We start from the raw sequence: 143,292 nt of genomic DNA, 5'->3' as shown, positions 1-143,292 counted from the left end.
GAAGCCATCGTTTTTTGCAAATAGACTTCTTTAATCCGGCGTTGTTACGGAAATTAACTTGGTTCATGCATCTTCATTAACATTCGCATTAATACCTATTCTCCACTTCTCACACGATTTCATATTCAATAAATCCCTTCATTCATTCCTTTGCTTTAATCCTCCATTATAAATATGAAAGTTTTCTTCCGATGAAAAGAAATCTATTAAGCCCATGGTTGTGTTAACGAATTAGGACAGAAAAGAAGATAAAAAACAGAAGAAATGAGAAGAGAAACAAAATAAGCATAGACGAAGAGAAAAGAGGAAGACGATTGAAGAGGGGAGATAACTCTTTTTTTTTGTCAACATTTTCCATTTATGAAAAATCCCGAAGGCTATTACATGGTCAAGCAATATTAAAGTCCATCGAACCCGAATACAATTTAAAATTTAGCCCAATAACCAATCCATTTTACAGATCGATTAGTCATTCTACGTATCCCCCACCGCTATCAGGCATGATGACACGCGTCCACTTCATTGCACACGAGTTTGGAAGTTGCGACACCACATGAATTTTAATAATGCTTATGCATCTTTGTTTAATTTCACGTATTAGGTTATTTCTGTTTTGGATATTCTCAATTCTATGGGCATTTTAAGTTTATTTCAGACTGTCTTTATTCAAGTTTATATCATAAAGTTTATTCGCATTCCGGTATAAGTTATTTTGTTTTATACAGGTGTTTAAATCGTATTAGTTTAATTTAGGCGAAAATGAATTTATGTTATAATATGATCGACCAAATTTAGAGACTACTATTTTCTATTTAAACAGCCAAATCATTTTTTGTTTGGGACATTAACGGTGAGATTATATGGCCCATGTTTTAGCTGACTTGACATGCGCGTGAAGCACTATGCTGGGCATTCTCATTTTCACTAAAGGCGTTTAAAATGTAAAAAAATATTCTATATCACATGATCTCTATAAAAACACAGATACTATAGAATATTATTACAATATTCGTTATGTATAATGGAACGTTTACTGCAGTTATTTATTATTCGTTATCATAGTAACACATTCACTAAACAAGAAGACAATAAGATTTTTTATAAAAAGTATCATTTAGAAAAAAATATACACATTGAACGATTTAGTGAAAAGTCTGGATATTATAGCTGCTTCAGGGCATAAATTAATTAGTAGATAATAATATTTTTTTGCCAAAACAAAATTACGGCCAGATATTTGAATAGTTAATTTCAGATAGGGATCGAACGCACCCAAAAATTATTGATACTTATGTAACGTATAAACCAGTTAACCAAAACTCGAATGATATAAACCATAGGGCCACAAAATATACCCTAAAAGAAAAAAATAGGGTACTCTCCTTTAAAAAAAAGCAGGTACTAAAAAAAATGTGCATGTTTGCTTGCTTGGATCAAAATTTGGCATCCTTTATAATAAAGATTTTAGGCATTTGACACACGAAAAATCTGTTTGCCTGCTATTTGACATACGAAAACTCTTTTTGTGTGCTATCTCTGATTCTTTTTTAAGAAAATATTAACTGCATCACTTTCATTGCAGGAACAACAGCCAATGTGTTATCCAATACTTTTAAGCTTCGATGAAAACATCATTTTCAAAGCTACAAGTGCTTATATTTTGAGATTCTTAACTCTGTTTTATTTTAAATTTCATCAACAGACGACTCTGTCTTATCTTAGTTTTACATTTCCTCTTCTCATGAAAGCCATCATATTAAAACTTACACATAAGTCAAATTAGTGATTTCAAATACAGTCCCTAATATGTATCTATTGTGTTCCAACGGTTTAATATATCTATGAAATATATCGTACTACCTTATTCACATAACAAATAAAATAAATACATTTCGAATTAATCAACACAACTGGTGCGTGATATAACCGCATAAAATAAAATCCATACACCATAAATTATTCTATCATAATTACTAACGCAAAAACATAATAGTAATAGTTTATAAAAAATAACTAAATTGTACATCTGTAATATTGTTAAGTAAAAATAATTGTTTGCATATTATGTTGGAAAACACTATATATTAATAAAAATTGAAATAGTATATTCTTTTTAGTAATCCATAATTGTTATTAAAATAAAAATTTTAATAATTTGTTAGTTTTATATGGTATATGTTTTACTGTAATATATATATATATATATATATATATATATATATATATATATATATATGTGTGTGTGTGTATATATAGTCTTCAAAATCCAGTGCAAATATATCTTCCGTATGTTTTGTAACCATTTGTATTTTGTTGTAAATATTTAAACTTCAATTACAAAATTTCAATTGGAATTTAGCAGCTTATAATTTATAAACATTTTTAAAGTTAAAAACATAACAAAAACGGAAAAAACTAAAACAAGAATACTTAGCAAGAAATGTTAATAACAACTTACACAATGTTAATAACTTCTCACTTATATATATAATCAATTCTAATAAATATAAAATGCACCACATAAATACTTAGCAAGAAATGATGTAATGCCACCCTAAGAAAAAAAAACATAACTAATTATCAACTTAGCATGGTTTATGTAGTCTTCCACAAATAAAAAACATGTACAAAATGTAACTAATATTTTTATTCTTAATTAATAAATTTTACATTTAATATTTAGTCTAATAATTTAAATTATTTTCAAAAATTCATCCCGCTCGGCCCCAGTATTGCCATATAATGCAATACAAGATACATAATCGATGATCATACGCTAACCCTCTACATGCAAGCTTTTGATTCTTGTTATCTTAATTTGAACTTTCTCAAGGAATGGGGATGAAACTTGGAACATATATACAGTGACTATAACCATCACCCACATCATCTATTTTAACCTTTCTTGACAAACCTCCCTTGGCGATATAAATGCAACCATGTCTAGTTTCGTCCGTAAAACACAGGACAAAGCTTCTTTCATACCTATCATCAATGAAGTAACTTGGACAACGTCCTAAACTCTGGTTAGATAAGGTTAACCTAGGGATGTCAGGTATTGAGACACTCATGAACTTAATCCATACCACATCCTCCTTATCCCCATTTTTGATTTTCTTTTCCGTGACCCAAATCTCTATCTCACTTGTTCTATTGCATTGTTCTAACATTGAAAACCGGTTTCCTCTAAAAACCGAGAGGTAATGAGTATCTCCCTCATGGTTCTTCATACACGGTAGAATACAAAAGTTCTTTAGTATCTCCTTTGAAAAATCAAATTTTCAGATGAGATACTCGCTAGTCTCGATGTTATAAGCAGTCCAATACGAATTTCCACCAAGTGATATATGATTATCTAACGGTTCTTTTATTGGCCATTCTTCGTAAGGGGCATTGATATACTTCCACGTATTAGATGCACACTCATATATTTCAAGTTTATAATCGTGTTCGTAATAATAATGATACCCAAATAACTTGTAACTTATTTCGGATCTATTACTATCGTATCCTATCCCACATAACTTAAATCGAATATTTTTGGTCATAATTTGTCGACCGCGTCTCAACAGCGGGTTCCAAACGGCGGTCCCGTTACAATGAAGATCACAAATCAACAACCCATCGCAATAATTGGTGCTGAAAGGAGTCATAGCTAACACACATGGAATATCTACAGAAATCTGATGCATCTGTATTGCTAGATCATCAAGATTGGCATCTATTAAAAATATCTTGTTTTGGTCAAATAAGACGAATTGTGGACATGCATGATCCAATTGGGTCTTGATGAATCTTTTCTCATGGAAAAGATTAGTCCACTGTTTGCAAACAACTCTAAATCTAACAAGACATTCTGGCGGAATCCGAGAGATGATCTCTTCAACCAACTCCCATGGAAGATTCACCAATGCCATCAGGTTCTTGGACGAGGTTTACAATACATTGTACCGTATATATATACCGTGTATATATATATATTAAAGTGGATGTGAACTCCCTAGTCCCTAGATTTATCACCAAAAAATTGATAAAAAGGTGTCAATACTTTAAAATAAAAATAGAAACTTAAATACCTATATCTTAAAAAATTAATTTAAGTGATATATTTATAAAAAAAAATCTAATAAAATAAAATAAAAACAAATTTGGTTAGAATTAATTGTAAGTATTTTTTTCATTACAGAATCAAAAGTTAGGATTGGTTAACTTAATCAATATAATTTGGACACCTCAGGTAACAAAAAAAATTAAGAGAAAGTACTTTTAATTACTCTAATTAATGAACAAATTACTAGACTAACTTATATAATTTAATTATTACTAGACTAGATTAAAACATAAAACAAAAAATATATCAAAAACCCAACCTTTACTTCATTATTCACAAGTTTGCCCTTTAAAAAAAATATGAAAAACATTAATAAGAGACTGGTTTTGTCGACATGATATTTAAAAAAAAAAACAGAAGAATTGATCCCCCCCCATTACTTGATTTCGATTTCTACCCTTCTTCTACCCCAGATCATATACCTCTTGCACGTTCAACTCCATCTTCACATCTGAATCAAAAATCGAAAACATTTGCGGTGGAGAAATCGTTTTTAACCAAGAGTAATTTCTAAGGTATACTCCCGTGTCTCTCTTTAACCCTCAATCGAGTTTCACAAACTTAATTCTCAATCGAGTTGCATTTAGGGATTGTGTTCTGTTAAAAAAAGTATTGTGCTTTGAATGAGTACGCCACTACAAGAAAACAAGCCGAATTCCGACGGAGGTTCTGACGGACATCAATGTCGTCGGACATTTGTGACGGATTACTGACAAATTTCCGACCAAATCCAAAAAAATGAAGTCGTCGGAATTCCGTCGGCCATTTCCGACGGAATTCCGACGAAACAAGGTTCGTCGGAATTTTCCGACGACTTTTCGACGACATTCCGATAAAAAATGTAACCGTTGTAGTCGTCGGAAGTTTGTCGGTATATTCCGACGAATTTCCGACGACATTCCGATTAACAGTAAAGTCGTCGGAATTCCGTCGGTATTTTCCGACGAACCATGTGACCGTTGCCGACAAATATATATGACTGTTGTATAGCCGTTTGAGATTGGACAATACCGACGGAATTCCGACAGACTGCTTTACATCCGTCGGAATTTCTTCGGAAAGTCGTCGGAGGTCCGTAAGCAATTTCCTATAAATACAACCCCTCCTCATTCAACTCATTCACACTTCATTCTTTCTTCATTCTCTTTAGTCATAACAATTCCGTGAAAATCATGTCTTCAGAAGTTTATTATCGTTCATGGATGGATAAACCTCATTTGGATCCGAACACCAATTTGCTTACGGAAGAATACGTTCAAGGGATTGGAGAATTCATGAGGCTTGTTCAACAGCAACCGGATGCAAAAAGTGGTATGTTAAGATGTCCCTGCTCGTCTTGCAATAATAATAAGGTTATAAAAGAATTTGATGTTTGGACTCATTTGTATATGAAAGGGTTTTCACGTAATTATAAAGTTTGGTACCTTCATGGGGAAACTGGTTATGAATATGGTAGTACTAGCGAACCTCAGCCTGTTAGTGAACTTCAGCCTGATATTAGGTTAGAAGAATCTAGAACGGATATAGATTATGGTGTAGGTACTGAGCAGATGGTACATGATCATTATAGAGGGGAAGAACCAAATCTCGAATCTAGGAGATTTTTTGACATGTTGGATGCAGGAAAACAACCTTTGTATCAAAATTGTAGAGATGGTCATTCAGTCTTATCATCTGCAACTAGATTAATGGGTATTAAGACAGACTATAATTTGGCTGAAGAATGTATGGATGCGATTACTGATTTTGTCAAAGGTATTCTACCTGAGGATAACCTTGCACCGGGTTCATACTACGAGGTTCAGAAACTTGTTGCAGGTCTTCAACTACCGTATGAAGTGATAGATGTATGTATTGACAACTGCATGATCTACTGGAGAGCGGATGAGACACGGAATGTATGCAAATTTTGTGGGAAACCTCGTTATCAGGAGACGAGGGGAAGAGTTCTGATCCCATTCAAAAGAATGTGGTATTTGCCTTTGACGGAAAGATTGAAGAGATTGTATCAGTGTGAGCGCACATCAAAAGCAATGAGATGGCATGCAGAGCATTCCACAAATGGTGAGATTTAACATCCTTCAGATGCAAAGGCTTGGGAACATTTCCAGTCAACATATCCAGAATTTGCGGAAGAGAGAAGAAATGTTTATCTTGGATTATCTACTGATGGTTTCAGCCCATTTGGAAAGCATGGAAGACAGTATTCTCTATGACCAGTTATTGTGAAACCGTACAACTTACGGCCGAGCTTGTGCATTCGACGAGAGTTTTTGTTTCTCTCAATTCTCGTCCCCGGGCCAGATCATCCTAAAAGATCACTAGATGTGTTTCTTCAACCACTAATATATGAGTTGCAACAACTATGGGCGCATGGTTTTGAGACATACGATGTTTCGTGCAAAGAAAACTTTCAGATGCGGGCAGTACTTATGTGGACAATAAGTGACTTTCCAGCATATGGTATGTTATCTGGATGGACAACACATGGGAAGCTATCATGTCCATATTGTCAAGATGACACAGATGCTTTCCAACTAAATAACGGAAGGAAAACGTGTTGGTTTGACTGTCACATACGATTTCTACCACCTGATCATCCATACCGCAGGAGTAAGACTTCGTTTACGAAGAACAAGCAGGTGTTTGATGGTCCACCTGAGGAAGTTAGTGGGAAAGATTTGTTGAAGCAGTTTAGGTATTTTGATGCAGAAAGGACGCCAGATGTAGGTGGACATGAAAACATTCGAGTCAATGCGGTTGGAGAGCTACATAACTGGCACAAAAAGAGTATTTTTTTGGGATCTGCCATATTGGGAGAGTCATCTATTGCGGCATAATTTAGATGTCATGCATATTGAGAAGAACTTCTTCAATAATCTGATGAACACAGTTCTTAACATCCAAGGTAAAACGAAGGATAATTTGAAGTCAAGGTTGGATTTAGTCGATATTTGTGATCGTTCTGAACTTCACGTTGATGAGAACGGTACGGCCCCTTTTCCCATTTATCGGCTGGATGGTGCTAGAAAAGAAGAGTTCTTTGATTGGATTACAGATAAAGTGAAATTTCCTGACGGATATGCATCAAATTTGGGGAACTGCATTGATAGAAGCGAAGGAAAGTTTACTGGCTTGAAGAGTCATGATTGTCATGTAATTATGCAGCGCCTCCTTCCGTTTGCTTTTTCAGCATTATTGCCACGTAATGTTCATGAAGCAATTGCAGGTATATTATATTTTTACAATTTAATTTATTTTTATATTTAACAATTATGCTTATAAAAACTTAATACTTACGAAAATTATGTCTTTTATCTATGTAGGGATTAGTGTTTTCTTCCGCGACTTATGCAGCAGAGTAGTGACTGAAGAGGGTATTAATAATTTGAAGACAAACGCACCAGTCAGCATGTGCAACCTTGAGAAGATATTTCCTCCATCATTCTTTGATGTAATGGAACATCTTGCTATTCATCTCGCAAGAGAATTGGAACTTGGTGGTCCTGTGCAGTACAGATGGATGTATATTTTTGAGCGTTATATGCATCATCTTAAGAAGATGGTCAAAAATCAAAGCAGGGTGGAAGGATCTATAGTGGCACAGGTGATCAAAGAAGAAACTGCAATCTTTGCTGAAAATTATTTTCCACCAGAAGTGCATACAAAACACCGAAGACCTGCTCGGCATGATGATAGAGGGGAGAGAGCAACATATCATGTTACTGTCCCAAGCATGTTCAAGGAAATAGGACGACTTAGTGGAAAATTCACGAAGCGGAGACTTACGGACACTGAGCACGCTCATTTGCAAACATATTTTCTCACCAACTGTGAAGGTGTTCTACAATATGAGAGGTAAAAATATTTATTCATTTATTGTTAGATTAATATTCAATAAATTTATTTCATATTGATAATATTTTTGTATATAGTGTATATATGGCAGAGTTGCGTATGACTCACAGGCATGCAACAGAAGATGAGCTTCGACAACTTAGAGATAACGGATTTGCTGCGTGGCTTCGTAGTTATGTGAGTCATATATCATATTACCCTATGCAAATGATTAGTTTAAATTTAATATATATAAACTAATTAACTTTTCAATCATATATGTTTTTAATTTATAGGTGAATGATGGTTTGGCCAGAGGTCCTGTGTTCGATGATTGGATACGCGAATTTGTGCAGGGACCAAACTATGTGGTCAAATCATATACTAGATTTTGTACGCGAGGATATGCATTCACAAGGAAAGGTCATTCTAAGACAACATATGATGCTGGTGTTTCATCTTCTTCTGGTGACGATGTCTACTACGGCAACATAAAAGAAATATTGGAAATCCAATTTCCTGGAATGGTTGGATTGCGTTGTGTAGTATTCTATTGTGATTGGTATGACACCACCCCAGATAGAGGAGTGAAGATTGATGCGTTTGGTGTTACATCAGTTCATTCGCGGCGGAAACTTCAATATTATGATCCCTTCATTCTTGGTTCGCAAGCTGATCAGGTATGTCAATCTATTCATAATTTTTTTACCAATATAATTAATTAATGTTATATATTTTACTAATACTTGTATAATTGATATGTATAGGTGTGCTACATCAGTTACCCTCGGGTGACGTACAGAGACGATCCATGGGTTACTGTAACGCAAATCAACCCAAGAGGCGAGTGGATGGAACTTCTGATGATGATGAACCATTGCAACCAGAGTCTACCAGCAACGCCCAGGCAGTTGAAGATTTGGAAAATGTTCAACTCGTTGAGAATTTGACTGTGTTTGGACATGATGCTGTCATACATTCAGAGCCAGAAGCCGAGGTTGGGGAGTTTGATGAAGATTCAGAAGATTCTGATTAGTTTTTTTTTTTTTATTAGTCCGTCGGAAATCCCTTGCAATATACCGACGACATAGCGACGACATTGAGTTTCATTGAAATTTGGAAAGGTCGTCGGTAATTCGTCGGAATATACCGACGACATTCCGACAAACTATACAAGTTCGTCGGAATGTCGTCGGTATATTCCGACGAATTACCGACGACATGTGTTTCTATAAAATTTCAATCATAAAAACCTATAAATTTAGATGCCAAAACTATGAAAATAACACATAATAAGTGTTTAGTATAGTATTAGATCGCAACCGTTCAAATATAACAACTCATTAAAATATTTATGTATGCATATCATTGTTTTCATAACATCTCATCTTAACATTATATACTTATACAATCATATTCATATAAGCTTACACTACAAAAAATGTTGTTGTGTAAAATGGTGTTATAAAACATTTTTATTGTTAAATCTTTATGCAAATACTATATATATTATCAAAGATTTGGATTTTGCATTTAGAAACTTGAAATCAACACCCTAAACACTAAGTCATCGGAATTCCGTCGGAATATACCGACGGAATGTGTCTGTCGGAATATACTGACGGACACGTTCCGTCGGAAATTCAATTTGCCCTGGAGAACCAAACCACTTGAAAATTTTCGCGAATCGGCATTTGGTATATTTTAATTATACCAACGGAATACCGACGAACCTGTGTCCGTCGGAATCCTCGGATATAATAACCCTCCTTCTTCCTTCTTCTTTATCTCTGCGGACTCTCTCTCTCAGAACAAACACTCTCCGGCGATTTCTCCAACTCTCCGGCGATTCCGGCCCTTCTCCACCTCTCTTCACCGGCGAATCCTCTTCTCACCCTCATATCTCTTCCCCTAGCCCCAAATCATGTAAGAATCATCCCAAACCTTCTTTTATATCAATTGTTTAGGGTTTTGGAAGTTAGATCTCGGATTTTAGGTTGTTTGATTGAAAATTTTAGGATTGAATGGATAGTTTAGGATATATAAGTTAGGATTGTTGTTTGGATTGTTGTTTTAGTTTTTTTTGGAACATTTTTTGATTTTTTGTACCGTTATATTTTTTTCCTTTAATTAACTTGCTAACTTGTATTTTTTTTAAAGGTTCACCAAGTCGAAAAATGGCATTAGCCGGAGCATCAACCAGATGATGTACTCCATGCTCCGTTTTGGATATCCAAAGTGGAGTGTGATCCCTTCCGACGAACGAGAGTTGTGGTTTCGTCAGTTTGCGGTATAGTAACTCTTCATTTTTTAAAGTTTTTACATTTTTTTAATATATTTACTTATTAAATTGTGTTTGTTTTGTAGCAAGAGTTCAACTGGCAGTCCGATCTTACGGAAACAGTCCGTAAGAAATTCAACGAAAAGGCCATGGACTCTTATACAAAGCAGATAAACGCGTGGAAGACAGTTTGGCAGAAGAACAAGAAGCCACGGTTCATCAACGGGACGGTGTGGGAGCAGTTGATAGCTCATTGGGAGAAGGAAGAAACTGCAGAGATGTCTTCTAGGAACTCCAGGAACCGGAAGAGCGATCGTGGCGGGAAAGGTATGTATGTGCACAACCTCGGCGCTTGCTCTATGTCTACTAAGGAGGATGAACTTGTAAGTTTTTTATTATTATTTATCTTTATATTTTTTAAATAAATATTTTATATATTCCTTGGCTAATAATGGCATTTTTTTTAGATCGAAGCAAATGACGGTAATCCCGTTGATCGTCTCCAACTCATTAAGGTGGCTCACACTAACAAGACGACGGGTCAAATTCAGGACCCCGTGATCAAAGGTGTAGTTGATTTGGTGGAAGCTGAAATAGTATCTCAATCTCAGCCTCTCTCTGATGACGGCGACTCTACGGGAGCTTCAACCAACCTGTCTCTATTGCAAATAAATGAGATGGTTGAAAAGGTAATTTTTTTTATTAATATATTTTTTTTTATAATGTCGATTACTTACTTGTCTCTATTTACTTACTTTAAATATTTTTGTAGGCGGTTCCTAAAAGGAAAGGAGACCGTTTAGTTGGGTTGGCCCGCCGTGCTTCTTCGTATCCGGCATCTTCTTCGCAAGCTCCGTATGCCGATCCCATGATTCTCGAGGAGCTACATGACAAAGATGAACGGATTGGGGCATTGGAGGAGCAGAACACCACTATCCTTTCGGAGAATGCCACTATCCGTTCGGAGAATGCCACTATCCTTGTTGAGTTGGCATCCCAGAAGAAGTTCAACACCGAGATTATGCAGAAGCTAGATCGTTTGATGTCTTCGAGTTCATCTTAGTTTATTTCGGCTTTTTAAAACTTTCGGAATGTTTTTTTTTTCTATTTCGGTTTGTATGAATTTTAAACTTTCTGAATATTTTTTTCTATTTCGGTTTGTATGAATTAAAATTATATAATATTATTAGTTTTAAATTTCTGATTTTTTTAATTTATTAATATCAAAAAATATATAAAAATGCAAAATTAATTCGTTTTTAAAATTGGTATATACCGACGGACAATGATCGTCGGAATATACCGACGGACATATATCCGTCGGAATGTACCGACGAACAACATTTCGTCGTTCGTCGGTATCGGTATATTCCGACGACCATTGTCCGTCGGTATACACCGAGGAACACGCTACGTCGGAATTGTCCGAGGAACGCTCTCCGTCGGTACGTAGTTTTTCCGATGAACTCTGGTCTCGTGTGTCCGCATCGTAATATCGTCGGAAGTTCGTCAGAATGACGTTTCTCGGTATTCGTCAGAAAGTCGTCGGAAGTTCTGACGAAATTCCGACGAATTTTTTTTTCCGACGAAACGATACCAACGGACAGGTTCGTCGGAAATTCGTCGGAATCGGTCTATTCCGACGAATTTCCGACGATTTCGGCCATCAGAATCCCCCTGTTTTCTTGTAGTGACGACTACAGATTTGAGATTGGTCGGTAACAAGTGTGGTGTAGTTTAATAAGTGTCTTCAATTTGAAGGTCTTGCTTGTTTCGAAGTAAAAATAAAATTAGTTTACTTTGACATCAAGTTAAGTTCAACTCCATCTTCACATCTGAATCAAAACTCGAAAACATTTGCGGTGGAGAAATCGTTTTCAACCAAGAGTAATTTCCAAGGTATATTCCCGTGTCTCTCTTTAACCCTCAATCGAGTTTCACAAACTTAATTCTCAATCGAGTTGCATTTAGGGATTGTGTTCTGTTAAAAAAAGTATCGTGCTTTGAATGAGTACGACTACAGATTTGAGATTGGTCAGTAACAAGTGTGGTGTAGTTTAATAAGTGTCTTCAATTTGAAGGTCTTACTTGTTTCGAAGTAGAAATAAAATTAGTTTACTTTGACATCAAGTTAAGTTCGGTTTACTCAAACCCACATTTTTTTTACATAAGTATGCTACTTCGTAAATAAAAAAAGTCGGCTACAAATTTAAATCGGCTACGAAAATTGTTGGGAAAATTACCCAATATCGATGAGATGAAGATGGGATTAGACAACTAAAAGATTTAAGAAGAAGACTCTTTATAATTTTGGAAAGGGTTTACAAAGATTTTGTTTTGAGAACTCTCTCTTACAAATATTTTCTCTCTTTGTTTTCTTGATTCTTGGATGATTACAAATGGTGCTAAGCACCCCTATTTATACTAGTAAGTGGAGACTACAAGTTAGTTCTATACACTTCATCTTCTACACACTTCATCTTCTACACACTTCCTTTTCTACACACTTCTTCATCCTTCTCCATTTTTCTCTAGATATTTCTTCTTCTTCTTGGGCTTCTTGGGTCTTGGGCTAATGAGGGAAAAACCCAACAAATCTCCCCCTTCCCGATTTAGCCCGAAACCGTTGCCATCCCAGTGCCTTTGCAGCAATCTTCAAACTTCTTCAGCGGTAATACCTTGGTCATAAAGTCTGACCAGTTTTTGTCGGTGTGTACCTTTGTGAGATGTATGAGCTTCTCTTCAAGAACTTCTCGTATCCAATGATGCCGAATGTTGATGTGCTTCGAGCGAGAGTGAAATGTTGGATTCTTTGCTAGGTGAATAGCACTTTGGTTGTCACATAGCATGTTGTACTTGTCTTGCTTTACTCCCAACTCAAGCAAGAAGTTCTTCATCCATAGCATCTCCTTGCACGCTTCCGTTGCTGCGATGTACTCCGCTTCCGTGGTGGATAAGGCAACACACTTTTGTAGCTTCGACTGCCATGAAACAGCTCCCCCTGCAAAGGTAGTAACAAAGCCTGATGTCGATTTCCTTGAATCTTTATCACCAGCCCAATCTGCATCGGTGTAACCGTTCAGCTCCAATTTTTCATTGCGAAAACATAGACACTTCTTCGTTGTGCCTCGTAGATAGCGTAGGATCCACTTAACTGCTTTCCAATGCTCCTTTCCTGGATTCGCTAGAAAGCGACTCACAACTCCTACAGCATAGGCAATGTCGGGTCTGGTGCATATGGGGTAGTCTTCATTTCCTCTTTCTCCTTCTCACTTGTTGGACTTTGCTTCGAACTTAGCTTGAAATGTCCACCAAGTGGAGTGTTCACTGGCTTTGCCTTATTCATGTTGAATCTCTCCAACACCCTTTCAACATATCGTTCTTGGGATAACCACAAAAGCTTCTTTGGTCTATCCCGAGTGATCTTCATTCCAAGAATCTGTCTCGCTTGCCCCATATCTTTCATCGCAAAGGACTCTCCTAAGTCTTTCTTCAATGCGGCTATTTTGTTGCGATCTTGGCCCACAATCAACATATCGTCAACATATAGTAATAATATGCGAAAGTCGCCGCTTTCGTACCTCTTTATAAAAACGCAATGATCGTTCTTGGTTTTCTTGAAGTTGTGATCCACCAAGAAGGAGTCAAACTTCTTGTACCATTGTCTTGGGGCTTGCTTGAGGCCATAAAGACTTTTCTTTAGTCGGCACACCAAGTCTTCTTTTCCTGGAACCTTGAATCCTTCAGGTTGCTCCATATAGATCTCCTCCTCGAGTTCACCATGTAGAAAGGCCGTCTTGACATCGAGTTGTTCAATCTCTAAGTCTAGAACCGCTGCTAGACCAAGAACCACTCGGATAGAGGACATCTTCACCACTGGAGAGAATATTTCTTCAAAATCTATGCCTTTCTTTTGGTTGAATCCTTTCACAACCAATCGAGCTTTGTATCTTGGATTTGAGCTTCTATCTTCATACTTCAACCTGTACACCCACTTGTTCTTCAAGGCTCTCTTTCCTTTTGGTAGCTTCATCAGCTCATAAGTGTGATTATCATGCAAGGATTGCATTTCATCTTGCATAGCTTCAACCCACTCATCTTTATGGGTGTCTCCTATGGCCTCCTCATAGCTTTGAGGCTCCCCCTCATCTGTAAGATTAACGTACTCATCTCGATAATATCTTACAGATGGTCTTGTCTCTCTTCCAGACCTTCTTGGCTCATGTTCTTCCTCTGGCTCCACTTGAACTTCTTCTTCACCTTCATCACCATTCGGATCCATGATTGGATCCCCTTCGCCATCATCTCCAATCACTTGTTCATGATCTTGAGGCTTATGAGAATCTTCATTCCTTACAACCCTTAGCTTTGGTTTCTTTGATTTGTTGATGTCTTCGATTGTTTGATCTTCGAAGAAAACAACATCTCTGCTTCGGATAACTTTTCTGTTAACCGGATCCCAAAGCCGATAGCCGAATTCGTCTTTTGGTGATCCAAGATAAATGCACTCTTTAGTCTTAGAGTCTAGCTTGGCTCGTTCATCCCTAGGTATATGGACAAACGCTCTGCAACCGAACACCTTCAAATGGTTGTAAGAGACCTTCTTACCCGACCAAACTTCCTCCGGGACATCGCCTTCCAAAGGAACTGATGGTGTAAGATTTATAATGTCCACTGCAGTCTTTATGGCTTCTCCCCAAAATGGCTTGGGTAGTTTAGCGTGAGAGAGCATGCACCGAACTCTTTCTGTGATCGTTCGATTCATTCTTTCAGCTAGCCCGTTCAGTTGTGGCGTCTTTGGTGGTGTCTTCTCCATTCTGATTCCATGAGCTTTGCAAAACGCTTCAAAGGGACCTCGGTACTCTCCACCATTGTCAGATCGAACACACTTGAGTTTTTGACCCGTACTTCGTTCTGCTTGGGCAACAAACTCCTTGAAAGCATCAAGAACTTGATCTTTTGTTTTCAAAAGATGTATCCACACCTTTCTTGAATGGTCATCAATAAAGGTGACGAAATATGATGCACCTCCATTGGATTTCTCGGACATGGAGCATACATCAGTATGCACAAGATCAAGAATATGCTTTCTTCTCATAGGCGTAGACGATCTTCGGAAAGAAACTCTATGTTGTTTTCCGGCTAAGCAATCATGACATGGTGAGAGAGAAATAACTTTCATATCAGGAAGAAGTTTCTTGCGAGAAAGTATATTTAAACCTTTCTCACTCATATGCCCGAGTCTTCGGTGCCATATATCGATGTCATCACTTGCGACATTTACTTCTTCCTTGCAAAGCTTGGCTTGAGTAACGTATAATGAGCCTTCTTTTCTTCCTCGAGCCATGATCAAACTTCCTTTGGTTAACTTCCATTTTCCACCACCAAAATGACTGTCCAAGCCGACATCATCGAGCTTTCCGGTTGATATGAGATTGAGTCGCATGTCGGGAACATGTCTCACATCCTTGAGAACTATCTTACATCCAGTGTTTGATGTAAGAATAACATCCCCCTTTCCAATGATCTTGCTTCTTCCTTGATTTCCCATTTGAACATTACCAAAGTCACCACTTTGATAGGTTGTGAAGAAGCTTCCATGAGGGATGACGTGAAAAGAAGCACCAGAATCAACGATCCATGAGCTATCATCAGAGCTAAGATTACATTCTCCAACGAGATATAATTCTTCGCTCTGGTCTTCCACAATGGTGGTAGTCTTGTCTTCATGCTTCTTTGTAGGATTGAACCGGTCTGGTTTGATATTACCGGCTTGTTTGTCTTTCTTGAGAAACCGACATTCCGACTTCATGTGACCCGGTTTGCCACAGTAATAGCAAGTAACTCTCGGACGTGACTTGGATCTTCCTCGAGATTGGTCTCGTCCTCTGCTTCGGTTTTGACCACGAGTCTCTTCTCTGCCTCGTCTATCAACAATGTTAGCTTCTGAATATGAACTCGAACCTCGTTCCTTCCTGCGAACTTCTTCGTTTAGAAGGCTATCAGTGACGGTGTCCATGGTAAGCTTTCCCTCCGGTGCTGAATTGCTTAGAGTGACAACTAGTGTGTCCCAACTCTCCGGCAGTGAACTGAGGAGTAAAAGGGCTTGCATTTCGTCTTCAACCTTCATATCAACTTTGTTAAGCTGATTTACAATCCCCTTGAAATTGTTCAAGTGCTCCATCATGCTCTGGCCATCCTTGTACTCCAACTTTACCAACCGTCGAACAAGAAGAGCTTTGTTTCGAGGTGTTTTCTTTTGAATCATGGATTCAAGTTTTGTCCATAATTCAAAAGCATTTGTGTAGGTAGAAACATGTTCAAAGAGAGATCGGTCAATGTACTTACGGATTACAGCAACCGCCTTTCGGTTTAGTATTTCCCATGTTTTGTCATCCTTTCCTTCCGGCTTCTCCTTCATGATGATGGGTTCATGCAAATCCTTACAATAAAGGTGATCTTCCATCATCGGTTTCCAATAAGAGTAGTTGTCCGTCGTGAGTTTGAACATGTCACCTTCAACGGTAACGGTAGCCTCCATCTTGAATCTCACGGGTCTTGATGTTATGTTTGAGCCTAGCTCTGATACCACTTGTTGGGAAAATTACCCAATATCGATGAGATGAAGATGGGATTAGACAACTAAAAGATTTAAGAAGAAGACTCTTTATAATTTTGGAAAGGGTTTACAAAGATTTTGTTTTGAGAACTCTCTCTTACAAATGTTTTCTCTCTTTGTTTTCTTGATTCTTGGATGATTACAAATGGTGCTAAGCACCCCTATTTATACTAGTAAGTGGAGACTACAAGTTAGTTCTACACACTTCATCTTCTACACACTTCATCTTCTACACACTTCCTTTTCTACACACTTCTTCATCCTTCTCCATTTTTCTCTAGATATTTCTTCTTCTTCTTGGGCTTCTTGGGTCTTGGGCTAATGAGGGAAAAACCCAACAAAAATTTGCCATAAAAAGTCTAATATAAAAATCTACTATCTACGACAAATCGACTATCTCATTCGCCGTACATATTTCATATACTAAAGTATAAGTCAATTGACAAATTAAATTTTAACAAATGGAAAATGCTTTCAAAAAATAAATAATAATAATTGATTTAAAAGAAAATCTCTCTCATCCCTTATTTTTAGCAATTTTCTTCATACACGTTCAAAGTCACTTGACCATGATTTCAAACTGTTTTCAGTTTTCCTCTTTTATATAATTTACTCTCTGATTCTTTTTTTTCCTCTTTTTCTATCTTCTCCCGAGAACAAAAGAATAAAAGATCCTTTCATCTCTCTTAAATTTTCCTTGGGTTTCGTCATATATTCTTTTTTTTTCTACACCAATTTATTTTTAAAATTATTCATCTAGTAAGGGTATGACTCGTTTCCCCGCTTCCACCTGCAAATCCAGCTTTTGCGGTTGATAGCGATTGTTGGCGTTTTGCAACAATCACTCAAACCGTTATAAACCGCTTCTAACCGCTCTAAACCTCATATAATCAAAAGATGGTTTCAGCTAATTTTTGCAGTTGCTTGCGGTTGCAAAAGGATAATTTTTTTTAAGAAAAACAATATAAATACAAAAATAAAAATAAAAATAATTTTTTTTAAATTTGAATTTTAAAAATACTAAAATATATCTATTATATTTTAACTATTATTATGAAAAAATTAAATAAAAATATTATCTATAACTTTTAAAATTTTAAATCTATAACTTTCTAAATATAATTTTTGATTTTTGATATTTTTATATTATATAAAATATAAAGGGAAATACCTTAGGATAGCACTAAAAAATTTATGTCAAAAATATAGATTCTAAGGATCAAAATGACCAAAATATTTTATTAAATAGGTAAATATACACTTATACCCATAGAGTGAACTAATCCAAATTTTCGGGTTTAGAGTTAAGGGGTGGAGATTTGGGATTGAGATTTAAAATTTTATAAAATAAAAAATAAATTTTTAAATTTTTAAAATAAAAATTTAAAACATTGTTTCAAAAAGTATTTTCGAATTACAAAAAGAAAATTTGAAAAAAAATTAAAATTAAAATTAAAATAAAAACTAATTATAAAAAAGTTTGAATTTGAAAACATATAATCTAAAACTATAAAAAAATTCATTTTTTTTTAATTTTTTTAATTTTCTTATATATCTAGAATATTAAAGTCCTTTTTACCTATTAAATGAAATATTTTGGTAATTTTCCTCCTTGTGATCTATTTTTGTGATCAAAACTTGAAAATTGTCTATTTATGAAAATTACCCAAATATAAATATTGTTATTTATTATTTAACCGGTGCCGCATTTGATAGTTAACCAGTCATAAGTATCCCGTAAACGCACCAATTTCTAACCGAAGAATCAGTCGTACAAATCTCTTAAAACTGTTACAAACCGCAACCATCCATATCCGTAAAATCCCGCAACCGCTGTGTTTGAACCAATCAGGCCCTAAAGCTATTGTTGAACGTATCAGGGAGATTATAATTTGTTAATCCAAAGGTGAATTCACTTTACTTAATTATGCTATAGAATTTTTAATTTATAAAATGCAAACTTAAGCTGTAAATTTCAACCTTAAAAAATTAAAAATAGGAAAATAAGTAATACAGATTAATTTTGTTTACATGTGTGCTTTAAAAAACGGCAATTTTTTTAAATAGCCATTTTTAAGCTTTTGTCACAAAAATAACCTTCAAAAATGAAAATGACCAAAATAACCACTTTTTATTTTGAACTTTCTCGAGGAATGGGGATGAAACTTGGAACATATATACAGTGACTATAACCATCACCCACATCATCTATTTTAACCTTTCTTGACAAACCTCCCTTGGCGATATAAATGCAACCATGTCTAGTTTCGTCCGTAAAACACAGGACAAAGCTTTTTTCATACCTATCATCAATGAAGTAACTTGGACAACGTCCTAAACTCTGGTTAGATAAGGTTAACCTAGGGATGTCAGGTATTGAGACACTCATGAACTTCATCCATACCACATCCTCCTTATCCCCATTTTTGATTTTCTTTTCCGTCACCCAAATCTCTATCTCACTTGTTCTATTGCATTGTTCTAACATTGAAAACCGGTTTCCTCTAAAAACCGAGAGGTAATGAGTATCTCCCTCATGGTTCTTCTTACACGGTAGAATACAAAAGTCCTTTAGTATCTCCTTTGAAAAATCAAATTTTCGGATGAGATACTCGCTAGTCTCGATGTTATAAGCAGTCCAATACGAATTTCCACCAAGTGATATATGATTATCTAACGGTTCTTTTATTGGCCATTCTTCGTAAGGGGCATTGATATACTTCCACGTATTAGATGCACACTCATATATTTCAAGTTTATAATCGTGTTCGTAATAATAATGATACCCAAATAACTTGTAACTTATTTCGGATCTATTACTATCGTATCCTATCCCACATAACTTAAATCGAATATTTTTGGTCATAATTTGTCGACCGCGTCTCAACAGCGGGTTCCAAACGGCGGTCCCGTTACAATGAAGATCACAAATCAACAACCCATCGCAATAAATGGTGCTGAAAGGAGTCATAGATAACACACATGGAATATCTACAGAAATTTGATGCATCTGTATTGCTAGATCATCAAGATTGACATCTATTAAAAATATCTTGTTTTGGTCAAATAAGACGAATTGTGGACATGCATGATCCAATTGGGTCTTGATGAATCTTTTCTCATGGAAAAGATTATTCCACTGTTTGCAAACAACTCTAAATCTAACAAGACATTCTGGTGGAATCCGAGAGATGATCTCTTCAACCAACTCCCATGGAAGATTCACCAATGCCATCAGGTTCTTGGACGAGGTTTACAATACATTGTACCGTATATATATATACCGTGTATATATATATATTAAAGTGGATGTGAACTCCCTAGTCCCTAGATTTATCACCAAAAAATTGATAAAAAGGTGTCAATACTTTAAAATAAAAATAGAAACTTAAATACCTATATCTTAAAAAATTAATTTAAGTGATATATTTATAAACAAAATCTAATAAAATAAAATAAAAACAAATTTGGTTAGAATTAATTGTAAGTATTTTTTCATTACAGAATCAAAAGTTAAGATTGGTTAACTTAATCAATATAATTTGGACACCTCAGGTAACAAAAAAAATTAAGAGAAAGTACTTTTAATTACTCTAATTAATGAACAAATTACTAGACTAACTTATATAATTTAATTATTACTAGACTAGATTAAAACATAAAACAAAAAATATATCAAAAACCCAACCTTTACTTCATTATTCACAAGTTTGCCCTTTAAAAAAAAATGAAAAACATTAATAAGAGACTGCTTTTGTCGACATGATATTTTAAAAAAAAAACAGAAGAATCGATCCCCCTCCATTACTTGATTTCGATTTCTACCCTTCTTCTACCCCAGATCATATTCCTCTTGCACGTTCAACTCCATCTTCACATCTGAATCAAAAATCGAAAACATTTGCGGTGGAGAAATCGTTTTTAACCAAGAGTAATTTCTAAGGTATAGTCCCGTGTCTCTCTTTAACCCTCAATCGAGTTTCACAAACTTAATTCTCAATCGAGTTGCATTTAGGGATTGTGTTTTGTAAAAAAAAGTATTGTGCTTTGAATGAGTACGCCACTAGAAGAAAACAAGCCGAATTCCGACGGAGGTTCTGACGGACATCAATGTCGTCGGACATTTGTGACGGATTACTGACAAATTTCCGACCAAATCCAAAAAAATGAAGTCGTCGGAATTCCGTCGGCCATTTCCGACGGAATTCCGACGAAACAAGGTTCGTCGGAATTTTCCGACGACTTTTCGACGACATTCCGATAAAAAATGTAACCGTTGTAGTCGTCGGAAGTTTGTCGGTATATTCCGACGAATTTCCGACGACATTCCGATTAACAGTAAAGTCGTCGGAATTCCGTCGGTATTTTCCGACGAACCATGTGACCGTTGCCGACAAATATATATGACCGTTGTATAGCCGTTTGAGATTGGACAATACCGACGGAATTCCGACGGACTGCTTTACATCCGTCGGAATTTCGTCGGAAAGTCGTCGGAGGTCCGTAAGCAATTTCCTATAAATACAACCCCTCCTCATTCAACTCATTCACACTTCATTCTCTCTTCATTCTCTTTAGTCATAACAATTCCCTGAAAATCATGTCTTCAGAAGTTTATTATCGTTCATGGATGGATAAACCTCATTTGGATCCGAACACCAATTTGCTTACGGAAGAATACGTTCAAGGGATTGGAGAATTCATGAGGCTTGTTCAACAGCAACCGGATGCAAAAAGTGGTATGTTAAGATGTCCCTGCTCTTCTTGCAATAATAATAAGGTTATAAAAGAATTTGATGTTTGGACTCATTTGTATATGAAAGGGTTTTCACGTAATTATAAAGTTTGGTACCTTCATGGGGAAACTGGTTATGAATATGGTAGTACTAGCGAACCTCAGCCTGTTAGTGAACTTCAGCATGATATTAGGTTAGAAGAATCTAGAACGGATATAGATTATGGTGTAGGTACTGAGCAGATGGTACATGATCATTATAGAGGGGAAGAACCAAATCCCGAATCTAGAATCTAGGAGATTTTTTGACATGTTGGATGCAGGAAAACAACCTTTGTATCAAAATTGTAGAGATGTTCATTCAGTCTTATCATCTGCAACTAGATTAATGGGTATTAAGACAGACTATAATTTGGCTGAAGAATGTATGGATGCGATTACTGATTTTGTCAAAGGTATTCTACCTGAGGATAACCTTGCACTGGGTTCATACTACGAGGTTCAGAAACTTGTTGCAGGTCTTCAACTACCGTATGAAGTGATAGATGTATGTATTGACAACTGCATGATCTACTGGAGAGCGGATGAGACACGGAATGTATGCAAATTTTGTGGGAAACCTCGTTATCAGGAGACGAGGGGAAGAGTTCTGATCCCATTCAAAAGAATGTGGTATTTGCCGTTGACAGAAAGATTGAAGAGATTGTATCAGTGTGAGCGCACAGCAAAAGCAATGAGATGGCATGCAGAGCATTCCACATATGGTGAGATTTAACATCCTTCAGATGCAAAGGCTTGGAAACATTTCCAGTCAACATATCCAGAATTTGCGGAAGAGAGAAGAAATGTTTATCTTGGATTATCTACTGATGGTTTCAGCCCATTTGGAAAGCATGGAAGACAGAATTCTCTATGACCAGTTATTGTGACACCGTACAACTTACGGCCGAGCTTGTGCATGCGACGAGAGTTTTTGTTTCTCTCAATTCTCGTCCCCGGGCCAGATCATCCTAAAAGATCACTAGATGTGTTTCTTCAACCACTAATATATGAGTTGCAACAACTATGGGCGCATGGTTTTGAGACATACGATGTTTCGTGCAAAGAAAACTTTCAGATGCGGGCAGTACTTATGTGGACAATAAGTGACTTTCCAGCATATGGTATGTTATCTGGATGGACAGCACATGGGAAGCTATCATGTCCATATTGTCAAGATGACACAGATGCTTTCCAACTAAAGAACGGAAGGAAACGTGTTGGTTTGACTGTCACAGACGATTTCTACCACCTGATCATCCATACCGCAGGAGTAAGACTTCGTTTACGAAGAACAAGCAGGTGTTTGATGGTCCACCTGAGGAAGTTAGTGGGAAAGATTTGTTGAAGCAGTTTAGGTATTTTGATGCAGAAAGGACGCCAGATGTAGGTGGACATGAAAACATTCGAGTCAATGCGGTTGGAGAGCTACATAACTGGCACAAAAAGAGTATTTTTTGGGATCTGCCATATTGGGAGAGTCATCTATTGCGGCATAATTTAGATGTCATGCATATTGAGAAGAACTTCTTCGATAATCTGATGAACACAGTCCTTAACATCCAAGGTAAAACGAAGGATAATTTGAAGTCAAGGTTGAATTTAGTCGATATTTGTGATCGTTCTGAACTTCACGTTGATGAGAACGGTACGGCCCATTTTCCCATTTATCGGCTGGATGGTGCTAGAAAAGAAGAGTTCTTTGATTGGATTACAGATAAAGTGAAATTTCCTGACGGATATGCATCAAATTTGGGGAACTGCATTGATAGAAGCGAAGGAAAGTTTACTGGCTTGAAGAGTCATGATTGTCATGTAATTATGCAGCGCCTCCTTCCGTTTGCTTTTTCAGCATTATTGCCACGTAATGTTCATGAAGCAATTGCTGGTATATTATATTTTTACAATTTAATTTATTTTTATATTTAACAATTATGCTTATAAAAACTTAATACTTACGAAAATTATGTCTTTTATCTATGTAGGGATTAGTGTTTTCTTCCGCGACTTATGCAGCAGAGTAGTGACTGAAGAGAGTATTAATAATTTGAAGACAAACGCACCAGTCAGCATGTGCAACCTTGAGAAGATATTTCCTCCATCATTCTTTGATGTAATGGAACATCTTGCTATTCATCTCGCAAGAGAATTGAAACTTGGTGGTCCTGTGCAGTACAGATGGATGTATATTTTTGAGCGTTATATGCATCATCTTAAGAAGATGGTCAAAAATCAAAGCAGGGTGGAAGGATCTATAGTGGCACAGGTGATCAATGAAGAAACTGCAATCTTTGCTGAAAATTATTTTCCACCAGAAGTGCATACAAAACACCGAAAACCTGCTCGGCATGATGATAGAGGGGAGAGAGCAACATATCATGTTACTGTCCCAAGCATGTTCAAGGAAATAGGACGACTTAGTGGAAAATTCACGAAGCGGAGACTTACGGACACTGAGCACGCTCATTTGCAAACATATTTGCTCACCAACTGTGAAGATGTTCTACAATATGAGAGGTAAAAATATTTATTCATTTATTGTTAGATTAATATTCAATAAATTTATTTCATATTGATAATATTTTTGTATATAGTGTATATATGGCGGAGTTGCGTATGACTCACAGGCATGCAACAGAAGATGAGCTTCGACAACTTAGAGATAACGGATTTGCTGCGTGGCTTCGTAGTTATGTGAGTCATATATCGTATTACCCTATGAAAATGATTAGTTTAAATTTAATATATATAAACTAATTAACTTTTCAATCATATACTAATTAATGTTATATATTTTACTAATACTTGTATAATTGATATGTATAGGTGTGCTATATCAGTTACCCTCGGGTGACGTACAGAGACGATCCATGGGTTACTGTAACGCAAATCAACCCAAGAGGACGAGTGGATGGAACTTCTGATGATGATGAACCATTGCAACCAGAGTCTACCGGCAACGCCCAGGCAGTTGAAGATTTGGAAAATGTTCAACTCGTTGAGAATTTGACTGTGTTTGGACATGATGCTGTCATACATTCAGAGCCAGAAGCCGAGGTTGGGGAGTTTGATGAAGATTCAGAAGATTCTAATTAGTTTTTTTTTTATTAGTCCGTCGGAAATCCCTCGCAATATACCGACGACATAGCGACGACATTGGGTTTCATTGAAATTTGGAAAGGTCGTCGGTAATTCGTCGGAATATACCGACGACATGTGTTTAATCATAAAAATCTATAAATTTAGATGCCAAAACTATGAAAATAACACATAATAAGTGTTTAGTATAGTATTAGATCGCAACCGTTCAAATATAACAACTCATTAAAATATTTATGTATGCATATCATTGTTTTCATAACATCTCATCTTAACATTATATACTTATACAATCATATTCATATAAGCTTACACTACAAAAAATGTTGTTGTGTAAAATGGTGTTATAAAACATTTTTATTGTTAAATATTTATGCAAATACTATATATATTATCAAAGATTTGGATTTTGCATTTAGAAACTTGAAATCAACACCCTAAACACTAAGTCGTCGGAATTCCGTCGGAATATACCGACGGAATGTGTCCGTCGGAATATACTGACGGACACGTTCCGTCGGAAATTCAATTTGCCCGGGAGAACCAAACCACTTGAAAATTTTCGCGAATCGGCATTTGGTATATTTTAATTATACCAACGGAATACCGACGAACCTGTGTCCGTCGGAATCCTCGGATATAATAACCCTCCTTCTTCCTTCTTCGTTATCTCTGCGGACTCTCTCTCTCAAAACAAACACTCTCCGGCGATTTCTCCAACTCTCCGGCGATTCCGGCCCTTCTCCACCTCTCTTCACCGACGAATCCTCTTCTCACCCTCATATCTCTTCCCCTAGCCCCAAATCATGTAAGAATCATCCCAAACCTTCTTTTATATCAATTGTTTAGGGTTTTGGAAGTTAGATCTCGGATTTTAGGTTGTTTGATTGAAAATTTTAGGATTGAATGGATAGTTTAGGATATATAAGTTAGGATTGTTGTTTGGATTGTTGTTTTAGTTTTTTTTGGAACATTTTTTGATTTTTTGTACCGTTATATTTTTTTCCTTTAATTAACTTGCTAACTTGTATTTTTTTTAAAGGTTCACCAAGTCGAAAAATGGCATTAGCCGGAGCATCAACCAGATGATGTACTCCATGCTCCGTTTTGGATATCCAAAGTGGAGTGTGATCCCTTCCGACGAACGAGAGTTGTGGTTTCGTCAGTTTGCGGTATAGTAACTCTTCATTTTTTTAAAGTTTTTACATTTTTTTAATATATTTACTTATTAAATTGTGTTTGTTTTGTAGCAAGATTCAACTGGCACTCCGATCTTACGGAAACAGTCCGTAAGAAATTCAACGAAAAGGCCATGGACTCTTATACAAAGCAGATAAACGCGTGGAAGACAGTTTGGCAGAAGAACAAGAAGCAACGGTTCATCAACGGGACGGTGTGGGAGCAGTTGATAGCTCATTGGGAGAAGGAAGAAACTGCAGAGATGTCTTCTAGGAACTCCAGGAACCGGAAGAGCGATCGTGGCGGGAAAGGTATATATGTGCACAACCTCGGCGCTTGCTCTATGTCTACTAAGGAGGATGAACTTGTAATTTTTTTATTATTATTTATCTTTATATTTTTTAAATAAATATTTTATATATTCCTTGGCTAATAATGGCGGGTTTTTTAGATCGAAGCAAATGACAGTAATCCCGTTGATCGTCTCCAACTCATTAAGGTGGCTCACACTAACAAGACGACGGGTCAAATTCAGGACCCCGTGATCAAAGGTGTATTTGATTTGGTGGAAGCTGAAATAGTATCTCAATCTCAGCCTCTCTCTGATGACGGCGACTCTACGGGAGCTTCAACCAACCTGTCTCTATTGCAAATAAATGAGATGGTTGAAAAGGTAAATTTTTTTATTAATATATTTTTTTTATAATGTCGATTACTTACTTGTCTCTATTTACTTACTTTAAATATTTTTGTAGGCGGTTCCTAAAAGGAAAGGAGGCCGTTTAGTTGGGTTGGGCCGCCATGCTTCTTCGTATCCGGCATCTTCTTCGCAAGCTCCGTATGCCGATCCCATGATTCTCGAGGAGCTACATGACAAAGATGAACGGATTGGGGCATTGGAGGAGCAGAACACCACTATCCTTTCGGAGAATGCCACTATCCTTGTTGAGTTGGCATCCCAGAAGAAGTTCAACACCGAGATTATGCAGAAGCTAGATCGTTTGATGTCCTCGAGTTCATCTTAGTTTATTTCGGCTTTTTAAAACTTTCGGAATGTTTCTTTTTTCTATTTCGGTTTGTATGAATTTTAAACTTTCTGAATATTTTTTTTCTATTTCGGTTTGTATGAATTTAAATTATATAATATTATTAGTTTTAAATTTCTGATTTTTTTAATTTATTAATATCAAAAAATATATATAAAAATGCAAAATAAATTCGTTTTTAAAATTGGTATATTCCGACGGACAATGGTCGTCGGAATATACCGACGGACATATATCCGTCGGAATGTACCGACGAACAACATTTCGTCGGAATATACCGACGAACATCGTTCGTCGGTATATTCCGACAAACATCGTTCGTCGGTATATTCCGACGACCATTGTCCGTCGGTATATTCCGACGACCATTGTCCGTCGGTATACACCGAGGAACACGCTACGTTGGAATTGTCCGAGGAACGCTCTCCGTCGGTACGTAGTTTTTTCGATGAACTCTGGTCTCGTGTGTCCGCATCGTAATATCGTCGGAAGTTCGTCAGAATGACGTTTCTCGGTATTCATCAGAAAGTCGTCGGAAGTTCTGACGAAATTCCGACGAATTTTTTTTTTCCGACGAAACGATACCGACGGACAGGTTCGTCGGAAATTCGTCAGAATCGGTCTATTCCGACGAATTTCCGACGATTTCGGCCATCAGAATCCCCCTGTTTTCTTGTAGTGACGGCTACAGATTTGAGATTGGTCGGTAACAAGTGTGGTGTAGTTTAATAAGTGTCTTCAATTTGAAGGTCTTGCTTGTTTCGAAGTAAAAATAAAATTAGTTTACTTTGACATCAAGTTAAGTTCAACTCCATCTTCACATCTGAATCAAAACTCGAAAACATTTGCGGTGGAGAAATCGTTTTCAACCAAGAGTAATTTCCAAGGTATATTCCCGTGTCTCTCTTTAACCCTAAATCGAGTTTCACAAACTTAATTCTCAATCGAGTTGCATTTAGGGATTGTGTTCTGTTAAAAAAAGTATCGTGCTTTGAATGAGTACGACTACAGATTTGAGATTGGTCAGTAACACGTGTGGTGTAGTTTAATAAGTGTCTTCAATTTGAAGGTCTTACTTGTTTCGAAGTAGAAATAAAATTAGTTTACTTTGACATCAGGTTAAGTTCGGTTTACTCAAACCCACATTTTTTTTACATAAGTATGCTACTTCGTAAATAAAAAAAGTCGGCTACAAATTTAAATTGGCTACGAAAATTTGCCATGAAAAGTCTAATATAAAAATCTACTATCTACAACAAATCGACTATCTCATTCGCCGTACATATTTCATATACTAAAGCATAAGTCAATTGACAAATTAAATTTTAACAAATGGAAAATACTTTCAAAAAATAAATAATAATAATTGATTTAAAGAAAATCTCTCCCATCCCTTATTTTTAGCAATTTTCTTCATACACGTTCAAAGTCACTTACCATGATTTCAAACTGTTTTCAGTTTTCCTCTTTTATATAATTTACTCTCTGATTCTTTTTTTTCCTCTTTTTCTATCTTCTCCCGAGAACAAAAGAATGAAAGATCCTTTCATCTCTCTTAAATTTTCCTTGGGTTTCGTCATATATTCTTTTTTTTTTCTACACCAATTTATTTTTAAAATTATTCATCTAGTAAGGGTATGACTCGTTTCCCCGCTTCCACCTGAAAATCCAGCTTTTGCGGTTGATAGCGATTGTTGGCGTTTTGCAACAATCACTCAAACCGTTATAAACCGCTTCTTACCGCTCTAAACCTTATATAATCAAAAGATGGTTTCAGCTAATTTTTGCAGTTGCTTGCGGTTGCAAAAGGATAATTTTTTAAAAAAAAACAATATAAATATAAAAATAAAAATAAAAATATTTTTTTTAAATTTGAATTTTAAAAATACTAAAATATATCTATTATATTTTAACTATTATTATGAAAAAATTAAATAAAAATATTATCTATAACTTTTAAAATTTTAAATCTATAACTTTCTAAATATAATTTTTGATTTTTGATATTTTTATATTATATAAAATATAAAGGGAAATACCTTAGGATAGCACTAAAAAATTTATGTCAAAAATATAGATTCTAAGGATCAAAATGACCAAAATATTTTATTAAATAGGTACATATACACTTATACCCATAGAGTAAACTAATCCAAACCTTCGGGTTTAGAGTTAAGGGGTGGAGATTTGGGATTGAGATTTAAAATTTTATAAAATAAAAAATAAATATTTAAATTTTTAAAATAAAAATTTAAAACATTGTTTCAAAAAGTATTTTCGAATTACAAAAAGAAAATTTGAAAAAAAAATTAAAATTAAAATTAAAATAAAAACTAATTATAAAAAAGTTTGAATTTGAAAACATATAATCTAAAACTATAAAAAAATTCATTTTTTTTTAATTTTTTTAATTTTCTTATATATCTAGAATATTAAAGTCCTTTTACCTATTAAATGAAATATTTTGGTAATTTTCCTCCTTGTGATCTATTTTTGTGATCAAAACTTGAAAATTGTCTATTTATGAAAATTGTCCAAATATAAATATTGTTATTTATTATTTAACCGGTGCCGCATTTGGTAGTTAACCAGTCATAAGTATCCCGTAAACGCACCAATTTCTAACCGAAGAATCAGTCGTACAAATCTCTTAAAACTGTTACAAACCGCAACCATCCATATCCGTAAAATCCCGCAACCACTGTGTTTGAACCAATCAGGCCCTAAAGCTATTGTTGAACGTATCAGGGAGATTATAATTTGTTAATCCAAAGGTGAATTCACTTTACTTAATTATGCTATAGAATTTTTAATTTATAAAATGCAAACTTAAGCTGTAAATTTCAACCTTAAAAAATTAAAAATAGGAAAATAAGTAATACAGATTAATTTTGTTTACATGTGTGCTTTAAAAAACGGCAATTCTTTCAAATAGCCATTTTTAAGCTTTTGTCACAAAAATAACCTTCAAAAATGAAAATGATCAAAATAACCACTTTTTATTTTGAACTTTCTCGAGGAATGGGGATGAAACTTGGAACATATATACAGTGACTATAACCATCACCCACATCATCTATTTTAACCTTTCTTGACAAACCTCCCTTGGCGATATAAATGCAACCATGTCTAGTTTCGTCCGTAAAACACAGGACAAAGCTCTTTTCATACCTATCATCAATGAAGTAACTTGGACAACGTCCTAAACTCTGGTTAGATAAGGTTAACCTAGGGATGTCAGGTATTGAGACACTCATGAACTTCATCCATACCACATCCTCCTTATCCCCATTTTTGATTTTCTTTTCCGTCACCCAAATCTCTATCTCACTTGTTCTATTGCATTGTTCTAACATTGAAAACCGGTTTCCTCTAAAAACCGAGAGGTAATGAGTATCTCCCTCATGGTTCTTCTTACACGGTAGAATACAAAAGTCCTTTAGTATCTCCTTTGAAAAATCAAATTTCGGATGAGATACTCGCTAGTCTCGATGTTATAAGCAGTCCAATACGAATTTCCACCAAGTGATATATGATTATCTAACGGTTCTTTTATTGGCCATTCTTCGTAAGGGGCATTGATATACTTCCACGTATTAGATGCACACTCATATATTTCAAGTTTACAATCGTGTTCGTAATAATAATGATACCCAAATAACTTGTAACTTATTTCGGATCTATTACTATCGTATCCTATCCCACATAACTTGAATCGAATATTTTTGGTCATAATTTGTCGACCGCGTCTCAACAGCGGGTTCCAAACGGCGGTCCCGTTACAATGAAGATCACAAATCAACAACCCATCGCAATAAGTGGTGCTGAAAGGAGTCATAGCTAACACACATGGAATATCTACAGAAATCTGATGCATCTGTATTGCTAGATCATCAAGATTGGCATCTATTAAAAATATCTTGTTTTGGTCAAATAAGACGAATTGTGGACATGCATGATCCAATTGGGTCTTGATGAATCTTTTCTCATGGAAAAGATTAGTCCACTGTTTGCAAACAACTCTAAATCTAACAAGACATTCTGGCGGAATCCGAGAGATGATCTCTTCAACCAACTCCCATGGAAGATTCACCAATGCCATCAGGTTCTTGGACGAGGTTTACAATACATTGTACCGTATATATATATATATATATATATATATATATATATATATATACCGTGTATATATATATATATATTAAAGTGGATGTGAACTCCCTAGTCCCTAGATTTATCACCAAAAAAATTGATAAAAAGGTGTCAATACTTTAAAATAAAAATAGAAACATAAATACCTATATCTTAAAAAATTAATTTAAGTGATATATTTATAAACAAAATCTAATAAAATAAAATAAAAACAAATTTGGTTAGAATTAATTGTAAGTATTTTTGTCATTACAGAATCAAAAGTTAAGATTGGTTAACTTAATCAATATAATTTGGACACCTCAGGTAACAAAAAAAAAATTAAGAGAAAGTACTTTTAATTACTCTAATTAATGAACAAATTACTAGACTAACTTATATAATTTAATTATTACTAGACTAGATTAAAACAAAAAACAAAAAATATACCAAAAACCCAACCTTTACTTCATTATTCACAAGTTTGCCCTTTAAAAAAAAATGAAAAACATTAATAAGAGACTGGTTTTGTCGACATGATATTTAAAAAAAAAAAACAGAAGAATTGATCCCCCCCCCATTACTTGATTTCGATTTCTACCCTTAATTCTTCTACCCCAGATCATATTCCTCTTGCACGTTCAACTCCATCTTCACATCTGAATCAAAAATCGAAAACATTTGCGGTGGAGAAATCGTTTTTAACCAAGAGTAATTTCTAAGGTATAGTCCCGTGTCTCTCTTTAACCCTCAATCGAGTTTCACAAACTTAATTCTCAATCGAGTTGCATTTAGGGATTGTGTTCTGTTAAAAAAAGTATCGTGCTTTGAATGAGTACGACTACAGATTTGAGATTGGTCGGTAACAAGTGTGGTGTAGTTTAATAAGTGTCTTCAATTTGAAGGTCTTGCTTGTTTCGAAGTAAAAATAAAATTAGTTTACTTTGACATCAAGTTAAGTTCAACTCCATCTTCACATCTGAATCAAAAATCGAAAACATTTGCGGTGGATAAATCGTTTTCAACCAAGAGTAATTTCCAAGGTATATTCCCGTGTCTCTCTTTAACCCTCAATCGAGTTTCACAAACTTAATTCTCAATCGAGTTGCATTTAGGGATTGTGTTCTGTTAAAAAAAGTATCGTGCTTTGAATGAGTACGACTACAGATTTGAGATTGGTCGGTAACAAGTGTGGTGTAGTTTAATAAGTGTCTTCAATTTGAAGGTCTTATTTGTTTCAAAGTAAAAATAAAATTAGTTTACTTTGACATCAAGTTAAGTTCGGTTTACTCAAACCCACATTTTTTTTACATAAGTATGCTACTTCGTAAATAAAAAAAGTCGGCTACAAATTTAAATCGGCTACGAAAATTTGCCATGAAAAGTCTAATATAAAAATCTACTATATACAACAAATCGACTATCTCATTTGCCGTACATATTTCATATACTAAAGCATAAGTCAATTGACAAATTAAATTTTAACAAAGAAAACGTTAAGGAAATGTTACGTTAGTCGGCGAAGACTTTACAAAAGGTAATATGGAATAGGAGTAAAGTCGGTTATCATGTTATATATATAGAGGAGGTGATCAAAGTTCCGAGATTATCCGAGAGAGAGCAAGGGCAAAGAGAGAGAGATATAACAAGAGATTAAGCAAACAAAGAGTTCGTGGGTTTTGTGTTAATCATTGGCTTGTAATCTCTGATTTCATTCTAAGTTTAAGCACTAGGTAAAGGTTTAAAACCTAACAGAAAATACAGTTTATATGTATCAAGCTGATAATCAGGTTGCTTCGGTATATTTTGTGTGGAAGGAGCGGAGTACCGAATTTTGCTCAATTTCATCGCTTTGTTGGGTTTATTTTCTGCTCTGTTACTTATCCCCTTTGCTGGGTTTGATGGAATAAAAGTAAATCTAATCTGTTAAAATAGAAGTATAAATAAGAATAAACCCTTAAGTTTACAATTAATTTATAATCTTATGCCACTAAACCAATTAATAAACTTAGTTTAAGTATTTAATGTATTTTCCTTATTTAATTAAAATAAAATCTACTACTTCTTATAATCTAGCTAACCAACAAATTTAACATATTTTGATACTCTATGCGAAAAATTTAAAATATTCTCAATATTAATATTACATTAATTCTAAAACTGTTTATATATGTTTTTAAGTGCTGTATGTTTCTCATATATTTCCAATATAAAGTAAACTAAGAGACACGTAAATGTGAAAAAGATAAAAAAACATTATTTGCCACAAAATATTTGTTTTAGAAAATTAATGTATTAGTATACACAAACATATTAAGTGGTTAAATTTATAAACAAATACAATATGAAAATGGTCCATGTAGTAAAAATGATCAAATATGTTTAGGCATCATTTTGATTAGTTTAACATCTAGCTACAATATAAACAACTCAGACATTTATAAATATTTATAATCTTTCCATAAATCATAATATTATATATTACATTGAGGGGTTTCCAATCTGGATATCGGTTCTCGGTTCAATTTTTCAGTTTTTCGGTTAATGAAAAATAACTATCATATTAAAATCATATCTACTTTGGTTTGGTTCGGTTTATGTACCATCGGTTTTTTATTTATTCGGTTTTATACCAAAAAACCATAATGTATTTAGTTTTTTATAAATCTTGTGAATTTTACTTTATATAATTAGATATCAGATTTAATATAACACGAAAGTATTTTTTATTTTACTATTTAAATAATTAGTAAAAATATTAAGTTAATATTAGTAATAGTTTTTATAGAATAAAATTAGAAAATTTGTAATCCATAATACTATTAAATAACTAAATTTTAGCACACATATTTGCCAAAAAAAATTATGTTTTGTTTAATTTGATAAAATAAAAAATAACTTTTAATTTAAAATAAAATATTAAATTACTAAAATCAACATTTTAAGTATGAAGATCATATCTATAAAATAAACTATGTATATATTGTTAATTATATTATATAATATACATATAATTATACTATAGTATTTTAATTGATCGGTTTATTTGGTTTGATTAGTTTATATGCCAAACCATATCTATATACATCAGTTTCTTATAAAACAATTCATTCCGTATATTCACTATTACCAAATCCAAACTACTTTTTCTATTTTGGTTTGTTTCGGTTTTAATTAGTTTGGTTTTACCGGACTAAACATCCATAATTACTAGTTAAAAAACACATGTGCGAACGCACGAGTCATGATCTAGTTTTATTTAAAAAAAAGGAACAAAACTTATATATAATTTTATACACAAGATAATTCAATATTCCAGCCAATAAACTTGTAATTATATTGTCATAATGCAATACAAGATATAATCGCTGATCTCATGTTAACCCTCTACTCTACATGCAAGCTTTTGATTCTTGTTATCTTAATCTGAACTTTCTCATGGAATGGGGGTGAAACTTGGAACATAAATAAAGTGATTAAAATCAACACCCCTAGAATCTATTTTAATCTTCCTTGAAAAACCTCCCCTCAAAATATAAATAGAACCCTGTCTATTTTCGTCTGTACAACACAAGACAAAGCTCTTTCCGTACATATAATCAACAAAGTAACTTGGGCAACGTCCGAAACTCTGGTGAAATAACCTAGGTATTTCAGGTATTGAGACATTCATGAACCTAACCCATACCACATTCTCCTCATCCCCATTTTGGATTTTCTTTGTTGTAACCCAAATCTCAATCTCTTTTGTTCCATAGCATTGTTCTAACATTGAAAACCGGTTTCCTCTAAAAACCGAGAGGTAATGAGTATCTCCCTCATGGTTCTTCTTACACGGTAGAATACAAAAGTTCTTTAATATCTCCTTTGAAAAATCAAATTTTCGGATGAGATACTCGCTAGTCTCGATGTTATAAGCAGTCCAATACGAATTTCCACCAAGTGATATATGATTATCTAACGGTTCTTTTATTGGCCATTCTTCGTAAGGGGCATTGATATACTTCCACGTATTAGATGCACACTCATATATTTCAAGTTTACAATCGTGTTCGTAATAATAATGATACCCAAATAACTTGTAACTTATTTCGGATCTATTACTATCGTATCCTATCCCACATAACTTGAATCGAATATTTTTGGTCATAATTTGTCGACCGCGTCTCAACAGCGGGTTCCAAACGGCGGTCCCGTTACAATGAAGATCACAAATCAACAACCCATCGCAATAAGTGGTGCTGAAAGGACTCATAGCTAACACACATGGAATATCTACAGAAATCTGATGCATCTGTATTGCTAGATCATCAAGATTGGCATCTATTAAAAATATCTTGTTTTGGTCAAATAAGACGAATTGTGGACATGCATGATCCAATTGGGTCTTGATAAAACTTTTATCATGGAAAAGATCATTCCACTGTTTGCAAACAACTCTAAATCTAACAAGACTTTTTGGTGGTACCCGAGAGAGGATCTCTTCCACTAACTCCCATGGAAGATTCCCCAACGCCATTATGTCTTGTTTTAGGGACGAGGTTTACAATACAAATGAAAATAAGAAAACTTTACGAGAATAACACACATATACATACATACATATACACACACATATATATATATATATATATATATATATATATATATTTATATTTAAGTGGATTTGGACTCTTTAGATTTATCACCAATAAAAAATTGCCAATACTTGAAAATAATAAATGGAAAAATAAATACCCATATCTTACAAAATTTAATTGAGTAATATATTTATAGAAAAAATCTAATAAAATAATATATATATTTTGTTAGAATTCATTGTAAGCATTTTTGTCACTACAAAATCAAAAGTTAAGATTAGTTAACTGATTCAAATATAGTTTTGACACCTCATGTAACCAAAAAAAAAAAAAAATTATAAAACCAAATTCTCCCGAAATAGGAAAAACTAGAACCAACACTCCGTATATATTTCTATATATACTAAAATTCATGGATATGAATAGGTTATAAGAATAAAAGCATGTATCATATAATATATTTAAAACACATGTTTGATATTGTATTTTTAAATATTATACTTAATTTATTTATCTTTCTAAATATATATATATATATATATATATATACACTGTTAATTTAGACAATAATGTTAAACGTGAAGTAAATCTCCTTTATTGAAAGGTGCATCTTATAAACATGCAGAACTCAGAATATTTATTTTGTGGAGTAGTAAAGTCTCAGCAACAGATCTTCAACATGTAATAAAAAAAACATTTTTAGTTAACTAATCATTTTCCCCAATACACCTTCTCCATCATTTACCATTTTTGGTCCATCTTATCCTTCATTACATATTCTAATATTATAAATAATTTTTTTTCATTTTTAAATTATGAAAATGTAATTATTTGATTGGTTCAAAACTTTTTTGAGAAAAAAAATAAAAATGTTACATGTTCTTCTTATTTTAGAAGTTACATTATACTTCTACATGATGGTAAAATATGTGTTCTGAATTTTGAACTATTTCTTCTCTATGTTAATATAAATTCAATATCCCTATGAACTACTTTATAATTTCAGAGGTGCAATGTAGTAGTTAGTGGTCCAATCCACAGAAACTCAGATCACTCAATAGATTTCAGTTATAGAATTGTGGAAATTTCATGTTTTACCACTTTCAAGGTACCACTTTTCATCTTTACCACCACTAAAGGGACATTTTCAAAAATACATTATTCATTAAGTGGCAAAAGACTCTTATTCCCTTGTTCTATATATATATAATAAATTATTATTTAAATAAATAAAAAAATTATGTTTTTGAATTATACTTTTTCAAATTCGAACTTTTTTTATTAAAAACAAAAAAAATTGAATTTTTTTTTGAAATTTGTTTTATACCTTTTTCAAAATTTCTTTTTGAAAATCGAAAATTATGTTTGAAACTATTTTTTTAATTTTTTTATATTTTTAAGTATTTATTTATATATTTATTAGAATCCTAAATTTCACATTCTAAAAACTCTACCCCACCCTTCAACTTTAAACCCTAAGTCTAGATTAGTTAATTCTATGTGTAATCTTTTACCCTTCATTAAAAGTGAGAGTAACCCTTCATTAAAAGTGAGAGTAAAAATGATTAGTGTATACATGAAAAGTGTAACCATGAATGTGGTATTTGTGGCAATTTCCCTATAAAATTAAGGTAAACAATAATGAATGTAATGCAAGTAAAAGATAGAAAACAAAATGGTTGTAAGTTCAGATAAGAAAAGCACCAAAAAAAAAAATTCAAAGTAAACCAGAATTGCAGTGCAAAAGGTTTATTAAGAACAGTTATTGAACTCAATCACAAAAATCAAATCAATCAAATTTCGTTGCTAGGATAATTTATGTCTAGATCTCTTTGTAAGTTCAAAAGTTCATACAAGGATTAAGAACACGTGACAAGTTCACAAAATATCTAAACGAAATTTCTTTGCATATATGAATTATGTTCTCTAGGATTAAATCAGGCAATCAATTACACTTTTGTGTCTTCCAATTATCTTAACATTTAAATTTTAAGTAATTACTCTAGAACTAGCATTAAGAGCGTCCATATGAAGAATATAAGATTATCCTAACAATTCTATCAACCTAACAATTCATGAACCGTAGAAAAAAAACTAAATCTAACAAGTATATTACTTAAGATGATAGCAACACTACAAGAAAACACTGGCTTTACAACGAAGTTTTACGACGAATATAATTCCTCGTAAATTTACAAGTAGATTACGTCGAAGTTACGACGAAAAGAAGTTTCGTCGTAAAGCAGATGTAATATTACAACGAAACTGTTTCGTCTTAAAGTCGTTGTAAAGTTACATCACTTTTACGTGGAAAATTAAATTCCACGTAAACGCTTTGTAATGTAACAAGGACTTTACGACGAATCATGTTTCCTTATCTTTCCTCGTAAAGACGTTGTAATTTAACAAGTATTTTACAACGAATCGGGTTACCGTTATACTTGGTCGAAACGTGTTGAACGTATTCAAAAGTTTTCCAGAATGAAGAGTCATGATTGTCATGTGTTTATGCAACGACTACTTCCATTCGCTTTTGCTGAGCTCCTTCCAACAAATGTACATGAAGCACTTGCAGGTAAATATTAATTTATAATATATTACATATGTTTATAAAATGTTATTAATTGGGTTATATTCGCAACATACAACAATTGAAGCATTCTTCAGAGAATACTCGTATGTGGGATACCTTTCACACATACGAGTATGGAAGACATCGGGCAACAAGTAACTACGGAATATGTGTGAAAAGCGAAACATAATTTTACGGGATCTTGCAGGAGATTATTGAAGTGGAATTTCCAGGGTTATTAGAGCATTCCATCCTAGCTTCCCAGGCTGAACAAGTTAGATTTCTTCCATACCCTCGCCTTCGAAGTTCTGGGATTAATTGGTTGGCTACTATCAAAATTACACCTCGTGGACGAATTGTTGCTGGAGAAGAACCACCATTGCAAGAAGAAGATGCTATTAATGAAGTTGAGGTTCCTGATCAACAACTTGATGAAAATCTTCTGATCGACCCAAATAACCATCAATATGAAGATCTTCCCGAAGATGCGACAGATGAAGCACGTGAAGACGAGTTCGATTGTAGTGACGATGATGACTGTTCAGATGTTGATGAAAACTCAAACGATTCAGAATGATGTAATATATGTAACAAATGTTGTTTTTATCTTTACAAAATATTGTACCCAATGTTGTTTTTTATTGCTTAAGTGAGATACTTAATGTATGTGTACTATAAGTTTCCTTGTATAATATCTATTTCTTAAGGTAAATAATTTTATTTTGTTGAAGTTAAGGGTTTTAGTTGGATAAAGAGGATGAAAGTATGAATGAGTGATAATGGTAAAGATGATAACTTTGGGGTTTAGGGATTTGATTTTCGGGGTTTCATACTTTCCTCGTAAATTCGTTGTAAATAAAAACACGGGCCTGGTAACTTCGTCGTAACATAAAATATTATTTCCATGTAAATTCGTCGTAACAGAAAATACTATTTCCTAGTAACTTCGTCGTAAATGAAAAAACACGGGCCTGGTAACTTTGTCGTAAATGAATAAACACGGGCCTGGTAACTTCGTCGTAAACCAAAACACGGGCCTGGTAACTTCGTCGTAAACGAAAACACGGGCCTGGTAACTTCCTCGTAACATTACGACGAAGTTACGAGGAAACCGTTGTTAGATATATGGGAGAAGTCTTTCAGACGAGCACTGCTCGTATCTTCCTCCCTAACTCCTCTCCCCCTCTAAGGTAACTTTCTCTCTCTATCTTTTTTTTTTTTTTAATAGTTTAAGTGGTTAGTTTAGGTGATTAGTTTAGGGAATTAGTTTAGGTGATTAGTTAACGGAATTAGTTTAGATGATTAGTTTATAAAATTATTTTAAACAATTCGTTTAGGATATATATTAATTTAATTTTTTTAAATTTTCTAGATGGCTCCTAGACCGAGACCAGCAGCTCCTGCACCTACGTATGCGGATTTGTTTGGCGATGGATCTTCTTCTAGCGGTCCATCGTCTTCTTCCGGGACAGTTCCGGACTCTCACACATCTCGGAGAGTTTCTTCGACCCCTCCTCCTCTTCCATCTCAGATGCCTCCCCCACCAGCTCCACCTGTCGCCCCGGATCAGCCTGCCCCACCGGCTGCAGTTCATCCCGATTTGCGGGTGCCAACTCCTGCTCCGCTTCCCGAAGAACGAGGGATAAAGATGGCCATTTGCCCATGGTTCATAAAACCGGCCAAAAACCACATGCCGGAATTCGTCTCGAAGCTGTAAGTTTTATTTAAATTTATAATTTTCATTATTTTAAACTTGTATTTATTAATTATATTTAATTTATTTATTATTGTTGTTTATTAGTTGGAGAAGACGGGAGTTTTGCCATCTCTCTCGGACTTATTCAAGATGACTCACGCCTCACCAGATGGGGTTTTTGTGGATCCTGCATTTGAGAAACTCTTCAACGCTGTGGCGTCTCGGGTTGAAGAGCGAGAGACGCAACTTACCCAACAGTCTACAGATGGATTACCCGTCAAGTTGTCAACCGAAGAGGTTGACCGGATCTTCGAGGAGGTAAAATTTAATAATTTTAATTTTTTTTATTTTATTATTAACTCTAAATACGTTTATATATATATATATAGGTGGCTCCTAGAAAGAAGGGAAGGACGATCGGAATAGGTTCCGTTAACGAAGTTGCAAGGGCGACTTCGTCATACTATTCGATACGGGACCAGGACAACGACCGGATGCAGGCTCGCATGGATACCCAGCAGCAGCGTTTGGACTCTCTCGAGGGTTTGCTGGATGTGATGGCGGCGGGAAATCCAACTTTGCAGAGAGCTTTGGCGGAGAGACGAGCAGCTCTCGGGATGAGCCAGCCGGATCCCGAAGCAGGAACGTCTACAGACCCGAACCCCTCAGCCCACTACTTCGATGACGATGATGTTGGCCTTTAGTTTCCTTTTTTTATTTCTTTTGTTTTGTATAAAAATTTTAAATTCTATATAATTAATGAATTTATAGTTTTTTTTTAAAAAAAATTTGGTTTCATATTTAATTTTATTTTAAATTTTAAAATTATTGTTTTATAAAATTTATATAATTATTATAATTAATTAATATTTTAAATATGGAGATGTAAATTCGTTATAAAATTCCACGTTAAGTCCTCGTAACGTTTACGAGGAATTTACATGGAGTCGTTGTAAAGTCCTCGTAAAGTTTACATCGACTTTACGTGGAAGCCTTACGTGACTTTTACAACGAACTATTACGAGGTATTTACATCGTCATTTACGAGGGAATTACGACGAATAGTTTCCTTCCGCTTTACGAGGAATTGACTTCCTCGTAAACGTAACTAGGACTTTACGACGAAACCTCCGTTACGACGAGCGTTTAACAACAAAACGCGTATCGATGTTAATTCGTCGTAAAGCCCCTATTACGACGAATTTACAACGAATACCGCCCTCGTAAAAAATATGTTTTCTTGTAGTGCAAAAACACAAATAATTGAATGAATAAATTGCATTAAGAAATTAATTGAGAAAATAAAAGAGTTTGAAATCTTCTCTCCACAAAGAGTTCTAATCTTCCAATTATCTTAACATTTAAATTTCAAGTAATTACTCTAGAACTAGCATTAAGAGCGTCCATATGAAGAATATAAGATTATCCTAACAATTCTATCAACCTAACAATTCACGAACCCAAGAAAAATCTAAATCTAACAAGTATATTACTTAAGATGATAGCAAAAACACAAATAATTGAATGAATAAATTGCATTAAGAAATTAATTGAGAAAATAAAAGAGTTTGAAATCTTCTCTCTACAAAGAGTTCTAATCTTTATTTCTCAAAAACCTTAAGCTCTCTCCAAGTCTGAATAATAGAACTACAAAACTCTTAAAACCTAAATATTACTTAAGAGACGAAAATGACTTAATTGCTAATAATAATAAAAAATTAGGTCAATTTTCAATTCTTTAAACTTGATAAAAACTCGTGGGAAAACTTGATAAAATCTTCAATTCTTAAAACTTTTGATGTCTACTGGGTGCCAACCGACACCAAAGGTGGGTGTTGATCGATACCACGTCAAAATATGGAATCTGGCTTGGTCTTTTCAGCTGCAATTATCTTCATGCTCCAAAGTTCTCCAAAATTGAGATCTCTAAGTATAACCCTAAACCCAGTGTCACTGACAAAATTGACATCCTTCTCTTCAGTTGGTTCAAAGGTTTCAACCTCTGAAGTAAATTGAACTTGCTTCTTGCTCACAAAGAGATTGTGATTTTGTTGACACAGACAAAAGTCAAGGAAAACCTCTGAAATTATTTCAATATTGAACATTGGACATATAAAAGTTTCGAATCAAATATAATTTGATCTCCATCCATTTTTCAACCAATCTCTTCCTATCAAGGTATGCATTCTTTGTACTATTGCTAGATGACAAGTTCTCAGAAAGACTTTTAGCTTCTTCTGAGTTCCTAGTATTGAAATTTTCTTCATTTGCAGCATCCATAGCCATCTAGTACCTCCAATCTATACATCTGAAAGAAATTCCCAGCAGCAGAACATCATTGAAACCATGGTCTAGACAGTTACCCAAGAAGTTGAGAAAAAGTATACATCTTATTCCTTATTTTTTCAGAACCTTGCATCACCGAAGAAGTTGTTTGAGGAAAGCATTATTATTATTCTCACAACATGTTAAAGATCATGGCTGCAACTGCTTAGGCCTCAGCAACGGCGCCAAAATTTTATCGTAGAACTAGCAATAAGAACAATCTATACGAGGAATATAAAATTACCCTTACAATTCTACCAACTTAACAATTCATCAACCCTAGAAAAAAAAATCTAACAAGTAGATTACCTATGATAGTAGAAAGATAAATCATTGAATGAATAAACTGTATTAAGAAATCAATAAAAGAAATAAAAGAGTTCAAAATCTTCTCTCTACAAAGATTATGATCTGTCTCTTCCAAAAAACTTAAGCTATCTCCAAATTAGAATAATAGAATTATAAAATTCTTGAAAATATAAATAAAATCTAGAACACGTAAATAACTTAATTGAAAGTAATATTTTTTTGACCAATCTTTAATTCTTGAAACTTGATAAAAACTTGTGGGAACTGCTGTTTACGATGGTGTTGACTGATACCAAGGGTGGGTGTGATCGACACCATATCAAAATATGATCCCAATTCTGTCTTTCATCTACAATTCTCCTCATGCTCCAAAATGCTCTAGAATCTCCAATCTCATCCAAAACATACTTGACTCCAAAACAACTCAAAATATACCTTAAAACTCTAAAAATTATGATATTTCACCCATCTAATAAGTGATCTAATGAATATACATTTTCCCAATCTTAAAAATTATATCCATAGTATAATACCAATCTTTTTTGTTGTCTCCATATTCTATCTTCGGAAGAATTGTGTTTCTATCTGGGTAGTCTAATTCCCAAAATATAAGAAATATGGTAATTTGTTTGAATTAAACGAGACATGTAGAATTGTAAAAAGATATGGTAATTCCAAGACAAAATCATTTGAGGTGATGTGTCATGGACCAAACCTATCGAAACATTTGACTTAGGCCCCATTTTTCGTAGGCCTCCATTTAGAAAAAATCCAAGATATATATATAATATAATATAAAAGTTTAAAAATGAGATTACATGCTGACAATATCACGTTGGTCTTTTAACAACCGAATTTTTTGTATGGCCCAAACAACACATTAATGCAATAGTCCAATAAAAATCCAGAAAAGTAAAAACCCTTTTTTGTAGTAAGGTGTCTTTTTTTTCCTCGACTCTTGGCTCTTGCACTTCTTTTTGTTTATCAATGGCTTAGCACTTTATATCTGAAAACTGTGCTTAAGAGTTTGTTTTCTTGTTTTTAATTTTGTTTCGAGCTCCCAAAATCTCAGGACCGGCTTTAGATGTGTAATATTATACTTTAGGCTTCTCAAAGTTCGAGGATCATAAATTCTTTTCAACACAGCTTCCTGGTCCAAATAGTGCTATTGTCGAGGGGTGAGTTTCTCAAATCGTTTTGGCCTTTGGTTTCTTAGTATGCTCAGCAATTTAACACACATGTTATGGATCCACACGGTACCAAAGATGGTGTTGTAGACTGAAGGCGAGTTAAATATTAGAAGCTTGAGCTCAGAGTTTGTTACAAAATGTAAATGTGTATATTGCTCAAGTTGTTCTTTACAATTGTACAGATACATGTATATATACTACCGGTTTAGTAAATGGAAGCTAAACCATTGGTTATGCAAAAGGAAACCTAAACCAATCCTAATCATGATTTAATAATCTAATATTAAATATGGTAAATTGTGTTCTTAGAGCATTTTCGACCCACTTCTATTTCTATTTCTATAATAGCAATTAGAGGCGAAATCACTCCAACTCATTTCTATTTTTGCCTCTAAAATAGAAATTACTATTTTTTCCTCTATTTATAGAGAAGGAAATAACATTCCTTTATTTTTTTTTTCTATTTTGTTTTATATAAAAAATATATATATTTCAGAAAAATACATTGGAATAAAACTTATCTCTATTATAGTGTTCCTCTATTTTATAGATAACAATAGAAGAATACATTGGAGATGGTCTTACGTATCTTCTCAGATGTAGATATATATGGACTTTAATGGTCATAACAGCCTGAGTGGTTCGTCCGTTAAATCTTGTTAATGTTTGCCATGTTTTTCTAACTTTAACGTTTAATGACTCTGTTTTGTCTAGTCTCGTTGTAGATCACATTCACCGAACTGCCTATATCAATTGGTGCATGTGTGACACAGGCATGGATGAGTTCGAGCGCTAATAAATCGTTGCAAGGAAAGTCGAGTGCTTCTACTTTGCTTTCAGAGAAATTCATATATAGTGATATCATCCACACCATGGCATCTCTTGTCTTGACTGGCGTGGAGCCAATATGGTGTTTATATCCTTTGATTGAGCTTAAAGGTTCGGGGGTGTCCATCAGGGCCGTCTCCAATTATTTACGGGCCCTGTTAAAATAAATATTATTTATATATTTAACGATGTGATGGAGTAACTTTAAAAAAAAATAGCTTTATTTATATATATATTTGACGTTTTTTTTAAACTATAAACTCTAAATTTAGTGTTATATCTAAAAACGTCAAAAATTCTTCAAACTGGGTATCAAGATCATCATCATCATCATCTTTGTGGTAATGATAATGGGAGGAAGATGCCATTTTAGATAAGGAGAAGAAATATTGTTGTTATGGAAATAAGCGAGAAGAACTTTGATGTGTAATTGTTTAAGAAATAAGGAGAGGAAAGATCTGTGTATTTGTATTCACAAGAGCAAGCTCATATTTATAGATATGAAGTTGTGTAACAAGACCCGAGTGACAGTCCGTGAGTTTGTGATTTCCTAAACAATCACATGTGATGGAGAATCTATTCACGGGTTATTAAACTTAGTGTGTGTTGGAGATACATGTGATTGTTAGGTATAGATACTGTTTCTTTGGTTGGTGATGAAAGAAACGAAACACATGTGTTCAAAATGTGTGTTCGAGATTAACAATTACAAGACTTATACGAAATCACATATCATCAATTAGTAATAACAAAACATAGTACTTTGAAAAGTTTATAAGTCTCCTTGATCACATGATCAATTACAATACACACACCAGTCGTTATTGTTCATACTACAAAACACCAAGCTACTTAGTTCACTCTCCTCTTAGTTCAAACCTACTTTAACATTACGACCATGGATATTACCATCACTAAAAGAACCAGACCACCTAGTACAAGTTCATAATGAGATTTGTTTTTAGATAACTCAGAGATAGTCTTCTCAAGCACAGCCAACTTCAGTTTAGTCTCATAATGGAGATCTTTTACCTGGTTTAGTTCTGACTCGTAGTCACTCACAGACGCAACATAACCAACCTTATCAGAAAGCAAGGTATAATGTGTACCTATGGCTTTGATCTCCTCTGTAGCCGCCACATCCCACCACTTGTGTACATAGCAGTCTCCGTCGTCGATGTTCTCACAGGTGTAGAACCTTCTCCCCGGGTCAGTTGTTGTGTAAGATGTCCTAATAAGCGGTTCCCCACCGCAGTAGCATTCCTTGGGGAAGCTGAAGTCAACCTCCGGCTGCGGAGGGTACTGAACCCGCCACTACAAGAAATATGTACATTGTTAGCGCTGAAAATATGCTATATTAGATGTTTGATAGCGAATTCATAAATGATATATATACGGCAGCCATCATAGGTACCCCTTCTACGATAGCATTTTTTTAGAATGCTATGAAATATACACATATCATAGCAATACTCCTATGATGTTATTACCTTTTACCATAACATTTATAGTTTGCTATTATAGAATGAAGATTATAATAGCATTTATCTATGAATCTTGATAATACATTTTCAGTGCCATTGAATTATATATATATATATATATATATATATATATATATTATCCGGAATGTATATTTAATTTCTTTTTAAAACATAAATTAGAACTAATTTATAATTAAATCGGTTAAGTTGACTAAAAATAATAAATTGGTATTTTTATTATTTGAATTTTGGTTTACAATTACATTGGTTTACAGTTACAAATTGGTTTAGTAATTAACCCTAACTAAACCTTATACACCCACCAAACTACAATCAGACGATCTTCTTCAGTCCCCGCCGCATCTCCACCGCATGACCACCACCCCACCACCGGCTTGCACCACTGCTGCATCACGCTTGACCGAAGTCGCCGCTATGTCACACCACTGATTTTACTTCCCTGCTCCTTAACAAATCTGTAAACAAAATAAAAATTAATCACAAATTTATAAGAAGATGACAAGAGAACATATAAGAGGAAGGTGAAGTGAGTTTACCTGTGGTGGTGGTGAGGAGGTGAAGCCAACGCAGATCTTGACCAGAGACATACCAGTCCTGGGTACCACCGTATTGTCTCCTCTGCTCACGACCACCAGCTCTGCCCACAAAGAAAAACATAATCAAAACAGAGAGAGAGAGAGAGAGAGAGAGACAGAGAGAGAGAAAGAGGTGACCATGGTGGTGGTGGTGAAGACTGCAACGGAATCGAAGGGAGTGCGACGGAATCGAAGGGAGTGCGATGGAATCGAGCCCCTTCCCATGTCTTCTCCGACACAACTCTACCATCTCGAACTCCATCTCTCTCTATCTCTTTCGCTTCTGTAACTCTCTCTCTCTCTTCTCAAACACGAGATCTCAGATCTCAAAAATAATTAAAAAACAAATGTAAAAGTACAATTAATCTTGAGCGTTGATTCAATATTATCCAAGGGTGGAAAAAGTGATCCATGCCAAACCAATAGAAAAAAAGGATGAGGATAGCTGAGAGAATGATTTTGGACATTTGATCTAAATCAATCAATGGCTCAAAAAAACAATACATATTATCTTTTTATTTATTTATAGTTATTATTAAATTAGCTAAACTTTAATTAATTTGATATTATAAATTAAAATTTGAAATCTATATTTTTGTATTTGAGTTTTGATGTTGTGTGATTTACTAAATTGAAAAGATTAAATTTATGACTTTTTACGTAGAGTTTAATTTTGGGGTTTGGAGATTAGATTTAGGGTGTAGATTTATGATTTAGTGTATGAAGTTTAGAATTTAAATTATATATTGTATTTTAAAATAATTAAATTTTGAATTTAAATTTAAGATTATAGTTATATTATGAAAAAAATGAAGTTTTAAAGTTTATGTTTAGGGATTAGGGTTTAAACCCTAAAATCTAAAACTTAAACACAGTCCTCAAAACTTAAATATTTTCTTATTTTAATCTTAGATTTTAAGTTTCATTCAAAATTTATATTTTTATAAATTTAATTTCAAATATTAATTTTAAACCTCAAACCATAAACTATACTTATATATATCATATCCCAAATTTATCATATACCATAAACTATAACTAAAAATTATAAAACTCTTTTTTCATTAGTTAATTTCAAATTTTAAATTTAATCTAAAAGTTTAGTCTTAAATCTTAAATCTAATTAAACCCCGAGACACTATACTCCAAACCCTATAATTATATGAAAATCTTTAATTTATTTAAATAGGAACTTTATAAATATAAAATATAATTTAATTTTTAAACATAAATATCACTCCTTTGTTAATCCTCCTTTTAATTGGTAAAAAATATATTCCATAATTTATACAAATTGATTTATAAAAACATAGCAGTCTTAAAACAATGTTACAGGTAAGGATCAACAACGAATCAAAAACAATAGACAAAACTTTGCATTTTGATCATCTGATTTGCAAGTATTTTCTATTTGTCTTGAAGCTCAGTAGCCATTTTATCTTGTGAAGTTTTTGGAGCCTGCACATAACTCATCAGTTCAGTGCCAGACCTAGACAGATTGGGTGAGTTGGAGCAAGCTCTGCATTCGCAATATGGAGCGTCACGGGAGTGTCTGAAACCCCTTTACCAGATCCTGCAACACATGTCAACTACTTATCACAATCAAAACTTATTTTGGTTAACTCTTGATCATACAACACTAAAGTTCATCACAAAGCAAAACTAATCTATCATCATGAAGCAAAACTAATCCATCATCATGAAAAATATAATATCCCTAAAAGCCGAGAAAAGCTAGTCAAACACAAATTTACATTTACAGACAAGCTTCAAGTCTCCATGAATTAAATGAGTAATAGGATATCAACTGATACACTAAAAAAAGAAGGTTTAACATTTACCTTGAGGTCTTGACGATCTTGCAGTTTAGGAACAATGTCTCTGTGTTTCATGTCATCATAAACTTCATCAAATGCAAAAGCAGAAGGATCCTCCTCCAATGTTTTCTTATGCTTGCAACTATATCCACAAGTTGCTTCAGGTGGATAGTTTCCGTACCTGCAGAAAAATGACCACGATTAGCGCTCTTTATTTGTAACATATTCTTCTAAGTTCGAACCTTATATCTACGTTAGAAAATATCAAACGATAATCTTAGCTACACTGTGACCCAACCCTTCAGCTAATCTATCCTGCTCCTTGCCTGAACATAGGATTATACCTAACACAAAGAACTGAAACATAAAACTTGAATCCTCATTACAGAAACAGAACAAAGAAGGGACGATTGGATGTTCAAAATCTCCATATAAGAATGACAGAGCTTAATCCGCCATTAGCATCGTCAAAAGGGATCTTTTCTCTAGCTATTGAGAACTCTACACCAATCCAAGATTATCCCAAACACCAAAAAATTGCAGAGATTCATCAAAAGGGAATTTTTTTTCTCGACAATATGAAAGGATTTCTGGGTCTTGTGTGGCTAAACACACACAATGAAATGTGACATCGTCCTAATGAATCCTCATACAAATCTTGTTTGATGCACCAAGAAGAGAGATGAGAAGATGAACAGAGACTAGCTAGAGATGAAAAGAGGATGGAACAGATAGAGAAGGATGCTTACCTAGAGTCACGGTCTGGTGAGCTGTCGGAGTCGGATTTCAAATCGCCGGGAATGCCGGAGTCAGGGTTCCGGTCTCTGTGGAGACAAAACGACTTTGAGTTTAATTCAATGAATCAATTCGTCGGTACAAATATTTTTTTATCAGATTTGGGTTACAAACCTGGAAGAGATTGACCGTTTCTCTCTTATTCTTCCTGAGTTCATCTTCTTCTTTCTTCAATTGCTGTTCCAACGCGATCCCATATTCCACTGGAAATTTCAGACCCGACGCAGCTGCTAAACCAAGAAATTGCAAACTAAGAGAAGAAGAAATGCGAATCGCTGTCACTTTTCCAACATCAGCAGTTGAAATCAAAAACGAAGAAGAAGAGGAAAGAATAAATAAAACCTAGAGATAGAGTTTTAAGGTTTGGGTGAGAAAGCCAGAGAAGAGAAAAAGATATCGACTGTTTGGGGAAAGTAATTGAAAAAAAAAAGACCGTGGAAAGTAGTTTGTCAATTTTTTCTAAGTGTTTGCTCCAAACTGATTTTTAGTTCCCTCTCGTTGAAAAATAAGGTTCCAAAACTCAAATTTTGTTTTTTTTAGTGAAATTTTACAATAACGTTTATCTAATGCTATTATATAGTACGAAAATTTTAAATTCATTTATGATAGCAGTTCAGTAAAACGTGCTATAACAATGTGCTATTAATGTGGATTTTTTTTGTAGTGCGCGCGGCTTCTATCTCTGCTTGGTCCAGCAGTATATTCATTTCTGTGGAGCTGTTTCCACTGTATGCTGAGATCCCTAAACCATATTCCTCCGAATCAGACGGCTGCGTGTAGCTATAATCCAATCCCATGACCTGAGAATAATAAAATCAGCACACGTAAGTTTTGTATGTCAAATAACAAGCAGAGTTATTGTTATATCAAACATAACATCAACGTATACACGAACATAGAACACAAAACAGAAACTCTGATATGAGAACTTCATAGAAATTATCATATTAGAACATAGAACACAAGACACAAACTTAGACCAAGACAAAAGCAACATTTTAATAGATATTACACAAGACAAAAACTTAGAATTGAAAAACTAGAAGAGTTCGGCCAACAGCTTGTTCTTGACAGTTTCTTCACTCTCGCTTAGTGGATCCTTCTTAGTAAGGAGAGTGTCTAATATCGCCAGCTTCGACAGTTTCTCCTTCCTCGCCAAATCTTCCATCTTGAGCTCCAAAAGGCTCTTATAGTCCTCAATAGCCTTTCCCTTACTACCATTCCTGCTTGCTTTCGCAGCCTTGATACCTTCAGGACGCATAGAAGATTGGGAACTGACCTCACCGACATGTTCGCATGAAGGTTGGGAACTCACCTCACCACCCTTTCCCTTTGAACCGGCCGTCTTAGGTGTGTTCAGGCTTATCCACTTTTGTTCATAGCGCAGGACACACCACGCGTGCTCGAGGGTAAACTTGTGTCCCTGATCTGAGTAGAAGATTTCATGAGCAACCTTTAGAACGTCATTCTCACTCTGACCGCTGGTTATTTGTCTCTCTGCAGCTGCGAATGCGGCACAGAACTTGTTCGTCTGATCATTGATTCTGTGCCACCTCTGCTTACAATGAACATTCTCTATGTTCTCATGAAGAGTTGTTGCAAAGTATTCATCTACGCGTTTCCAGAAGGTCTTTGACTTCTGGTCATTTCCGACAACAACATCCTTTGATGTGTTTAGCCACGCGCTAATCAGAACCTCGTCATCACCCAGCGTCCATTTCCTTCTCACCATACGCTCCACAGGTGTGTCCTGAGGTTGGGATGGAGCCTCGGACTGTTGAGAACTGAATGGAGGCATTTCTGAGGCTCCAATGTCAACACTGGAAGGAAAACTTTCATAAGGAAAGTTTTCCTTAACATTATTATTTTGTACGTTGTGAAGAAGCCCCACATAACCTGAGTTTTGGCTATATGGATTCCTTGGAGCCATAGGAAGAAGAACAGAAGAGATTATAGAGAATGGGAACGTTTTCTTGTTCGCAAAGAGAAAAGAAAGACGATTTGGAGATAATAATGCTGAAGTGTTTTCTATGGGGTTTAATAGGAGAAACTTTAACAAGTAATAACTCCATAACCACCTAACCATTATCTACCTATGTCTAATCAGATGTTATTACTAAACTACAAGTACAAAGGTATCAGCTCTAGTTTAATGGATCATTAAATTTTAGTAAGAAAGCTATCACCTATACTTATTATTAAACTACAACTACATAAGCTATAAGGTACAAAGGGAACTACAATACAAGCAGAGAACACAATTTCATATACGTAACTTCAAATCCGAACTACAAACATATCAACTTTCGTTCAAGAAAATCAAAAACAACAAGCATTCGAGGCAATAATATATACTAAACTTCAATACAAATCTAAAACCTATCAAGTTTCCTAACAAGAAATTACATAAACCATATCAACTACAAAGCTATCGCCGAAACAATATCAAAGAAACCATCAACGATCATCATCATCAATAAAAGAAACAGAATTTAATCAACCCAACACATCATCACAACAAAGAATCACACGAAACTAACATGCGAAGGAACTAGATCATGAAACTGAACTTAATCAACCCAACATATCATCACAAAAAAGAATCTACGAAACCCGACTCGGAGGAACTAGATCGAGACACTGAATCTAATCTACCCAACAAATCATCACAACAAATAATCTACGAAACCAACATGCGGAGGAACTAGATCGACAACGATATCGTAAGGATTTGAAAACGAAAGAGGAACACATACCTTTTAGATTGAAATCGGCGGAGAATGAGGTTGGAGACAGACTCGGGATAGACTCGTGAGGGATCCGGGAGAGATTCTAGGTGAAATCGTCGGTGAACTTAATCGCCACAAGCGTCGCCGTCGAGAGAGAATCGAAGATGGTGAGATCGATTTGGGAAGAGAAAGTCGTGTTTTCCCTACACGACTTCTCAGCTTCATCTCCACTCGACATGTGGCAAGGAAGGACGAGCTAAGATCGACTTTGGTTAAGGTCCATCCCGGAAAATTATCACCATTTTCTATTTATTTTTGGGCCGAAAATGGGTTAGGACCCTTAGGACGCCGAGGATCATGGTCTTAATCTGGTTCCTCAAGGGACGTCTCTTATGGACAGCTGTTCAAACATGAGTGGCTCGGCTTCTCTCTCTCTCTCATCCTCTCCTCCACGGCAACAACGGTGACAAAGTCCGTCTCCCTTGGTGGCTCTGAGAATCGCATCAAAATCGCCAAGGCCGGAGCAGTTAAGCCGCTCATCTCTCTGATCTCCTTTTCGGATCCGCTGTGCTCTGCTAAATAGAACAAACTCAGAGCCGTGCAGTCGGGTTATTAAGCTGAGATTCTTATGCATAAGAAGAACCAAGTCTTCTTCAACAAAGCTCAGGTTTTTTGTTCTTTGCCTTCTTTCTCTGTTTCTTGTTGGATTTAATTTGCTGCAAAGGCTCTTCTTTTTTATTGAATTACATCAAAGGCAATCGCAGGACTGATAAAGTTATAGCTTTGGGGGTTTATATTTCGTTTGAGATTGCAAGTTTAGTGCTTTTGCTTCTAACTGTTATTAGTTAGAGTTTCATTTTGTGTCTGTCAGAAACTAAAAGGTGTTTTACACTTTGGCTTTTCACAAGTCTTGCTTCAAGTGTTTGATGATAGATATTGCCTTTGATGTAATTACATTTTGTGTTTTACACTTTGGCAGGGAGGTGACGCGAGATGCAATGTTTTGGGTAGTCGTAACAGAAACAGCAAGCGGCTTCCTTGGTTTGGCCATAAGCTTCACTTCGATGTGGTTCTTGCATCAAACCGGACCCACAACGTACATGTATCTCTCTTTTCCGATTACAGAAAGAAACATTCCCTTATAATATTTCATTTGTAAGTGGCTGATAACTGTATGATGTTATTCCTATTATGTGGCCAGTCTGGTGGGTTCATTAAACAAGGTTCCGATATCATTATCTGGTCTTGTACTCTTTGATGTCCCTCTCAGTCTCCCAAATTTGTTCAGCATACTTTTTGGTAAGTAAAACGTTCTGCTCCACTTATATGCTCTCTTTTTCTTTGTGAGTTAAGGTGGGAAAGATTCAATTGGTATATGTTGATTTTGATTTTGCAGGTTTATTTGCTGGTGTTGTCTTTGCCAGAGCCAAATGTCATAATCGTGTTTCCAAGCCAAAGTACAACTCGTTTGCAGAGGCTGAAGACAATTTAAAAAAAAAAAAACAGAGAAGAAAAAGGCTTCTCAATCTGTAACTCTGGATACATTTTTCTTATACAAGGTAGAAACATAGAGGTTCTATCGATTTTCAGTTTTGAGAGATTACTTTAACGTATCAACCATAAATTGTACATGGAGAATAGATAAGTAATCCATACATTCGACTTGAATGGTTGTTGAAGACTCTTTAGTATATTTAAGCTTTCTGATTTGTTTACCTCAAAAGATTTTGGGTTTGTTCTGATGTGACTACTGCAATGCAAATTTGTTAGTTAAAACACTTTATATATCTCCTTAACCCCGAAACCAAGGAATCTCAGGACTGATGGTGTCCCTTTTCACAAGTCTAGCTTCAAGTGTTCTCACCGCAAATCTACCCTTCAAGTCAGTTACTTTGTTAGTTAAAACACTTTATATATCTTCTCATGTTCTTCTTTTACATATGTTCTTGTTAAAAAAAATTTTTAAGCACCCCTAAATAAGAGACTCCAATGTTAATGTCTCTTAACTGAGTCTTTTAAGTAACTTTAATACTTAAAAATGATTAAAAGATCCAAAGTGGGTTTTTGGGTTAATGATGCTCTAATGATGCTTTAAGTCTCAGGTGTGGTTGTTTGGTTGGTTTTTAGATTTTAGTTTTAGATTTTTGATTTTTTGGCTTTAGATTTTTAGTTTTTGAATTTTTATTTTTAGTTTTTCATTTTAGATTTTACCGTAGATTTTAGTTCTTGAAGAAACACTAATGGCAGAATTTAGTTTTTAGTTTTTGATTTTAAAAAAAATTAATAAAGTATTTTAAAAAAAAAAAAATAATTTTGATTTTACTGTTGTTTTAATTTTCAGAATAGTTTGAATGATGATTTCTCAGCTTTAATTTTATTATATTTTATTTATTACTTGTTTGATGTTTAAATACAAATTAATAACAAAAATCCAAATTTAATTAAAACAAAAAGTGGATTCTGAATTTTATTTTATTTTCCTTAGAGTTTTCTTTTTCCAAAATTTTTATGAATGATTTATTTTAGTTTTCTATTATTTTTAAATTTTTAACTTATAACTTTTTTTCTTAAAAAACATAGAATTACTACAAAAATATATCACAATTTTTTAATAAAATAATAACAATAGAGTATTAACAAAACATGCAAATTTTACATAAAGTAAATTTAAATAATTAATTTAATTTTCATGAAAAAATAAAAGATTGTTCTTAATATAAATTATTTGTGTATTAGATATGTTAAAAACATGTTTTTACTAAAAATTATTTGTTTATAGTAGTTAGCAATTTTTTTCCTACGTTAATGCGTAAATGAAACAAATATTCTTTGAACTTCTTTTAACTTTGTTCTTATATATAAATTTCATTTTGTTAAATGTTGATTAAGGAAATAAAAATATTTTTCAAAAAGGTTAAAAGATGAAAAACTAACGTGATGTTGTTGTAGAAACTTGAAAAAAGTGGTTTCTAGCTTTTCTTTAAAAGCTGTTTCTAAAGCTTGCATGCCTTAAATAGATCAGATCATGCATTATCCAATCAATGGTAGAACTTTAAAGTTCCATTTTTAAAAAAAAAATCAAACCTTTTTCTGTTTGTGAAGTATGTGAATCTTCATTAAGTGAATAATGATACATGGAGATACAAAGTGAATAATGATACATGGAGATACAATCAGTTGAGATGAATCAAAACCTATTGCATCTAAGTTGCTAATTAAAGCAGAGGAGCCTTAGTGAGGCACAAAAAAAGGTAAAAAAGACAAAGGTTTAATCACAGACCCAAAGGAGTGACTAAAGCTCTAAATGTTGAAATCGAGGAGCAAACGTTTGGTTTCAGCAGCCCACAGCAAATTCTTGTTGCCGGAACCTGCAACAAAACAGCAAAGGACAGTAGAGAAGGCAGGCAACAGGAGAACAGTCCGAGGCACCGCAGAGGCGACTCCGACAGGAGGACAGGCGAAGTGATAGAGTCTTGATATCCAGAACTCTATGAACTCTTCTTATTGATCACTCAAACACCAATACAAGCTAGAAAAGAGATTACAAGATGAAATAGAAGCTGATAGTGTGATTAGGATCTCATGGCGATCGTGACGAAGGAAGACTCATGGCGTCTCACTCTTACAACATAATCAGCATAAAGTCTCAACTCTTACTCTTATCTCTTCTTATATAGTTGAGTTGCTTCATAACTCTGTAACAGAATACCCTCTGGTACAATCCGAGGCTTTGCTTTACCCCCTTGCCTCAGCCACGTCAGAAGCTCACCCTGCCACGTCTGTCTCAGAAGTCTATCACGAAGCAGGTTTGACCACGACCTGGTCCGGCCATCGCATCCGGTGAAGTCCACTCCAGACGATGCATTCTCCAGAAGACAACGAGCCGGTGAAGTACTGGTAGATGGAAGCGGAGGTTTAACGGCTCAGCTCCCAGAGCACTAAGAGAATTGGCTGCAGGACGCTGAGAATGGCAGGATAGGGCGGTCGGCTTCCTTCTGAGAATCCTCTCTCTCTCTCACCTCTCTAATTTTCAATCATTTAAAATCAAACCTGCATGTCTCTGATACTTGCTGAGCTGGCAGCTAAAGAAGATACTGTAACTGAGATGGAGTCTTTGAGGTTGAGAAGTAATAAGATGATGAAATAAATAGAGAGAGAGTCGTTGAATACATTGAGATTAGCTTTATATTTTTGGATTGAGTTTAGAGAGGGATATGGTGAGGAATCAATATCTAAACTCTCAGTCTCATGGTCGTTCTTTCAGCCTAAGACAAAAAAAAAAAATAGGCAACTTGAGTAAAGGCAGGCAGGTTAACTGAACAAGCACAAGGAGGGAGACATTATCATGTACGTACGTAGTACTCTTTAAAAGCCAAAACACATCCTTGAATGGCGTAACACATGCATCGCAATGATAAAAAGCTTAAAAACCAAGGAGAATAGATAATGTACGAGTTGGAACATATCTCCGAACTCAAATCTATATTATTATCAGACACTTAAAAAACCAAAGACACCAACACTTGAAACGAAAGGTCTAATTAGCGTTACCACGTAGGATACGCTACATCACCATATTATTAATAGAGAGCATAATGCTTTTAGTTGGAGCACCCAACAACTTCGTAATAGAAAAGGCCATTACAGAGCGCACTGGTTTGAAGCTTCCCTCCGAATACCAACATCCCATCGATCCCACCTGCAGAGGAGAAACTAGTTGACGCGCACCAAGCTCGAGGAGTTGGTCCGCTCCATCCATTAAACATATCGATCTCTTCCCACTTCAACGTCTCCGTGTTCAGGCAAAACGTCCCACCCACGACATTATCAGGTTCCGTTGCACTCTGACCTCCAAACATCAGAATTCGATTCCCCGTGACGACGGCACTTGCGAACCCTCTCCTCGGGCAAGGCTTCTCTCCGGAGGTTTCCACTTGTGTCCACATTTGTTGATCAGGATCAAAGGTGTGAACGTCATCTAACATGCCTCCGTTGAACCCATACAACACCCACAGCTTTCCTCCGACAACGTGGAGACCCGCTCCTTCTCTTTCGGGGAAGGAATATCCTGGGCTCGGAAGCTCCGACCACACCTTACTGTCGGTTTCGTAAACGTACAGTGTCTTTTGCAGACCTGTAGTACTCACCCCACCAAAGACAAACACCTTTTTACCTATCGCTGCCATAGAATGGAAGCTCCGAGGACCGATTTCGTTGGTAGGAAGCTGCGTCCACTCGCTTCTTGTGGTGTCAAATGAGTGGAAGTCCCTTCTGTGCATGCCCGAACCATCCTGACCTCCAAAGACGTAGAGCGTTGATCCGATCGCTACCAAACCGGAGCCTAGGAGAGATAGCTCTGGAACGTCTCCTCTAGCCGGAGATCTCGACCACTTGAAGGTACCGTAGTCAAAGACGAGCATGTCATTATCTCCGCTTTGGCCAGATGGGAGCTCGCTGCCAAAGGAATATATCTTCTTTCCCACTACGGCCATGGCGTGCGAACACCTTGGTACAGGAATCTCTCCGATCTGATGCACCTAAACAGACACAGAAAGTCTAAATTAGTATATGAAAATTAAAAAAAAGAAAAAAAATGACGCTCCTATTGGGTTTAGTACTTTACCTCAACCCATTCTCCTTGAAACTCCGGAATTGGCGGATATGACACTCTGACTCCAATGCTATGTAGTGACTTCACGCCGGACCGTCCGAAAAATCCTACGATTTTGTGCCCCGTGAGAGAATGCATTTCTCCCGACGCCACTCCGTACATCTCAGAAACGAGGCCGTTGCGGGTCTTGAATCTTAGTGCGCTGATGCACTCGTCCTCTCTCCCCACTTTGTTGCGGTAAACCTCCACCGTGACTAGATGGTCCGTCTCGTATGGGATTTCAAACTGCAAAATTACCAAGATTTTAGACTGTGAGTTATGGGAGTTTGTCAGCAGATCGATCGATAAGAGAGAGAGAGAGTCAATAAGCATGAGCAAGAATTTCACCTCTTATGGTCATTCTTTAACAAACTCAAACAACAACAAATGTAATAAAAGGTTAATTGGTCAAGTAAGATCTTAAATTTGGTTTATAAAAAAAATAATTTCAGCCTAGATTGTTACATAAATATCAAGAAAACACACACACGCTATAAATATATATCCTTAAACAAGTTTCTTATGACTTTTACAACAAAAATATTAAGCTTAATTGGTAGATGATATCCGGTTTAAAGAATTTATTCAACCTAGGTTATTATTTAAATCATGAGTTTAGAACATACCGTGTCTTTGGACAGAGTTACCATCCCATGACGATCTCCTTGTACAAGGGTTGTGCCGTCTTTATAATCGACTTGTAACATAGTCAAGCCACTTGCTCCTCGTCCTATGTGAATAGTCTTCACATGTTCATGTTTGCCATCGTCCCACTCCTCTCCTCCAAGCCCTCCAATTTCTCTCAGCTTTTTTGGCGGCGGTGGACCGAAATATGCTTTCAGCTCAATAATCCCATGATGATCATATCGCCCCCGGAAGCCGACTACGGCTGGGGCTTCGTCCCTGTTAGACTCTACGAGAACTGGGATCTCAGGAAATACCCCTTGATCATTGCCAAACGCTCGCGACGTTCTTCCATTTGATGTACGAAATATAAGCCTTCTAAGGGTCAAGTGGACCCCGCATGTCCACTCCAAGGAGGTAACATACTCCTCCGGATACGAAAACTCAAACTGTAGATGATTTGAAAATAATATAATCAACGACATGAAAAAATTAAACTTAGATTTAAAACAACTTAATAGAAAAATACCTCTTCGACGTTTCCGATCTCGACTCCATGCAGGGCCGGTCCTGGGCAAAGCCGGATGAAACATTCGCCTAGGACCCCCAAATTTTTTGAAAAAAACTACATAAACATAGGCCCCCCAAATTTTTTAAAAAGACCCCCAAATTTTCTTAAATTTTTTTTTCAATGAAATCTTTATGAATATCGCCTAAGGCCCCCAAAATCTCGGGACCGGCCCTGACTCCATGCATCACCTCTATGGTTTCTCCGCTTGTGTGTTCATACACAAGCTTAAGGAAAGTGACATTTACGCCGTCGTCTCCGACGTAAACACCGCTTAGGCCTCTGAAGACGCCATCATTAAAGCGGTTTCCCCGGGACTTCAGTAAGTGCTCCATAATACTTTGTTTTGTCTTTTTGTTTTTGAACTATTATAGGGAGTAATGCGATTCCTTTTATGATCGTCCGTTGGTGACTATAATATATAGTCATCAGCTATAGGTTTATTAATTCTTGAGTAATGAAAAAATATAGAATTGACTATAGTTTTTTCTATATTTGTTATCTTTTTTATAAGTTAAGGAAATAAGAGAAACAAAGCATTTATTGGCGATAACGTCTGCTAAAAAGTTAATACCAGGAAAAGGTACGTCGACGACCAAACGTTATATCTACGTACACATGCATATCCTACACACAATTTATGATACATTAGGGTGACCAATTAAAACAAGGTGAGGACTCTACCAGAGTGATTAGCCTAAAGGTGATATATGTGCTGATATTTTAGCTATATATTATGTACTGCATGCGAAAGATATAATTAACCAAGCAAAGGCTTTCATTTTTGTTCAGTTTCGGTTTTTTCTTTTAAAAATAAATATTCATTTATAGAGAAAATCAAAATTAGATTTTATATGATCAATAGAGTTCTTATATATGTTAACTTTATGGTTTTAGTTACTTTTTTTTTTTTTGAAAATGGGCATTCAAATTAAAAACATAAAACATACAAGGTATGGTTTTGAAACCATAAAGTTTTAGAGAGCATGATGAGAAACAATCTCATATTGAGCTAAGCAATAACTTAGAAAATAGAAACTTATGGACATAAGCTTAATAAAACAAGATAAGAAAGAAGGAAACACTAGGGAGTGTGGTATCCACGGCCTCGACGACCTCGCTTACCTTTCCCTTGTATCTTGATCCAATCCTTATCTTGATATTTTTGACTTGGTTTTATTGGCCTCCCACCTCTTGACATGTTGAGATTTGCCGTAGCATCACTCATTAACCCATCTCCAACATCATGAACATTGAATTGCTCAATAGCATTGTGAAAAGGGCTGCCATGCGTAGGTGTGTACATAAAGGCCAATGAATTGCCTCCTGATTCCAAACTGGTCTCGGAAACAATAATATGAGATGGAATTTCTTCCATAATAGTTGGTTCAGCCGGAGCAGGAGCAGTACCTGCTAATGGTGATGTAGTGAATTGAGAATTGGAGCCAATGGCTATAGTTTCCTTAGAATGGACGAGAAAGTGTACCGGCGTTGAAAGAGCCTTAAGCTCAACACCCTTTTGTGATTGCAACTCTTCAATCTCTGTCACATTAGTGGGTTCTAAAATTTGATCAGTAGAAGCTAAATCCAAATTTGCTTCAGAATCTTCAACTTGTACCACCTCTTTTTCCGATGCAGCATAGACCTGAGCTTGTTCCTTATCCGACCCAACCCCTCGATCTTCATTCATCACCTCATTCACTGGAAGTGTTTCCTCATTCTTTTGGACAGCTGGGAGTAGACATCTTTTCTCTTTATGTCCTAAGTGTCCACATCTACCACAAGTACTCGGAATCCAAGTATACTCAACATCTACCAAGAATATATTACCTTGTTTGTCATCTAAGACAATTTGCTTAGGAAAGGGTTTGTCAAGCTCTACTTCAACTAAAACCTTTGCTTCCCCCAAGCAAGTCGGATCAAGGCGCGGTTTGTGTGTTTGCATAGGCTCACCAAGTCCTGATGCTACATGACTGAGACCTAATCTTGAATAACAACAATCTGGAACATTCTTTAAGTTTACCCAAACCGGGATAGTTGATACTTCAGGGACTTTGAGCGAATTTACTGATTTCCAAGGCGAAACAAATAACAAACAGTCGTCAACATGCCATACACCTCTCTGAACTACCCATTCTCGAGTTGAATCATGAGGAATGTGAAACATATAAGATGACTCGCTAAGCTTACGACATCCTATTCTGCAACTTCTTCCCCACAGCCTATTTACTACAGCATGAATCAAACCTCCAGGAGGTAGAGAGCAACGATGAAACTGGCCAATCAGATACTCTCTTTTATTTTCTGGTCCTAAACTAAGAACCTGAGAAGGGATGGTAACCTGAGGAGTTCCGTCAAGTCGGAAGGTAGGATTAGCCGCTCGATAAAGATTTCTTGTAGCAGGATTCATTCTAGCAGCCCATGGAAACCTCAAGCTTCCATCATCTTTAAGTTCCGGAACAGGAATTTTTGGAACAGGAGCGAGTGGAAACTCTCGAACAGCAGCTCGTTGGTCTCTTTTCTTCTGATTTTTCCCAATTCCATCATTTAGAGTTGGCCAGAAAGAGTCAAGTAAGTTGTAGAGATATTGCGGGTCAAAACCCGACGGCGTTGCTGGTGTTGGTGGAGTAGGAGGCGGTGCAAATGCAAGAGGTTTAGCCCATGCTCCAATCGATGGTATGAAAGCATTTGGTGGGTTAGAAGATAGTTCAGATTCCTCATCAGTGAGAGGAACTATATCTGAGTCTACCAGTGGCGATGATGCTTCAGTGATAGCAGTTGACTGATCGGTGATTCCAAGAGGAGCGTTGGAGAGCTCATCGTCACAAAGAAGGGGATCTACAATCGAAGCAGTATTTGTTTGAATCGGAGCTTCACCCATCATAATCTCAGCATTGAGAGATGACGATTTCACAGAGAGGCTGTTATTCACTGGAGAGGAGGAGGCTGGCAAGGAGCAGTTAGTGGTTACGGTCGACGTAGCTTCGATCTCACCGTCCGGAGGCTTGAGATCCATGTCAGAGAGCAGAGTACAACTGAGAGATTGTTTAGTTCGCTGAATTCGTAGAGAGGAGACGAGACCAGATCTGGTGCTCGTGGTGGGAGACGCGCCATAGCAACGTCGAGAGATAACGGCGAAACTTTTAAAGATTTGAACTTACAGTGGAATCTTTTCCTCCATTGAAACTAAAGGCCACCTCTTGTTTTAGTTACTTTTTGGCATCGTTTAATTTCGTAATAAGTAGCAAATATAATAATCTGTTTAATAAGTCATCAGCTATAGTTTTAGATTCTTTAACAGCAATGAGATAAATATAGAACTGCACTATAGTTTTTTTCTATATTTGTTATACTTTTAAGATTTTAAGTTAAGGAAATAAGAGAAACACATCCTTTATTGGCGATAACGTTTGGCAATTTTATTTTGTTTTAGTTACAACAAATTATTGACAATTCATTGTATATGTCTGCTAAAAAGTTAATACCAGGTAAAGGTACGTCGACGACCAAACGTTCTATCTACGTACACATGCATATCCTACACACAATTTATGATACATTAGGGTGACCAATTAAAACAAGGTGAGGACTCTACCAGAGTGATTAGCCTAAAAGTGATATATGTGCTGATATTTTAGCTATATATTATGTACTGCATGCGAAAGATATAATTAACCAAGCAAAGGCTTTCATTTTTGTTCAGTTTCGGTTTTTTCTTTTAAAAATTAATATTCATCATAGAGAAAATCAAAATTAGATTTTATATGATCAATAGAGTTCTTATATATGTTAACTTTATGGTTTTAGTTACTTTTTGGCATCGTTTAATTTCGTAATAAGTAGCAAATATAATAATCTGAATAATAAGTCATCAGCTATAGGTTAAAGATTCTTTAGCAGCAATGAGATAAATATAGAACTGCACTATAGTTTTTTTCTATATTTGTTATACTTTTAAGTTAAGCAAATAAGAGAAACACATCCTTTATTGGCGATAACGTTTGGCAATTTTATTTTGTTTTAGTTACACCAAATTATTGACAATACATTGTATATGTCTGCTAAAAAGTTAATACCAGGAAAAGGTACGTCGACGACCAAACGTTCTACCTACGTACACATGCATATTCTACACACAATTTATGATACATTAGTGTGAGGACTCTACCAGAGTGATATATGTGCTGATATTTTAGCTATATATTATGTGCTGCATGCGAAAGATATAATTGACCAAGCAAAGACTTTCATTCCTTTAAAAAATTATATTCATATTAATCATATACAGAATCAGAATTAGATTTTATCTGATCAATTGAGCTTCTTCTATTTGTTAAATTTATGGTTTTAGTTACTTTTTAGCATCGTCTAATTTACATGTATGTATAATTTTAGTTTCGTAAGTAGCAAATAATAATCTGAATAATAAGTCATCAACTATAGGTTTAGATTCTGTAGCAGTAATGACATAAATATAGAACTGCACTATAGTTTTTTCTTTTATGTTTGTTATACTTTACATGGCATAGGAAAACACCTAAAATTAAAAAAAAAAGAGTATTTGAGAATTCTTTTTTACAGCTAACAGTATATGGGCATTTGATTCCTTCTTCAACTTCCTCTCCCTCTCTCTTTCTAGATTTATTTTACTCTAAATTTGATTTTTTTAAGGGAAATTTGCTCCTATAACCATAAAAAACACAAAAACACTATCTAACCAAAAACACTATCTTTCCTTACCTCTCTCTGGCCTCTTAGAGCATGAGCATTGGTGAACCCTCTTTGGGGTTCACATGATTTTTTTAATATTTTTTTGTGGGTCCATGAATAGTTATGAACCTGTATTTGTCTTTTTCTGCATTGGTGAACCTGAAGAAAGAGTTCATAAGACTAAAATAATAATATTTTTTTTTAATTCAAATTATTCAGAATACATGAATAAAATATTAAAAATATTATTAAATTTGTGAAAACTATTTATTCAAAACATTAAAAGAGTAGATTACATAAATTGAAAAATTGAAAAATATACAAAGCTTATTCATCTTCATCACCAAACTTTTGCCAAATATTTTTCATTAAATCAGCTTTCAAACGAGCATGCTTCTCTTGATCTCGAACTTCTCTGCGCATGCCTAACATATCACCAGCTTGAATACTTTCTCTGCTTGTCACCTTTGAACTTCTGCTTGACTCTCCTGATTCGAACTCAGAAGTATTTATTTGAGCGTATCTGTGTCGTTCGTTCTCTACTATCATATTGTGCAATATGACACAAGTTCTCATTATCTTACCTATCTTTTCCTTGTCCCATTGTAGAGCTGGGTTTTTAACAATTGCAAACCTCGACTGTAATACTCCAAAAGCCCGTTCGACATCTTTTCTGGCGGATTCTTGCTTTTGTGCAAATTTCTCGGCTTTAGGACCTTGAGTAAGTGGGATGGATTGGATAAATGTTGACCAGTTTGGATAAATTCCGTCAGTAAGATAGTAGGCCATACGATAAGTGTGGTTGTTGACCTTGAACTTAACTTTAGGCGCTCGACCATGTAAGATGTCATCAAAAACAGGTGACCGATCAAGAACATTGATATCGTTGAGTGTACCTGGTAAGCCGAAAAATGCGTGCCATATCCAAAGATCTTGTGATGCCACGGCTTCTAAGACAATTGTCGGCTTTCCTGAACCCCGCGTGAACTGACCTTTCCAAGCCGTTGGGCAGTTTTTCCACTACCAATGCATACAGTCGATGCTGCCTATCATTCCCGGAAACCCCCGTACCTCTCCAACATCGAGTAATCGTTGAAGATCCTCGGCTGTAGGGCTTCGTAGATATTCATCTCCAAACAATAGTATTATTGCATCAGTGAAATTTTCCAAACATAAACGTGTTGTACTGTCACCAAGTCGGAGATATTCGTCATATGTATCTCCTGACTGACCATATGCGAGCATACGTATCGCTGCCGTACACTTTTGAAGTGGAGATAGCCCGTTCCTTCCGGCAACATCTCTTCTTTGCTGAAAGTATGGAACTTCATTACTTATACGTTCCACAATGCGAAGGAACAATGATTTGTTCATTCGAAAACGCCTCCTAAACATTTCTGGTGGGTATGTAGGATTATCATTGAAATAATCGTTCCACAGCTGATTGTGTCCTTGTTCCCGAGCTCTTTCGATATAAGCCCGTCTTTTGGACTTGTTGGGGTGACCATCGACGAATTCATCAAAAACTTCATCTGCTTCATCACTTGATGATGATGACATTGTTGATGATATTTTTTTATTTTTTTTCCTGCAAAAAGCAATAGGGAGGGAGTTATAAATCAGTTTTTATTTTCATTAAACTTATAATTTCATTTTTTTTTCTCTTCTATATGGTATGTCTATCATTTTTAACCTTACAATTCTTTTTTTCTTAATTTTCTTTAATTTTTCCTTATCAATTTGTTTTTCTTCATTAGGGTTTCATATTTGACAAGATTATTTTTTTCCCGTCTAAGATGATATGTATATCATCTTTATAATTTTTAAAATAATTTTAAACTTATTATTCTCTTTTTCTTAATTTTTTTTCTAATTTATCCTTATCAATATTTTTTTATGCAGTAGGGTTTCATATTTGACAAGATTATTTTTTTGTTCCGTCTAAGATGATATCTATATCATCTTTATAATTTTTAAAGTATTTTTAAACTTATTATTCTCTTTTTCTTAAGTTTTTTCATCTATTATTAAACATATAATTTTGTTTGTTACTTACCTCTATGGTTGATGAAAAGTATAGGTTGAGATGAATGTAACCAAGTGTGGAGCTCGATGGTAAGATGAATGAATCAAGTGTGGTGATCCTGGTGAGATCAATCAACCAGCTGTGTTGATCGTTGTGGTGATTCTCGTGGTGATTGGTGATTGTTGTGGTGATTCTCGTGGTGATTGGTGATTGTTGTGCTGATTCTCGTGGTGATTGGCGTGGTGATTGGTGATTGTTGTGGTGAATCTCGTGGTGATTCTTGTGATGTGTGGTGATCCTAATAAGATTCTAGTGGTAATAGAAAGAACATGGATATTGGTAACAGTTTTATCAAATGAAACTGATAAGAAGAATGCTTGAAACAACTTAAAGACATAGTTTTTATATTGATAAGAAGAATGCTTGAAACAACTTAAAGACATAGTTTTTATATATTGAGAGACATGAAGCAAGTAGCTCGGGTACATACCACCCGTGAGTAGAAAAGACAAGTCTTGGGTACATACACCCGTGACTATCATACATATTCGAAGGGTACATACACCCATAATATCCGAAGGTCCTAAACTGAGGGTAGAAACTAACAAAATACTACACTCTCCCGTGACATAACCTACTAGTACAAGCAACAACATTACAATCATACATAAAGCAAGCGAGACCTACAACCATCCACGTCCACACACATCCTCCTCCAGGAACCCGTGACCTGCAATGAAAAGCATATACACACTTTATCAGTTTACTTTATTAAAACATATACAAAGCAAGACAAAAGAAAGCATATACAAAGCAAGACAGAAGAAAGCAAGGCAAAGTCATTAACTAATTCTAGAAAGACAAACTCATTAACTAATTAAAAAAAGTTTTAAGAAGATTAAACTCATAAAATTAATTCCACTCACCAAGTTAAAGCATTTCAGATATGAGTTTGTTTTTTAGAGCCATTTCTTGATCAGAAAGTGTATCTGAATTCTTTGCTAGTAACCTACCAAGGAGTTTCTGGCGGGAGATGTTCTTTTTCTCCGCTAAAATGCTCTCAATCTGGTCAAAGGCGGCTTCATTGACGTGCTTCTTCCGTTTGGCTGCTTTGCTAGCCTTAACACCCGGAGGCCTGACTTCTTCCTCACCAGCTACCTCCTCTCCTGGCTCCTTCCTTTTCTCCTTTGCACCATCACGCGAGGAAGAGTGTGATCTCCATTTTTGATCAAAACGGAGCTCCCTCCAACAATGTTCAAGGGAGAACTTTGCATTGTAGTCATTAGAAAAGATGTCATGGGCCACCTTCATGACATCATTCTCATTTTCACTACTCGCATGTTGTTTCAAAGCAGCTTCATGACAACCCACAAACTTGCAGACTTGTTCGTTTACCCTTCCCCACCTCTGCTTACATTGACTCCACTCCCTAGGGAGGGAGCCAACGAGCAGAGGGCTTGCGTTCACATAATGGCTTTGGGGAATCTTCCATGCGAGTTAGTGGAAGAGATCCTCTCTCGGGTACCACCAAAAAGTCTTGTTAGATTTAGAGTTGTTTGCAAACAGTGGTATGATCTTTTCCATGATAAAAGATTCATCAAGACCCAATTGGATCATGCATGTCCACAATTCGTCTTATTTGACCAAAACAAGATCTTTTTAATAGATGTTAATCTTGATGATCTAGCAATACAGATGCATCAAATTTCTGTAGATATTCCATGTGTGTTATATATGACTCCTTTCAGCACCACTTATTTGAGATTTTATGAGAATTAAGAAAGATAAGAGAAATTAAATGAAGAACATGGAGAATAATGAGAGACTTTCTTGAAAGATAATGAGAAAGAAAGAATTGAATTGCTTGATTGTTTCATGTATCAAGAGTACCTATATATACATCAAATGGGGAGCCAAAAACAAAGAGGTTCCCATGCACTAAATGATGCTCTCTTGCACTAAGGAGAGGCTCCCTTGCATTAAGGAGAGGCTCCCATACACTAACTAAATAAAGAAATGATAGTGCATGATATGTGGGCATGATACTCCACTCATCAAACAACCTCATTTTACATTTACTACAATTTACATTCTTAAGTTTACTCATATTTGCTTTATGATCAACACTCCCCCTCAAGCTTGACACAGGTAGGTATCAAGCTTTGAAACCATGAAGCATTCCCTCATTAAAACCTTTAGCTTGGAAAAACCACATGGGATAAAAGCCAAGCTAAGGAAAAAGAGTAGATCACTTCATGGCTAAGGATCAGTGTGATGGGAGATCCACAAGTCCCAACTTAGAATGTATGAATTCACAAACCTTAGTGCTTGCAGCCTTGGTAAAGATGTCAGCCAGCTGATCTTCACTTCTTGTGTAACAAGGGAGGATGATTTTCTGTTCCACAGCTTGCCTCACCTTGTGACAATCTACTTCAAAGTGTTTAGTCCTCTCATGAAAGACTGAGTTGCTAGCGATGTGTATGGCAGCCTGATTATCACAGTGCATAGTGATTGGTGTTGTAGTCTCAAACCCCAGGTCTTTAAGCAGCCCCTTGATCCATATCAGTTCACTTGTGAGATTTCTCATAGCTCTATATTCTGCTTCAGCACTTGAACATGACACTACTTTCTGCTTCTTGCTCTTCCAAGTCACAAGGTTGCCACCAATAAATGTGCAATATCCAGTGGTTGATCTCCTATCAACTCTATCTCCTGCCCAATCAGCATCACAATATCCCACTATTTTAGTACTCTTGTTGCATCCCATCCAAACTCCTTGGCCTGGTGCCTCTCTTAGGTACCTTAATATCCTTTCCACCATGTTCCAATGGTGAATCTTTGGCGCCTGCATTTGCTGGCTTACTTGGTTCACAGCAAAGCAAATATCAGGTCTTGTAATTATGAGGTAGATGAGCTTTCCCACCATTCTTCTGTACTGCTTCTCATCTCCAAAGGGCTTGTTTTCAAACTCCCCCTGTCGCAGCACTTTGTAACCATCTTCCAGTGGGGTCTTTGCTTTCTTTTCTCCAAGATCACCTGCCTCACTCAACAAATCAAGTGTGTTCTTTCTTTGAGATAGGAATAACCCCTCTTTAGATCGGCATATCTCAATCCCTAGAAAGTACTTTAGCTCACCCAAGTCTTTAATATCAAAAGAAGAATTAAGAAAGGCTTTAGTTAAGATGATACCTTCCTTATCACTTCCGGTAATGATAATATCATCCACATAGATCAATATGACTATAATCCCACGCTGAGATGTGAGGGTGAATAGAGTGTGATCAGCTTCAGACTTGATGAATCCTCTTCCATTAAGAGTTGTACTCAGCTTGTGGTACCATGCTCTTGGTGATTGCTTTAATCCATAGATTGCTTTCTTTAGCCTCAGCACATTCCCTGGTTTGACAAAGTTTTCAAGCCCTGGTGGTGGTCTCATGTAGACTTCATCCTCCAGTTCTCCTTGAAGAAAAGCATTCTTCACATCCATCTGCCATAAGTCCCACTCTAGGTTGACAGCCAATGAGACAATGATCCTTATGGTGTGAAGCTTGGCCACTGGTGCAAAAGTATCCAAATAATCCTCTCCATACATCTGAGTATATCCCCTTGCTACCAGCCTTGTCTTCTTTCTTTCTGGTTTTCCATTTGCTAAGTACTTGATAGTGTGTATCATGCGGCTTGTCACTGCTCTCTTGCCTTTGGGGAGTTCAGTTTCATACCAAGTGTCATTTCTGATCATGGCATTGACCTCATCCTCGACGGATGCTCTCCATTCATCATCTACCATTGCTTCTTCATAAGACCTTGGAATGTACTCTTTATCTATGTTGGTGATGAAAGCTTGATGCTCTGTGGGATAGTGAGCAAGAGAACATACTGCTTGTATAGGATGAGCTACTGCTTGGTTGTTGAAGTAAATTTTTTTGTTGATCCAGTTTGAGGCAGACTTTCTCTCCCTTGTACTTCTCCTAAGTGACTGGACTTCTTCAGTAACATGCTGCTCATGTTCATCTCCACCTAAATGTACCTCAGTGACCTTGGTGTGCGGTTCCTCCACTGTCTCTTCTTGTTGTTTCTCATCCTGATCATGATCCTGACCAGTATGTGTATCATCTTGTCTCCCCCCATCAGGATCAGGATGGGGATTGTCTCCAGCGTGATCAACCACTTCAATCACAGTCCTTGGAACTTGTGTATCCTCTTGATCAGTTCCAGTCTCTGATGGTTGAGCCATATTGATGCCAAGACTCTCCATTATACGCCTCAGATTGTTTGCCCTATCAGAAGATGATTGAGAGATGTCCTTAAGCTTATCCCAACTCTTCTCTTCATAATATCCCCTTGATTCCACAAACTTTACATATCTCGAGACCAGTACCCTTCTCATGTCTGGGTCATAGCACTTGTAGCCTTTTTGGGTTGAAGAATAACCAAGGAACACAGCCTTAGTACTTCTAGCCTCAAGCTTATTTCTTTGCTCCATTGGCTGCAAAACATAACACAAGCAACCAAACACACGAAAGTGATCAATAGATGGTTTTCTATTGTTTAGTACCTCATATGGCGTGAGATCATCTAGCACCCTTGTTGGTGTTCTGTTGATGAGGTAGCATGTTGTCATGACCGCATCACTCCAGAACTGCTTAGGTACATTAGTCTGGAACATCATAGATCTTGCCACTTCCATGAGGTGTCTGTTCTTCCTCTCTGCTACACCATTTTGTTGTGGTGTGTATGGACAACTGGTTTGGTGTATGATCTCATTCTTGGCTAGGTAATTTTTGAAAGCATTGCTTGTATACTCCCCACCCCCCCCCATTATCTGACCTAAATACTTTGATCTTAACATTAAATTGGTTAGTTATGTGGTTCTGGAAATTAATAAAAGCATCTAGCACTCTATCTTTAGTTTGAATCATAGTTAGCCAAGTATATTTTGATTTTTAATCAATAAAAGTGACAAAATATCCATGATTCTCCCTAGATATGCATGGTGCAGTCCAAACATCAGAGTGTATAAGATCAAAGCAGTTTTCATAGATAGTAGATGACTTAGGAAACACAGTCTTGCAATGTTTGCCTAGGATACATGCTTCACAGTCATCATTTTTAAAGGAAATATCAGGAAGCAGCAGGTTTAGTGCACGAGAATGGGGATGACCTAGCCTAGCATGCCATAAAACACTTTTATCTAAAGCAGGAATTGAACTGAAAGCTGAAGATAAATTTGAAACAGTCTTGGTGTCTTCAAGTAGGTACAAGTCATCCTTTGTAACACCCTTCCCAATCAACTTAAGAGTCTCAATATCCTGAAAAATAACCTCATTAGGACTGAAAATCACATTACAATTTAAATCAGTGGTAACTCTTTTAACAGATAATAAATTTGATGCAAAAGATGGCATGTAAAATGCTTTTGTATCTTTTTCAAATAGCTTAAGAGTTTCTACACCTTTAATTGGTATTTTATCTCCATTTGCAATCATTACATTACCTAATACAGGTTCTACATTACTAATTAACCTAGCATCACTAATCATGTGGTGAGAGGCTCCTGAGTCTATGACTAAAGGCTTAATACCACTAGATGAATGAGATGCTTGTAGAGAAGTAACCAGAACTCTAGGCGGTTTATATGATGCACTAAGGGAAATACCAAGTGTGTTACCAGAATCTTTTAGAGTTTTGATGAGGGCCTATAGGTCTGACATCTTGATAGATTCATCTTGTGTAGTTCTCACAGCTGAGCAGCCGCTGAAAGACAGTGTCTTTCCTTCACTAGCACCATTAGTGCGCTTAGGAGTAGATGGCCCTCCTACTTCACCAGAGAAGTTTGCCCTTGCATCTGCATATGGAGTCCAGAATTTCTGAGGTTTGAGGTGTGGATGGAGGATCCAGCATTTGTCTTTGCCATGACTCTTCTTCTTACAGTGATCACACACCCAAATCTTCTTATCTTCTGGTTTGTAGTACCCTTTGTTAGCTACGCCTTCTGGTTTGGTCTCTGCCCCTTCAGCTTGATTTACCATGATGAGCTCTCCCTTTCTCCCAAAGAGCCCAACTGATCCTTGCTCCTTTTGGATCTGAGAGCACACTTCATCTAGAGATGGGAGCTCCTGTCCTCTTAGGATGTTTTTGATCAAGTCATTATACCCGGGGTTGAGAGTGAAGAGAAGCGCAAAGACCTTATCTTGCTCTCTTCTCTGGTTCAGTACTTCAGGATCCAAAGTACTTTGCCTCAACATCTCTAGTTCAGCCCACAAAGACCTAAACTTTCCAAAGTGTTTATCAAACTCAGTATCCTCTTGACACAAGTTGTTGATAGCCCTCTTGACTTCAAACACTCTTCTGATGTTGGAGACATTTCCAAACACCTTTTGAAGCGTATCCCACAGATCTTTAGAAGTTTCACAGTAGGAGTAAGCTTCCAAGATTGAGGGTTCAAGACTGTTGTGGATGATAGATAACACCATGAGATCTTCTTGAACTCTTTTCTTATCACCAGCTTCAGCCACCACTATCTCCTTACCATCCTCTCCTAGGATAGTCTTCTTCTTAAGGCCTCTGTCTTCTTCAACAATTTCTCAGAGACCTCTGCCTCCAAGAGCTGTCTTAGTTAGCCTTGCCCAAAGTAAGTAGTTAGCTCCCTTGAGAGTAACTGGAATCACAACCATCTTTGGATTTCCTCCAGAATCCATTAAGAACAGCTCAAGCACAATGAGAAGAACAATTTTTTTTAAGAAAAAAAAAATAAATAAATAGAAACAAAGTGAAAGATCGAAAGATTGCGGAAGATTTAGGGTGCAAGAGCTTGTAGCTCTGATACCATGAGATTTTATGAGAATTAAGAAAGATAAGAGAAATTAAATGAAGAACATGGAGAATAATGAGAGACTTTCTTGAAAGATAATGAGAAAGAAAGAATTGAATTGCTTGATTGTTTCATGTATCAAGAGTAGCTATATATACATCAAATGGGGAGCCAAAAATAAAGAGGCTCCCATGCACTAAATGAGGCTCTCTTGCACTAAGGAGGGGCTCTCTTGCATTAAGGAAAGGCTCCCATACACTAATTAAATAAAGAAATGATAGTGCATGATATGTGAGCATGATACTCCACTCACCAAACAACCTCATTTTACATTTACTACAATTTACATTCTTAAGTTTACTCATATTTTCTTTATGATCAACATTATTGCTATGGGTTGTTGATTTGTGATCTTTTCTGTAACAGGACTGCCGTTTGGAACCCGCTGTTGAGACGCGGTCGACAAATTATGACCAAAAATATTCGATTTAAGTTATGTGGGATAGGATACGATAGTAATAGATCCGAAATAAGTTACAAGTTATTTGGGTATCATTATTATTACGAACACGATTATAAACTTGAAATATATGAGTGTGCATCTAATACGTGGAAGTATATCAATGCCCCTTACGAAGAATGGCCAATAAAAGAACCGTTAGATAATCATATATCACTTGGTGGAAATTCGTATTGGACTGCTTATAACATCGAGACTAGCGAGTATCTCATCCGAAAATTTGATTTTTCAAAGGAGATACTAAAGAACTTTTGTATTCTACCGTGTAAGAAGAACCATGAGGGAGATACTCATTACCTCTCGGTTTTTAGAGGAAACCGGTTTTCAATGTTAGAACAATGCAATAGAACAAGTGAGATAGAGATTTGGGTGACGGAAAAGAAAATTAAAAATGGGGATAAGGAGGATGTGGTATGGATTAAGTTCATGAGTGTCTCAATACCTGACATCCCTAGGTTAACCTTATCTAACCAGAGTTTAGGACGTTGTCCAAGTTACTTCATTGATGATAGGTATGAAAAGAGCTTTGTCCTGTGTTATACGGACGAAACTAGACATGGTTGCATTTATATCGCCAAGGGAGGTTTGTCAAGAAAGGTTAAAATATATGATGTGGGTGATGGTTATAGTCACTGTATATATGTTCCAAGTTTCATCCCCATTCCTCGAGAAAGTTCAAAATAAAAAGCGGTTATTTGGTCATTTTCATTTTTGAATATTATTTTTGTGACAAAAGCTTAAAAATGGTTATTTGAGAGAATTACCGTTTTTTAAAGCACACATGTAAACAAAATTAATCAGTATTACTTATTTTCCTATTTTCAATTTTTTAAGGTTGAAATTTACAGCTTAAGTTTGCATTTTATAAATAAAAAATTATATAGTAATAATTAAGTAAAGTGAATTCACCTTTGGATTAACAAATTATAATCTCCCTGATACGTTCAATAATAGCTTTAGGGCCTGATTGGTTCAAACACAGCGGTTGCGGGATTTTACGGATATGGATGGTTGCGGTTTGTAACAGTTTTAAGAGATTTGTACGACTGATTTTTCGGTTAGAAATTGGTGCGTTTGCAGGATACTTATGACTGGTTAACTACCAAAAGCGGCACCGGTAAAATAATAAATAACAATATTTATATTTGGGCAATTCATAAATAGACAATTTTCAAGTTTTGATCACAAAAATAGATCACAAGGAGGAAACTGACCAAAATGTTTCATTTAATAGGTAAAAAGACTTTAATATTCTAGATATATAAGAGAATTCAAAAAAATTAAAAAAAATGTATTTTTTTATAGTTTTAGATTATATGTTTTCAAATTCAAACTTTTTTATAATTAGTTTTTATTTTAATTTTTTTTCAAATTTTCTTTTTGTAATTCGAAAATACTTTTTGAAACAATATTTTAAATTTTTATTTTAAAAATTTTAATATTTATTTTTTGATTTTATAAAATTTTAAATCTCAATCCCAAATCTCCACCCATTAACTCTAAACCCGAATGTTTGGATTAGTTAACTCTATGGGTATAAGTATATATTTACTTATTTAATGAAATATTTTGGTCATTTTGATCCTTAGAGTCTATATTTTTGACATAAATTTTTTAGTGTTATCCTAAGGTATTTCCCTTTATATTTTATATAATATAAAAATATCATAAATCATAAATTATATTTAGAAAGTTATAGATTTAAAATTTTAAAAGTTATAGATAATATTTTTATTTAATTTTTTCATAATAATAGTTAAAATATAATAGATATATTTTAGTATTTTTAAAATTCAAATTTAAAAAAAATATTTTTATTTTTATTTTTGTATTTATTTTGTTTTTCTTAAAAAAATTATCCTTTTGCAACCGCAAGAAACTGCAAAAATTAGCTGAAACCAGCTTTTGATTATATGAGGTTTAGAGCGGTTTGAAGCGGTTTAGAGCGGTTTGAAGCGGTTTATAACGGTTTGAGTGATTGTTACAAAACGCTAACAATCGCTATCAACCGCAAAAGCTGGATTTGCAGGTGGAAGCGGCGGGGAAACGAGTCATATCCTTACTAGATGAATAATTTTAAAAATAAATTGATGTAGAAAAAAAAAGAATATATGACGAAACCCAAGAAAAATTTAAGAGAGATGAAAGTATCTTTCATTCTTTTGTTCTCACGAGAAGATAGAAAAAGAGGGAAAAAAAGAATCCGAGAGTAAATTATATAAAAGAGGAAAACCGAAAACAGTTTGAAAGCATGGTCAAGTGACTTTGAACGTGTATGAAGAAAATTGCTAAAAATAAGGGATGGGAGAGATTTTCTTTTAAATCAATTATTATTATTTATTTATTGAAAGTATTTTCTATTTGTTAAAATTTAATTTGTCAATTGACTTATGCTTTAGTATATGAAATATGTACGGCGAATGAGATAGTCGATTTGTTGTAGATAGTAGATTTTTATATTAGACTTTTCATGGCAAATTTTCGTAGCCGATTTAAATTTGTAGCCTACTTTTTTTTATTTACGAAGTAGCATACTTATGTAAAAAATTGTGGGTTTGAGTAAACCGAACTTAACTTGATGTCAAAGTAAACTAATTTTATTTTTACTTCGAAACAAGTAAGACCTTCAAATTGAAGACACTTATTAAACTACACCACACTTGTTACCGACCAATCTCAAATCTGTAGTCGTACTCATTCAAAGCACGATACTTTTTTTAACAGAACACAATCCCTAAATGCAACTCGATTGAGAATTAAGTTTGTGAAACTCGATTGAGGGTTAAAGAGAGACACGGGACTATACCTTGGAAATTACTCTTGGTTAAAAACGATTTCTCCACCGCAAATGTTTTCGATTTTTGATTCAGATGTGAAGATGGAGTTGAACGTGCAAGAGGAATATGATCTGGGGTAGAAGAAGGGTAGAAATCGAAATCAAGTAATGAGGGGGGGGGGGTGGTCAATTCTTCTGTTTTTTTAAAAAAAAATATCATGTCGACAAAACCAGTCTCTTATTAATGTTTTTCATATTTTTTTTAAAGGGCAAACTTGTGAATAATGAAGTAAAGGTTGGGTTTTTGGTATATTTTTTGTTTTATGTCTTAATCTAGTCTAGTAATAATTAAATTATATAAGTTAGTCTAGTAATTTGTTCATTAATTAGAGTAATTAAAAGTACTTTCTCTTAATTTTTTTTTGTTACCTGAGGTGTCCAAATTATATTGATTAAGTTAACCAATCTTAACTTTTGATTCTGTAATGACAAAAATACTTACAATTAATTCTAACCAAATTTGTTTTTATTTTATTTTATTAGATTTTGTTTATAAATATATCACTTAAATTAATTTTTTAAGATATAGGTATTTATGTTTCTATTTTTATTTTAAAGTATTGACACCTTTTTATCAATTTTTTGGTGATAAATCTAGGGACTAGGGAGTTCACATCCACTTTAATATATATATATATACGGTACAATGTATTGTAAACCTCGTCCAAGAACCTGATGGCATTGGTGAATCTTCCATGGGAGTTGGTTGAAGAGATCATCTCTCGGATTCCGCCAGAATGTCTTGTTAGATTTAGAGTTGTTTGCAAACAGTGGAATAATCTTTTCCATGAGAAAAGATTCATCAAGACCCAATTGGATCATGCATGTCCACAATTCGTCTTATTTGACCAAAACAAGATATTTTTAATAGATGCCAATCTTGATGATCTAGCAATACAGATGCATCAGATTTCTGTAGATATTCCATGTGTGTTAGCTATGACTCCTTTCAGCACCAATTATTGCGATGGGTTGTTGATTTGTGATCTTCATTGTAACGGGACCGCCGTTTGGAACCCGCTGTTGAGACGCGGTCGACAAATTATGACCAAAAATATTCGATTTAAGTTATGTGGGATAGGATACGATAGTAATAGATCCGAAATAAGTTACAAGTTATTTGGGTATCATTATTATTACGAACACGATTATAAACTTGAAATATATGAGTGTGCATCTAATACGTGGAAGTATATCAATGCCCCTTACGAAGAATGGCCAATAAAAGAACCGTTAGATAATCATATATCACTTGGTGGAAATTCGTATTGGACTGCTTATAACATCGAGACTAGCGAGTATCTCATCCGAAAATTTGATTTTTCAAAGGAGATACTAAAGGACTTTTGTATTCTACCGTGTAAGAAGAACCATGAGGGAGATACTCATTACCTCTCGGTTTTTAGAGGAAACCGGTTTTCAATGTTAGAACAATGCAATAGAACAAGTGAGATAGAGATTTGGGTGACGGAAAAGAAAATAAAAAATGGGGATAAGGAGGATGTGGTATGGATTAAGTTCATGAGTGTCTCAATACCTGACATCCCTAGGTTAACCTTATCTAACCAGAGTTTAGGACGTTGTCCAAGTTACTTCATTGATGATAGGTATGAAAAGAGCTTTGTCCTGTGTTATACGGACGAAACTAGACATGGTTGCATTTATATCGCCAAGGGAGGTTTGTCAAGAAAGGTTAAAATAGATGATGTGGGTGATGGTTATAGTCACTGTATATATGTTCCAAGTTTCATCCCCATTCCTTGAGAAAGTTCAAATTAAGATAACAAGAATCAAAAGCTTGCATGTAGAGGGTTAGCGTATGATCATCGATTATGTATCTTGTATTGCATTATATGGCAATACTGGGGCCGAGCGGGATGAATTTTTGAAAATAATTTAAATGATTAGACTAAATATTAAATGTAAAATTTATTAATTAAGAATAAAAATATGAGTTACATTTTGTACATGTTTTTTATTTTTTGAAGACTACATAAACCTTGCTATGTTGATAATTAGTTATGTTTTTTTTCTTAGGGTGGCATTACATCATTTCTTGCTAAGTATTTATGTGGTTCATTTTATATTTATTAGAATTGATTATATATATATATATATATATATATAAGTGAGAAGTTATTAATATTGTGTAAGTTGTGATTGAGATGTAAGAGTAAATTGTAGGCTAAAAATCTTAGGAGTTTTTAACTTGTTTTAGTTTTTTCCGTTTTTGTTATGTTTTTAACTTTAAAAATGTTTATAAATTATAAGCTGCTAAATTCCAATTGAAATTTTGTAATTGAAGTTTAAATATTTACAACAAAATACAAATGATTACAAAACATACGGAAGATATATTTGCATTGGATTTTGAAGACTATATATACACACACACATATATATATATATATATATATATTACAGTAAAACATATACCATATAAAACTAACAAATTATTTAAATTTTTATTTTAATACTTGAATTTTATTTTTAATAACAATTATGGATTACTAAAAAGAATATACTATTTCAATTTTTATTAATATATAGTGTTTTCCAACATAATATGCGAACAATTATTTTTACTTAACAATATTACAGATGTACAATTTAGTTATTTTTTATAAACTATTACTATTATGTTTTTGCGTTAGTAATTATGATAGAATTATTTATGGTGTATGGATTTTATTTTATGCGGTTATATCACGCACCAGTTGTGTTGATTAATTCGAAATGTATTTATTTTATTTGTTATGTGAATAAGGTAGTACGATATATTTCATATATATATTAAACCGTTGGAACACAGTAGATACATATTAGGGACTGTATTTGAAATCACTAATTTGACTTATGTGTAAGTTTTAATATGATGGTTTTCATGAGAACAGGAAATGTAAAACTAAAATAAGACAGAGTCGTCTGTTGATGAAATTTAAAATAAAACAGAGTTAAGAATCTCAAAATATTAGCACTTGTAGCTTTGAAAATGATGTTTTCATCGAAGCTTAAAAGTATTGGATAACACATTGGCTGTTGTTCCTGCAATGAAAGTGATGCAGTCAATATTTTCTTAAAAAAGAATCAGAGATAGCAGACAAAAAGAGTTTTCGTATGTCAAATAGCAGGCAAACAGAGTTTTCGTATGTCAAATGCCTAAAATCTTTATTATAAAGGATGCCAAATTTTTATCCAAGCAAACAAATATGCACATTTTTTTAGTACCTGCTTTTTTTTAAGGAGAGTACCCTATTTTTTTCTTTTAGGGTATATTTTGTGGCCCTATGGTTTATATCATTCGAGTTTTGGTTAACTGGTTTATACGTTACATAAGTATCAATAATTTTTGGGTGCGTTCGATCCCTATCTGAAATTAACTATTCAAATATCTTGCCATAATTTTGTTTTGGCAAAAAATTATTATTATCTACTAATTAATTTATGCACTGAAGCAGCTATAATATCCAGACTTTTCACTAAATCGTTCAATGTGTATATTTTTTCCTAAATGATACTTTTTATAAAAAAATTTATTGTCTTCTTGTTTAGTGAATGTGTTACTATGATAACGAATAATAAATAACTGCAGTAAACGTTCCATTATACATAATGAATATTGTAATAATATTCTATAGTATCTGTGTTTTTTTAGAGATCATGTGATATAGAATATTTTTTTACATTTTAAACGCCTTTAGTGGAAATGAGAATGCCCAGCATAGTGCTTCACGTGCATGTCAAGTCAGCTAAAACATGGGCCATATAATCTCACCGTTAATGTCCCAAACAAAAAATGATTTGGCTGTTTAAATAGAAAATAGTAGTCTCTAAATTTGGTCGATCATATTATAACATAAATTCATTTTCGTCTAAATTTAACTAATGCGATTTAAACACCTGTATAAAACAAAATAACTTATACCGGAATGCGAATAAACTTTATAATATAAACTTGAATAAAGATAGTCTGAAATAAATTTAAAGTGCCCATAGAATTGGGAATATCCAAAACAGAAATAACCTAATACGTGAAATTAAACAAAGATGCATAAGCATTATTAAAATTAATATGTGGTGTCGCAACTTCCAAACTCGTGTGCAATGAAGTGGACGCGTGTCATCATGCCTGATAGCGGTGGAGGATACGTAGAATGACTAATCGATCTGTAAAATGGGTTGGTTATTGGGCTAAATTTTAAATTGTATTCGGGTTCGATGGACTTTAATATTGCTTGACCATGTAATAGCCTTCGGGCTTTTTCATAAATGGAAAATGTTGACAAAAAAGAGTTATCTCCCCTCTTCTATCGTCTTCCTCCTTTCTCTTCTTCTATGCTTATTTTGTTTCTCTTCTCATTTCTTCTGTTTTTTATCTTTTTTCTGTCCTAATTCGTTAACACAACCATGGGCTTAATAGATTTCTTTTCATCGGAAGAAAACTTTCATATTTATAATGGAGGATTAAAACAAAGGAATGAATGAAGGGATTTATTGAATATGAAATCGTGTGAGAAGTGGAGAATAGGTATTAATGCGAATGTTAATGAAGATGCATGAACCAAGTTAATTTCCGTAACAGCGCACTGGATTAAAGAAGTCTATTTGCCAAAAACGATGGCTTCCAACTGACATTGATCGGAATCGTTCGTCACCGGTGAAACCGTTGGATTTCTATTGACAGTTGACTGAACATAAATTATTGCACGGCGTCCACTTTCCCTAGGTTTCTTATACAGTTTTTTAGAGAAGATGTATTTGAGCCGTATTAGACACACAAAATTCCACTAAACTCAAGAATAAATGAAACATTAAATTTTGATTGACTGTGACATGTGTCGCCACCATAGACTCCGACTTAGTGACATGGAATCTGATGTGGATGGCCTAGGAGTGAAAAAAAACTCTTCTTTATATATATAGATAGATAGATAGATAATTGCAAGTTTATTGGCTGGAATATTGAATTATCATGTGTATAAAATTATACATAATTTTTGTTCGTTTCTATAGTTAGATGTGCATTCAATTCATATGTTGCATATACATTAGAAACTCTATAAATTAATACTCAATAAATTAATAAACACTATAAATTAACATATTTTTTTCTCGTTTTGAGTTGAGCCAGTTCAAATATGACATAAATCGAAGAATTTTTTTTTTGAAAATCCTATGTAAATATATGCTTGAAACAACTTAAAGACATAGTTTTTATATATTGAGAGACATGAAGCAAGTAGCTCGGGTAAATACCACCCGTGAGTAGAAAAGGCAAGTCTTGGGTACATACACCCGTGACTATCATACATATCTGAAGGGTACATACACCCATAATATCCGAAGGTCCTAAACTGAGTGTAGAAACTAACAAAATACTACACTCTCCCGTGACATAACCTACTAGTACAAGCAACAACATTACCATCATACATAAAGCAAGCGAGACCTACAACCATCCACGTCCACACACATCCTCCTCCAGGAACCCGTGACCTGCAATGAAAAGCATATACACACTTTATCAGTTTACTTTATTAAAACATATACAAAGCAAGACAAAAGAAAGCAAGGCAAAGTCATTAACTAATTCTAGAAAGACAAACTCATTAACTAATTAAAAAAAGTTTTAAGAAGATTAAACTCATAAAATTAATTCCACTCACCAAGTTAAAGCATTTCAGATATGAGTTTGTTTTTTAGAGCCATTTCTTGATCAGAAAGTGTATCTGAATTCTTTGCTAGTAACCTATCAAGGAGTTTCTGGCGGGAGATGTTCTTTTTCTCCGCTAAAATGCTCTCAATCTGATCAAAGGCGGCTTCATTGACGTGCTTCTTCCGTTTGGCTGCTTTGCTAGCCTTCACACTCGGAGGCCTGACTTCTTCCTCGCCAGCTACCTCCTCTCCTGGCTCCTTCCTTTTCTCCTTTGCACCATCACGCGAGGAAGAGTGTGATCTCCATTTTTGATCAAAACGGAGCTCCCTCCAACAATGTTCAAGGGAGAACTTTGCATTGTAGTCATTAGAAAAGATGTCATGGGCCACCTTCATGATATCATTCTCATTTTCACCACTCGCATGCTGTTTCAAAGCAGCTTCATGACAACCCACAAACTTGCAGACTTGTTCGTTTACCCTTCCCCACCTCTGCTTACATTGACTCCACTCCCTAGGGAGAGAGCCAACGAGCAGAGGGCTTGCGTTCACATACTCCTCTATGCGCTTCCAAAAATGGGCCACCTTCTGCTCATTGCTAATGATTGGATCCTTGCTGGTGTTCAACCAAGCACTGATCAGCACCAAGTCTTCTTTCGTGCTCCACTTCCGCCTTTCCGGAGCTTTTGGAACCTCAGAACGTCCTAAATCTATTGGAGGACAGCTCTGAGAAGTAAGAAGGTTCACAAACCCGGGAGAGTTTAAGGGAAAAGGATCCATTTTGGTTTTAAGTTTTCAGTTTTAAGTTTTTGGTTTGTGTTTTTCAGATGTCGATTTCCTATGTTTTTAAACTAGTTTTTTGGTTTAAAGTACAAAGAATTAAACACCTAAAATTGATTACACTTAACTACACAACTACTACTTCACAGAGACCATTCAATAAACATCAAATCAGTTATTAAAATTTATTAATTACTCAACACAACCATATTAAAACATTCATTACGCAACTGCTACTCTAACCTACTACAGCAACCTAAAACATTCATTACTCAACCTACTTCAGTTCTACTTCAAGTCTGGTTAAGGAGGTTCAGCGTTACCTTTTCTCTCAGTCGAAGCAGAGCTTCTCCAAGTCCGCCACCTGCACAGACAGGTTATAAAACTGCCCAGTGAGGCTATCTACCTCCCGAGTGAGGGCTTGAACCTCTCCCTGTACAAGGAAATGACAATCAGATAGTGTTAGTAAGTGTTAAAAAATTTTAGAAAATTATAACTAAATAAAAAGCAAAATTCCAGAACTCATGTTACCTCGAGTCTCTGAATCTTATAATTCACCTCCGGCACAAACTTGATCAGCACCTCCACCTCCTCCACACGCCTAGTGAGGCGTTCGATATGCTCCTCCACGCCAATGACCCAAGGCTGACGATAATGCAACCCATCAGCCTTGGTAACAACCAAAAAAACAATCACATTCTCGGTTAATACTTGTATCAACAAAGAAACAAAATGACAAAAAATATAAGGAGAACAAGCGGTGTATTACCTCGTAGTTCTTGCAGGTGAAGAACCTCTTCCCAGGAAGAGTGTCGTAGTCGTCCTTCCCACGAACCTCGTGAATTATTCTCCCACCACAGGGACACCTCGTCGGAATCCCTGTTTCTGAATCAACCACGTTTGCGAGCATATTGATGTACTCCTTTTTTCTCTTAGTCTCTCTTATCTCTGTTACGGGATCCATCTACAATCAAAAAAAAAAATTATTATAACACAAGACTCGGAATATCAAAAGCAGAATATCGATTTCTAACCCTAACTAGAAATCCCAAAATCGAACTGAAATCGTAGTTAATTGAACCCTAGAACGAACAAGCTTGTCGATTTTAACCAAGAAATCGAATCCCCCTTCTGGATTTGGAACCCTAATACGAAACCCCCAAATCGAATTAAAATCCTAGATAAATGAACCCTAAAACGAACAACCATGTCGATTTTAACCAAGAAATCAAAACCCCCTTTTCGATTTGTAACCCTAAGACGAAACCCCCAAATCGATTTCCCTTAACCTAGAAAGCTCTCGACCTCTCGACCCCAGATCGAATGAATCAAACCGTCGGAGTGGTGGAGACTAACCTCAGATCTTTCTACGAGTGATTCCGACGGTGATTTGATCGACAAAATCGACGGGTATCGAGTCGCACAGAGAATCGCCTCAGAGACGGAGAAACCCTAGGTAACGAAGAGAGAAGGGAAAATGAGATATCCAACGCGAAACCCTTTTTTTCTCACTCAACACGCGAGCTCGCGTAGCCTCTCCCTCGTCGACGCGTGTCATGAACCCGTATCATACGGGCTCACGCGGAAGAGCCGGTTCACGGGTTTAAACCCATTTTCTCTTTTATTTTAATACAACAGGCCTATGATCCCGAGCCCACGAACCGCGCAAAGTACTTTTTTTCGTTATTTGGCAAACAGCCCCTTTTTTTTAATCCAAACTTGTTCAGTAGAAAAAAGATTGGGAAATTGAATGAGATAATTATAAATAAAAAAAAACAATAGTTTATAATCATACTACCTCTCCTCTTTTATCTTCCTATTTCTCTCTGTTATGCAACTAATTAGCTGAATGGTGACAAAATGCAGTACATTATGTTTTAAAGTGAATAAAATGAAATAAGTAAAACTAATTATATGTAATTAATAGGAAAATGAAATTAAGTCTACATCCATTGGTCATCTCAATTCTGCATGCACCCACCATCTTTCTTTCATTTTCATAAAGTTCACTAAATTAATACATTGAATTAGTCTGCATGGTGACAAAATGCAGCATTATCCTTAAATAGTCCCTACGCAAGTCGATTATAGTGACTAGTCCTGCGATTTCGGTTTCCAAAACCGAACCGAACAATGTTTCGGTTAACCAGAATTTTGGAAACTAATTCCAAAAATAACCGCTTGTGTTATCGGTTCGATTCTGTCGGGAATCGGTTAATTTCGGAAGTAGTAACCTTAATCATTCTTACCAAATTTATCCTTAAAAAGTCCATACACTCCTCGATTATAGTCCAAAATCATTCACACGAGATAGCTTGTGAACCGTTCTTCAGAGAAAAAAAAAAGTAACGTACATAAGGTTTAATATAAGTTATATTAAAAAGAAAACATCTGATTGGATAAAACAAAAGTTTGGTAAAAGACCAGTTAAGAAGAAGCCATTAGTTTCCTCTTCTTCTTCTGATCCCTTCGCTGATCACGCCGACCTGAAAATTTGCAGACAACAAAACAGTTAACATATGTTTTAAGTTTCAACTTGGTCTATTAATGGGCACAAACACAACATATATAAAAAAAAAGCAAGTTATATCACACACCTATCTTCTCTTCCTTTCTTTTCTTCCTCAAGGTCGCTATATCGCGCCTCTTATCTGCACTCTGACCTTTCATGCTCATCACCTGATCATTGCAAAACCAACATCAATAGTGAGATATGATCATGCAACACTGGTAGAAACATTTATCCAAAAAGGCACAAATGTATACAGTAATCAAGGATCTGCAACCACTGAGTCATCAAGGTCAAGCTGAAAAGTACCTCTTTACTACCATCACGAAGTGCTTGAAGAGGTTCGATGCAATTCTGAGAAACCACAACAAGCTTCCTTCTCTTTTTATCTCCACCAGTTGCCACTTGTTGCTGCTGCTTCTGATTTGTTAACTCTGCTAGCTGATTCTGTAATAGTGGCGACATACCACACTGGGGAAAAACAAACAAAAAACGCCATAAGTCTCATGTGCTGCAGCACCTCTGTTTTATTTCTTCAGCTGAAACCAAGAGTCCAAGACACAAAACTTACCCCAGCGAAGTAACGGTCTGAAAATTTCTTAGGCTGCATCGGACGTGATAATAAGGAGCTAAGTTCCTGAAGATTGAACAAAACTAGAAGTGAATAATAGTGACCCAAACTCCCTTCAGGAGAACTTATATTCTGAGTAGTAGTGTGTGACCAACCTCCTTCAGCTTTTTAAGTTGTGCTGAGGTCACTTTCCTCTGCCTAACATTGTCTACTTTTTCTTCTTCGCTTTCATCTTCGTCCAACTCTAGTTCCATCAACTCAGCATGTTTCTCAAGCCACGTCCTGTCTACTCTCTCCTGCATATCAAATACCAATGACAAATTTATGACAACATTAAAGTTAGACTAAGAGATGGGAAGAGCTACAGAGAAGCAATCAGACTAAGGCAGTGCGAGTGTGTGAAGCTAATACTAACACAACCAACTAAAATATTCACATAGGCCAGGATCTAATATTTCTAGATGCATCTAGAATCAAACATGGTAATAGAAACTTGGATTTTCACATTCAGAATATTGATCAAAATAATTACCCGCGACCCTTTTCGCTCAATCTGGTCTATTTGACGTGCTAGAGACAACCGCTTCCTCACATCTGGCATTAGGGAGCTATCCAAAGGGAATATCTTTACGCTTTCCTGTAAGCACACACCTCAGGCATGAAAGTTGGCAAAACTGAAGTGAAAAAAACTAACTTTTGAAGATATCTAAAGTTTTGGTACCTTAGAGAATGACTTGCATAGCGTGTAGAACTTTGATGTATCATTCGGAGCAATTAAAGCTATGCTGCATCCATCTGCGAATGCTCTAGCCGTCCTCCCACTTCTATGCACATATACCTATATGGAGAAAGAAAGAATAAGAGCTTGTAGAAATGCTATCAAAGAAAAAACTAGAAAGGTTAAGAGTCGGTCTCTCAGCTTACTTCTGCTGAATGTGGAAGCTGATAGTGAATAATAGTTCTGACATTCTTGATATCAATTCCCCTAGCTACAACATCTGTTGCTACGAGTACTCCATTTTCACTTGAACGGAAACGGTCCATTGCCTGGGATAAATACAGAAGGTGGAAAGGAAAAAATGCTGAGTAACAATATCAAGCAACAAAATTTATATCTGAGTGTGTTTTCGGGAATGATAGAAAGTTGAACCTTCAACCGAGCTTGCTGCTTCATATCAGCGTTGAGTTTGCAAACATCGACTCCAAGAATCTTTAAAAGCGCACAGATATGCCGCAAAGCTGCCACTGATGTACAGAAAACAATTGTCCGCCCTTGTCCATGGACGCTCAGAAGATAATACAAGTAAGCATCTTTATCCTCCTCTTCGCACCTGTAATTTGTTATAAGATACCAAACACTAAGAACACAGAGATAGACCAAGCAACTAAGGAGTAGAAGCATGGAGTCCTCACTTACCTAATAAAAGATTCTTCAATCTTTGGTGCCAAAATAGCAGCAGTTGTCAGATCAACGATGGCAACACTATCTCTCATTCCAGCTCTTTCAGATAAAACCTCAATAGAATTCACTTCACCAGAGGACGATTGCTTTGACTTCGAGGAGCCGCGCTTTAGCTTTTTGCGGAAGTCAGAGGACAGTGCTATGGTAGCTGAGAAAACAAATGTTTGTCTTTTCTTCTTTGGGGCGTCTGAAACTGTATCGGAACTCTGCGTTTTCCCTTCGCTTGGTTTATCCGTCACTGGAAGCATGTCAATTATCGACTGCAGCTCCCGGAAATGCCCACCTTCCACCATTCTATCAGCCTCATCCAGCACAAAGAAAGATAAGCATTGCAGCTGCCAAAGAGGATCATGAAAAGAACATATCCAATTAGATAGTGTCTTAGAGTAGCTGAATATCGATAACAAATCTACACACTCAATAACTAGACCAGAACTGGTTAATTTAGGAGTAGGATACCGCAAAAACAAGCACATGCTTCTTTTAAATTTGATTAAGAGCTACACATTACATACCTCAACAAGATGCTTTTCTCCGACCGACATGAGTTCCCATAACCTTCCTGGAGTTCCAACAACTATTTCTGGTTTTCCTTTCAGAAGCCTTTCCTGCTTCGCTGATGACATCCCACCAACAATAGGAACGACTCTGACGCCGAGATTTTTAGCAGCATTCTTAAGATGTTCCGTCACCTGGAAAAAGGAGATATGTTGGATTTGTATTTCAGTACTAATGAGCGTCCGCACAAGTGAACAAAGAGGCATGTCCGAACATAAGAAAAAAAAAAGCAATGTGATGATATTAAAAAAGATACCTGTAGAGCAAGCTCCCTAGTTGGAGTGATGATGAGAGCTCGTAAGTAGCCATCTGCAGAATATTTCTGCGCTTCCTCTCCTTTCAATGCATACAATTTACCAACCTTTTCACGCTCATCTAAGAGGCGTTGGAGTATGGGCAACCCAAAAGCAAGCGTCTTTCCAGACCCTGTCTCCGCAGCACCAATAACATCCTGTGGTCCAAACATGAACCATGCATCAATAAAATTAAAATGTATGTTACTGATGGAAAAATAAAGCGGGTCATCTTAAACGAACCTTTCCTTGAAATGCTGCAACGGTAAAACAAGCCTTCTGGATTTTTGTCGGCTCCTTGAATCCGAGATGGTATATTGACTTCATGAGGAATGGATGAAGTCTCATCAAACTCCATGCACTAAACTCCGGGGGAATCTCTTCTTCTTCGCCATCTAGCTCCTCTGCTTTGTTCTCCTCATCACAGCTAACGGCTACAGATGATGACATATCAGTACAATACGACAAGACTAAGAAAAAGTAACAGGAGATTCAGCAAAAGAGTACTGTTTGAAAACTGAGCCAACAAATACAAAATCAGTTGTCAAGCTTAAAAAATAAAAAGCAGGCAAAATTGTCTTTCCAACTGGGTCTAAAATAGAGTTAGTTCCACACTACAGTTTAATCTATGATACAAGTAAAAGACCATCAACATTACTAAGGTATTCCTTTCACATCTTAGTATCCCTAAGAAAAATTTGTCACATTTGCAGTTAATTAATCATATAGAAATTACCAAGTATTGAGAAACCTCTTTTGCACCAAAAGCTTAAAACAAGAGAGAGCATGCGAAACACTAACCATCAGGAGATTCCTGAACCTCTACAGCCTCCTTAACCCTCTTCTTCCTCTCCTTCTTCTTCTTATTTTTATATTTCTTCTCTTTTTTCTTAGGACTCTCCAAATCACCCTCTCCTTTACTTTCTTCTTCTTCTCCTGCTTTATCTTCAGTGATCTCATCCACAGCCTCTTCTTCGTCACTGTCATTATTTTCATGAGCTTGCTTCTTCGACTTCAACCCTTTCTTTCCTTTCACACTTTCATCCACAGGAAAGTCCGCAAGATTGTAATCCGCTTCATCAATTTCCTCAAGCGAAAGAAAACCTAAGCAGACGAAAGCATAAGGTTTCAGACTTTAAGTTACCTAACAAGGAGGAGCCATGAATCAATGTACAAAGGAAAACACTTTACCTCCGTCAAGCTCGTCTGAACCCGCGAAGAGGGTGGAGAACGTTTCGCCCTCGTCGTCTTCTCCGATAGGTATAGTAGAACTCCACGGAAGTGAATCCAAGCGTTCGAGCTCTTCTTCTCGCTTCCTCTTATGACTTCTTTTGTTCTTCTTCTTCGCCGCCATCGAGGATGATTCTCCACCGCCGGGAGACATGCTAGCCGTTGATTTGAGAAGCTTTGACATCGAGTGGAGGCGTCTCTCGTTGACAGAGAGATAGGTTTTGGAGAAAAGTTTCAAACTTTGATAAACCCTAAATCAGAACGATGGTGTTGTAGCTGTGGTATAAATTAAACCGAAGTTCGGTTTACTGAAATTTATTTAAACCGAATAGTATATACGGCGGGACGGGAAGATGACCTGGGCCATTTTGTTAAATAATACTCCCTCCCTCCCTCCGTTCCCTTAAAGATAAGTCTAGTTTTCAATTTTTAATGCAAAATTTATTAATTTTATACAAAATTTATTTTTCAATTGGTTAAAATATAGTTAGGTGTATAGGTAATAGTATTTTTATATAAGAAATGTATAAAATTAATTGTTTCTTTAATCCGTGTACAGAAACCTAAAACGACACTTATAATGAAACATAGGGAGTAAATACCTAACATCGGCCTTTTTCCCTTTAGCTATTCTGTATTTTATAATTTCGTTTTTAGTTTGACAAAATAATATACGTATTTATTTGTATGACATTGATGCATTTGTTTTTAATACTAAAAATGAATTAAAATGTAAAAATATGAGTGGTGCAATTTCATTAATGAAATTAAAAATGTATATTTCATTTTTTTATTATGTGTAAAAAATTTATATATCAATATTTCATATTTATAAGAGGGTGTGGCCGAGATAGAAACAACATCTACCGGGGTCAAAATTATATACACATAAAATTATTGAAAAATTACAACAATCAAGTGGGTCAAACCATTAAAAGTGAACCAATTAATCAGCGTGTAGTTATAGTTATATGCTTACACTCAACAAAATTTTAGAATTGACATGGGTCAGTTGACCTATGTGATGCTTCATTGGCTCCGCCATATATGCTTAAAATATAAATTATTACAAGAAAATGTAAACTTCTCTTCCTTTGCAACAATATAAATTGGGAGTAATTGGCATCAATGCACTCAAACGAATCACATATTTGCCATATAACCTCAAGCATATAGTCCATTTTTCTATGACCGTTTTACCCCTATGAGCTACCTTCCCCTGTGACCCATAGACTCTGGTGTGTGACAGAGGGGAGCGTTCTACACATTGGACAATTCAACGTCTCACAGTTTTTCCAAAGAAAACAAAACAGAGCTAGTTGCGTATCGGTATTTCCGTCCAGAGCATCGAAGAGACGCATTTATTTTTATTTCCGCACCCACTCTAGTTTGATATTTTTATCAATATTCTTCAATCGTTTCATTCCAACATTTCTAAACCCAAAATCCTCTCGTTTTCCATTTTCGATAAATTTTCTAAATCTTTGATTTCCGTTGTTTCCTTCTGCCATAATCGCGTTCAACGGAGGAAATTCTTCTTTTCTCTAGATGATGTTCGCCGTTGGCGAAGAGCTTTGGGTGAGCGAGTGAACTCGTATCACAAAATCAAGAAAATAGAGACCCTTAAACCTACAGAGATGGATGTAGTTCTTACACAATTCGACTTTTGAGAAGATTATGGTCGTTGAAGAGAATCTGCAATTCTCGGGTATGTTTAGACAACATGTGGTTGCGATTAACAAGATTGGTAGAATGTAGAGGTGATAATTCATGCATATACTGGTTCAAGATAAAAACAACATAGATCTGCTAACTTTGTTTAATTATGGCGAATTGCCTTTTTAGCGGTTAACAAGATTGATAAAACATAGAGGTGATAGAGTATGCATATACTTTGTTTATGTTAAATACAACTTGTAGCCGGTAATCTGTCTGTTGATGGATATGTATATGTCTAGCTGTTAACAAGATTGATAAAATAGAGAGGTGATAGTATACGATGTACTGGTCTAGGGTTAATAAATTATTTATCCGCTAAGTTTTTGACATATGGCTACTTATAATTTTAACTACTAAGTTTTTTTATTATTCATCGACTTTCCTATTGATTGAAGCTCATGCAACATTCGGTATCAATCGATGTAAGGCTATCACTCCTCGCATTCTCCCGGACGCCGCAAAGCAACTGGTTCTTAAATTTCATTAAGATCTCTTGAAGTAGTGGTTACTACTACATACTTTGTTTAAGATTTTAAGGATTGTTAGTTTCTTTATGCACACTATCAAATTTTTCGTTTTAACGGATAGTTCATGTTTACTAGTGGGCCATTATATTTTAGTCGTTAACTCAAATTGTTAGGCTTCAAAATAGTGCTAGATCGTTTAGCCAAACTCAAATCGTTAAGCTGTAATAAGATGTCTTCCCAAAATGATCAATACAAATAACCGATTATTAGATGTATTAACATGGAAGTTAGGTGATCAATACACCATATTTCTGTCGCTAAATCAGCTCAATACACCCATCATAATGCTTGTTCGCTTAACCGTTAACTCAAATCGTTAGGCGGTAACAATATGTCTTACCAAAACACAATTCAAAATTTTAACCTATCTTAGTAATATTAAATCATTAACACTCATCTATGAAATCAGATCTAAATTGATTAATACACTTAACCGCTATCCAAGAGACTTTACAGTTCAAAATTTGGTTGGAAGCCCATTTACATTTAGTTAGCATCGATTGGCCCTGTAAATATTAGTTAATTGCTAACGATATACATTACCAAGCAAACATATAATGTAACACAATAACATAGAAGTTAGGTTTCAACATCATTACACGTACGAACCCTGTCCTTTACCCAACGGACCTTCGTCTGATCCTACTGCTCTGAATCCGCAGACTGACACATACGACCACTGTCTCCCTTTCTCTAAAAGTAAAGTTAGTTTCGTCGATTAATGGTTAAAAGGTTATTCACTTTTACCATTTGAAAATTCATGGGCATTTAACAAATTTGGATCTTAATTAGGTATATTCAACTCATTGTCCCTATAAATTGTTGGTCGAATATGTGATATGTCGGCAGTGCTAAACACCTATTTAACCCGGCCCATTTTTTATACTATATCATTTATATATTAAAGCACAAGTTATTTGCTCAATTAAAATCTGACAGATATGTTTTTGGGTATTTGCATTATATACCTATAAAACTAAACTAAATTAGTTATATGGAAAAACACTGTTTGACATTTCATAACCTCCAAAATGTCTCTACTTCTATTTTACTTCTAGTTCTAATAGAAGATACAACCTAGCTTACATACACGTACCCTCATAGTTACACTTTTACGTATGAACATAAGACAAAGAATAGTAGTTAGAAATGCAAGAAACCATGCTTTTAAAAACTAACTTGTCTCTTCATATATACTTCAGTTCTGTAAAAGCTGGGTTTTCATGTTGTGGTTCATTGTGTTTGATGATCCGATGTGTTTAATCACTTTTGTTCTTTTTCACTTTTGTTTTTTTCAAGACTTTTTGTTCATCATTTATATAATAGGTGTTGTTACACATGTTTATAGCGTAGCTTTATCATTTGATGTTTAGGGTAATATTGTCTGATCATGCTTAACAAATAACCATATGTGCAAATACTTTTAAATTATGCATACATTTGCAATTACCAGGTTTGTTTTGTATATTCACCTAAATGACTCTATACTTTTTGCAAATTAATGGAAAAAATGTAAAAACCTTTAAATAAAAAAAAGTTTAGCGTATTACTTAAACCCATGATATCACGAGCTTTTCTTCCAATAAAACCCATGTTCTCACGAGCTTTAAAGCTAGTAATTTTTATAAGTGTTGTCTATTTAAGGATTGCAATATATTTAAGGCAGAGAGTACTGCAAAGTTGGAGGATGAAGGGTAGGGTCAAGGTTAGTGAAAGTAATACGCCTAATACAAGATATGTCAATAAAATAATATTTTCAAAATGGACTAATTATCAATGATTTGCTGAAATATGCGTAAAGTTGTTGTCGTTGATAGTTTAGGAAAGGAGAATTAAAGAGGCTTGGACATAATAAAAAAAAATCTAGAAGAACTGTGAGGGGGGTTTTGCAGTCTGAACTTTTAAGTTAGTCATAATAAAAAAACCGTAGAAAAAATTATTTTATTTCATTTGATAGGGGTTAGACAGTTACGTTATAAATCTGCATTGAATTGTTAGAAAAACAAGTGCATGTGTGGTTGTAATTTAACGTAGCTAGGATAAGAAATCATAAATTTGGAAGGAAGAAACTGACGCGTGCTATTGGGTAAAACTAGCATACAAATAAACCTAACGCCTAGCACATTGCTTATATTATATATAATATAATTTAGGATCCTCAAAACCGTAGCTCAAAAAAAAAGAAGAAGAGCCCGATCTAACTTCTTCTCACTTGTCGGTTCTCCAGCTGAGATGAAGCCTCCGACTGAGAAGAAGCAAACCATAACCAGGAGATCCATTGGCGGTTGCTTCATCTCAGGCAGACTGCTTCATCTCATGTGGGTGCTCGGCTTTATGTACCATTGTTCATTCATAGTGTAAGAAAATTATTTTCTTTGTTCATAGGATTTTTGTCGGAGCCTTTGGCCTTGTAGTAATTTCTTGTCCTTCATGTCTTGCTGCCTTATAGTAGTTATTGTTGATGATTGATTGTCCAGGTTCTTGATAGATGCTCTGGCTTCAACATTATCCGAATTAAGTACCATTGGGAATTTAGAATCATGTTTTTGTTTGTGTTTTGGAAATATATACCCAAGAAAGCGAGAAATTGGTGCTATTTGTTCTGTTACTGGATTGTTGCTTTGCATATATGTTCTTAGCTTTGACTGGTGACATGAGTTACTCTTGATTAGTTTTGAGTTAGAAATCTAACTTAAAAATGTTACCAATCATGAACTAAATTTATTTTTTTGATTTAATGGTTGAGTTATAATGTGTTATACATGATTTATCATTTTGAGTTATCCCTTTAGTAAAATTGATAAATCAAGTATTAACTCAACATCAAGCAAAATTGTATGTATTAGAAATTGAGTTAGCAATTTCTTGATTTTTTGTTAATTACCTACGGTTACTTTCCATTTTCCAACAATTTTAATTTTCTATACATCCATGTGCACGTTTAGTTTGTGTTAGTTGATAAAGCATGTTCACAAACGTATATGTATTTATAAGTTAGTCAAAAATGTTTGTAAGCTAATATTTTAATTTGAATTATTTAAACGAAACTATTTCTATAATTTTAGTTTTGAATTATATTTCGTAACTAAAATTTACAACATAAAATTATATGCAAATATATATGTATTTTTTTGTTAGAATATATACATAAGTATTTTTCTTTAATTTAATTTATTTTAGTTAGTATATTTTATTTAGTTTAGTTTAATAATTTTATTTTTTTAATCTATTTTATTTAATTTATAATAAATATTATTGTTATTATTCATATTCATATTATTGATAACTGCAATTTATACATCAAAAACGTTACCGGTTAATTTTGAAAATATAGTAACTCATATTTTTACAGTAAACTTACTACATAAATCTACTATTTTTACCACGACGTCGAATTATAACTTTTATTGTAACTTAACTCTAATTCAATGTGTCACCAGTCGAAACCCTTAACTCAGCAGAGCCCGGGAAGAAAGTGACTACTATTTGCTTGGAGACATAAGTAATGATGGAAGCAACGACTGTGAAGACATTTTCTCTTCAAATAAACATCTCTTCAAATTAAAATTGAATTAGAATGTAAAACGTACCATCTTTCGAAGAGAGCACTCAAACTACTAGACTGCATATATTTACTTTTTGAGATTTCTTTTAGTTAAATAAGATGAACAGTTCATTTTCTTGATTTGCAAATAAAATGTCGTATTAAACACTCAAATATGTCACTAAAATATGTGACATTTTGGCAGTGCTAAACATATGTTTAAGCAAAGTATTCACTAATAGATGATTGGTGGGAACATATGATGTTAATATGTTATTAATCATTCAAATGAGTCATTTGAATTGTTTATTTATCCAGTATCCCACATTCTAATAGATGTACATATATGAAATAGACTAAACCATATAACAATAAGATTATTTGCTTTTTTTTCAGAACACAATATGGTTATTTGTTTCTAAAAACTGATTTATGAAAATCAAATTTAAAACTTTAACAGCATAATAAATTACGAGACTGGTGAGTTACGTACATAGTTTTTTCATATATACAGTTTTATATCTTTCGGGTTACAAGTAGTTTGAATGAAACCATGGAGTTTATCTCAACATCAACATGTACGTGATGATGGAATATGCTTATTAGGTGTATTTTTAAAACCTTAATCATATGCTTGAATGTGCTCGTATTATTTAGTTTTACTAGGAATTAATCCGCGCTACGCGCGGAACTATATTAATTTTCAAATGTTAATTATCTAACTATTCTTGTGTTGGATATTTACTTATTATAATTTTATTTTTTTTTATATCAAATGGTAATATTACAATATATTTTTAATGTAATATTTAATTATTATTTATTTATTTAATATTTTTTCTATATATAGTTAATACATTTTTCAGATAGATGTTTATTGTAGTTTTTTTTATATTGTCTATTTACTTATTATTATTTATTTATTTTGAGAAACGGATTTATTATTTATTGTTTCTTATATTGTATATTTACTTAATATAATTTTGTTACTTTTTTGAGAAAGGGCTTTAAATTTTTAAATAAACTATCATTTCTTGATTATTTTTCACCAAATTAAAATTGTTCAATGTATTTTTTTACAAAAATATATTGTTTTATTTATTATATCTTATTGATTTTCAAACTAATTTTTTTAAGATATTTGTTTTGATTATTTACTAAAGCCTCATATTGTTTCGCCTAATCACTCCTACTGCAACTTAAAAATATATATTGTTCCTATAATATTTTGTTTTGTGCTGAAGAACAAATCAATCATTTACAAAAATTGAAAGAGAAAGTGAAGACACCCGAAGATGATCCATGCCTCTTTAATTTGATTACAAATAAGGATAGAAGAATGAAACTTCCATTCTTCACCCTTGTTAGGTTAGCTTCCATGGCTTCTGATTTTGTTATTTCTACTTGCTTCTCAGACTCTAAGCCTCTAACTTATTATCAATCAAACTCCCTCACTTCTATCAAATATGAATTATGATTGATGTTTAATGTAATATTTTTATTACTTATATTTTATATTTACTTATTATTTTTTCTTATATTTTATAATTACTTATTCTAATTATTTTGTTTTTATATCAAATGGTAATATTACAATAGATTTTTAATGTAATATTTTTATTTCTTATATTGTATATTTACTTATTATTTATTTTTATTCTAATATTATGATAGATGTTTAGTTCAATATTTCTATTTTTAATATTCTATATTTACTTATTATTTTTAATATTCTATATTTACTTATTATTTATTTTACTATACATTTTTCACATATGGTTAATTTAGATTTTTCATTTATGATATTATATATTTACTCATTGTTTATTTTTTCTTATATTGTATATTTACTTATTATAGTTTTTTTTATTTTTATCAAAAGATAATATTACGTTTGATGTTTAATGTAATATTTCTATTTCTTATATTATATATTTACTTATTTTTTAGTTTTTCTTATATTTTATATTTACTTATTCTAATATTTTGATAGATGTTTAATATAATATTTTTATTTGTTATTTTATATATATACTTATTATTTATTTTACTATATATTTTTAGAGAGTTTTTTTATTTAGTTTATTCATTTTAAGTGTATATTTACTTATTGTTTATTTTTTCTTATATTGTATATTTACTTATTTTAATTTTCTTGCTCTTATATTATTTCTAATTCTTATATTATATACTTGTTTTCATATATTGTTTTCTTACTTATAGAAATGTTTGGAAATAATAATAATGAAATCTACATATTTTTCAGATAGATGTTTGAAGTAGTTTTTCTATTTCTTATATTGTATATTTACATATTATTTTTTCTTATATTGTATATTTACTTTTTTTTTTATATTGTATCTTTATTTATTTTATTTTTTTCTTTTATATCAAATTGTAATATTACGATAGATGTTTAATTTAATATTTTTATATCTTATATCGTATATTTACTTTTTTTATTATACATTTTTCTAAACAAATGTTTACTGTAGTTTTTCTATTTCTTAATACTGTATATTTATTTATTATTTATTTTTACTATATTTTATATTTACTTATTTTAATATTATGATTGATGTTTAATATAATATTGTTATTTCTTATATTGTTTATTTACTTATTTTTTATTTTACTATACATGTTTCAGATTGATGTTTAATTTATTTTTTCTATTTCTTATATTGTATATTTAGTTATTTTTTATTTTATTTTCTTATATTGTATATTCAATTATTCTATTTTTTTTTTTGCTTTTATATCAAATAATAATATTACTTTAGATGTTAAATATAATTTTTCTATTTATTATATTGTCTATTTACTTATTATTTGTTTTTTCTTATATTAGATATTTACTTATTCTAATATCACGATAAATGTTTAATATAATATTTGTATTTCTTATATTGTATATTTTTATTTTTTCAGATAGATGTTTAATTAAGTTTTAAATTTCTTGATTGTATATTTACTTGTTATTTATTTTTTCTTACATTGTATATTTACTATATGAAAAATATTAACAAATTTCTATGATTTTTTTTTTTTTGAAAAAACAACAATCATTTTAGTAGTTTCTATGATTATAGTTACAAGCAAAATAACTAAATCTATAGAAACAAGTAAATATACATAAAACATATTTTTAAATATAACATAAAAGAGCAAATTTTCAAAAATGAAAATATATAAGAAAAGGATCTAAAGTTAAAATTTATAAACAAATGGTCTAAATGTAAGAGAAAGACAAAATAAAGGGCATGTCAGCTTCCACATTGACAGAAAGACGTTTTGAGGTATCTCTTATTTTATTGAGCTTTGACTAGAGTTTGGTTCAAATGTCAATTCAAGAGATCTTTGTTCAGACACAACAGTTCTGTCTCTCTCTCTCTCTCTCTCTCTGTGATCTGAGTTTGGTTTGTTTTTGTGACATTTTCGGTAACGAAATGCAACAGAGCAGAGATGGCATTGTCTCTGCTCCGGAAGAACAAACATGGATTCGACATTGTAATCAGCGATGTTCATATGCCTGACATGGACGGCTTCAAGCTCCTTGAACACGTCGGTCTAGAGATGGACTTACCTGTTATCAGTACGTTTGAATCTTTCCCTATAAAGTCTCGGAACCAATATTGTTTCAATCACTGATCTTGATTTTTTCTTTGTTTTAAACACTAAGTGATGTCTGCGGATGATTCAAAGAGTGTAGTCCTAAAGGGAGTCACGCACGGTGCGGTTGACTACCTAATCAAGCCGGTACGTATGGAGGTGCTCAAGAACATATGGCAGCACGTGGTTCGGAAGAAGAGGAGCGTGCCTGAACATTCTAGGAGCGTTGAGGAGACAGGCGAGAGGCAGCAGCAACAGAGAGGAGCTGAGGATGATAACGCTTCCTCTGGTAACAACTCAAGGAAGCGGAAAGAACAAGAAGGGGAGGAAGATGCGTCTAATCTGAAGAAACCGCGTGTTGTTTGGTCTGTTGAGTTGCATCAGCAGTTTGTTGCTGCTGTTAATCAGCTTGGCGTTGAAAGTGAGACTAAAAGCTTTTTAGATTTTAGGGTTATGGATAATTTAGTAATAGTTTATATAAATTTTACTTTTTTTTACAAATTTAATGGCTTATATTATATATGTAGTTTTAATTAAAATTTTAATGCTCATTTCTTATATTTTGCATTTGTTGATATAAACGTGTTGAGTCTAATAGATCTTTATATGGTGCAGAGGCGGTTCCTAAGAAGATCTTGGAGCTAATGAATGTTCCTGCGCTAACCCGGGAGAACGTAGCCAGTCACCTCCAGGTATAAACTCTTATACCGGAATTGCATATATGAATGTTCTTGTGAAAGATAGTGTAATGGGCCTCAGCCAAGATAGCCCAAACAGAAGTACGAGAACTGAAGGATCAAACCCTCAACACAACGAGACAAAGCACAACGGCTATGTCTTGACAAAAGAGAAAACTCTCCCACTACGAAACAGATTTGATTCCCTTCAAGCCTTGACTGATGACTCACCACAGTCAGATAAGGTTTAGGGATAAGATTTGCTTTAGTCTACCTAGATTGTTCTGTTAAGTTGTATAAAGCATTGTAAATCTTCTCTTGGTAAGTTATCCGAAATAATACAGTTTCAGAGAAACATTGAGTCTTTCATATTCTTCTCATGGTATCAGAGCTTCTGTAAACCTTAACAGGTACTACAATGGCCGATCCTTACCCGTTTCCTGATGCAGTTCACGTGTCTAGTTGTGTCACGCTCAAGTTGAACGACACCAACTATCTGTTGTGGAAAACCTAATTTGAGTCCCTCTTGTCCAGTCAAAAACTTGTTGGGTTCATCAATGGCGCCGTGGAAGCTCCTGCTCAAACCCGTGTCGTCGTCAACGGTGATACTGAAGTACGAGTCATGGTTCTGTACAGACCAGCTAGTCCGTTCATGGATGTTCGGCACTCTAACTGAGGAAGTCCTAGATCACGTTCACAGTCTCCAGACATCTCGTCAAATCTGGTTGTCTTTGGCTGAAAACTTCAACAAGAGTAGCGTTGCGAGAGAGTTCTCACTCCGTCGAGATCTCCAACTTCTGTCCAAGAAAGATAAGACCTTTATCGTCTACCTTCGCGACTTTAAGTCAATCTGCGACTCGTTGAGCTCGATTGGAAAGCCGATTGACGAATCAATGAAGATCTTTGGGTTTCTCAACGGCTTGGGTCGCGAGTTTGATCCGATTGCAACAGTGATACAGAGTTCCCTGAGCAAGCTACCACCACCGAACTTCAACGATGTCGTTTCCGAGGTTCAAGGGTTTGCCAACAAGCTTCAATCTTATGAAGACACAACCTCGACTACTCCTCACCTCGCCTTCAACACTGAAAAATACGACAACAGAGCTCCTCAGTATGTACCCACCAACAGAGGCCATGGTCGTTTCAACCAGAACCTGAGGAAGAGGAGGCTACAACACTCGTGGTCGTGGCCTCTCCCAACATCAGAGCACCATTCAGTCCACCGGAGAGCGTCATGTTTGTCAGATTTGCGGTCGTGTGGGACACACAGCTATCAAGTGTTATAACCGTTTCGACAACAACTACAACGCTGAAGCTTTTGCCTCGCTCCGCATCTCTGTTAGAAGAGAATGGTACCCTGACTCCGGTGCTTCCGCCCATATCACCTCCAACACAACCGGCCTCCAAGACGTCACAACTTATGAAGGTAATGATACGGTTCAGGTTGGTGATGGTACGTACCTTCCAATAACTCACGTTGGTTCTGCAACCATCACTTCTTGTAAAGGTACTCTCCCTATGAATGAAGTGTTAGTCTGCCCTGAGATTCAAAAGTCTTTACTCTCAGTTTCAAAGCTATGTGATGATTATCCCTGTGGTGTGTACTTTGATTCTAAAAAGGTGTGTGTTATTGATTTACCCACTCAGAAAGTGGTGGCCAAAGGACCTTGCAGTGAGGGTCTCTATATGTTGAAGAACACTGAGTTTGAAGCCTACTACTCTTCACGACAGCGTGCAGCAAGTGAAGATACATGGCATCAAAGGTTGGGGCACGCAAGCTTCGAGGTTCTTCAACAACTTCAATCCAGCAAGAAGATAATGGTGAATAAGAGCAGAAATACCTCCATTTGTGAGCCTTGCCAGATGGAGAAGAACAGTAGATTAGAGTTTCTAGCTTCAGATTCTGTCACTTGTAAACCCTTAGATCATATACACTGTGATCTTTGGGGGCAATCTCCCGTTGTATCAAATCAGGGTTTCAAATACTATGCAGTTTTCATTGATGATTTCACAAGATTTTCTTGGCTCTATCCCCTGCGCAACAAGTCTGATTTCTTCAATGTGTTTACTACATTTCAAAAGTTGGTTGAGAATCAACTACACACCACCATCAAACAATTTCAAAGCGATGGGGGTGGCGAGTTCACAAGACAGAAACTGAAGCAACACTTCTCTACTTGCGGTATAAGTCATCGCTTGTCATGTCCGTATACTCCTGAACAGAATGGTACAGCAGAAAGAAAACATCGACATCTCACTGAGCTTAGCTTGTCAATGATGTTTAACAGTCACACACCTTTGGTCTATTGGGTCGAAGCATTCTTTACAGCTAATCTCTTGATCAATTTGTTGCCATCATCGGTCCTTAACAACAAAAGTCCTCATGAAGCTCTCTACTCAACGTCACCCGAGTACAACCATCTTCGTGTATTTGGCTCCGCATGCTACCCATGTTTGAGACCAGTGGCGCAGCATAAGTTCGATCCAAGATCGCCTCAGTGTATATTTCTTGGCTACAACAGTCAATATAAGGGGTATCGCTGCTTGTACCCTCCCACAGGGAAAGTCTACTTCTCAAGACATGTCATCTTTGATGAGCACCTCTTCCCCTTTAAAGACAAGTTTAAGACACTGATACCTACGGCTCAGACACCTCTCCTAAAAGCTTGGCAATGGTCTAAAGTATCACCTCCTCCACCCACACCTATACCACCTCAACTCTTTCCCAAACCACACCCAATGCCCGAGCCAGAACCTCAACCTGAAGCCCCTGATCAGAATCATGCCGCTGATACTGATACCAGTAGTGACTCTCAAGAAGACAACTGTGATCAAGAGTAACCTGTAATACAAACGACGGTCAACTCACACCCTATGACAACTCGTCTCAAAGAAGGCATTCAACGACCCAATACTCGATACGCTCTGCTTGCCTCAAATTTTGTCTCTGATGAACCGAAAAACATCGCTGAAGCTATGAAGCATCCTGGATGGCGCCCATCAGTTGGTGAAGAAATGAAACGCATCCATATGCTAAACACATGGACTCTAGTCCCTCCAACAGAGGATATGAACATTCTTGACTCTCGTTGGGTGTTCAAGATTAAGTTCAACCCTGATGGAACTATAGATAAAAGAAAATCTCGGTTAGTGGTCAGAGGATGCCATCAAGAAGAAGGATTTGATTATCTGGAGACTTTCAGTCTGGTTGTTCGCACAGCCACCATCAGACTTGTCTTGGAGGTTGCAGTTGCTAAAGAATGGCCTCTCAGACAACTTGACGTGTCAAATGCGTTCTTACATGGTGAGTTACAAGAGTTTACATGTATCAGCCAGCAGGCTTCGTTGATTCTGAGAAGCCTAATCATGTATGTCGTCTTACTAAGGCACTCTATGGTCTCAAACATGCCCTAAGAGCGTGGTTTGATACGTTTAATAATTTTTTGATCGACTTTGGATTCACTTGCAGCAAAGCAGATTCGTCTCTGTTTGTGTATCACTATGGTGGTGCAACTTTGGTGCTTCTTCTTTATGTTGACGACATTCTATTGACAGGAAGCGACTCAGCTCTTCTTGATGAGTTTCTGAAAGCGCTTCACAATCGGTTCCTCATGAAAGACTTGGGACAGCCTCGTTACTTTATTGGCATAGAGATTGATTCGTCTCATGAAGGCTTGTTCATGCACCAAAACGCTTATGCGACTGATATTCTACATCAAGATGGAATGTCAGACTGTAATGCTATGCCAACACCTCTTCCTCAAAGTCTAGAGAACCTCAACTCAGAGCTGTTTCCTGAACCAACCTACTTTAGAAGTCTCTCCGGCAAGCTTCAATACCTAATGATCACACGACCAGATATTCAGTTTGCCGTCAACTTCATCTGTCAAAGAATGCACTCACCAACACTCTCTGACTTTGGCTTGCTCAAGAGAATTCTAAGGTACATCAAAGGCACCATCACAATGGGTCTTGCAATACGCAAAGATAACACTCTCCTTCTCTCTGCTTTCTGCGACAGTGACTGGGCGGGTTGTAAGGAGACTCGTCGCTCAACAACAGGCTTCTGCACACTGCTTGGTCCTAACCTTGTGTCATGGTCGGCCAAGCGTCAACCGACTGTGTCTCACTCTTCTACGGAAGCTGAGTACAGAGCATTGTCATCCACTGCTAGAGAACTCACCTGGATATCAAATCTCCTAAGGGATCTCGGCATTGCCCAACACCAAGCTACCAAGGTGAACTGCGACAACCTATCTGCCGTCTACTTGTCAGCAAACCCTGCTCTCCACAACCGTTCCAAACACTTTGACACTGATTTTCACTATATCAGAGAACAAGTGGGTTTTGGATACATTGAGACACAACATATCTTTGCTGACAAGCAGATTGCTGATATCTTTACGAAGTCTCTTCCCCGACGTGCTTTTCTTGAACTAAGAAGCAAACTCGGCCTGATTGTTCCACCCACGCCGAGTTTGAGGGGGACTGTGAGAGATAGTGTAATGGGCCTCAGCCAAGATAGCCCAAACAGAAGTACGGGAACTGAAGGATAAAACCCTCAACACAACGAGACAAAGCACAACGGCTATGTCTTGACAAAAGAGAGAACTCTCCCTCTACGAAACAGATTTGATTCCCTTCAAGCCTTGACTGATGACTCACCACAGACAGCTAAGGTTTAGGGATAAGATTTGCTTTAGTCTACCTAGATTGTTCTGTTAAGTTGTATAAAGCATTGTAAATCTTCTCTTGGTAAGTTATCCGAAATAATACAGTTTCAGAGTAACATTGAGTTCTTTCCTATTCTTCTCAGTTCTTACTGGTATTAGTGTGGACTTGCAGAAATACAGGATATATCTAAGACGGCTTGGGGGAGTAGTATCACAACACCAAGGCAGCTTAAACAACTCGTTTATGACGGGTCAAGACGCTAGCTATGGTCCTCTTTCGTCACTGAATGGGTTTGATCTTCCTGCTCAGAGCCTTGCACAGCTTCAAGGCGCTGGTTTAGCCCGGCCTGTGATGGTCTCTAAGTCAGGATTGCCGGCTGACTGACGAGAGAAGCATCTTCAGCTTTGACAACTCCAAAACAAGATTACAACAAACACAACTGCAGATGAACTTGCTTCATGGTGTACCAACAGGCATGGGTAATGGAATGAGCATTCAACAACAGATTGCTGCCGGACAAGTGTAGCCATTCCCTCGAGGACTACTCTCTTCACAATCATCCACCAGCCAGACAATGTTACCAAACCGAGAGAAGCAGAGTGTTGTTACCTACAAGTTACACCAACCATTCTCATCAAGCTCCTTGGCGTTCAACAACTTCCAACAAGAACTCCCTGTGAACAGCTTCCCCTTAGCAAGTGCACCAGGCTTATCTGCTCGGAAACCACATTTTTCTTCGTCCATATCAAGAACCGATGATCATGGCCGTAACCAGACACAGCCGAGCATGGTGCCACGTCGTCAGGCTTATGGAAACGGTGGTGGCAGTTCAGCGAGGGTGAAGTCGGAGAGAGTGGCCTTCCACGAGCAGTATAGTAATCAAGAACATCTTATGAGCGCAGGTTCGATTCTTTTCTCTTCTCTTTATATAGAAGCATAATCTGATCGCCAACGAACATCATAACGTTTAGCATTAGAGTTTGAGTTTGAAAATGAAATACATAACAGTTTCAAGCGCTTTCTTTCATGATTACGCAAACTACCACCAATAACCTGAATAAAATAATTATTGAGTACAAGGATACGTTAATCAATAAGTCAACTTTTGGATACAATTTTATAATGTTCTATAACAAGTTGTAATTGAAACGTCGACTTAAACAACAGAACTTGAACACACAAATCTTGTGTTGATACAGGAAGGAGTTGCACCGGTTGATACCGAGTTTGACTTTGATGCATATTCAATCGATGATATCCCGGTTTGATTTGATTGGATAATAGATGCTAAACCGAAGAGAGTATATGAGATTTGTTATTGTACTACCATGATCTGCTAATAACAGTATAACCATTTTGGTGAAATTTGTTTTATGTTATATAATCTGCATGGAATTTTAAATCCAGATTATAACAGAAATTATTTTTGTACTTTTTTTTTTGTAATGTTAGGAGTTAAATATTTTAATCTCCTAAGAGATTATTTTGGTCCTCATATAAAGTTGTGAGGCTGTTTATAGTTCTTGATATCAAGAGAGAGAGGGAAGTAAACCGGACTGCAACCCACAGATTCATCTGTTCAATAAATGTGTGTATACCAAAACCTATAACCATAAAAGAAGTAAAAAAGAATCTCACGCTGCACAAAGCACCACCACTACTAGTAGTATATGGGTTAGAAAGAACCACCAACTCTTAAACCCAAATAAGACTCAAGAGAGCAAAAACTGGTAACACCAAGAGAAGAAATGTGGAGACACGTCCTTTGTGACCATTGCTAGGTAGTATAGAAGGAAGCGAACATTCCTGACCGTTGAAGAACACTTTGGTCGGAAACCCATCTCCAGCCCGAACTTTGATCCCAGGATTCAGTTTCTTGGTAAAAGAGATAACCGACTGCTGCTTACCGGGCACCCGATAGTCCTTACTCGGGTTCTTCGCATCCACCTCCGCAACGAGATAGTTCAGACCAGGAAGCCCTTCCATCAAAACAGTGGTGTTCTTCCCATCGACAGCAACGGTCGTTGCATTAAAGGAGTAAGCCTTCTCAAAATCCGGCGCAGCGTTCTTCAGCTCGACCGCGGCAGACCAGTCCGCGAAGTTGGTTCCTCCCCAGTTAAAAATCGTGATTCTAGCAGTCCATCCGCGACGGTAGTCAGTAGCTAAGTGCCAGTTTATGCTGACTCCACAGCTGTCTCCGCAAGGCAACGGGGATGGAACTTTTCTGTGTTTCAACTCCGCCCACGATGTAGCGAACTTGGTTCGATTCTCAAAGGGGATGAGAAGAGCCTGAGGAGGCAGGAGAAGAGCCGGGGAAGTAGTGCTGCACGTTTGATCAACTCTCTCGCTGGAACAGTCTCTGCAAGCGCAGGTATTACAAGGGATGATGGAGTCGTTGAGGTAAGAGGAGAAAGACACGCAGCAGCTGGGGGTTTTTGGTTGAGTCATGTTGCACACCACTTGCCAGCTGGCGAACGCGGTCCGGTTCGAAGGCAAACCGGACGGATCAGGGAACTCGCTTAAGCTGACTCCAACCGGAGAGCCGCATTTGTAATCAGGGTTTAAGTTACCTTTGATCTGCCATCCCTGAGGTGGAGCGATGGCGGAGATGTTGAGATCAGGAGGCATTTTGTAAACCTCCATTTGAAAAACAGACTTCGACTTGGTTGGATCCATAGAAGGCGACAGGATGGTTCCGTTTCTGCAGCAGTATGGTTTAAGCCCGAGGTTGGAGTCGTTGTACTTGGTCAGAGGGAGGTCTATGATGTGTGGCCTTCTCGCACAGCTCAGGACGTTGGAGAAGTCTACTCCACTGTAGTATTTGCCTTGCGGGCCATCAATGCAGGCCGATGAATCCACAACGCTTGGATAAGCTCCTTTGGTTTGGAAGATGAACTCGTCTTTCATCCATTCGAAACTTAGATCCCAGTTGTCGAGACGACCGAGGGGGTTGTGGTTCTCTATGGTGACCTGCGCCCAGTAGCTTGATGCGTATGGTCTGATTATGTCGTACATTATGGTTAAGTCTCCTTTTTGTCTCCTTTTTACACCAATGGGGCCTGTTTCGTTTTTAGGGTCTGGCATGCAACACACTTCCAGAACGTTTCCATCTGAAATAAAATCAGAGAGAATGATATTATAAAATGTCAGTAAACACACACTAAATAATATTTATGTTCAAATGGGTTCAAGAAAACGCTAAGCGCTACGCAGAAGTGATTCAAGATTCAAAGCCAGAACCATTCTACTAAGCAACTTAAAAGTCTAATTTGATATGCTATTGAATACTAATTCAAACATGTGATAAGAAATCAACAAAAGCAATAGACTTTTTCAACGTATGATTAAATATAAAATAGAACTAATCAATGTGAACGTTTCTTGAATTTTATTTTTTTTACACTTTCTTAGTGAGATTAGCAAACACAAGATCACACAACATCAAAAGCAATAATTCTTACCAAACATATTGAATAATCAAACTTAAAAATACAAAACAAAATCAAATTTCATTTACATAAAACAATTTCAAGATTTGATTAATGTTTTTTGTTATGTACCTCGTTGAGTGGCTTTGGGACATGACCAACCATCATTAACAAGAGTGATGTTCTTCGGAAGCGGAACATCAGGCGGGGCAACACCAAACTGAGTACCCACGAGCTCCACACGTGCCTCCATCTGCGTGACGTCACCCGCCGTCATAATCGCCGACTTCAAATCCGCCGCGGGATACCCTGCAAACGTCGTACCGTTCTCTACGCTAACGGGAAGGCTAGACCCGTCTTCGAGAATAGCGTTGCTGGCGGAGACAAGAATCTCTTTGTGAGCGAATCCGACGAAGACGAGCCACGACTTAAGCTCGTCTCTGCCGTTGTTTAGGACAGTGATCACCGATTCGAACCGGTACGGCTGGCTCTTAGTGTCGTTTGGTTTGATTTGGATCCCGGTTGAGTAAGTGTACGAGAGGAAGACGCCGTTGCAGAGGACAGCGTCGGGAGAGATTGGTGGAGGCCCTGGAGGAGGAGGAGGAGGAGGAGGAGTTGAATCGTTGAATCGTTGCTGAGACGACGTTAGTTGAATCGTTGTGAATAGAGACAGCAGTATGAACAGCTTCCGAGCTAGACTCATGAGAATCATAGTTCTCTCTACTCAGAAAAAGATCTTGTCTTTTTGGATTTTATGAAATTGAAAAGAAGAATAAAAATGAGAGATTGTTTTCTTATTTGAAGAGATTAATAGACCGCGTTAAACAAAAAAAAAAGACGCTGTAATGAAATTTATGTGCGCGTTCACATTGGTGTTTGATTGCTTTTCTAGGGGTCGCGTTTTAGAATTATTCAAAAGTTTGGTGCTCTTTCTTGTTGTAGTAAACAAAAGGTTTTACAAAACAATTCTGAAAGAGGCTGATATACTTTAAAAAGTTAAAAAATGAGCCATTTGTTACCGCGTCAACAAATCGATATAGAAATTTACTCATTGAGGATTTATAGTATTTGTTTGGTAGTGATTTATTATGAAAAATATTTCTTTCTATTTATTTAATCAGTGCCTACGATTTTTAAGTGTTGTTCATGGAACATTTGCAGTGGAATAAGAGTAATATTAGTATATGAGATATCCTGTGAAGATTTTATACTTATTTTGCATTGATTTGGCGAAAATAGAAAAAGAAAAACGTGTTTTAGCTTTGGAAAGTTATTACACGGAAACATGAGTATGGAAACATTGGATTTAATGTGGAATCACTGATTTGATATCCATTGAATAGCTTAGTTTTTGTATAAAGACAGAGAGCTTGAACACATAGACGACCATGCTGTCAGAGAAGAATACACCAATTAAAAAAAAAGCTGTCTTCTTAATTTTACAAAAAATCATTAACTTTGCCAAATTTTTTTGTCATCAAAAGCTTCATTTTAAAATCAAACTTGTCCAATTTTTAACATACTAGCTTCAAGAGCTAGCGGTTCAAAAACCTTAATGTCTACAAGCAAGTAGTTTAAGTCTCGTGATCGGGTCTCTTTCGTGAATCAATGGCGTCGATTTCAGGATCAAGTGCTGGCCATTGCTCGGAGGGCCGTATGAGTTGCACTAGTTGTTGATTCAAAGTTCACCTGCTGGCTGCTGCTAAGCTCTTCCATAGCCCAGATAAGGCACTCCGCCTCCGCGTGTAAAGGAAATGATGGGTTGCTGCATTTCCTCTGTCCTCGCATATATTTGTATATATGTTTGAGTCCTTTATTTAGTGTTTTAATCCTCAAACTCCACTGAAATTCAAATTGAAATCTAGATTATGTTGAATTTTCATTTTCTAACTATTAATTAGCTCCTATAGCTCAATCATTTTCAAAAACACATAACGTCAACTAATCTATAGTTTCATACAAAGCATGATTTATGAATGTAATGTGTACTTCAGGAAGTAATGGTCTTAAATTGAATTGACTGTGTAATATCAGGGGTTAAACCAGAAAGAGAGGGGTTTCGTGAAAGGAAGCCCCGTTGAAAAAAAAAAAGTCCCGGTTGAGACAACTTAATTTGAATCGTTCTCGAGGTTGCGAGGTTCACGGCTTTAGGTTAGCCACGTCATCATTTTATAAATTCAAATCAAATGAGAGGTGACGCCAATGGACCAACACAAAAAATTAAAAGTGGCGCGGTTGATGGAGACTAGACAACTAACACCACGCGCTTCTTGATTACCGCGAAAAGCCCATTTATATGGGCCTAGTAGCTACAGAGTAATAAGCCCACGCGCATCAGTAAGCGACTGGGAACTACGAGTCTACGAAGAACAAATCTCAAAGATCAAAATTTTAAAAGTTAAACGACCTTTTAATTAATTGTATTCTTCTAAACTTAAAAATTGAAACTTGATTAGCAAAAGAACACATAACATCAGTGGGAACAAGCCAAAAAAAAACCACGACATCACTAGCTATTACACAGTTATCTCTATTGTCTTAAGTTAATTAAATAATTAATCAAAACCCCTCACTTTAATTATTCTCGAACGACACCAAACAAAGAAGCTTGATCTCCATCGTTTACGCATAAACAGAGCCGCAAGAGAGCGCCATGAGAAGCACGGCGGCTCTTTCTTCGTCGCCGAGTTTCTTCCACAGCCTCTTCTTCTCAACCGCTGATCTCTTCATCACCGGCACTTCCAATCCCAGATCCAAAAACTTACTCACTCTTTTGCTGCAGCTGCTACTAGTACTAGTACCACTCTTGCTACTGCAAGTTTTGTGATCATCACCTTTCTTGATCTTGTTATTGACGTTACGATCATCATCTTCGAGGCTTAGATCACTGTCACAGCTGTTGCTTTTTCTGATCTTCTTCTCTGGTTTGATCCCGAGAGCCGCTTGCCTCTTCTTCCTGCTCTTGATCCCACAAGCATTGCACAGTGACTGCATAAGATGGTAAAGCAAACGCATATCCATGAGATCAAGATCATAGATTACAGACACGATCAACGAGATCAGCAAAAGCAAAAACAATCTCACCTTAGGTCCGGCAGGGCCACCGCGCCAGAGAGGAGTTTTGAATGTTCCGCAATCAACGCATGTCTTCTTCGTCTCGCCGCCGCCACTTCCACTGCTACTGCAGTTCTCGTTATCGACGTCCGATAACTCTCCGGTGGAATCGATCTTTGTCTTCGTTTCTTCTGATCCCTCCGACATTTTCAAAAGCGCTGATCAGATCAGAGCAAGTTTGATGATAAGGAAGAGAGAGAAACGGTGAATGGTTTATGAGCGGACAAAACAAACGGATGTGGGTTTTATAATTGGGGAGAAAGGCGGGGGCGGAAACCCTAGTTTTTCGGCGATGGCGCATTTACTAAAATACCCTCGTGCGGGGACTTTTTGTAATTTACTTTTGAACCACCCGCCAGAACCCAACTCAATAACTGTAGGAAAAAAACGAGGGAAAATCCAAGTTTAATTTTTTTTTTCTTTTATCAAAGAAGAAAATGAGATTACTAAAGAAATATCTCTTTCGACCAGGCATGTTCAATACGGTAAAACTAAACCATATTATCACATCCATCCACAGTTTTGATATATACCGTATAAACTAAATGGATGTGATAATATGGTTTGGATTATAACCAATTAAAAGAAACAACCGATCAAAAGTAGAAACATATAAATATACATTATATAACGACACATAAAAATTTTATTTGTTATATAAATTAATTTTTGTAATAGCTAATAGTAATACCATCTAATTACCATTTTTTTTACACGAGTAAAGAAGCCCTAATTTGGAAAACACTTAAACTATAAATCAAATAACAAATCGTGGTAGCCGAGAATCTTATTATATTAGTCTTCGTCTTTTACTATTTTTGCTTGCTTTTGCCATTGACCAAATTGAAAAGAAGGTATAACTTTGATAGACACTAACTAATATAAATTATTCACAATTTTGTTTTATCTATAAATGAACAAAGTTTCATGTTCAATTCGAGAAAGCGTGACTTTGATGAACATTAAGTATGTGAGAGTGGAATTTTTTTCTTTCATGATTGTGTTTTGTCTTTAATTATTTTATCTTCAAAATTTCGAGCTTTGGTTTTGATTATAGATTGATTATTTTATTTGATGGTAAAAACGTCTTATTTATTTTTTTTTCTTTTATTTATGAACACATGACATTTTTCATATAATTTATATAATATGACATCAAACCAAGTAAAAACGGTTTTTGGTTTAAAAACGAAAAAATTGAAAACCAAAGATATTTAAACCAGACAGAATCGAAATAATTATAGAATGGTAATTATATTTTACTAACCGAAAACCCGAATTAACCAATATCCGGATCGAACATGTACTTTCGAAAAAGTAAACAAAGACTGGATATCTGATAAATATCATCTAATGCTAAAAAAGAATACATATATCAAGAAAAACTCCAGTGGGCCTAATTCAATAGTCAAAGTCCATTACCTAGCAGCAGTTTGGTACTACTAGCAAATTAATGACCTTAACATAGATCTCTGTTGAAACAATCTTCCACGGGATCAGTGTGATTTACTTGCACAAAGTGGAATTACTTTATCCAAATATGAGCTTGTTCAAAAAAGAAAATATTAGTCAAGCAAGAGAAGCAGCAGTAGTAGATAAAACACAAGAGAGTGTGATACAAGATGATCAACTTTTGTAACTCTTAGAATGGTCAGCCACTTGAACACACGATAAGTTTTAAGTACTCATGCAAGAACATTATTGTTTTCTATAATTTTACACTGTAATGGTACATTTGGGGATGAAGCCATCCACGTGTAAAACTATAAACATCTTTTGCATTGAGCTAACTGTCATGTACTAACCGCCACTACCATTGGCTCTACTTTCTCAGTCTCAGAAATGTGTAAAAGCTTTGATCAATCACACCACAAAACTTAATACTCCGTTCTGCTTCTCTCGAGTCTGCTCCAAAGAAGCAAGGATGTGGCCACGATTCGGTTCTTTCCAAGACCTTTTAACCTGAAAAGAAGCTTTCCTTTCGTACCAATTCTCCAGATCGGCTAACCATTCTTGTCCCTTATCCTTCACTGTTCTACGAGACGGACACTGTTTCTCGCTCGAGTCCACTCATTCTCAGGTCAAGTTCTTCAACAAGACGCTTAGTATACGAATCCGGCACACATCCATGTCTCTCCATCAAACTAAACATCTCTCTTGCTTCACTCTCTCTACCACATTCACTTAAAGCTTTAATAAGACAACTATACGTATAGTTATCTGGTTTCAAACCAACCCTCAACATCGTCTTAACCAACTCCTCACCTTTCTTCACCTTCCTCATCCTACAAAAACTCTGAATAACCGCATTGTACGCATAAACATTTGGACTCAACCCCTTCTCCTTCATCTCCGCAAACAGCTTCACTGATCTACCAATATCCCCCACGGAGCAAGACGCACGAATTAAGATATTGTACGTGATCTCATTCGGCTCGATCCCCCACTCCAACATCTCCTCGAAACACTCAAACGCATCTTTTATCTCCTTCGCACGACAAAGACAGTTTATAACCGAACTGAAAGTGATCACGTCTGGTCTGCAACCATGTCCCAGAAGCTTCTCCACCACTTCCAAAACCTTCTTCACATCTCCCCTTGAGCTATACCCGCTAAGAAGAGTGTTGAAAGTTACGAGACTCGGAGATATACCTCTACCTTGCATCTCTTTTAAGTACATAGCCGCACGCTCTGTACGTCTAGCCTTGCAGAGAGAGTCTATCACCGCGTTATAATCATATACGCTTGATATAAGCCCGTGAACACACATCTGTTTCAGATACAGGTCACCTTCAGAGAACCTATGAGCGTTCAACAGAGCTTGAACCACCGCAAGATAACCGTTGAACCCTGGCTTAACCCCTCTGCTTATAAAACCGTCGAAAATCCCACACGTCTCAGCAAGATCAAACCCTCTCAAAAGACAACTCATTGCAGCATTAAACGTTAAGCTATCCGGCACATAACCTGTCTTCCTCAAGAAGAGGGCAGTCTCTTTCGCCATTGAGTTGCTTGAAAGACAACACAACACAGTATCATACCCCACTCTCTGCAAGATCGTCTCTTTCTCCATAAACCCAAGCAGAACCTCGAAGGCCTCACACTTCGGCAAGCAACCGAAAACCCCGTGAACCAAAGTCCTGATCGTAGCTTCGTTAGGACTCATTTTCCTCGCTTGCATTGTCTCAAACTGCTTCAACGCCTCATCAACCCTCCCCAACTTCAAAAACCCATCGATCAAAATCGTGTACGTGAACACATTCGCTCTGTAGTTCCCTTCCTTTTCCATCTGCTTAACCAACCTCACCGCCTCATCAACCACACCTTTCTTGCAAACACCGTGCACGAGTATATTATAAGTAAACCGGTCCGGTTCACAACCGTCCCCACGCATCTGGTGAAACTTCAAGTAAGCCAAGTCAAGAGAGTTGGACTTCACCAAAGCATCGATCACAGCATTGTAAAGCCTCGTGCTTGGTTTTAATCCAAGAAGAGATATCTCCGCAAACACATCGTTACAGTACTTGGCTAAACCCAACTTCCCCCAGCTTCCGATCAAAACACACATCAGCTCGTCGGTGATCCTAAACCCCGAGTCTCTAACCTCCTTGAGAAGCTCCTTGGAGAGCAAGAGAGGGCCTTTCCGGAACAGAGCATTCCCTAGAATGGTTTTCAAAGACTGGTCCTTGGAGTAAACCGGGTTTGTGTTGGAGACCCAGAGGTAGACGCGGAGGGAGTGTAAAGGGTTGTCTTGGTTCTGCAAGAGGCTGATGATGAATCGAGGGTTTAGATTGATTCGATGGGAAGTAAGGGATTGGTTCAGGATCAAGAACCAATCTTTTCGTCGGATGATTTGGGAGATGTGACGCTGGTCGATTGGGTTTGTGGGTTTACCTGAGGAGAATAAGGGTTTTGGATTTAGGGATTCGGACGGTTTCGATGCTGCTGCTGCTGCCGCCGCCGCTGCTCTATAAGGTGAAGAAGCAAAGCCTCTCATGTCACGCTTTGTGTCCGGAGGAGAGTGACCGCAACGACGACAATCGCTTTTTGGTCTAAACCTCCAGGAGAATGTCTGTTAAACGGTGTCGTTTTTGGGTTAACTCAGCTAACATTTGTTTTTTTGTTTAACCTAAAACAAACAAATATTTTTAAGATGGTATGACTTGGAATTGATCATGGATGACCAAAACATATATTTTAACATGTTCAGCATAATCTTGGAGTTTTTTTTATGATTAACAGAATATATAGGAAAAATATTAGCAATACACCATAAGTTATATAGTCTATATTCGATTAACACTACTATATGATTGTTTTTTTTTTGAATGAATGTTAAATTTATTCATCAAAAAAACTCTTCTTACATCAAGTGTAACCTCTATTCTCAGAATTCATAAATCTAATTTTTAGACTTCAAAAATTACATTCTTGTACTAAACCAAAATTGTAAACCTTCTTCCCAACCCTTCACTCCTTTAGTTCTTAACAGACTCGTTTGTTCCTCATACTATATGATTGTCACACTTTCAACATAACTATATAGTTGTCACATATTCCTTACCAAGTGATTGCATGTATTGTTGTTCTTTACCCTTTTAACTTTTTATCAATCCTGTAAAGAGACGGTAATATGGAAGCCTTCTTCCTTCTCGATAGCTAGCTCTAATTTAATCTTGAATTGGTATAATACCCATTTGATCGCAAATAAACAAATGAAATTGTTGATTTTTAATAATAGAAACGCTTGCAAATCTTATCTACACAGATAGACATCATGTTTAAATCATTTAGGTATTGTATAGCTGTATACACCACACCACTGAAACAAATTTAATGAGTATTTTAGTTTTGAAAAGAAAAAGTCATAACCAAACACTCTCAATAAATTCAAACTTGATCAAACTTCTCTTTTATTATCATCTCTCTGGAGCAACACAACTGTAATGGCAGAACAAGATCTCAATAACAGGAGCAACACGATACCAATTATAGGATCTGAGTTTGTTCGTCCTCAGCCTTCAGATCTTACCATCATCGGAGACACGGTGAAGGATGCCAACGGAAACAAAGTATTCAAAGTCAAAACGCCTCTCTTCGGTCTCCACAACAAGAGGATTTTGCTTGATCCTAACGACTCTCCCATCGTCACCATGAAAATGAAGGTTTTATTTAGTTTATTTCACCCTTAATTATAATTTCATTTTTTATGAGTTTTGTTATGCTCTGGGGTTTAAATTTTATGTAAAAGGTGACTAGTAAGCACGATCGATGGCAAGTGTATAGAGGAGGTGATTTAGATGATAAGATATTCACGGTTAAAAGATCCTCATCGGTCCAACTAAAAACAAGAATTGAAGTATTCTTGAAACATAACCAGACCAAAGAAGCGTCTTGTGATTTCACTATTAAAGGTCGGTTTATGAAGCGTGCATGCACAATCTATGTTGGAGATTCAACGAAAGTAATCGCTCAGGTAAACTAATTAAAACTAGACGCGACGAAAACGTTTCCTAATAGATCTTTAAGTTATTTTTCTTACAAGTATATGTATGTAATATACAGGTACATGAAGGAGATGAGAGACTAGTGGCTACGGTTTACCCTAATGTCGACTGCGCTTTTATTGTTACACTTATCTTTATATTTGACCTCATTAATATGGCTGGAACTGGGGTATGATTGTTATTTTGAGAGCAAGTGTGGTCTTCGTATGTGTAAGAGAGTGTAATATTGTCATACATTTGTGTGTGTTTTACATGTGTAAATGTCAATCACCACTAGTACGAGAAAAATCAAAGAAGTATTACAAAATGAAATTCATGTGTTACCATTTGGATGACCTATATATACGCGTAAATTAAAGGCAAAAGAGACCCAGCTAAATGGTTTTGTGCCACTTGTAATCTGCAATCATTCACAATCATATGGATTAAACAATGTTGCTGTGAAGAGCTTGAGAATTTACAAATTATCTTATGTCGTCATATTTTGAACTCAACTCAAAAAGATATAAAATTTATTATTTTATTGTATTTATTAATTTCTGGAGTATCAATTTATAGGTTTTATACTATATATATGGATTAACAATGCGTAAAAGATTTAATGAAAGATACATTTTTATTTAATAATGAACACATGTTTTAATATCAAGCATTGATATACATTTCATCTCATTGGTCGCCTCCATTGTAAACTCCTCGATATGATTTCTATAACTAGGATAAGACCTGCGCCTTGCGTAGGGTGAGTTTATTTGTATATATTATCGATAGTTTCTTTTATATATTTGATCATTTTATTTATATATATAAAATACTTTTTGTTGTTATTATATCATTTCTTTCCGATAAATTGGATCAATTTTTATTAAAAATAATAGAACAAAACTATAATTAATACATCATGGGTTGATCAGATTGGACATCAAACAAATTATGACATAAAAACCTTATTTTTTCTATCGAACACATTCTTTAAAAAAATGAACAGTATTGTTTTCACAGTTGAATTATTTTGACTTTTATCTTCCATATGGTTTTGAAAGCTTTCAATTCAACCATCGAATTGATACATGTCATTTTAATGTTTTAGTCGTATACTTAAGGAAAACTTACATTTTTGTAATTTAAAGTCGTTTTAAAAAATTCAAAATATTACATATAAGAAAAAATATAATATATAAGAAAAATATAACATATAAGGTGTCCTCATTTTTGTATTTTAAAGTCGTTTTAAAAAAAAAAATATATAACATATAAGGTTTCCTCATTTTGTAATTTAAAGTCATTTTAAGAAATTCAAAATATAACATATAAGAAAAAATATAATTTTTTTATTATATGGTTAATGCGATTGTTTAATTTTTTTTAATAATATAAATTTAAACAAAAATGAAGAAGGATGCAAAAATTGTTATCAAATCTTTATTATTCATAATCATTAATTGTCATATATATGTAAATCATATTAGGTAATTCCGTAGCTTTTATTTAAGCAAAGAATACACACTTCTTATATTTTAGGTTAATATAATGTTCTCTAGTGTTATATAATTATGGAATAATGTGACACCATTAGATTAAACTATACTTTATATTAGATGCTCTAGAATTCTTTGAAATGAAATTTAGAAGGCATTTAGAGTGCCACCTAGGATTTGAGGTTTTTTTTAATTAATACAAAATTAAGGTTCTAATTTTTCAAATGCTTCTCAATTAATATATAGGGGATAGGTCTGTTCTATTCCATAAACATATTTTTATTATTTCTATTAATTTGCTATTTAGAAAAAAGAGGTAAACATAGAGAGATGTTATTAATTGCCTTAAAAACAATGGTTAATTCCAAGGAAGACAAACATCAAACATTCCATTGTCTTTGTTAAGTTTACAAGCCCCGTTCTTGTGTATCTTCCACTCACATCTTCTACACCCAAACTCTGCAAACAATCTGTCTCTATCCTGTTTGTAAATATCCAAATAATGCAACTCGTTTTCCCAGCTGAAACTGCAATAGAATTTAGTATTACCGAAAATACTAGGTTTAAATTCAAAGAACCACGATCCTCTTGGTGCCATAGTTCGGTCTCCAAGATCATCGTCTTTTGATTTACAATGATATCGCAATGGCAGAGAACCTTCAAGATCATTGATAATCACCACAGTTGTTCTTGGGTTATCGAAACCAGTTAAAGAGAAATCATCTTGAGCGTGAGACAGCGCTACACATATACACATACTCATGATAAAGAGACCGATAACCACTACTAAAGAGCCCATTTCTATTCTTACTATTTTTCTCTCTTAAGGTATTGTATATGAGAATGACCCTTTCGCTCAATATTGAGTTGTGTATATATATAATCTCTTAAATAGTTTCCATACCAAGATCTTTTTGTTTTTGTGACCTCAGTAACGTATTCAACGCATTTATTTCAATAAGCATTTTCAGTGCACTAACTTGGTAACATTATTTCATGCACTTTGAAAAATATGCGGTCAAGATAAAATGTATATATACAAGGAAATGTCATCATGTTGACCCTAAAGATATTTGTATATTTATGTTGATAAGTTAAAAGAGTCAATGCGAGATCACATAACAAGTCTTACAAGGCATGATATCAAGAGAGCGATATAGCCTTAAATGACATTGTAAATAACGTGTGCTCATCTATCAAAGCTGTTATGTGAGGTCTCCATTGCACACGAACGATGTCTCCTAAGTTACAACAGACAAATCAGATCATTCAAACTTAAATAAGAGTTTAAAGAAGAGTCTGAAGAGCAGTTGCACTCCTTTCTTTTTCAATGCTAAAGAAAGCTTCCAAGGAACAAATTCTAGATGCCATCAGTTTTATAAGCAAAGACAATCCAAGATGCATTTGACTGTTTCAGAGAAATGCTGTAAGAGATAAAAAAAACTAATAATCAGAAAACCAGGCCCTGTTCTTTTTTGTATCCTCAGGCTGCATTTTTTTTTGTTCACGTTGCATCTGGATGCAAATATTCAGATGTTGTTTGTTTGGACACTATTGCATCAACATCTAGATGCAACATCTAAGATATCTAGAACTAGGTAATAACTTGCCCTATGCACGAAATGAGACATTTTATAATATAATTTGTTAAATAAATATATTTTAAAGTATTTTTAAAATAACAACAAAATATATTTAAATATATGTTAATGATTTGATTAGTTGTAAATTCAGTTCAAATATACTACTGTTTATAAAAATTTAAATTAAATTTCACTCAATATTGAGTTGTGTATTTAAAATCTATAAAATAGTTTCATACCAAGCTCTTTTTTTTGCTTTTGTGACCTCAGTAACGTATTCAACGCATTTACCTCAGTAAACATTTTCAGTGCACTAACTTAGTAACATTTTTTCATGCACTTTAAAAAATATGCGGTCAAGGTAAAACGTATATATACAAGGAAAGTTCATCATGTTGACCAATAAAGATATTTGTCTATTTTTAGAGATGGGGGGTTCCTCTGGGACTTGCACATTTGTAGAATACAAGTTCTGTCATGTTTGATTTTTTTCTGAAGAACATAAAGTGACATAGTTAGTAACCATAATAAAACCTTTCAAAATACTTTATTGTTATTTTTTCCACTTGAAATGAAGCATTCAAAATAAATGGTAACTTCCACACAAACAAACAAGAATCAAAAGCACAATCCACAGAACTCACTGCATTACAAAACACAATACCAAAATGATAATCAACAGAAAAAAGACGCTTACAGTAGATGATGCTCTAAAACTTGTAAAAAATGATGCGTCTCTTTGACATATGCAGCTCTCTTGAGACTAAAACAAAAAAAAAAAATTGAGTTTTATACCGCAGCATCGTTTCATCTTTCATCATCCGTGTCAACAATTTGCCAATATTTTTGGTAGATTCTATGAGTTCACCCTCGATGTCGAACATCTCTTCCAGCTCCTTGAACATGTCTTCATAACACTCTGGACCTAGTTAAATCAATCTTATTATATAAAGCCTGGTTCTTTAAAGTTGCAAATTAACATGATCGCGACTTGTGTTAATAATTTTTTTAAGATTGCGACATGTGTCAAATATATGATCTCTTTTCTTAGAATTTAAAAGAGATTTAGAAAATAAAAGTTATTATTAAAAAAATATATTTTTACGATTCTTTTTAAGATTTTGGAAAAGAACAATTACTATTACATAGTCTTTCACAATTATATATTGTTAAAATTATTAGATAGTATTTTTTATTTTTTTAATCCTAAACAAGTAAATAATTGTAAAAAGTTATTTAAAAGTAATTTTTTTTTGTTTTAAAAATATATAAATTTCGTTTTTAAAGATAATAAAGAAATAAAATTGTAAAAGAAAACTATTAACTAAACCAAATCTATAAAAAAAAACGAATTATAAAATACTACAGGTACAAGAAATTATTTAATAAAAATCATAAAGTAAAACTAACTATAAAATAAGTAATATTTATTTTTTAAAAGCCTAAACAAAAGAAAATTCTAAAAGTATTACTATTATTTTACTATAAATAACAAACTTTCCTTTTTATAGATAATTGTATGTTAATAATTTATAAACCAAAAAATAGCTACAAATATTTCACAACTATATTTAAATTTTAGCTTCCACATATTATTTTCAAAAAATAAAATATTATTTTCGAAAAAAATATTACCTAAGTATTTCTTTTTGTTTCTTGATACAACTCAATTTTTCTTATAATCTTATTACATTTTATGATGCTAACACAATTGTTTTTTCAATTATGATGTGTTGTCGTAGATGAGTATGTGTTAATATGAAAAATATGTGTTTGTACGTATAAGACAAAATATAAAATTCGTTAAACAGAAAATTTTATTAAAAATAAATTAATTTTATAAAAAAAATAAACAAAAACGAATTATAGTATCCTACCAATACACGGAAACTTTTAATGAAAAATATTAAAGAAAATAATCATAAAATAAGTAAGTTTCCTTTTTAAAAAGTCTAAATAAAATAAAATTGTAAAAGCAATATTATTTTTCTAATAAATAACTAACTTTCCTTTTTCATAGGTAATTTTGTTTTTAGAAAATTATAAACCAAAATAACTTCAAATATTTCACTCGATATGATTGTTACATGTGCTAATAAAAAATAATTATATTGTTAATGTGTCAATAAAAACCTGTCATTATGTGAAACTAACTTTTGTTTCCTAAAATCCTAAATAAAATAGATTTATAAAATAATTTTTCCTTTTTTAATCTTGACCAAATAAGATTTTTTTTTTAAATCCTTACAAAAATAATTGTAAAAGTCTATTTAATAGTAATTTTCACTTTTAAAATTTAATGATAAACATAATACTAAAAATTATTTAATTAACAAAGAAATTTTTTAAAAATATTTGTGATATTGAAAAAACGAATTTTGAAAATAGGAACTTCTAAAAATAGTTAATATTAACTGGAAATAATTATTTGATAGTAATTTTATTTTTCTAAATCCTGAACAAAATTTAATTTTAAAATATTATTTAATATTAATTTCCTTTTCTAAAACCTTAAAAAAACTTTAAGAGAATATTTGATATATTTTTAAAAAATCATAAACAATAGAAATTTTATCATATTTTTAAGTTCTAAGCAAAGTAAAATTGTAAAAACTTATTTGGTAATGTTTTTGGAAATAATTTGATGATAAACATGATACTAAAAATTACTCCCTCTGATTAAAATTATTTTAGATACGAATTGTACAAATAGTATTTTTAAACTTATTTAATAGTAACTAGAAATAATTATTTGATAACAATTTATTTTTTCTAAAATTTTAAAGAGAAGATAATTGTAAATGTTTATATGATAGTAATTTTCCTTTCCTAAAATCCTAAACAAAAATATAAAAAAATCCAAACAAAAATAAATTTTAAAATTATTTAATAATAACTAAAAAAAGAATTCGATGACAAGTATGATGTTAAAACTATTTAATTAACAAAGATAAAAAATTAGGATGTCGTCATGATTGCTATTTATATGTGTTTGGTCATACGAAAATCATACACATGTTTGATACATATTTTCATGTTAGATTATTATTATTATTGTCACCGAAGTGATTTTTATATGCATTTTGTCAAAAAAAAAATCAAGTTTCATCGCCATCTTATTACATTTTTTTTTACTATGTAATATTTTTCTACTTCATTTTTCATTAAAATGTTGTTATAAGAATATATCATTTAGAAATAATAAATTAAGAAACTTATTAAGCATCAGATAAGTTTAATAAAATATTAAATTATTACATAAGAAAGTGTATGATGTTGTCAATGACTCGATTGACCTTATTTAACTTTCATTTTTTTCATTCTAATTCATAATTCGGGTTGAGTTGGGTTTAAATTAATAGGTATGAGTGTTTTTTCTAGCACTAAGTAGAAAGTTGATAAAAAATCACCTATGCACATGATTATAAAATACAAATATTAACTGAGATTTATGTATAAAAACGAGTTCTTAATTATAAAATAAGTCTCACGCAATATACGCAAAAACAATCCTAAAAATATAATAAAATAATTTATTACTTTTATTTCTTTATTAAATTAAAACATCAAACAAAACCCGTTGCAACGCACGGGCTCATATCTAGTTCATGATAATGATATGTGTTGAGAGGATACGAAAAAACGATCACATCCAAAAATGTTTACCAGTTTAAGAGTAAGTTACCAGGTAACTATGTCTCTGTTGATAAGTTAAAAGTCTATGCGATATAGCCTTCAATGACATTGTAAATAACGCCTGCTCATCCATCAAAAACTGTTAAGTGAGGTCTCCATTGCACACTAAAGGTGCTTCACAAGTTACAAAAAACAAAATATATATAAAGTACTTGAACAGCTTGCTTGTATCATTATCATCCAACAAGCTATCAAGAAGACTCTAGAGAGAAGAGACACTCCTTTCTTTTTCAGATAATATACAATGCTAAAGAAAGCTTCCAAGGAACAAACTCTAGACGTCATCACTTTTAAAGGCAAAGAAAATCTAAGATGTATTTGACTGTTTTAGGAAATGTTGTAAGAAATACAAACTAGTAATCGGAAAAAGAAAACAGTAACTAAACACGACAATAACAAGTTAGTAGATTAGGTAGGGTGATGTGTTTCTCTGGTTGCCTGGTGGTGCAGCTTGATTGATTCTCACCGAGCTTGGAACATAAGAACACACAAGTGGCCAGCAATTTCCGTTCGCAAATTCTCCAAGATCCACAGTTTTGAGGTATCCATTTTCGCCAAGAACGTAATCCATATTACGGATAGTCAAATAATGACCTCTAGTCATATCAATAACCACAACGACCTTCTTCTTCTCATCAACAAAGAAACTTCCAGCCAAACACTGAAACTGAAAACCGATTAGTGGTCTCATATCAACCGATAAGAACACCTTGTTCCACGACACTGCATTGGGACCAACCGCTAAGAAGATTTTTGAAACAAGACAGCAGCTGCTCTTCTCCAACGCTAGATAGAGTCACTGTATCTCCATAGCGACCACGGAAAGGCAGACGCAGAGGCGGTCCAAATCTCTCTGTTGTGAAGTCAAAACAGAGTAAAAAGATTCTTTCTTGTAGTGCAAGCTTCTCTTTGGCAAACCAGTAAGTATTACCCTTGAGAGACAAGCCACGATAATAATGATGTATATGCCAGTCTGGATTGACATCAACAACCTTCCAAGAGCTGGAGTTTAAGCTAAAGATTTCAAACTCACATACTCGGCGCTTTAAGCTGCGGTTGTAGTCATCCACAAATCTCAAGACTTTGTGGCCAGGCCGCGAGTTTTTGATCTTATTCTCGTATCCGAGAGCGTACCTGTCGCATCTGTGGTAAGAATCTCTGGACTGGATCCACCTTATTTGTCCATTAAAAGGGTTCCAAACAACAAGCCTAGTTCTTTCTTTGGTGACAACAAACCATCGCAGTGAAAGATTTTAATTATGTCGACTCCATCATGAGCAGCGTCGTCTAGGCTAACGAGTTTACCTATACGCTCTATAGATGGAGATGGATTGAGGAGATTGACGCTCATCAAATAAACCTTGTATTCGAGCATCATCACCACCTGAAACTCCTTCCTCTTTGCTGCTTCACCTTTGTACTTTCTTGTAAAGCTCCAATCTTTTGATAAAGTGTTGTTCCACCTTTTGCAGGTGAATCGAACTCTTCTCAGAGATGTCATCGGAAGCTTAGAGAGGACCTCCTCCTCCATGTCCCTTGGAAGATCATATCATCGTCGCCGCTATTGTTTCAGTAATCGAAACCACCAGCCTCTTCTTTTCCTGTGATATCTATAAATTCATGGTCATATACGATGTGACGGGACTATAGTTGCAAAAAAAAAAGACTTCAGCTATATTTTTGTGTGCCTTTTAGGTTGTTATTGGTCCTAGCTAGCCCATTGAGATTCCTTGGTTGCACCAACATGTCTTACTTCACTTAAGGCTTATCCAGCAAGTTATGTGGATTTTTGTCTATTTTTTGTCTTCATATTCACGTATCAACTTATGTTATGGATCAATTGTGCGTACTGATTAACATCTAGTACATAACTTGCACAAACTGCACATGCTGTAATGTTAAACTAGATTTTGACCCGAAGCGCGGGTTTTTCTTTGGATTGTAAACAAAGTTTTTGAATTAGTATTTTGGAATCGGTGTACATTATTGTGTTACAAAGTCATTATATCGAAGACGTGCATTTATTTAAAATGATATAATTTATAAATTAGTTTATATAAGATTTTGTATGTACACTTTTATATAAATTTTTATTAAGCCTAGATATTTTATCGGATCCGGAAAACTAACCAAAACCGACCCGAAAATATAGTTGTGGTTTGGGTCCGGGTTCAGGGCAAAGTACATATTTGATTATTTATTCAACCCACGGTCTCTGTTTGATTATGGGTCATACCCGAGACCCAATTGGGTATCCAAAGTACATGATTTGTGTATATGAGCTATATTTGAGTATTTCAGATTTGTATTTGGTATTTTGAATATGTTTTCAATATTATGAATAGTTTCTTAAGTTTCGGATCCAAGTTTTCGATTATAGTTTCGAGTTTCACATAAAATTTTAATTTTTTATAAATATTTTGGGTATTAGAAAATGTTTTTAGGTATCTTCCATTCTTTAGGTCAGATTTATGTAATTTTTTTTTTTGGATTTCAAATATTTTTTTCAGGTATTTGTTTGTGTTTTCGTGTATTTTTTTTGTGTTTTTAGTATTTTTGGATTTTTGGGTACTTCAAGTGTTTTTCGAGTTCTAAAAATCTCAAACCAATTCGAACCCGTTACATACCCAAAAGTTATAGGTATTTAAATTATGGATCCGGACTCCAAATGATTCGATCTGAATCTGAACCTAAATTTTTTAAATGCCTAGTTATGTCCAAATGTTTAGGATCCGAAAACCTAAACTCGAAAGGAACCAATCCATACCCAACCAGAAGAGCCGATGCCCAAACCTACTCTCTCATATTATATTTTGTGTGCATTTTATAAGAGTTATATTTGTTGAACTCGTGAGACTTATGATTTACTTGGTAGATTGAATATTAACATGAGACAGTGAATGAGCTTTTTCATAATATAGGACAAAAGTATAGAAAGGATGTAGTCTAATGTTACATAGTTGCTGGATTAACGATTGATATAGTTTATTTATATTGGATGAAAGTTTATTTATATTGAGTGAAATGAGACATGTATGGATCTATATGTGGTATATCGTTTTTGTGTAGCAAATGATGGTATGTCGTATAACTTTGTCATGTACAAAAAGATGTGGTGTAATAAATTATTGTTAGAAAAATTTTAGGTGATTTATTGTTAGTCAAATATTATGGTAAGACCAAAAATATTGTTAGTTAATGAAAGGGTCCAACAACCTTTTATAAGTAAATTTTTTAGGACTCATTCCCTTTTAATAGTATAGATAAGGTCTCCATTGCACACTAAAGATGCTTCACAAGTCTCAACAAACAATATACTCCCTCTGTTCCTAAAAGATTCATATTCTAGAGTTTTCACACATATTAAGAAAACATGCAAAATTTTACCAATAAATGCATTATTTTCTGTGTTTAACATTTACCTATGATTTTTAACCAATCAAAATTCACAATTAATGTTTTTGAAGTTTGCAATTTATCATTATTACATGCATTGAAAATGTAAAATATGGATCTTTTAAAAACAAATTTGTTTTCTAAAACATGGATTATTAAAGAACGGAGAGAGTATTTTCTTAAGTATTTGAACTGCTTGCTTGTAGTTCTGTCCTGTAACAAGTTATCAAGTGTGGAGGAAGTATGTGGCCGTAAATAAAGGTGAGAGTGTTAGAATGTGAACAGGACACCAACCAAGAAGAGCAAAACCAAGTGAATGGAGGGGAAGCTCTCTAATGGTGGTGCAATTGGGAATTAATACAACCAAAGTAGTGTACAAAAATGTGAATGGGACTATAGTTGCAATCAAGATATTTTACCGATGTTTTTTTTTTATTTGGGGGCTTTTTAGCTTTGTTAATGCTCCTAGTCCATTGTGATTTCTCAGTTGCACCAACATACCTAGTTATCTTACTACCTCCATGAAGGCTTATCGAGCAAGTTATGTGGGTTTTATTTTTATGTTTGTCTTCATCTTCATCTTCATGTATCAACTTATGTTATGTAATTTTCATTCACATACTGATTTACAACTAGCTAGTTTTCTTTGTCCTCGGAATTTATATCTCACCCTGTAAGTGAAGTAGTCAAAAGGAGACAACTATAATATCTCGAAATCACAACCACAGTTCGTCTTTCACACACATTGGAGAAACAAAACATAGCTCATCTCCAAAAAGGCGACCTCGTGTTCAAGAACATATTCAAGCTTCCACCAGAGCTTCGCCGGAAGCATTCTCAGACGAAGGCATGACGTTTAGCTTTCGCGAATATAGAACGCTGCATATCAAGCCACGTGTCAGTAACCCCTTGTTTCTCCATGGAAGTTGCTTGGTCTTCCTACTTTCAATCGATCATCCCGTCCCCGTCAACGCTTTTGACTTCCTATACTCTTTGTAGCGTGCACGTTTTACTGGGCTGTAAATAAAAACCCAAAGCCCGTTAAGTCCAACCCTATCAACGGCAGTAAAGACACAACGATTACGTGGCATATTCAAAACCGTTGAGATGGTTAGAAACTGTCACCTTCACGTATCCGTAGTAAAAAGAGCGATGACGTGGAAACTAATTCTTTTGGAATTATTTTGAGTTGTCTCTCTCACCGCAACGCAATCTACTCCTCACCTTTGCGTGTTTTAGTTTAAATACGGATCCGGACTCCGACGGCGGATTACATTTGCCGGTGAGATCTAGAAGATGGCGGATGAGAAGTATAACCGAAAGAATCCGGCGGTGAAGAGGATTCTGCAGGAGGTTAAGGAGATGCAAGCTAATCCATCTGATGATTTCATGTCTCTCCCCCTTGAGGTAACCTAATGTTATCCTCTTCGAGCTTTAGAGATCGGAGGAGATGTTTGTTTGTTTGTTTGAATCTCTTGCTGAATCTTCACCGAAGATCCAATTTGAATCTGTTCTGTAGCAAGAATTAGTAAATTCGAATTCTGATTCTATAGATCTAGAAATGGTGCCTTGTGATTTACGTGATCGCGATCATCATCGTTCATGTATTCACTGAATCTCTCTTGATAAATAACTTTTGTTATAGTTTGTTTCTCTGTGTATTCAAACTTGTAGGAGAACATCTTTGAGTGGCAATTCGCCATCAGGGGACCTGCTGACACTGAATTTGAAGGTGGGATTTATCATGGGAGGATTCAGCTGCCTGCAGATTACCCTTTCAAACCTCCTTCCTTCATGTTATTGACTGTAAGGACTATTCATTACCATTTATTTAGCAAGGCAAAAAATTGGAGAGTATGTATATAATTATAATATGAATCTCTTTGCTTTCTTCAGCCTAACGGTCGGTTTGAAACCAATACGAAGATTTGCTTGAGCATTTCGAATTACCATCCCGAGCACTGGCAACCTTCTTGGAGTGGTAAAGTCACCGACTTTTATATACCTTGACTTGTTTCTTAAGATGGCACTAATGGTTGAAGTATATAAGTTAGCTCTTTGCGCTTATGATTGAGGTTTGTTTCTTTGCAGTTCGCACTGCGTTGGTGGCTCTCATTGCCTTCATGCCTACTAGCCCCAACGGAGCACTGGGCTCAGTAGAGTATCCAAAAGAAGAGAGGCGTACGCTAGCCATTAAATCACGTGAGGCACCACCCAAGTATGGCTCTCCTGAACGTCAGAAAGTTATAGATGAGGTATTTAACCCCCTCTAAAGATCCTTTTAATTTTTTTACCACTAAGCATAACTTTCTGGTTAAAATTTGAATATTTGTTCTATCGTGATTTTGGCATTTGTCTTTATAAACCATATGAATAGCTGCTGTTAAAAACTGGCCTTACGATATACTAGTAAGGTCGCATATCTCTAGGGATCAAGAGTTAATGTTTGCTCTAACAAGCATCTACATTACTCACAAATATTTTAAGAAACTCTGCTTTATTTTAACTGAAATCACAGCTACTATTAGCTCCTTTTACCTTTAACTCTTGAGCTTTTCTTTGTGTAGTTAGGTATATGATTTGTTTTCTCTTAATGACATGGCCTATCTGTTATTCATCTTCAACTTTAGTATTCATGTCCTCTTAATAAGTGCAGATTCATCACTACATCCTTAGCAAAGCGACCGTGGTTTCAAAACCTCTTCCTCTGGCATGTAACCAAACTGCTTCCACTGAATCGGTAGCTCATTCCCAAACTGAGCCACAGGAAGCTATAACAGTAGTGGAAGAACCATCCATCGTCACAGTAGACACCATAGCTGATGATCAAATTATCGAAGAAGCAGCTGAAGCAGTCCCCACAACAGCTAATGTCAGTCCCACAGCAGGAGGGTTAGCGACAGTTGAGGTTGCGGCAAAAGCTTCTGGAAGTGGTGAGCAAACAATGATCAGAAGAGCGGCTCAGAAGCCGGTGGACGACAGGCTGTTCACGTTGGCTGCGGTTGGGCTCACAATCGCAATCATGGTTCTTCTCCTGAAGAAGTTCATAAGGTCAAGTGGTTATGGTACTGGCTTTATGGACGAGTCTTGAACATCGTCCATGCAAAGCCAAACCAGACGGTAAAAAAAGTCAAGGCTGATCGATGAATGAAATGTGTGAAAAGTCGATGCTGCTTATGGCGTTTGTTGGTCGTTTGGTATATGAATATGATTAAAGTGCATATAAAATAGGGTAAATAATTATGTGTGACATTGTCTTGCAACTTATTTGGTATATTCGATTATAGCCTGTGACCAAGTTAGCAACAATATTGTATTTTGGATTTGAATATTGTATACCTCTTTTTTTTTTTTTTTTTTTACAGCAAGCTTTCTTACTAGAATTTGAATTCTGATTATACTGTATGTTCATAGCTATTTCTCATATAATATTTTTCAAGGTTAAGTTAACAAGTTTTATCATTGTAAGAAGCGTTGATCATGTGTGCATGTTATATCAGTCTTTTGCCTCGAATAATAAAACTAGTTAACGCCTTATCACTTCCTTTTGTAGCAGAGACAATAAAAGGCATGCTTGTCTAAAACAAAGTTTGTTTTAAACTTCTAATTAATATAAATATCAAGATTAAAAAACCAATAACAAGCTTGAAAAAGCAAATCACTTGGTCCAAAACTCAAAACGAGTATTTATTTTATTAGAAGGTAGAAGTATTTTTGACCCATGAAATCAGATAAAGATGCACAAGATAAACAACATACAAGTCACACAAGAGTTATAAATACAGATTACGATACACAAATCTTAGGATATACACCGGTTATCGGGTTATCGGGTTATCCGAGCAATATCAACACAAAGCTCAGTGGTGAGCCTTCACGACGGTGATAGGGCATGCCACGTTGTTCACAACATGGTTGCTTACACTTCCCATTATCATCCTGCCAAAAAAAAAAAGAAGAAAGTTTTGCTTACGTACTTAACAATATGTGTAAGAGGAAGAGAGATGTTGAAAAAATGGAAAGAGGAGGAATGTTTTACCTCTTAAGGCCACCAAGGCCACGGTTACCGATGACAAGGCTTGAGAGAGGGATATGTTCAGCGGCTTCACATATCTTCTCACGAGGATCTCCCCAATATATCTTCATCACTACTGTAATCTGCTCATGTTTCACAACAAAAACAACAACAGTTCATCTTCATTTAACAGAAACCATGGACTGTTCTTACAACTACTAAGTTACTTTGAAGAGAGATTATTCATCCATCCTAAAACGGAAAAAAGAAAGCTTACAGATTTCTGCCTAGCGGCAGTGTTGGCAATGTCAAGGGTTTCAGCATCAGGCTTCACTCCATATTTCTTCATCACAGCAGCTTCCGAGAATTCACTCAGCGGAATCAGAGCTGAAACGTGACAACACACAACCAAACAAGAGTCAAACAACAAGAAGAATCATTGTACTAGGAAAACACTTGAACTCAAACCCATAACTCGAACTTAACTAATAAGACAGATGTAAGTCAAAACGATGCATGAGTAAAAGTCAAGTCAAGTTCCTTCAAAACATAGATTTTTGATAGATCAGATAAAAGGCTAAACCAAGTAGACTTGACAAAACTCTTAAACCGAGATCGATCGTACGATGAAGGCGTTTTTTTTTTAAATTCAGAGTAAATCAAACAAGAAAGGAGTTTTGAGAAACCGTACGAGATCCAACGGTCTCCCAGAGCTGCATCTCGCCATCCTCGTAATGCATATCGTGAGCGACAGTGATGAGGATTAGATAATCTCCGTCGCGAACCACGTTCTCGATCGCCCAGTTCAGAGCCTTCTTGCTGCACTCCGAGAAATCCACCGCCACTCCGATCCTCCGACCATTACTCTCCGCCATACTCTTGCTCTCTCTCTCTCTATCAAATGCCTTTTTCAACGAAAGTTCGATTCTCTTCTTTCTCTCTTCTCTCGAAGACAAAAGACAAATGGTGTAGACTAGGAGACTAAATCAACGAATCACAACGCTCTCGTAATGTCCTTTATCATCTGTATACATCTTGGCCGTTGGACTGAGTCGAAGACGATCACAGCCCTTGAATTAGAACAGCTCAAAACAGTGGTAAGCGAAATAGTAACGGGACAAGATAAGGTGGAGTCTGGGCCCCCGTACTGTCCGAATTCAATCAAAAGTAAACAGAGACATCAAAGGCACGTTCTTAAAGTCAAACAACCTCTTTCACATTATATAGAATTGTCTCTCTTATAAAGTTGTTGACAATAATATTTTTCATAATTTATAATAAAAGAACAAATCAGTGTTTAAAAGAAAAATAAATTATTAAAACAAACATTTTTTAAAAATAAATCCCTCTGAGATCTTGACGGGTAGAGCTTAAATCTTGAGAGCGCGGGTGATTTCCCAGCAAGTCGCCTCCATTTCATGAGACGAACTCCGGCCACCGCCGTTAGCTAAGGTCACTAGGAACCACTCGTTCTCCGATGAAGACGGATACATTAGCTGATAATCCTGCAAAATCAATTTTACCCTTTTCATTTATTTTTACTGCCATCAATAAAACAACTTTTATTACCAAACTTACAAAAAGAGATTGTTTTGTTTACCTCAGGAAGATCACAGAATTCGTCAGGAGATATCTGAAGTATAGCTGATGCGGACTGACCCGTACACCACGAGTATAGTTTGGTGGTTTCCTCGTCTGCGAGTGTTATCATTATGTGGAACGTTCTCACTACTTCTGACCCGGCGTTACTGTTCAAGGTTACTCGGCAGAAGCTACAATGCAGATTCCCTCCGTGTAGTGGCGAATCTTCGTCTATGAAATGGCCGCAAACGCTGTGTGATAATCTCGTGTTTATGCTATGGCATTGGTCAATCTCATCCAGCTTAACCCGACAAATCTGCCAAAAGAAACATGCAGTGTGAGAGAGACGGTGCACCAAGGAAAACTTATGTAGAAACTGACACGAACATTGATTGCAGGCTTTCTCTGTTTTGAAATCTGGGAGAGGGTAGAGACTTTGTGAAGACAAGAAGAGGTTAGAAATGCAGGTAAGCAGCTTAGGTTGATGAATGTAGCTTTCTCGTTCTCCTCATGCCATAACACCTCAAGGCTGCTTAACCAAAACAATCTTTAAGCTAAAGCAATAAAGTGATTAAACCAATATCTACTCATTACTTATTGATAAGGCTTACCAATTCTCTTTTGTGGTTTTGCAGGATAACCCTGAAACGTATACGACATGACCAAGTCCTAACCTTCCCAACGACCTGCAAGTCATATAACAAAGGAAAAAATAACTCATCAAAATCGATATTTTTTATGTTGTTTCAGAATTAATGAAAGGATTTGATACCAGTAACTATTAAAGTGGAGCCTAGCCCATATTGCTCCGGTTGTGTCCTTAATTTTCAAAGAGAAGACCACTCCTGTGGCATTTGGATCACAGAATATATCTGTTACAACGCCATAGAGACTGATGCCAGTGGTTTTGTCGCGACAGTCTGTTATATTCGTCTGCAGAACTTCAACCAAGGAGAGGCGTATTAACAGATGCAGCAAAGCAATAGATTCTCAAATAATTTTCAGACCCGACCATCAGTAATATCATGCTTGATCAAATGTGATCTTAACTTCCACTCACCCGAAAAGGATAATTGCTGAAGTCTATAGACCCTTCGGCGTCACGAGGCAATGTCACCTGCGAAACTCCTACTGAACCAAGCAGTTTAGATCCTTGACACTGATTCTGGGATAATGATACACAAACCTGAAAGAACAAACAACTCGCTCCACATTAGTGATATCAGAAACCGATGAAAAAAATTGGCACAAGAAAAGGACCAACAAAAGGAATTTCATCTACCGTTTCCTCTTGTAAGGTTGAGGGCACTATATAGAGATGTGTTGCGCTACCGTATTCGAGGCAGAACTCATCTTTTCCTTCCATTGCACTCTCTTCGAGACTAGAAATATAAGGCCTCTCAAGCCCAAGCATACTTCCCACACTGAAAAATGATTTTTTTTTAAGAAACACATTGGTTGAAAAGTAAAGATAGAAGCACCAAGGCAGGAGCTTACCTCATGAGGTTTGCCACGATGACTTGCTCTCCCCACAAGATAAAATTTAACCTAACGCCGTCAGCATCTACAAGTGCAATTTGCCTTCTATGCGCAGTACTAAACTTGAGTTCAGATTCCAGAGGACCTATAGATTCAATCCTGCTCTCTCAGACCAAGAGGAAAACAAATAGAAGTTAAGTCACGTTAACCACTCAAACTCTCAAAACATATACCTTGTACATCTATTTCTGATGAGGTACTTTACACATCTTTCTATCACTTTACTATGAAACTGCAAGAACTGGAATGATACTACTAGCCATTTCTTAAGGTTTTGATCTGATAGTTTACTTCTACCAAGACCCGTATTGAGTGACATCACACGCAAGTATAAAATCTCTTACCTAGCATACAAAGAGTATGAAGTTCCACTGTTGGAATCACCCAGAGAAACGGATGAGAAAGTATCGGAACAAAGTTGAACTACTATAAAGATTGCATCTTCTTCTTCGTCCTGCAGTATTCGAGAGTTGGGTAATAAGAATCGGAAACTAACTACAGGAAAATCCAAGACTGCATTTCTAAGATTGGGAAAAATAAAAACAATAACCTCATCTAGCAAAATGACAAGATACTCTGTTGGAAGTAACCGTGGAGTGCCACATCCTTCTCGAGCGGTACGAAGGTAGCATCCAGTGATCAAAACCTCTCTGCCTTTCCTGAGTATCCCATTTGGTGTTTCCACCAACTCATAATACCTACGCAGTAAAGTATCATAAGCTTATAAGAATCTCTATAAAAGACATCATATAAACAAGCACTCAAATTCATCTCAATAAAATATTATGATTCATCTCTACTGAATAAGCAATAAAGACATAGCAATACAAACTTATAAGAAATCTCTATACAGACAAAAACGAAGCACTCAAATCCATCTCTCAATACGAGAATATGATTCACCTCACATTGAAAAAGCATACCTGCGATGTAGATAGAGATCAATAGTGTTGGAGCTCCAAAAATCCCCTAGCGTAAGCATGAATATGTTTGTACCTGAAAACAAAATCATCATCATCTCCGAATGAATAAGCTACAGCAGCGAGCGCAGTGGATACGAAAAATGCTGTGAGGATTTTTTAGAAACCAGGAAGAAGATCAGCATTGATAACAACAGCTTCCAAAACGCTGTTCATAGACAGAAAATTCTTCTCGTAAATAGAGTCTATAGTAACAGTATTGGCGAGTCTTCTTCTTCTATGACTCTTATTCAACTGATCTATGAGTTCAGGCTTCTTCTTAGACATCCCCGGTTTGTTTTGCTCATGCCATGCCTAACCATCAAAAACAACAACATTTCATCAAAATCGAAGCTTTCCACCTCCCCATGATTAGAAAAGGTACAAAATTGAAGTAGGAGAGAGTGGGCGGCACCTGAGAGAGATCGGAGAGGAGAATGGCGGCAGTGACACCGCTCGAATAAGCAGTGCATGTTTTCAATACACGCGAGGCAATCCATCCCCAGCCTGGACCACTAGCCTCGGCCGTGGTTTCGCTTGGATTCTTCTTCCTCACCTCCTCCTCCTCGATTTCGTCTTGTTCCGGTGAAATCACCGCTCTGGCGTAGTCGACGAAGGCTAGAAACGGGTCTTCAACTTCTTCCTTGTCGTCGATTTCAATTAGCGGGTCTCCGATTGAATCCCCCATCGGAAGCTCTCAGTTGCCGATTTCAAAACCCTAGATTCGCCGTTACTGTAATCGCCGCCGGGACATTCGACTACTTTTGCTTTCCCGGGTAATTCATTTTAAAATTGAAATTGAAAATGGCGTCTAGTTTGGTTAATAAAGCCCAATGGGCTTGACAATAATCAATAATAATCTTTAACTCAAAAAGCCCGATCCGCGATGGTCATGAAAACTACGATACTACCCTTGCATTTATTTTGGTGTTTCGGAATGGCGTGTCCAGCTCAGGTGAAGGTCTGCCTCCACAGCTCGTCCGAGACATGTTTCATAGCAGCAGGTGGACGAGCCATGAAGGGTTAGGTCTGAGCGCATGTCGTAAGATTATTAAGCTCATGGCCGGATTTCGACAAAGCTTAATGAATATTGACTTTTCGGCATTCAAAATTTTTGTAGATTTTTTATACCAGACCATCGTTAACCCCAGTCTCTTAACTGAGGTTCTTAGCTTCGGCTAAAAGACGGGTCTTAACTTTTCTTAGATTTTAACTAAGAAAAGTTAATAATCGTCTCTTAAATAAAAGATATAAGAGTCGTCTCTTAAATAAAAGATATAAGAGCCGTCTCTTAGTCGAAAAGTGTTAAAAAAAATGTCAAATCTTGAGTTAAGAACTCCGACTAAGAGACCAAGGTTAATGATGAAAGAATCCTCAAATAATGAAAGAAAAAAATTTATAAAATTCTTAATAAATGTTTATGGTTCTCAAATTCTTAGATATGGTCCTGCTTATGCTCATGAACGGTGAGGTTCAATACATACGAGAGTCATAACGCTCGTATTTCCTCATCATTCTCGAACTCCCCGTTTACGTCCTTTGACAACCGCTAGTGGTAGCGGCGGCATGATGTTGATTATGATACATTAGTCACACGTATAAGTCGACATGATACATTAGTCACACGTATATGATGTTATAAATCAAGTGATGAATGTTCATAATCAGCCCAAACCCTAGAAGAAAGAGACATAGCCGAAATCATAGAGAGAGGAGAGATAGATGGCCACATGCCTTAGAGGAGAGAGAGAGGCGGCCACAAGCTTTAGAGAAAAGAAAACTCTATTTTTTTTTCCTTGTATATGTAATCTTTCCATTTATGTATTTAGTAGTTATCATAAATCTAGTTGGATTAGGATTTGTACTCTTTCCTTTTATCTCTATCTTGTAATCTTTATATAAGGGATGTCTTATTCATTAATGAAATACACAGAACTATTCAATCTTCAATCTTCTAATTACAACATGCTATCAACACGATTGTTCTCTGCAACTAAGCTAAAATCGCCAATCCCTTAAAACCTAACCTAGCCGACGACTTTAACCTAATCCCGATGAACCCTAATTCGTCCTAGCTCGCGTTCCAGCTCGTCAGCAACCGATCAGCTCCATCCCTAAGGTGTTCCTGATCCTAGACGACCTCAGCTTCCGTTTGCATCACAGCCAGCTCGTGTTCCCGATCAACCAGCTCGCAATCCCGATCAGCCGCTTGCAAACCCGATAGGAAGCAGCTCGCGAACCCGATAGGAAGCAGACGCGTCTCGTCCCGTTTAGCTCGCATCCGACGACAGCTAGCTCGCGTCCATCCGTGTGCAGCTCGAGGTTCATCCGTTCTATTTGGTGGTCCGGTTTCAACCCTACTAACAAAGGTATACCGATTAATCTAAGAACATAATGATCAAACCCTAAAACCCTAATCCATTATTATGGAAATCCAATGTTCTTGATAAACCCTATAAAATTGGTATAACCTAAAACTGATCATCTTATAATCACTAGATTGAAATCGATTCCATTAGAACATGTTGATTGATTGTTTTGATCTGAATTATGAAAACCCTAAATCTTGGAATCGAAAACCCTAAAACCCTAAAGCTTGAAATCGATTTTAAATTGTTCTTGCTTGATTGAATGATTGATGATCTGAGTTTTAAGATTAATAGATTGATTGAATCTCGAAACTAAAATCTTAAGGCCTTGAAACCCTTAACCTCATGTTGATAAAATCGGCCACTTAAATGTTTAAAACCCTAAATCTCGTTTTAAATTCCTAAAGGCCTTGAAACCTTAAATCTCATATTACTTAAAATTTGAATGATTTATTTGAGATTTAGGATTGATTACATATTGCATGAGAGTTAGGTTGCTAGATTACTCTGATTCTGAAACCCTAAAATCTAGCCGCATATTACCAACTTTGAAATTGGTAAACCCTAATTGATATGCAACTGAATGATAAGATTGAATGCATCTAAATTGATTATCCTTGTTTGCATTATATTTTGTTGTGGCCGTGTGATTTTGCTATGAACCATACCGGACGGCCGTGTGGCCTAACCATTCTGATGCATTGTTCATACTCGCGGCCTTGTGCCCTTGATAGATCACATTGTTTGCATCATGTGATTGAAAGCCGTGTGGCTTAATGCATCATAGCTTGGCCATGTGGCCTAGAGAGACACCATATCTGAATGGTCGTGTGACCTTTCTTGCATATCTCATGAACCGATCTCTAGGATCGTTGTATCACATTACATGGCCGTGTAGCCTAAGCATCACATATAGACCTAGCATTCTCGACTTGTTTCGCACCATGATCGAGTAGTAAAGTGTTTTGGTCGAGAGACTTATGAAATCATATGCACTGATTATTTTGAATTGGGTGCATCCTAAATCATGAATTGATTGATAATATGGTTTCAGATGCCGAGATTTGAGCCTTTGGATTATGCCATTCTAAATCCCTCTGAAGAAAATTATCTAGAATGGGCAATGAACACTTCAGTTATCCTGAAATCAAGAGGACTCGGTAGGAGTATCATTCAGGGTAATTATGCAACTGAAAGTGAAAAGTTAAGAGTCATAACAATTATGCGCCATCATCTCACTGAGGATCTAAGAAATCAGTACCTAAATATTGAGAATTCTCGTGACCTTTGGACAAAATTAAAATCCAGATACACAATGGTGTTATTACCAAAGGTGAGGCGTGAATGGATGAGTCTCAGACTCCAGGACTTTGAGTCTGTGGAGGAATATCATTTTGCTTTGTCCAAAATCGTTTACAAACTGAGACAATGTGGTGAAGTGGTAATAGAGGAAGATTTACTGGAAACGACCTTCCTCACAGTCGATCCAAGAGATCTATTGTTACAACATATTTATAGAGAAAAAGGTTTCACCACCTATAATGATCTGCTCTCATGCCTATTACTAAATGAGTAGAGTAATCAGTTGCTAAAAAGAAATAGTGAGATGAGATATCCTGAAGCAAATAAGACTGATATGGATCAGGATGAATCCAAGGCAGTCGTGTCCAATGTAACTGATGGTGTGGCCGACATGTCTATTGACTAAAGAAAGATCTCGACATGCTAATTGTGTTTTAAGTCTTTGATTTGTGTTTTGCTTTAAACCTAATTGTCGTTTACGATTTTATATATAATAATAGAATTTGATTTGAGTTCATTACTATTATATCTTGCCTGATCTTACTTGATAATGTGAATGATTGATAAAGAAATCGCCTAAAAGGCATTATGGTACGGTATATTAGCCTAGTAAGAAATCTATGGCTAAGGCATTGCCTAAAGGACATTATATACACCCAAGAATGTATGACCCATTGTGTTATAATAAAATGGTTTCCAAATAGAAACAATGGGCAAAAGGAAACAAGTTTCTTCAGATTTAAGAAAGAAAGAAAACGCCTAAGACCCTTTAAGAAAGTGGTCAAGACTATACCTATGTAATCTACTGATCAAAACTATGCTACATATCAGTATGATAAGAGGAAAGAGCCGTGGTGATCATACTGATATATCCCACGAAAATTATACACTTTATGGCAAGACCGGATTAGCCATCCTAGTCTAAACTTGATGCAAAGATTGATATTGAGAAAGCACAAAGAGTTATCCCATAAGATCTCACGTTGTGGAACATGTAAACAAAGGGAAACTCATTAGGCTTTATTGTCCTAAGCATCACGAAATTATAGTATGTTCATGAGGGGGAGAGAGGATAAACCCGTGATACATAATCAATACTACAAATTTGTGAACAAATTCGTGAACCATGGTTTATGACCATGATATAAACGGCTTGGCCATGCAGTCCATTACCTATAAGGATCGGACATCCATCCTAAAGCTTAGGGACATCATGGATTTACATGTATATAAAGTGAAAATATATCAGGCCATATAAGTGAGCATAGATATTCCCATCTCAGATTGAATACGGGTCATAAACCAGACATACACCATCTTAAGAGATTTTGAATAAACCACCACAGACATATGTGCCGTCTAAGATGGAACCTCAAAAGAGGATTGGAAATATATGTTGGATAAGAGTATGAATTTCTCCCACAACTTCTAAGAGACCTTGAGCCAAATATGGGTGATCAGAAATTGGCCAGGTACACGGATTGTATGATCAATGAATCTGACTATCCAACATTAAAAAGAGAAAGCTATAAGCTGGTAAAGAGTAAAGAATGATAAGAAACAAAATGATATCAACCATCATTGTCTTGGCAAAGATCCTCAGATTAGAATTATAGACGTCCAAAGAAAGAAAAGATTATACATAGCTAGCTAATCGAGATGCCAGACACTGATCCGAAAAGAAAAGAAAATAAAATAATGACTAAGTCATAACTAGCTTAGCACCAAACGAAATCTAATGTCCTAGAAAGAGACACAGTCAAGTTGCTACAGAGTCTATACAAGATAGACCAAAGTGTTCCATAAGATAAGGAACCTCGGAAAGAAAAAGGGAAAGGTGCATAGAATACAAATCCGAGGTCTTAAGGAAACCAAACCAGACATTGAGAAAAGGCTGCGCAGCTAAACATCTAAGGTACCAAACCATGTAGTTTGGGACGCCAAGCTACTAAGTAACAAAGGTCCTAGATAATGAAATCTCAAATCGATTAGATCATGTCTGGAACACAATCGAACCATATATAAGTGTCGACACATAAAGATATATTTGTACATAAGAGAGTAGCACTTGAACATAAAGATATAAATGAGGATCATAACCCACGAAAGAGTACTCATAAAGAATAAAGATTAGATTGAAAAGATAAACGTGGGGTTTAAAGTATCTATAGAGAAAGATAGGCGTATTGGCCACATACATATATACAGAAACGCCATCTGATATAAACCAGTGAAATAGATGGGTCTTGTGAGAGAAAAAAAACCGTGAGATATGGTACATGATCACGAGGTCTAAAGGTGTTCATGTTTCCTACTAACAATATTCGATCATAGCTTGTTACACAAGGATACTCACAGAGACCATGGAACAGATTATAAGGAGATAAACTCCTATGTGGTGGATGCTGCTACAGAATTTCGAAATTGACAAAGGTCTGGTCATAGGAAAGAAATTAGATTGACATATAAAGATGTAATAAGCAGCATATGGATCACTGGATAAAGGACATCATTGTTCCTAAGTTGTTCATGGACTGAAACAAAGCAGCTGCATATAGTATGTAATACTAGTAAAGGAGTTCTATAAGAACGATCAAATTCAGTCCATATGTAAACTAATAAAGAAATTTGAATTCCTTGTGTTTATACTAAACCAACCTAAAGAGAGGTTAAAAGGTTTATACAGATCTGTGACACTAGCATGGACCGACTAGATTGTAGTACCGGCTAGTAGAAACGAAAGATCAGCCATCAGGTTGCAATCCGACATCAGATCCCTTAAGTAAGGATCCAGCATAGCAGAACAGTTTGCTGCTGCTGTATAAGGCATCTACTTCCACAAGACTCTGTCATGAGGCTGAGAGGAGATGTTTAATCTATTCTTCTCAATCGGATACAAATGTGTTATAGTCCATAAACTCGTGTAGTCGAGGTCCATGACCTAATAATATATATTCATTGTGTGATATGATCCACAACAACATAGGTCATGAGACGACATCAATATAAGGATAGGACTGCAATGAAAAATGAATATGGCATTGCCTAAGGCAATAGAGATCGATGACAACATGTGAGATTCATGAGTGTATTTGGCCGCAGTGCCATAGTTAGATAAGATTGTAAAATTCATTGCAACAATGATCATTGATCAAGTCATGATCTTGGACGCTCATGAGACAAGTTATGAACATGTATAAAAGAAGTCTATGACTCAACATGGATCGATCAGATTAGTGCATAGTCGATGGTAGTATAGAGAAAACTCATACAGTCCGTTACCTATCAATCAACATTTTAACATCGTCATAGGCGGCTAATAGCCAAAGAGAGTATTTGTGAGGATGTTTTTGGTCGAGGACCATAGTCCTACATGTCTGACCAAAGTATAGAGTGGTCGACAGCAAAGGTTCACTTCTTGACCATGTACACACGATGTCAGAAGACATGAGAAAAGACCGGAAAGATCAAAGTGGTCCAATTACGGTTCAGTAATAACTTGACCGATTTGTTTGCTTCCCACCTGCACGTTCAGGAAGATCACGCATCAGATGCGTAGACTAAAGAACTTTCACTGAGGTTCACATCAGGGAGAGTAGTACGTGTTGTACTCTTTTTCTTTCATCATGGTTTTATCCCACTGGGTTTTCCTGATAAGGTTTTAATGAGGCAACGTGAAGCGTATTACAATCTTGTATGGTTATGGCATCCAAGGGGGAGTGTTATAAATCAAGTGATGAATGTCCATAACCGGCTCGGTCCATAACCGACCCAAACCCTAGAAGAAAGAGACATAGCCGAAACCCTAGAGAGAGGAGAGAGAGGCGGCCGCATGCCTTAGAGGAGAGAGAGAGGCGGCCACAAGCTTTAGAGAAAAGGAAACCCTATTTCTTTTTCCTTGTATATGTAATCTTTTCATTTATGTATTTAGTAGTTATCCTAAATCTAGTTGAATTATGATTTGTACTATTTTCTTTTATCTCTATCTTGTAATCCTTATATAAGAGATGTTTTATTCATTAATGAAATACACATAACTATTCAGACTTCAATCTTCTAATTACAACATATGACTAATATTTTTGTAACAAATTCGTCGCATATTGTAATGTTGTATACAAGTAACAACACTGTTACAATTTCTTACATATAAAATTGTCTCAATTCGTAGTAATTTATTACAATTATAATGTGACAACTATGTAGCTAGTAGTAACGGATCCATTGTCACAAAATAATAAATACTAAATTAAATCCAAATATAACTAATTATATTAGTAACAGATCCATTGGTTGATTTACTTTTTATTTTAACAAAATTAAATTTAAATTTATAATTTAAATTATTAAAATATAATTAATTATAATAAAATATTTAACATTACAATTAAAACTAAATATAAAATTCAGTACATACAAACTTTAATTATTTAACAATTTAAATTTGGTTTATATATCAAAACCAATTAAAAATTAAAATTAGTTTATAAAAGTAAACCAAAAAAAGAAAACAAAACCTAATTGCTAAGACTTCCGGCCGACTCATCGCTTTGTCTCCATAGCCATCACTTCTCCACCATATTCTTCTTAAACATAAACACCTCATCATACTTCCCACTCATCCCCACACAATCTATAACAGCATCGTAAGTAACAACATTCGGCGCAACACCAGCTTCTTTCATCTTCTATAACATCTCAATACCCTCGTCCGCTTTCCCTCCCTTGCAACACACGTTAACTGCTGTAGTGAACAAGTAAACATCAGGAGAACCCCTTCTTCTTCTTCTTCTTCTTCTTCTTCTTCTTCTTCTTCTTCTTCTTCTTCTTCTTCTTCTTCTTCTTCTTCTTCTTCTTCTTCTTCTCTAAACTAAACAGTAAAAAACATTAATAAACTTCAGAGAAAAGATGAGACTCAAAATGTTAAATTACAGGCTTAGAATTCAATAATAGTAAACATCAATTCTATGCCTTTTTTTTGATACTTTGAACGTTATCAACAGTTTTCAACTTCTAAGTTACTGAACAAGAGAGATCTGCAAGCAAAGGAATAAATCCATCACCTTAGGAGTAGGAACCGACGACAGTAAGGGAGAATGAGATCTGAAACAACGTCTTTAACCGTTCACAGATTGAGAGATTGAGATCTAAAACAAATGAAAAGTGAATCAAATTAATGAACAACAAACTGAATAACAACTGAGAGAGAGAGTGAATCCAACATAAAAGAAATTGGGGGAGAATAAATCAGAACATAAAAGAAATTGGGGGAGAATAAATCAGAAGGAGAGTGCTATGGAATCAGAGAGAGGTGAGCTTGGCTACGATGCTCTTGATGCCTCTGCTCTTCAACGAGAATGAGAGATAGAGAGATAGAGATCCAGAGAGAGCAGAGGCGGTGAGACCTCTTCCTTAGACCCAGCTGCGCGAGATAAAGACTTAAGTTAAAAAAATTGGTAGATTGGTACAATTTTCCCGTGCCCTCGTATTCTAGGTTTATAGTTTTTACTTAATTTTCTGTTTAATGTAAATTTTAAGATTATATCTTATAAATTTAAGCTTGATTAATGCATTTAAAGTTTAATATTATATGTAAATGTTTTAAATCTTTGTATATATAGATTATTTATTATATTTTTCTTTTATAATATTTTATTAAGTTTTAAATTTAAAAGACTAAAGATGAAGGGTTATCTTAATTATGATTTTAGGTTTTGAGTTTGGGATATAGAGTTTGAGTATAAGTGTTAAGTTAAATCATTTAAAGTATA

General features: G+C 35.4%; 17 protein-coding genes, 1 long non-coding RNA gene and 2 pseudogenes across 19 annotated transcripts; 5 read left to right on the top strand and 15 right to left on the bottom strand.

The window, feature by feature from the left end:
* Positions 1–18,563: 18,563 nt before the first annotated feature.
* LOC125580915 (F-box protein At3g17710-like) lies at positions 18,564–21,020 on the bottom strand. Its single transcript, XM_048746188.1, has one exon. It carries the CDS (start codon positions 20,081–20,083, stop codon positions 18,980–18,982), a length of 1,104 nt encoding a protein of 367 aa, XP_048602145.1. The 5' UTR covers positions 20,084–21,020; the 3' UTR covers positions 18,564–18,979.
* A 10,174-nt stretch (positions 21,021–31,194) lies between these two features.
* LOC125580914 (F-box protein At3g17710-like) lies at positions 31,195–35,794 on the bottom strand. Its single transcript, XM_048746187.1, has one exon. The coding sequence runs from the start codon at positions 35,594–35,596 to the stop codon at positions 34,514–34,516; it is 1,083 nt and encodes a 360-aa protein (XP_048602144.1). The 5' UTR covers positions 35,597–35,794; the 3' UTR covers positions 31,195–34,513.
* Positions 35,795–47,898: 12,104 nt separating this feature from the next.
* BNAC01G44000D lies at positions 47,899–49,694 on the bottom strand. Of its 2 annotated transcripts, none has more exons than XM_013837483.3 (4): positions 49,384–49,694; positions 49,224–49,298; positions 48,499–48,655; positions 47,899–48,246 (listed from the first exon to the last, which is right to left on the bottom strand). In XM_013837483.3, exons 1-4 carry the CDS (start codon positions 49,425–49,427, stop codon positions 48,130–48,132), a joined length of 393 nt encoding a protein of 130 aa, XP_013692937.1. In that variant the 5' UTR covers positions 49,428–49,694; the 3' UTR covers positions 47,899–48,129. The 2 variants fall into 2 exon arrangements, with proteins under 2 accessions (XP_013692937.1, XP_013692938.1); XM_013837484.3 differs by having other exon boundaries at positions 47,899–48,230.
* Positions 49,695–50,308: 614 nt separating this feature from the next.
* On the bottom strand, positions 50,309–51,067 carry LOC111201790 (glutathione S-transferase T3-like). The gene has a single exon (XM_022694115.1). It carries the CDS (start codon positions 51,065–51,067, stop codon positions 50,309–50,311), a length of 759 nt encoding a protein of 252 aa, XP_022549836.1.
* A 5,279-nt stretch (positions 51,068–56,346) lies between these two features.
* On the bottom strand, positions 56,347–59,175 carry LOC106395241 (nitrile-specifier protein 2-like). The gene is made up of 5 exons (XM_048744001.1): positions 58,986–59,175; positions 58,802–58,869; positions 58,275–58,721; positions 57,622–57,894; positions 56,347–57,535 (listed from the first exon to the last, which is right to left on the bottom strand). Exons 1-5 carry the CDS (start codon positions 59,173–59,175, stop codon positions 56,600–56,602), a joined length of 1,914 nt encoding a protein of 637 aa, XP_048599958.1. The 3' UTR covers positions 56,347–56,599.
* A 590-nt stretch (positions 59,176–59,765) lies between these two features.
* LOC125580913 lies at positions 59,766–62,072 on the bottom strand. The gene is made up of 2 exons (XM_048746185.1): positions 60,327–62,072; positions 59,766–60,250 (listed from the first exon to the last, which is right to left on the bottom strand). Exons 1-2 carry the CDS (start codon positions 61,854–61,856, stop codon positions 60,068–60,070), a joined length of 1,713 nt encoding a protein of 570 aa, XP_048602142.1. The 5' UTR covers positions 61,857–62,072; the 3' UTR covers positions 59,766–60,067.
* Positions 62,073–64,570: 2,498 nt separating this feature from the next.
* On the bottom strand, positions 64,571–65,110 carry LOC125580046. Its single transcript, XM_048744000.1, has one exon. The coding sequence runs from the start codon at positions 65,108–65,110 to the stop codon at positions 64,571–64,573; it is 540 nt and encodes a 179-aa protein (XP_048599957.1).
* Positions 65,111–74,379: 9,269 nt separating this feature from the next.
* LOC125580912 (F-box protein At3g17710-like) lies at positions 74,380–77,690 on the top strand. Its single transcript, XM_048746184.1, has one exon. The coding sequence runs from the start codon at positions 76,419–76,421 to the stop codon at positions 77,505–77,507; it is 1,089 nt and encodes a 362-aa protein (XP_048602141.1). The 5' UTR covers positions 74,380–76,418; the 3' UTR covers positions 77,508–77,690.
* A 2,829-nt stretch (positions 77,691–80,519) lies between these two features.
* Positions 80,520–84,157, bottom strand: LOC106393254 (glutathione S-transferase T3-like). Its single transcript, XM_048746183.1, has 2 exons — positions 83,535–84,157; positions 80,520–83,142 (listed from the first exon to the last, which is right to left on the bottom strand). Exon 2 carries the CDS (start codon positions 82,176–82,178, stop codon positions 81,414–81,416), a length of 765 nt encoding a protein of 254 aa, XP_048602140.1. The 5' UTR covers positions 82,179–83,142; positions 83,535–84,157; the 3' UTR covers positions 80,520–81,413.
* Positions 84,158–84,396: 239 nt separating this feature from the next.
* On the bottom strand, positions 84,397–89,070 carry LOC106396717 (DEAD-box ATP-dependent RNA helicase 13). Its single transcript, XM_013837187.3, has 15 exons — positions 88,763–89,070; positions 88,373–88,675; positions 87,815–88,005; positions 87,535–87,729; positions 87,236–87,412; positions 86,676–87,055; positions 86,409–86,589; positions 86,183–86,305; positions 85,980–86,096; positions 85,791–85,895; positions 85,414–85,554; positions 85,259–85,324; positions 84,997–85,158; positions 84,776–84,857; positions 84,397–84,664 (listed from the first exon to the last, which is right to left on the bottom strand). The coding sequence occupies exons 1-15, from the start codon at positions 88,983–88,985 to the stop codon at positions 84,606–84,608; spliced, it is 2,505 nt and encodes an 834-aa protein (XP_013692641.2). The 5' UTR covers positions 88,986–89,070; the 3' UTR covers positions 84,397–84,605.
* Positions 89,071–97,681: 8,611 nt separating this feature from the next.
* Positions 97,682–105,291, top strand: LOC125580911 (annotated as a pseudogene).
* On the bottom strand, positions 105,102–107,833 carry LOC125580910 (COBRA-like protein 8). Its single transcript, XM_048746182.1, has 2 exons — positions 107,115–107,833; positions 105,102–106,664 (listed from the first exon to the last, which is right to left on the bottom strand). The coding sequence occupies exons 1-2, from the start codon at positions 107,692–107,694 to the stop codon at positions 105,250–105,252; spliced, it is 1,995 nt and encodes a 664-aa protein (XP_048602139.1). The 5' UTR covers positions 107,695–107,833; the 3' UTR covers positions 105,102–105,249.
* A 1,578-nt stretch (positions 107,834–109,411) lies between these two features.
* Positions 109,412–110,328, bottom strand: LOC106394431 (GATA transcription factor 17). Its single transcript, XM_013835002.3, has 2 exons — positions 110,067–110,328; positions 109,412–109,970 (listed from the first exon to the last, which is right to left on the bottom strand). The coding sequence occupies exons 1-2, from the start codon at positions 110,241–110,243 to the stop codon at positions 109,605–109,607; spliced, it is 543 nt and encodes a 180-aa protein (XP_013690456.1). The 5' UTR covers positions 110,244–110,328; the 3' UTR covers positions 109,412–109,604.
* Positions 110,329–111,674: 1,346 nt separating this feature from the next.
* On the bottom strand, positions 111,675–114,173 carry LOC106390532 (putative pentatricopeptide repeat-containing protein At3g16890, mitochondrial). Its single transcript, XM_013831023.3, has one exon. It carries the CDS (start codon positions 114,091–114,093, stop codon positions 112,132–112,134), a length of 1,962 nt encoding a protein of 653 aa, XP_013686477.1. The 5' UTR covers positions 114,094–114,173; the 3' UTR covers positions 111,675–112,131.
* A 656-nt stretch (positions 114,174–114,829) lies between these two features.
* On the top strand, positions 114,830–115,929 carry LOC106394514 (protein LURP-one-related 13). Its single transcript, XM_013835075.3, has 3 exons — positions 114,830–115,261; positions 115,348–115,572; positions 115,662–115,929. The coding sequence occupies exons 1-3, from the start codon at positions 115,043–115,045 to the stop codon at positions 115,776–115,778; spliced, it is 561 nt and encodes a 186-aa protein (XP_013690529.1). The 5' UTR covers positions 114,830–115,042; the 3' UTR covers positions 115,779–115,929.
* Positions 115,930–122,529: 6,600 nt separating this feature from the next.
* LOC106393257 lies at positions 122,530–123,909 on the bottom strand (annotated as a pseudogene).
* A 3,000-nt stretch (positions 123,910–126,909) lies between these two features.
* On the top strand, positions 126,910–129,108 carry LOC106396723 (ubiquitin-conjugating enzyme E2 32). Its single transcript, XM_013837190.3, has 5 exons — positions 126,910–127,163; positions 127,431–127,562; positions 127,653–127,737; positions 127,848–128,011; positions 128,413–129,108. Exons 1-5 carry the CDS (start codon positions 127,053–127,055, stop codon positions 128,845–128,847), a joined length of 927 nt encoding a protein of 308 aa, XP_013692644.1. The 5' UTR covers positions 126,910–127,052; the 3' UTR covers positions 128,848–129,108.
* A 310-nt stretch (positions 129,109–129,418) lies between these two features.
* On the bottom strand, positions 129,419–130,859 carry LOC125580908 (universal stress protein PHOS34-like). The gene is made up of 4 exons (XM_048746181.1): positions 130,463–130,859; positions 130,049–130,158; positions 129,796–129,914; positions 129,419–129,695 (listed from the first exon to the last, which is right to left on the bottom strand). Exons 1-4 carry the CDS (start codon positions 130,644–130,646, stop codon positions 129,617–129,619), a joined length of 492 nt encoding a protein of 163 aa, XP_048602138.1. The 5' UTR covers positions 130,647–130,859; the 3' UTR covers positions 129,419–129,616.
* A 106-nt stretch (positions 130,860–130,965) lies between these two features.
* LOC106391372 lies at positions 130,966–134,641 on the bottom strand. The gene is made up of 13 exons (XM_013831993.3): positions 134,266–134,641; positions 133,979–134,165; positions 133,815–133,887; positions 133,442–133,589; positions 133,236–133,345; positions 132,850–132,990; positions 132,635–132,776; positions 132,413–132,538; positions 132,125–132,285; positions 131,964–132,038; positions 131,740–131,881; positions 131,372–131,668; positions 130,966–131,276 (listed from the first exon to the last, which is right to left on the bottom strand). Exons 1-13 carry the CDS (start codon positions 134,536–134,538, stop codon positions 131,142–131,144), a joined length of 2,010 nt encoding a protein of 669 aa, XP_013687447.1. The 5' UTR covers positions 134,539–134,641; the 3' UTR covers positions 130,966–131,141.
* On the top strand, positions 131,606–132,219 carry LOC125580909. Its single transcript, XR_007318635.1, has 2 exons — positions 131,606–131,819; positions 131,988–132,219. It is a non-coding gene; the product is annotated as an uncharacterized LOC125580909 (long non-coding RNA).
* Positions 134,642–143,292: the final 8,651 nt, after the last annotated feature.

Source organism: Brassica napus, chromosome C1 (assembly GCF_020379485.1).
Source record: "Brassica napus cultivar Da-Ae chromosome C1, Da-Ae, whole genome shotgun sequence".
NCBI classification, from domain to species: domain Eukaryota; kingdom Viridiplantae; phylum Streptophyta; class Magnoliopsida; order Brassicales; family Brassicaceae; genus Brassica; species Brassica napus.
The sequence above is the reverse complement of the archived record's forward strand: the minus strand, read 5'-3'. Positions and strand labels throughout refer to the sequence as shown.

Bases quoted from the DNA above. Each gene is read 5' to 3' on its own strand.
- LOC125580914 (XM_048746187.1), bottom strand. From the start codon at position 35,596: ATGGCGTTGGGGAATCTTCCATGGGAGTTAGTGGAAGAGATCCTCTCT.
- LOC106395241 (XM_048744001.1), bottom strand. From the start codon at position 59,175: ATGGAGCACTTACTGAAGTCCCGGGGAAACCGCTTTAATGATGGCGTC. The intron at 58,722-58,801 runs GTATTTTTCTAT...AATCATCTACAG, and splicing joins AGATCGGAAACGTCGAAGAG to TTTGAGTTTTCGTATCCGGA. The intron at 57,895-58,274 runs GTATGTTCTAAA...GTAATTTTGCAG, and splicing joins TAACTCTGTCCAAAGACACG to TTTGAAATCCCATACGAGAC.
- BNAC01G44000D (XM_013837483.3), bottom strand. From the start codon at position 49,427: ATGAACTCAGGAAGAATAAGAGAGAAACGGTCAATCTCTTCCAG. The intron at 49,299-49,383 runs GTTTGTAACCCA...TTGTCTCCACAG, and splicing joins AAACGGTCAATCTCTTCCAG to AGACCGGAACCCTGACTCCG. The intron at 48,656-49,223 runs GTAAGCATCCTT...ATTTTTCTGCAG, and splicing joins TCACCAGACCGTGACTCTAG to GTACGGAAACTATCCACCTG.
- LOC106393254 (XM_048746183.1), bottom strand. From the start codon at position 82,178: ATGGATCCTTTTCCCTTAAACTCTCCCGGGTTTGTGAACCTTCTTACT.
- LOC106396723 (XM_013837190.3), top strand. From the start codon at position 127,053: ATGGCGGATGAGAAGTATAACCGAAAGAATCCGGCGGTGAAGAGGATT. The intron at 127,563-127,652 runs GTAAGGACTATT...TGCTTTCTTCAG, and splicing joins CTTCCTTCATGTTATTGACT to CCTAACGGTCGGTTTGAAAC. The intron at 128,012-128,412 runs GTATTTAACCCC...TAATAAGTGCAG, and splicing joins GTCAGAAAGTTATAGATGAG to ATTCATCACTACATCCTTAG.
- LOC125580046 (XM_048744000.1), bottom strand. From the start codon at position 65,110: ATGTCATCATCATCAAGTGATGAAGCAGATGAAGTTTTTGATGAATTC.
- LOC125580910 (XM_048746182.1), bottom strand. From the start codon at position 107,694: ATGATTCTCATGAGTCTAGCTCGGAAGCTGTTCATACTGCTGTCTCTA. The intron at 106,665-107,114 runs GTACATAACAAA...ATTTTATTTCAG, and splicing joins TCCCAAAGCCACTCAACGAG to ATGGAAACGTTCTGGAAGTG.
- LOC125580912 (XM_048746184.1), top strand. From the start codon at position 76,419: ATGGCATTGGTGAATCTTCCATGGGAGTTGGTTGAAGAGATCATCTCT.
- LOC125580913 (XM_048746185.1), bottom strand. From the start codon at position 61,856: ATGGATCTCAAGCCTCCGGACGGTGAGATCGAAGCTACGTCGACCGTA. The intron at 60,251-60,326 runs GTACACTTTCTC...CACCATTAGCAG, and splicing joins TTAAGGCTCTTTCAACGCCG to GTACTGCTCCTGCTCCGGCT.
- LOC106394431 (XM_013835002.3), bottom strand. From the start codon at position 110,243: ATGTCGGAGGGATCAGAAGAAACGAAGACAAAGATCGATTCCACCGGA. The intron at 109,971-110,066 runs GTGAGATTGTTT...CATCTTATGCAG, and splicing joins GTGGCCCTGCCGGACCTAAG to TCACTGTGCAATGCTTGTGG.
- LOC106396717 (XM_013837187.3), bottom strand. From the start codon at position 88,985: ATGTCAAAGCTTCTCAAATCAACGGCTAGCATGTCTCCCGGCGGTGGA. The intron at 86,590-86,675 runs GTAAGTGAGGAC...AACAAATTACAG, and splicing joins ATTGAAGAATCTTTTATTAG to GTGCGAAGAGGAGGATAAAG. The intron at 85,159-85,258 runs GTAAGTTTTGTG...GTTTTTCCCCAG, and splicing joins CAGACCGTTACTTCGCTGGG to TGTGGTATGTCGCCACTATT.
- LOC106390532 (XM_013831023.3), bottom strand. From the start codon at position 114,093: ATGAGAGGCTTTGCTTCTTCACCTTATAGAGCAGCGGCGGCGGCAGCA.
- LOC106391372 (XM_013831993.3), bottom strand. From the start codon at position 134,538: ATGGGGGATTCAATCGGAGACCCGCTAATTGAAATCGACGACAAGGAA. The intron at 133,590-133,814 runs GTATGCTTTTTC...TTTACTGCGTAG, and splicing joins GATCTCTATCTACATCGCAG to GTATTATGAGTTGGTGGAAA. The intron at 131,882-131,963 runs GTAAGCCTTATC...TTGGTTAAGCAG, and splicing joins AAAACCACAAAAGAGAATTG to CCTTGAGGTGTTATGGCATG.
- LOC106394514 (XM_013835075.3), top strand. From the start codon at position 115,043: ATGGCAGAACAAGATCTCAATAACAGGAGCAACACGATACCAATTATA. The intron at 115,262-115,347 runs GTTTTATTTAGT...TTTATGTAAAAG, and splicing joins TCGTCACCATGAAAATGAAG to GTGACTAGTAAGCACGATCG. The intron at 115,573-115,661 runs GTAAACTAATTA...TGTAATATACAG, and splicing joins CAACGAAAGTAATCGCTCAG to GTACATGAAGGAGATGAGAG.
- LOC125580915 (XM_048746188.1), bottom strand. From the start codon at position 20,083: ATGGCATTGGTGAATCTTCCATGGGAGTTGGTTGAAGAGATCATCTCT.
- LOC111201790 (XM_022694115.1), bottom strand. From the start codon at position 51,067: ATGCCTCCATTCAGTTCTCAACAGTCCGAGGCTCCATCCCAACCTCAG.
- LOC125580908 (XM_048746181.1), bottom strand. From the start codon at position 130,646: ATGGCGGAGAGTAATGGTCGGAGGATCGGAGTGGCGGTGGATTTCTCG. The intron at 130,159-130,462 runs GTACGGTTTCTC...GTCACGTTTCAG, and splicing joins CTGGGAGACCGTTGGATCTC to CTCTGATTCCGCTGAGTGAA. The intron at 129,915-130,048 runs GTAAGCTTTCTT...AAACATGAGCAG, and splicing joins CTGCCGCTAGGCAGAAATCT to ATTACAGTAGTGATGAAGAT.